This window comes from Camelina sativa, chromosome 8, assembly GCF_030686135.1.
Source record: "Camelina sativa cultivar CO46 ecotype springtype chromosome 8, ASM3068613v1".
Classification (NCBI taxonomy): domain Eukaryota; kingdom Viridiplantae; phylum Streptophyta; class Magnoliopsida; order Brassicales; family Brassicaceae; genus Camelina; species Camelina sativa.
This window is the reverse complement of record NC_141887.1, coordinates 8,365,098-8,505,263: the sequence shown is the minus strand read 5'-3', so window position 1 is coordinate 8,505,263 and position 140,166 is coordinate 8,365,098. Positions and strand designations below refer to the sequence as shown.

General features: G+C 36.4%; 14 protein-coding genes, 1 long non-coding RNA gene and 5 pseudogenes across 35 annotated transcripts; 13 read left to right on the top strand and 7 right to left on the bottom strand.

Annotated features, from left to right (window-relative positions):
• Positions 1-12,543: 12,543 nt before the first annotated feature.
• Positions 12,544-13,129, bottom strand: LOC147939804 (uncharacterized; annotated as a pseudogene).
• Positions 13,130-13,830: 701 nt separating this feature from the next.
• On the top strand, positions 13,831-16,340 carry LOC147939803 (myrosinase-binding protein 2-like). Of its 2 annotated transcripts, none has more exons than XM_087463199.1 (5): positions 13,831-13,950; positions 14,391-14,608; positions 14,720-15,151; positions 15,252-15,680; positions 15,777-16,340. In XM_087463199.1, exons 2-5 carry the CDS (start codon positions 14,420-14,422, stop codon positions 16,035-16,037), a joined length of 1,311 nt encoding a protein of 436 aa, XP_087319325.1. In that variant the 5' UTR covers positions 13,831-13,950; positions 14,391-14,419; the 3' UTR covers positions 16,038-16,340. The 2 variants fall into 2 exon arrangements, with proteins under 2 accessions (XP_087319325.1, XP_087319324.1); XM_087463198.1 differs by having other exon boundaries at positions 13,927-13,964.
• Positions 16,341-35,562: 19,222 nt separating this feature from the next.
• LOC104706783 (uncharacterized) lies at positions 35,563-44,709 on the top strand. Its single transcript, XM_019228396.2, has 22 exons — positions 35,563-35,749; positions 35,867-36,049; positions 36,143-36,227; positions 36,309-36,348; positions 36,437-36,685; positions 36,992-37,091; positions 37,180-37,254; positions 37,558-37,656; positions 38,103-38,219; positions 38,306-38,421; positions 38,508-38,607; positions 39,233-39,591; positions 39,718-40,045; positions 40,477-40,688; positions 40,977-41,195; positions 41,468-41,654; positions 41,766-42,001; positions 42,366-42,458; positions 42,540-42,641; positions 42,871-43,231; positions 43,452-43,589; positions 43,676-44,709. Exons 2-22 carry the CDS (start codon positions 35,918-35,920, stop codon positions 44,420-44,422), a joined length of 4,095 nt encoding a protein of 1,364 aa, XP_019083941.1. The 5' UTR covers positions 35,563-35,749; positions 35,867-35,917; the 3' UTR covers positions 44,423-44,709.
• LOC104706781 (uncharacterized) lies at positions 44,654-48,088 on the top strand. Its single transcript, XM_010423003.3, has 8 exons — positions 44,654-45,482; positions 45,873-46,037; positions 46,131-46,223; positions 46,310-46,425; positions 46,533-46,631; positions 46,717-47,022; positions 47,146-47,310; positions 47,478-48,088. The coding sequence occupies exons 1-8, from the start codon at positions 45,141-45,143 to the stop codon at positions 47,752-47,754; spliced, it is 1,563 nt and encodes a 520-aa protein (XP_010421305.1). The 5' UTR covers positions 44,654-45,140; the 3' UTR covers positions 47,755-48,088.
• A 140-nt stretch (positions 48,089-48,228) lies between these two features.
• On the bottom strand, positions 48,229-50,263 carry LOC104706782 (uncharacterized). 2 transcript variants are annotated; one of them, XM_010423005.3, is made up of 6 exons: positions 50,071-50,263; positions 49,840-49,960; positions 49,026-49,756; positions 48,799-48,913; positions 48,585-48,680; positions 48,229-48,470 (listed from the first exon to the last, which is right to left on the bottom strand). In XM_010423005.3, the coding sequence occupies exons 1-6, from the start codon at positions 50,124-50,126 to the stop codon at positions 48,387-48,389; spliced, it is 1,203 nt and encodes a 400-aa protein (XP_010421307.1). In that variant the 5' UTR covers positions 50,127-50,263; the 3' UTR covers positions 48,229-48,386. The 2 variants fall into 2 exon arrangements, with proteins under 2 accessions (XP_010421307.1, XP_087319598.1); XM_087463472.1 differs by having other exon boundaries at positions 49,840-49,972; positions 50,071-50,185.
• A 468-nt stretch (positions 50,264-50,731) lies between these two features.
• Positions 50,732-52,199, top strand: LOC104709350 (putative FBD-associated F-box protein At1g05080; annotated as a pseudogene).
• A 4,848-nt stretch (positions 52,200-57,047) lies between these two features.
• On the top strand, positions 57,048-58,664 carry LOC109125852 (protein RESPONSE TO LOW SULFUR 2). Of its 3 annotated transcripts, none has more exons than XR_015564738.1 (3): positions 57,048-57,447; positions 57,882-58,059; positions 58,479-58,664. XR_015564738.1 is itself a non-coding variant. In XM_019228392.2 (2 exons), the coding sequence occupies exon 1, from the start codon at positions 57,141-57,143 to the stop codon at positions 57,423-57,425; it is 285 nt and encodes a 94-aa protein (XP_019083937.1). In that variant the 5' UTR covers positions 57,048-57,140; the 3' UTR covers positions 57,426-57,447; positions 57,872-58,177. The 3 variants fall into 3 exon arrangements, 1 of the variants encoding a protein (XP_019083937.1); XR_015564737.1 differs by having other exon boundaries at positions 57,049-57,447; positions 57,878-58,059; XM_019228392.2 differs by lacking the exon at positions 58,479-58,664 and having other exon boundaries at positions 57,872-58,177.
• Positions 58,665-60,052: 1,388 nt separating this feature from the next.
• On the top strand, positions 60,053-60,740 carry LOC109125854 (protein RESPONSE TO LOW SULFUR 2 pseudogene; annotated as a pseudogene). The gene has a single exon (XR_015564736.1). The product of XR_015564736.1 is annotated as a protein RESPONSE TO LOW SULFUR 2 pseudogene (transcript).
• A 2,907-nt stretch (positions 60,741-63,647) lies between these two features.
• On the bottom strand, positions 63,648-65,590 carry LOC147939802 (chloroplastic import inner membrane translocase subunit HP30-2). The gene is made up of 6 exons (XM_087463471.1): positions 65,261-65,590; positions 65,033-65,148; positions 64,395-64,518; positions 64,134-64,282; positions 63,957-64,019; positions 63,648-63,865 (listed from the first exon to the last, which is right to left on the bottom strand). The coding sequence occupies exons 1-6, from the start codon at positions 65,546-65,548 to the stop codon at positions 63,829-63,831; spliced, it is 777 nt and encodes a 258-aa protein (XP_087319597.1). The 5' UTR covers positions 65,549-65,590; the 3' UTR covers positions 63,648-63,828.
• Positions 65,591-66,133: 543 nt separating this feature from the next.
• LOC104706776 (DNA-binding protein BIN4-like) lies at positions 66,134-69,504 on the top strand. Of its 4 annotated transcripts, none has more exons than XM_010422988.3 (13): positions 66,134-66,295; positions 66,389-66,482; positions 66,578-66,836; positions 66,986-67,047; positions 67,401-67,644; positions 67,717-67,784; positions 67,865-67,918; positions 68,080-68,188; positions 68,440-68,486; positions 68,573-68,599; positions 68,782-68,857; positions 68,998-69,143; positions 69,237-69,504. In XM_010422988.3, exons 2-13 carry the CDS (start codon positions 66,432-66,434, stop codon positions 69,333-69,335), a joined length of 1,242 nt encoding a protein of 413 aa, XP_010421290.1. In that variant the 5' UTR covers positions 66,134-66,295; positions 66,389-66,431; the 3' UTR covers positions 69,336-69,504. The 4 variants fall into 4 exon arrangements, 2 of the variants coding, with proteins under 2 accessions (XP_010421290.1, XP_010421291.1); XR_015563700.1 differs by having other exon boundaries at positions 66,136-66,295; positions 67,404-67,644; positions 68,573-68,603; positions 68,711-68,857; XM_010422989.3 differs by having other exon boundaries at positions 66,136-66,295; positions 67,404-67,644.
• LOC104706777 (pathogenesis-related thaumatin-like protein 3.5) lies at positions 69,383-73,883 on the bottom strand. 5 transcript variants are annotated; one of them, XM_087461367.1, is made up of 6 exons: positions 73,765-73,883; positions 72,065-72,170; positions 71,785-71,892; positions 71,408-71,496; positions 70,114-70,741; positions 69,383-70,010 (listed from the first exon to the last, which is right to left on the bottom strand). In XM_087461367.1, exons 5-6 carry the CDS (start codon positions 70,608-70,610, stop codon positions 69,548-69,550), a joined length of 960 nt encoding a protein of 319 aa, XP_087317493.1. In that variant the 5' UTR covers positions 70,611-70,741; positions 71,408-71,496; positions 71,785-71,892; positions 72,065-72,170; positions 73,765-73,883; the 3' UTR covers positions 69,383-69,547. The 5 variants fall into 5 exon arrangements, with proteins under 5 accessions (XP_087317493.1, XP_010421298.1, XP_087317494.1 ...); XM_010422996.2 differs by lacking the exon at positions 73,765-73,883 and having other exon boundaries at positions 71,408-71,521; positions 72,065-72,562; XM_087461368.1 differs by lacking the exon at positions 73,765-73,883 and having other exon boundaries at positions 71,785-71,961; positions 72,065-72,200.
• LOC104706779 (uncharacterized) lies at positions 72,718-73,420 on the bottom strand. The gene has a single exon (XM_087461369.1). It carries the CDS (start codon positions 73,418-73,420, stop codon positions 72,971-72,973), a length of 450 nt encoding a protein of 149 aa, XP_087317495.1. The 3' UTR covers positions 72,718-72,970.
• Positions 73,884-78,464: 4,581 nt separating the features above from the next.
• On the top strand, positions 78,465-80,507 carry LOC104706775 (uncharacterized). 4 transcript variants are annotated; one of them, XM_010422986.3, is made up of 3 exons: positions 78,615-78,943; positions 79,759-79,901; positions 80,013-80,507. In XM_010422986.3, exons 1-3 carry the CDS (start codon positions 78,782-78,784, stop codon positions 80,341-80,343), a joined length of 636 nt encoding a protein of 211 aa, XP_010421288.1. In that variant the 5' UTR covers positions 78,615-78,781; the 3' UTR covers positions 80,344-80,507. The 4 variants fall into 4 exon arrangements, with proteins under 4 accessions (XP_010421287.2, XP_010421288.1, XP_087316827.1 ...); XM_087460701.1 differs by having other exon boundaries at positions 78,617-78,943; positions 80,050-80,507; XM_087460700.1 differs by adding an exon at positions 79,263-79,339 and having other exon boundaries at positions 78,621-78,943; positions 79,759-80,507.
• A 2,342-nt stretch (positions 80,508-82,849) lies between these two features.
• LOC147939801 (uncharacterized) lies at positions 82,850-83,302 on the top strand. The gene has a single exon (XM_087461035.1). The coding sequence runs from the start codon at positions 82,850-82,852 to the stop codon at positions 83,300-83,302; it is 453 nt and encodes a 150-aa protein (XP_087317161.1).
• Positions 83,303-88,811: 5,509 nt separating this feature from the next.
• LOC104706773 (NAC domain-containing protein 91) lies at positions 88,812-91,642 on the top strand. 2 transcript variants are annotated; one of them, XM_010422984.3, is made up of 5 exons: positions 88,812-89,653; positions 89,819-90,099; positions 90,186-90,455; positions 90,544-91,047; positions 91,145-91,642. In XM_010422984.3, exons 1-5 carry the CDS (start codon positions 89,488-89,490, stop codon positions 91,325-91,327), a joined length of 1,404 nt encoding a protein of 467 aa, XP_010421286.2. In that variant the 5' UTR covers positions 88,812-89,487; the 3' UTR covers positions 91,328-91,642. The 2 variants fall into 2 exon arrangements, with proteins under 2 accessions (XP_010421286.2, XP_087318528.1); XM_087462402.1 differs by having other exon boundaries at positions 89,802-90,099.
• Positions 91,643-97,820: 6,178 nt separating this feature from the next.
• LOC104706772 (heavy metal-associated isoprenylated plant protein 9-like) lies at positions 97,821-100,160 on the top strand. Of its 2 annotated transcripts, XM_087462467.1 has the most exons (5): positions 97,821-97,920; positions 98,174-98,205; positions 98,295-98,529; positions 98,725-98,991; positions 99,566-100,160. In XM_087462467.1, the coding sequence occupies exons 2-5, from the start codon at positions 98,185-98,187 to the stop codon at positions 100,006-100,008; spliced, it is 966 nt and encodes a 321-aa protein (XP_087318593.1). In that variant the 5' UTR covers positions 97,821-97,920; positions 98,174-98,184; the 3' UTR covers positions 100,009-100,160. The 2 variants fall into 2 exon arrangements, with proteins under 2 accessions (XP_087318593.1, XP_010421283.2); XM_010422981.2 differs by lacking the exon at positions 97,821-97,920 and having other exon boundaries at positions 97,945-98,205.
• A 4,695-nt stretch (positions 100,161-104,855) lies between these two features.
• Positions 104,856-105,319, top strand: LOC109126025 (uncharacterized; annotated as a pseudogene).
• A 1,601-nt stretch (positions 105,320-106,920) lies between these two features.
• LOC104706771 (uncharacterized) lies at positions 106,921-108,038 on the top strand (annotated as a pseudogene).
• A 14-nt stretch (positions 108,039-108,052) lies between these two features.
• LOC109126082 (putative F-box protein PP2-B12) lies at positions 108,053-109,292 on the bottom strand. Its single transcript, XM_087460460.1, has 3 exons — positions 109,005-109,292; positions 108,708-108,826; positions 108,053-108,626 (listed from the first exon to the last, which is right to left on the bottom strand). The coding sequence occupies exons 1-3, from the start codon at positions 109,257-109,259 to the stop codon at positions 108,239-108,241; spliced, it is 762 nt and encodes a 253-aa protein (XP_087316586.1). The 5' UTR covers positions 109,260-109,292; the 3' UTR covers positions 108,053-108,238.
• Positions 109,293-111,540: 2,248 nt separating this feature from the next.
• Positions 111,541-112,900, bottom strand: LOC104706770 (uncharacterized). 4 transcript variants are annotated; one of them, XR_754475.3, is made up of 4 exons: positions 112,718-112,900; positions 112,288-112,633; positions 112,084-112,176; positions 111,541-111,776 (listed from the first exon to the last, which is right to left on the bottom strand). It is a non-coding gene; the product is annotated as an uncharacterized LOC104706770 (long non-coding RNA). The 4 variants fall into 4 exon arrangements; XR_015564580.1 differs by having other exon boundaries at positions 112,329-112,633; positions 112,718-112,897; XR_015564581.1 differs by having other exon boundaries at positions 112,080-112,176; positions 112,718-112,890.
• Between the last annotated feature and the right edge of the window lie 27,266 nt (positions 112,901-140,166).

Below are 140,166 nucleotides of genomic sequence, written 5' to 3'. Positions count from 1 at the left end.
TTATGAAGACATAGAAAGCTGAATCCCTCGACCGGTGGCTCGAACGGCGACTCGAACGGTGCGACTCGAACGGATCTAGTGGTGGCTCGAGTGGGTGACTCGAACGGTGCGACTCGAACGGCAACTCGGACAATGTGCTTTTGACTACTCATAAAACTAAGATTAAAAGTTACTCCATTTTATGACTTCTTTAAGAAAACAGTTTAGTAACACATATTTTCATCGGTAACACCATCACTTGACAAAAGAAGATACTAATCGTTAACACATATTTTACGTTTACACGCATATGAGTTATGAGAAAATGGTTGAGTTACGATGGCCCATTTGTCAAAAAATTGGCTGAGTTAATACTTCGATACGACTGAATTAATTTTCTCCCGCTGACTGAGTTATTAACGACGGCTTACTTATTTGATGTCGTTACGGCTGATTTACGTTTAGGTGTCATAAATCAGCCATAAAAGACTGGATTAATGAAAAACTCGGCCATTTTATGGATGAGTTAATAACAAAATATTAATTACCAGAATAACATGCAATTACTGCCGATTTATGAAACGATACGGCAGAGTTAAAGATTTTCAGTTGAGTTATTAATCCGCTGAATTTGGCAGCCGTTTTTTCTTTTTTTTAATTATTGTAATAGTATTCATGTTGCGACTGACTTATAGTTTTGTTTGATGACTGGTTTAATTAGGCTGATTTCCATGTTAGTTTGGTGGCTTACTTGTCACTTCATCAATTTAAAAATGACGTCGGATGAATCATTTCATGTCATCATCAACAAAAGAAATACAAAAAGTCTTTTTGTTTACTTGCCTTGTTCTTCACCTTGTTCAAAAAATATTTACATTTCTTCATCTTGTTCTTCACCTTGCTCTTAACATCAACAAAGATATCCATAACTTAATTTTTGATCATCCAATTCATCATAATCTTCCTCATTATTCTTCATTTACGTTCATATCAGAGTGGTGGATCCGGTTCCGGTAATTATTATATCTGACAATTGGGTAAAAAACATAGATGCGAAAACTTGTCCGATGTAAAATTGTTGTAATACATTTGTGTACTTTAGTTTTCTTTCTTGTAATAACTCAACCAAGAAGCCATATAAATCATCTGTTTACGTTCAGATTCTTTCTTGTAAGTCAGCCGCAAGCAATATAAATCAATTGTCATATGAATTTACGAAAAATTTCGTCTTCCATGCAGTATTATAACTCAGTCGTGAAGCAACATAAATTATCCGTCATATGAATCTTTGCAACCTTTCGTTTTCTAGGAAGTATTATTGTAACGCCCAGACCGCCACCTTTTAGTGGGCCCCATATCCAATCCCAGTCTATGGTCCCACCATCTTTAATGGGCCTAACGTCCTCTCACTAGGCCCGTGAGCCCATCCATATCCGACGGCCGGTTTGCTATGTCTGGGAGGCTTTAAAGACTTGTTACCGTCCCTACAAATCACCACATGATCTTTTCCTGTGTTTTGTTCTCACTCGCATAGTTCCGACAGTCACTTCCCAGAAGGTCACCCATCCTAAGACTACTCCAGCATAAGCACGCTAAATTGTGGAGTTCTCTCAGGCCCATTGACCGAAAAGATAAGTGCACTTTGATGACATAGGTAGCCAAATCAATTCTTTTAAACCACTCTGCAAGTCTCTTAAACCGGGGTCTCACAATTCACCCCCACTAACAGATAGCAACGTCCTCGTTGCGCACCAAGACCGTCACCCCCTGACGGTGTGAGCCCACTCGACTCCACACTCGTCTGGTTTGGCTCTGATACCACTTGTAATGCCCCGACCGCCACCTCTTAGTGGACTCCATTTCCAATCCCAGTCCATGGTCCCACCATCCTTAATGGGCCTCACGTCCTCTCACTAGGCCCGTCAGCCCATCCATATCCGATGGCCGGTTTAATTTGCTACGTCTGGGAGGCTTTAAAGACTTGATACCGTCCCTACAAATCACCACATGATCTTTCCCTGTGTTTTGTCCTCACTCGCACAGTTCCGACAGTCACTTCCCGGAAGGTCACCCATCATGAGACAACACCAGCATAAGCACGCTTAACTGTGGAGTTCTCTTAGGCCCCTTGACCAAAAATATAAGTGCACTTTGGTGACATAGGTAGCCAAATCAATTCTTTTAAACCACTCTGCAAGTCTCTGAAATCACTATTATAACTCATTCGTGAAACAATATAAATCAGACGTCATATGAATCTACGCAATATAAATCATTCGTCGTGTGAATCTACGCATCCTTTCATCTTTTGTGAAGTAATATAACTCAGATGCAAAGCAATATAAATCAATAGATGAATCTACGCAACTTTTCATCTTCCGTGAAATATTATAACTCAGCCGCAAAGCAACATAAATCAGCTGTCATATGAATCTACACAACCTTTCGTCTTCCATGAAGCATTGAAACTCAGCCGCGAAGCAATATAAATTAGTCTTCATATGAATCTAAGCAACCTTTCGTCTTCCATGAAGTATTATAACTCAGCCGCAAGACAATATAAATCAGCTGTCATATGAATCTACACAACCTTTCGTCTTCCGTGAAGTATTGTAACTCAGCTGCGAAGCAATATAAATCAGTTGTCATATGAGTCTACACAACCTTTTATCTTCCATGGAGTACTATAACTCAGCCATTGAATTAAATAGATCTAACAAATCAGTCACACAATATGTACAAATTCATCAAGAAATGGTAACACTTCTCTTTCCATCCACTTCACCTCAAAGTTCTATTATTTCCATGATTTAATGTGTTTCACTATCATTGTAGGAGGAAGAGCTGGGGCGTCCTGTATCACTAGTCGAAGTATTTCTTAAAACACACACTCGGCCCGATGGATCATTTGTGGATCAAAAAGTCAAACAAGTTGCTGACACTTATGAGAAGACCATCAAAGAGAGACAATCTGAAACGGACGATGATGGTCCAGATGGTTCAGAGAGTTCAACACATCACACTCTTTCCCTTGATGAAAGAAAAGAAATCTTCCTTCAGGTAATTCGTTTATGCCTTTTGTGTGTGATTTTTCTTTGTCAATTTTAGTTTCTTAATCTCCTGGTTTCTTAAAATTGTTTAATGAGCTATGCTTAGGAACCTAGAATATTTGATGTTGATTCTGCATTTTGTTTTCTGGTTTGTGCTGATTAGCGAATGTTTATCTTTTGATTTAGTGTACTCAAACAGATACCAAAGGTGACCCATTTGGCCTTGGATCACTTCTTGAGAAACTAAGGAAAGGAAAAAGGAAAGAGAGTTATGCGAGCTCTTCTGCAGCAATTCTTGCGGAGCTTCAAGATCAACTTCGGCGCAAGATATCTGAACATGAGTCTGAGAATGCACAACGTGATCAGGAACACTGAGAGTCTCAAGCTGATATCAAGAAGCTTGTCCTCTTCATCAAAGAAAAAATTCCTGAATACTCAGCTTTTATGGTTTCTCCTCCTGCAGCCACCCAACCAGCTACCGCGCCTGTAACCACTGAACAACCCATCGATGGAGGCACCACACCAGTCTCCAGTCCAGCTGCACAACCCACCGATGGAGGCACCACACCAGATGCCAATTCCCCTTCCTATAATACAACTTCCAACTGAACTTCTAATTCCCCTTTCCTTTAATTATGAACTTGCTTTTAAATACTGTTTCTTGGATGTTTCTTGGATGTTTAGGATGATCTTTTTGTTTAAGATGATAAGATTGCTTGTGTGGTACTTTAAATCATCTTTCCTTTTGATTACTAGCATTTGAAATTCCCAAATTAATCAGATTAAGGATTGCTAAAACGTTACTGATTTGTGACTAAACCAGTTAAAAAAATGTGACTATTTTGTGACTAAATCAATTCAAAAAATGTAACCACTTCGCGCTAATCCAAATTACAAAAGCTTCAATCCTAGTGGCACAATAGTTACTAAAAACGAACTCCTTAACGACTACAAAACCAGAGTTTTAACTTAGTCGCAATAATAAAGGACTAATTTGCGACTCAACTGCTACTACACTAAAACAGACTTCACAACCCTTTTGGGACTAACAGGTCGTCCTTAATCCGTCGCTAAACCCAGACTCTACAGTTAATCCCAAAACGGTCGTAAACATAGGACTGTTATATATAGTCACAAAATTGTCCCTAAGTAGACTTCGTTGCGGTTTAGTCAGAAATGTACAACTACCAGTTCTAGTCACAGATTCGTCGCTAATATACGACTATACAACGCAGTCCGTAATCTATCGCAAATAAGCGACCTTGTTGCGACCAACATATTTTGCGACCGTTTTCTTGCGACCATCAAAAGGAGTCGCGAAGTAGTCGCAAAATCCTTATTTGCAACTAATGAGCGAATATAGTAGGAGTGGCAAATGACCTGTTTTCTTGTAGTGACAATATGTAAATCAATGACAGCGACAACCAGTCGTACAACATCGATAAAAACCCTCAATCAGCCGGAAAAACAGTTTAATGTAGTTACACTCAAAAATAAAGATTTGACACATACAAGAACACGAAAATACGAAAATGAGTGTAGACAAAATGAGAGAGAGATAGAGAGAGAGAGAGAGAGGGAGAGAGAGAGAGAGAGACGAGAGACGAGAGATGAGATGAGAGAGAGAAAGTGACGAGAGATGAGATGAGAGAGAGAGAGTGACGAGATATGAGATGAGATACGAGAGACGAGGATTAGGGTTCCTCGTCGGAATCGTCGAGAGAGATAGTTTTTCCCATTCGTGAACAATAATACAACGATTGAGTTTCTCTCTTTTGAAACAGAGGAAACTGACGATAATAACGTGGAAGTGTTTGATGACATGAATTTTTTTTAATATTTTCGGAATTAAAAATAAAAAATTATTCTAAAGTGTTAACTGTAATTACATCAAGAACTAAATATATGAATAATTTTTAGAAAATATATAATATATTAGCAAAATTCCGAAAACATCTGAGTAATTTTTTTATATATTTAACATACAATACATGGTTAATTAGCTGCACGAGCGGATGCAATAAGAGAGGAGGGGGGTCAGCTGACTCCATTGATTTTTTTTCTTGGTTAGCTGTCTTAGGTCATCTCCAATGGGAGTATGTAAGCAAATATCGTAGGCAAAAGTGGAAAAAAAATGAAAGAAAAAAGGGTTTGTTGGGGTTTTAGTACGTTTTTAGAACTTAATTAGTAGTTTGATACACTCACTATTTACAAAAGAAAAAATAGGGTGGTGTGAGATAGAGGAGAGTAGAGATAAAAAAAATAGGGTGGTGTGAGATAGAGGAGAGTAGAGATAGAAATAATGGTGGGACAGAGGAGATGGGGAGACATTACATAATAATCCTGCGCTATGGGTTTGGGGAAGTTAGAGGAGAGAGAGGGTGGAAGCGGAGGAGAAGGAGAGAGAAGCATGTTGGGAATTTTATTATTTAAAATTTTTTCTTCTTTATTATTTGCTCCCAACAATCTAAAACAAAAATGCTGGCTAATTAAAATTTGTTTTTTAAAATTTTAAAGATAGATAAAAATCTATGTTTTTTATTTACAATTTGATATGCATTTTGTTTAATGATTTTATTTGATAATGTTAAATAATTTTTACAAATTTTGTATTCCATACACCTTATTAAGTGTACAGATGTCTGTACACATTATTAAGTGTACAGATGTTTGTATTATTAAGTGTACAGATGTTTGTACACATTATTAAAAGTAAATGTCTGTACACATTATTAAAAATAAAGATGTTTGTACACATTATTAGAGTACAAATGTAATTTTTACAAAACCATTGCAATACAAACATCTGTATATATATCTAGAACCCAAAGAATTAAAAAAATTACATATGTACACTTAATAATGTGTAGAGACATTTGTACACTTAATAAAGTTTATAGGCATCTGTACAATTAAAAATGTGTACGGATACAAAAAATATATATAATTTATTTAAAAATTATTAAACAAAATTTATATCAAATTGTAAAGAAAAAATATAGATTTTTTGTATTTAAAAAGTTTTTTAAAAAAATTACATTAACAATTATTTGAAAAATCAAGAAATAAAGAGAAAAGGGGAGGTACAATAGCATAAATGTAATTAAAAAGATTGTTGAATGGCAAAAAAATATGAGAAAATAGACAAACAGTGATAAATGTGGGTTTTTCCAATTGTAAATAGTGAATGTATGTTCTTCCTAATTATATTTGAAAAATGTATCATTTTGCCAAATATCTCAAGAAAAAATGGTTAACATGCTAAGAATTTTGGGTTGTATCTTACAAACACTTATTTATTTTTTTTCTTCTCTCTCTCTCTCTCTCTCTCGATGTTTCGGTATCGCTGTTCTGATTCTTAGCCGTGACGAGAGACCTAACGTTCCATTGAGAGTTTGGTTGTTGGTTATGGGTTTGAGTGTGGTTAACATATGGCTTGTGTTTGTGTTGAGTATAGGTGGAGGAGACGGCGGCGTGGGAGAGGTTTGCGTCACCGCTCTTCTTCTTCGGATGAGGATGGTGGTCATGGGTTTACGAACAAGTTATTTATCAGAATAAAGTTTATCAGAATGTTATTTATCAGAACAAGTTTCTCATCAAGGACAAAATTGTTATTGATGTTGGAGCTGGAACAGGAATCTTGTCTCTATTCTCTGCCAAGGTAGGAGCTGCTCATGTCTAAGTTGTATGTCTTCATAATCTATCAGACTTTGTTTTTTCTTTTTTTCTTCAATAAGTAGAAATCTCGAGGCTATCTGAGTGATTTAATTGAGGATGTTCCTTAACAGGTTGAATGTTCTCAAATGGCTGACATGGCAAAGGAGATTGTCAAAGTAAATGGATTTTTTTATGGTAATTTTCTTGTATGCTCTGTTGTTTTTTAAATGAATAACCTATGTTTTGTATCCGTTTTACAACTTTTTGTTTGTATCATCCTTGCAGTTATTATGATTTTGAAAAGGAAGATTGAAGAGATAGAGCTTCCTACTCCTAAAGTGGGGATGCCATTATATATGAATGGATGGGTTACTTTTTGTTGTTTGAAAACATGATGGACAGTGTCTTATACGCTCGTAGTAAATGGCTTGTAAGTTTTACAGTTCCACTTTGTTAATTGTTACCAATGGTTTTTTTTGATTAGGCAAATTCGGAGCTGTGTTTGCATTGTTACCAATTCCGATATACGCAACATTGGACTCTGTCCTCTTCGACCTTGTTGGTAAGACTATCACAAAACTGAATCGAAACCAAACTTTTTCTTTCAACTTCATGTTTTGATTATACATTTCATGGTTTGCTTTTATTTAAAGCAAGTTTTTGAAAAAAAATTTAGAACTTTGAGTTAAGAAATTTACCATTGAAAATATACATCTTACTTGTATCTTATGAAAGTTTACCTTCGAATTTGTATTTTTTCTACTTAAAATAATGTGAATTTGGAGATGCCTTTATAAACTTGATCAACTAAATAAGGACGGTAAGAATTAATAGCGTCTGGAAGGTATGTTTTACACAATTTCACATGTGGAATTATTTAATCTATACTATAAAAGTTGGCTAACTCTCTCCATTTGAATGACATGTCAGCAGTGGAGAGACTGCCACCTGTCTATCATCATTAAAAGCAAACAACCCTAAACTAAAAGGAATATGAAACATCTTATGCCATTATATATATATATATATATATATATCCCAAAAACAGTTTCAATATTCACAGAAGAGATTTAGAGAGGCTTAGAACATGTCCCAAGAAAGTAGATGCATCACCAAAAGATAAAAGGGCATGAGGAGTGAATCAAAGAGCCACTTCTTCCTCTTGACGTAAACCATGAATGTATCGTTTTAGGCATTACAATTTTTTCAATAGTTTGAGTAGTTGCAGTAATAATCGAGATATTTCTTAATATTGTAGAAAAATTCATGAAAGTTTGTCCCAAAAGAAATAAAATTTTATATATGATGAAGATTGGGGTTTTCTTCACTATCAAATGGAAGATAATTGAATTAAACTGTAGAATGTTAGTTAGAAAAATACAGAGATAACGAGGAAGGGGGTTTTCATATTCTAATATTTAGAAGTTGTCAAAAAGAAAATTAAATGAAATTATTATTAAAAAAAATTAGAGTTATATTCAAGAAATAGAAGAGCTAACATAAAAGGAAACTGTCTATCTTAATTATATCTATTAAAGAGTTAGCCAAGCTGCAATTCTTGATAAAAGAAAATATTAGTGTTTCATAGTATATAATTGAGAAGCTTAAGTATAAAGTTATCTAAATACTTACGCTTCTTTTGAATGAATGTAAAATTTATTCAACCAAAAACCTCTTTGTTACAAAATATCCATACTTAGATCAAGCTTTCGTTTGAAATATTTCTTTTGGAAGTATTTCTTTAAAACATCAACTTATTATTTGATTTATTTAAATACAATTTTTATTTAATAAAGCAATATATTGATTGTAAACAACAAAAACACACAATATTTATTTCTAATATATAGAAGATAGAAGATCCAAAAAATTGATTTTGCAAAACAATATATTTGACTGTTAAAAAGTTGACTATTAGTTTAGCTTCAAAATAAAAATTACTAATTATAAGAATGTATACATTAAAGATGTAAACAAAATATTTAGTTATATAATATAGAATATGTCTTAATTTTTTAAAAAACTATAAACTATTTCATATAGCAATTTAAATTTTTTGGTTTTTAATATAGTATACATAAAAAAAAATTAGAATATTTTTTTGGTCAATTTTGGTCAACGCCGGAGTCAGTCAACCGGTGTATCGGAATTGTATGCTTATGGTGTTAAACAAATGACGTCATATACTTGTGATTATGCATGTGGTCATAGCAATCTTTTTTCCTAATAAATACGTAGTCAAGGGTTTGATGATGAATCATTTCCATTTTGAGCATGTTTTCTTTGAACATATCCACTATGTTCTATATTCCTGAAGCAATTCTATTCTCCCATGCAAAGATGGCAACCTGAAAACACATAACTTCAATATTATAGACTTGTTCAGTCGTTACTGTTCTTATATTGGTATTCTAGCCATTCGACACTTGTTACACGAAAAAAGTATATATATAGGACAGATAAATGACATTAAATAAATATTAAGCTATAGATCACCTTCCAAAAGCCATATAATCAGGTGGCTAATTAGTCGCACCCGTAAACCAAGGCATTAAGAGTTCGACTCCTCTTCCTGCGTGGGAATCAACCAAGCTACATAATGTTTTAATTTTTCCAAACTACAGCAAATTTTACATTATCGTTTACAAAGAACATACACTTCCAAATTCGAAATTAATTAGGTAAGAATACAGCGATAGAATCGAGCTAGTTTAAGTAAAGAAAGCAAAAAATATCAAAAATAACAAAACAAAAGGTACGTAGAAGATTTGAAGTCCTACCATTAATTCATCGTACAAATATGGTCCAACCTTCGGTTTTGGTTTTCTGCCTTTCTCCATACCGTAAAACCATTGAAACTTTATAATAGTTATGTATTACGTTTTACACATTCATCTCTGTCTATTAGTAGTACTTGTTAATTTTAAAACATAGATAAATTTTTAAAAAAATATATATAGAACACAACACAACCACTATCTTTATTTTATTAATTTTGTCATCTGATCGTACAAAAACGCTTACCATATATAGTTTGCTAATTGATTTCTAATTTTTGTTTACCCCTTAAAACCATATCTAGAAATTGCAAACTTATTGAGATTTTCAAAACTCTTCTTGGAATCGCATGAGGTTAACTTTCTTCTTAAAGTGAATTTTGCTAAATGGAAATGGCAATGCATGAACGATGCATGGCAAGGCAACCCATTTACATGTCTGAGTTTTTTTATTTATTTTTGTTCTTTTAAAAAAAAAATCTTTTGTTTGTTTGTTAAAGAGTCTTCACTAATGAGAAAAGGAAGCAGATTGGGCATGGACTTGGCAGCAGGATATATAGGGGAAAAGCGTTGGTTTGGCCGCCAATATATAGTTGGCGGCTGCGAGAGAGATTTGTGCGTGATCACCACCAAAGTTCAAAACCGACTAGTCAGCACAGCCATCTCCGGTAAGTAAGCTGAAGGTTGGCAGCAAGCCCGACCATGCAGCAATATCTCTACCAAAGAAAAAGGCAAGTAAAATCTCAGCTCAACCCGTGAACACACTCGCACAAATCAACATTCTGAACAAGACAAATAAGGACGGTGAGAATATAGTGTCTCGTAGGATTTTTTTTTTTTTTTTTTTTTTTTTTTTTTGTGTGTGTGTGTCTCGTAGGATGTTATAATGATTTTCAGTTTTTCACGTGTGGAATATTTAAACCAATAAAGACAGCAAACTTACATTGTACAACTATTAAAAACATCGTACATAGTATATGGTCCTAACTAATTTAGTTTAGTTTTTGGTTTTCTTTGTTTCTCCATCCCGTTAAAGTTATAAAAACTTTATAATAATTATTTATTATATATTCATCGGTATATCCAAAGGCGGATCTACATAGAAGGGTGTGGGGTCAATTGACTCTTCATTATTATTATTTTTTAAATAGTAATACATATATTAGTTTAGTAAAAATTTAGTAATACATATATTTAATAAAAAAAAATGTCGTATCTTTGATGCTTGGACTGTTGAAGTTGGTTTTGATTTTGCCTATTCCTACTGCAATTGTTGAGAGATATTTTTCAGTGATGAAAATTGTGAAAACTCATCGACGAAATCGGAATGGAGATCAATTTCTGAATAATTGTTTAGTTTGTTTCATTGAAAAGATGTATTTTTATCTATTACAAATGAAACTGTGATGATATGAAAATTCTTAGAATAGTTTTGTAAGATGTTTTTATATTTATAGTTTATATTAAAAAAAAGTTTTAGTTATGTTTTGACCCCGATAAAAATAATTCATAGATCCGCCACTGGGTATATCAGTAAATCTCTAGGTTTTCGAGAGGTTGGTAATTTTAATCAAGCCCTTCTATTTCTATATCTAGCTAGAATGAATTGAGAACTGGAAGAAAAATCATGAAGATATTATTCTAGGTACAGATATACTTAAAGCTAAGGTTTGAGGCATGAAAGCTATTCCAAAGATTACGGCAAAGTTTATCCGGTGCTTTAGCAATCTCGGAATATTTACAAGCTAATGATTTAAATCCAGTTCAAAGATGCTCCATGTATCAGAATGTTATGGATTCGATCAGCCATATGTATATGCTTTCTTAAGTTAAATTAGAACAAATTTACTATAGAAATTCAGTTGGAGACTTTAGTAAATAAAAATTTATAAGAAAATCTTAAAAGTCTTCTATGTGTTTTTTTTTCCCTGATATATTCAAGGCGTGAAACTCATTATAACAATTAACAACTTTCTTCTACTTCACATCTCCTCTCACTTACAACGTCTTTTAGTTTTTTTTTTTTCTGATAATATATATTCCACGTACACGTGAAAGTCATTATAACAACTTTCTTCGTGCATATGGTCCAACCAATTTAATTACTGATTTATCTATTTATTACATTCATCAGTACATCTCTAGGTTTTCGAGAGGTTAGTGATTTTAATTTTTAATCAAGCCCTTCTAGCTAGCTAGTATGAATTGAGAGCTGGAGTTTTGATGAAGCTACTTGACGATCTGTATACAAACAAATACAGATATACTTAAACTTAAACGGTTTCAAATTTTTGTTACCTCTCAAGCCTCTTGAAACCAGAGTTCAATTTTATTATTTGTTTTAACCGGATAGATATATCTAGACGGGTGCAACACGGTGAAAAGTGGAAGCTGGTTATTATCTTGCTTAAAGCTAAAGAGTGCAATTTTAACATCACAAGAACAAGACTCTCAGTCGCTTAAAGTTAAAGTTTGGGACATGAAAACTATTCCAAAGATCAAAAAGACATTACTATAGAAAAATTTATCCCGTACTCTAGCAATCTCGGAATGTTTACAAGCTAATGATTTAAATCCAATTCAAAGATGCTCCCAATATCAGAATGTTAGGGATTCGATTAGCCATATATCCTTTCTTAATTTAAATTAGAACAAAATTACCAGAGAAATTCAGTTGGAGAAATTCAGTTGGAGACTTTAAATTTGTAAATAAAAATTATAAGAAAAACTTAAAATTCTTCTAGGTTTTAATTTGTCTGATACATTCCACGTGTGAAATTCATTATAACAACTTTCTTCGACGTCTTCACATCCCCACATACAAATCTTCTAGGTTTTGGTCGATAGACGTTAGTGAGTACATTAGCAAGAAGGTTAAAAATGTGAAAAATGTAATTAGTAAAAAATAAAAAAGAGTATCAATAAATAGTTCGTAGCATTACTCCACATCCCATAGCTCTTCACCGATCTAAACCGGAAATTAAACTGACTTCACCCCAATTTTCGATATAAACTTCAATATTTCATATTTTTCGGAACACGGGCGTTACAAATATAATTCATGTGCTTTTGCTAGGACATCATTCTCGGACCATCCTCTTAGCGCTATCGTGAGCACCTATCCATTTACCCAAATTTTGGTTCACATATTTGAAATGATTTCTACACGAAACTCCATCACGTGGAGGATCAAATGAGCAATTCTCATTACAATACTACCTCAATATGATTCACTCTTTTGGTTTCTGCCAACAATATTGTCTGTTCCTTATTTAATCCATCCACTCAATAGCACCAAATTTTGCTCAGTCGTCCATTTGGGGTTTTTCCAGCGAGTAGAGGTTGAATCTTTTGTTTTTGGAGTGGCTTCAGCACTGTTCATCCCTCCAAAAGTTACTTGCATAGAAAATCTGGGAAATTCAATTGAACACTTTCATTACTCGTTGGAGTAAAAGAATAAGGAGATGGTTGAGATGAATATGGCATCATTGATCCATAATATGGATTATAGTTTGGAACAGATGACGGGATTGAAAAATTTGGTGGAAAGCCATAATTTGGGATATTTTGGGATTGGTTGAAATAAGGATTTTGATAATTGTTGGGATTTGGAAATGGAAAAGGGTAATTAGTAGAATTTTGGGTAGAATTGTTGTTGGGATCCATTCCAATAATAATAATAAACTGATATAAAGAATAGTTATTTAGAAGAATTAAAATATAGTAGAAATGATGGTATTTTTTTATCAAAATAATGAACCAAGTCTCTATTTATAGAGTTAACAAAATAATGAATTTTGATATAAAAATTATTTTATAAAAAAAATATTTACTACATAATAATTGATCTTAAAATGATAAAATAATATCCTTTCACATGTGGAAAGGATCGATATTACAATCAATTTGACAGCAAAGCATTTTCAGAAAAAAAGGTACGTACAAGATTTGAAGTCTTGCCATTAAACCATTGTACATATGGTCCAACCATCTTAACTTCGGTTCATTGCAGGTTATAAACGACTGACGAGCAGTACTAAGCCATAGTATTCCAAAATTAAGGTTTGTGAGCTAAGTCAACAAAAAAGTGATAATCGTTAAACCTATAAAAAAACTAAAACTTTTTAAGTAATGTAAATAAAAAAGAAATACGGTAGTTGCCAAGAAAATACGTAAAATAAGATGTCGATCAAGCTAAAATTTAGTCAACAACTTTTTCCGACTTCACATCTTCTCATTTACAAGTCTTCTAGATTTTTATTTTCTTTTTCTGATAATATTCCACACGTGGAATTCATGATAACAACTTTCTATCACGTCTTCACATCCCCACATACAAATCTTCTATGTTTTGGTCGATAGACTTTAGTGAGTAACTTAGCTAGAAGGTTAAAAATGTGAAAGTGTAAATAGTAAAAGTAAAAAGGAGTGTCAATAAATAGAGAGTAGCATTACTCCACATCTCATAGCTCTTCTCCAATCTAAGGGTAATAGCACAAGAGTGAGGACTCTCTCTCTCTCTTCACCTTTTTTGTCGACATTTTCTATTCACACGTTATGATAGTCCGATATGACTTCATCCTTGCTTTCGAATTTCACTTAGTTTTGCCATGCATCCATTGTTGTTTCAACTTATTGTAGTTATACGTTATCACCAATAGCAGTATGTTCATATAATTTTCAATTATGCTGAGGTAATTAGGAAGTACGTTAAAAAAAGAATTTCATGCACTCCTTGGAAGATATAGAATACAATAATATTCTCATAGTAAAAGTGGGTCGGAGATGTCAATTTATTGTCTCATTAATGATGCGTAAAAAATAGATTTTGTGTTACTACTTCTTCCAATGTTTTCTTTACCAAGTGTCCATTACGTTGTTCCTTCTTTCTTTGTGTGTCTCTGAGATAGGAATTTGAATCTTTCAGGTTTTCACTGAAGTTAAGATATCGAAGCAATGTCTGAGAAGATGGGACCCGTTGGTGGTAGCATGGGAGGTGTATTCGACGATGATGTTTACGATGGTGTGAAGAAAATAACTGTTGGAAAAGACATTGACTGTGTGTCTTATATCAAAATCGAATACGAAAAGGATGGAAAATTTGTAACTCATGAGCACGGGACGATTCGTGGGGAACTGAAAGAGGTAGTATATATAAACATCCTCACATTGTTTTCATTCGGTCGGGTCGGTTCTTATATATCTACCTTTTAAAATTTTATTAATTGTTTGTTTCTAATGGAAAATCAAATCTAGTTTGATGTGGATTACCCGAAAGAATGTATCACATCCGTTGGTGGAAGCTACGATCATGTTACCCGCTATAACGCGGTGTTGATCAAATCGCTAATCTTCAAAACTTCTTATGGAAGAACTTCCCCAACATTCGGTGATTCATCTGGGAAAGAATTCATGCTCGAGGGTAAAAATGGGGGAAAGCTTATTGGATTCCACGGACGCTCTGGTCAGGCTATTGATGCCATTGGTGCATACTTTTCTCTAGTTGAAAAGACAGCTGCTATGGGTGGTAACATGGGAGGTGCATTTGACGATGGTGTTTTCGATGGTGTGAAGAAAATAACTGTTGGAAAAGATACTGACTGTGTGTCTTATATCAAAATCGAATACGAAAAGGATGGAGAATTTGAAACCCTTGAGAATGGGACGATTCGCGGGGAACTGAAAGAGGTAATAAAAATATAGTGACTTTGTTTTTTTAGTCGATCGGTTCTTATCCACTGTTTAAATGTTTATAAAATTTTTGTTTCTAATGTCAAATGAAATTCAGTTTGATGTGGATTATCCGAATGAATGTATCACATCTGTTGGTGGAAGCTATGATCATGTTATCCGCTATAAGACGGTGTTGATCAAATCCCTAATCTTCAAAACTTCTTATGGAAGAACTTCCCCAACATTCGGTGATTCATCTGGGAAAGAATTCATGCTTGAGGGTAAAAATGGGGGAAAGCTTATTGGATTCCACGGACGCTCTGGTCAGGCCATTGATTCCATTGGTGCATACTTTTCGCTAGTTGAAAAGACAGCTGCTATGGGTGGTAACATGGGAGGTGCATTTGACGATGGTGTTTTTGATGGTGTCAAGAAAATAACCGTGGGAAAAGATATTGATTGTATATCTTATATCAAGATCGAATACGAAAATAATGGAACATTTGAACGTGGACATGGGACGATTCGAGGAGAACTAAAAGAGGTAATATAAATAACTTGAATTTGTTATTCTTGAGTATGTTTTTACCAACTCTTTTAAAAGTTTTAATTTTTTTTTTTGATGGAAAATGAAATCCAGTTTGATGTGTCTTATCCAAATGAATGCATCATATCTGTTGGTGGAAGCTACGATCATGTTAATCGCTATAATGCAGTTCTGATCAAATCTTTGTTCTTCAAAACTTCTTTTGGAAGAACTTCTCCAATATTTGGGGTAAGTCCAAGTGGGACAGAATTCAGGCTTGAGGGGAAAAATGGAGGAAAGCTTCTTGGATTCCATGGACTCTCTGGTCAGGCTATTGATGCCATTGGAGTTTACTTTGGAACCGGAGGAATTTAAAGAGGAGGGTTACAAGACGGTTTATTGGGTTCATCAGATCTAAGTCCATGCCGTGTCTATCTATTATCACCAATAAAAGACTTACTCTAGTTTCGTAAAATAAGGTACATCCTTTTGGGTCATTTGCAGCTCGAGTAAGCATTTCAGCTTTTGTTGTGTTTATGTGTAAAATAAGGTCCATGCTTTGGGATCATGTGATGTTATCTTTCCAATATCGTCTTTTATCTTGGTTCATTTTTGTGTGTGTGGGTGTTTTTTGTGATGAAGTTAAATCAAAACGATCTAATATATCACTCTTGTTCACTCTGGCGTTCATGTTTCTTGATACACCAATAAATGTTCCGTTCTTCGCATATTTCATAATAAAAGTTTCTAAGAATTAATGATTTAAAAACCCAACAGCATAAATCATTACAAGCTAGTTACACAACAAAATAGTACTGCCAAACTAAAATGGTACAACCTCAAGTCCGTTGTTTGCCAATCCTGTTGGTCGAAACCTGTATAAACCCAAGCAAGTAAACGGTAATTGGGATTAGACTGAGGGAAGAGAGATGATGTCTGCGGCCAACTTAATTAATTATGGCATGTTTTGTCACTATATATTAAAATTGGGAAAATCACATTTTAAACCTTCATATTGTCATTGAGTATCACTTTAAACTTTGAGATATTTTTACTAACACTATAAAGCTTTAAAATAATTTCACTATTACTTTAAACCTTAAAACTAACTTTCATGTTTGTACCGTCACGAAAGATGACAAAACAGTAATATCTGTCAACGTGAAATAGTTAAACTATGCTGGTTTGATTGAAATACTTATTTAATTAATTTAATTTAATTATTTATGACGATTGATTTTAAAATAATAATAATAATAAATAAAATAAAATACTGAAGTGACTTAAGTGCAGTGACCAATGGTAAGTCCTTAATGCACAAGGCACCATCACACTATGGATCGAGTCCCACTCCCTACGAATATAGGGATTTGGCTAATGGGCAGACCTGTTGTGGCCTAATGGTTGACAAAAAAATAATAATATTTAAAATACATAAAAACAAAAAAAAATGAAGAATCATAGGTAAGGTTAAAACATTTTACAAATGTAAAATTGAAGACGACAACAAATTTAGAAGATTCATTGGTTTCCAATGAGCAGTCAATCGATTCGAATCAGAATCCAGTGGAGATGCGTTTATTAAAAGGATTAATAATGTGAATTGTAACGTCGTAAAAGTTTTGTCTACAATGAAGATGAACATAAATTTATTTTTTATCTTTTTATTTATTTATAAAACCTAAAACCAATTAAAATTTAAATTAAACCAACATAGTTTAACTATTTCGCGTTGACGGATATTATTATTCCATTATTTTTTATGGTGGTACAAAAAATGAAAGTTAGTTTTAAGGTTTAAAGTGTTAGCAAAATTATTTTAAAGGTTCAAAGTGTTGGTAAAATCATTTTAAAATTTTATAGTGTTAGTGAAATTCTCTCGAGGTTTAAAGTGCTACCTAGTGACACTTTGGAGGTTTAAAACGTGACTTTCCCTATTAAAATTATCTTTTAGAAGTATTCTTTTTATAAGTACTTCTTATATATTACTAGATAATTGTTGAAGAGAAAAAATCTTAAACCCTAAACAATTTTTAAATAATATATAAAAAAAAATATTTGTTGAAATAAATATATAAATAATTTTAGTTAGAGAAAAAAACATATTTGTATTCATACACTTATTTATATTTTTATATTTTTAATACATTATAACAATTATTACAATAATTTAAAACTAAAATATACCCCACTAAACTTTTGTCAAATATTCATCATTACAAATACTATTATTGTCAAATTTTAAAAACGTTTCACAACTTATTACAAAACATTGTACATGTAAAGAATTCATCAAAGCAACATATAATTTAGTAACCACGTATAATTTTACTGTATATTACACCATTAAAAATATGCTCTTAAACCCTAAATTATTTTATTGTTAAAGTATGCTCTTTATCACCACCTATAAAATGTCTTTTAAACAAATTATATGTTGCTTGGCATAATTATAGTTCTTATAATTACTAAAATTGTTTTGTGACATAATTTTTTTAACCATGATTTTTTTTTACTCCAAAGATTTTTTGGATGAACAACTGGTGAAAATTATCTACTCTATTACAGTCATTTTATGACCAACCTAATCAAAGTTGAAAAATTGAAAGAAAATTAATATAACATATTAAAAATAAAAATTTGAATATTCTAATCATGATGGTATATATAAAGCCTTAGATAATTTAGATATACAAAATAGAAACTTTATAAACAATCAAAAAAATGATATATGTCATAATCATGTTAAGGATCAATGTCTTATTTACTCCTTAGAAGTATCGCATTGTACCAAAACTACTTAGAACTATGACCTCATCTCAAATATTCTCGAATCGTAAGTTCTCAACTTATTTCTACCCCAATCAAAAGTTCTCATATATTTCTCTATATACCTGGATTTAAACGGTTTACAAAGCAAATTCGATAGAAAACCACATAAATCAGGTTTGAAACCAATTTTAAAATGGTTTACCGTTCCAACTTCCCAAATTTCAAAATCGCTTCTCAATTACTCGACCAAGAAGCTCTTGTTTCATTACCGGATTCTGATACTAGGATTTTTGTGTGTCCCAACAGGTTCAATTAACCTTATGTGTTTTAGTACTTAAGGTGTCAATCCAAATGGGATGGTTCTAGCAATCAATATGCAATCAAGAAGTCACAAGTTAAGCCAATCCAAAAAGAGTGTTTTTCTAACAATCCTAGAATGGGCAAAATACAAAATGGAAATGAGTCACAAAACTAGAAACGAAAATGTATGACAAGAAGCGAAAATGAATAAAAACAGAATCGAGTCTAAGCATGAACTAAAAAGCAAGAAACGAAACAGTCTCAGGAATGTAATAAAAATCAGAAAGAAAGAGGTCCTAAGGATGGGAGTAATTGATGTCGGTGGAGTATCCTAGTCTATAGAGTGTTTAACATGTCACAAGCAAACAATCCCTAAACAATGAACATCTCTTCTTAGCTAATCCAATCTCTTGACAGAAGCTACTCAAACTCAACCACTTCCACACCTAGCTCTCGCTAGAGAAACATGATCAAGCATGGCATGACAAACAAGTTCATTCACGTCAACAAACATCCTAGACAACTAATCTCTTAGGCTAGAAACGTAAGTCTCTGGCACTAATTGGTCAGACGTTTCATCGAACACCTTTTGGGTGCGGAAATGTCTAAAACCTAGTTTCAATTGATCAGAGAAAAAATAGTAATTCTAACACTAGCCCAGAAGGGAATCATAAAAATCAAAGCTTAAACACCCTACATCCTAAGATCCTCCACCTAATCTATCCCATCCTCAAGAACTACTACACTACTCAGATCCGAAAATCATCATCAACAATACAAATCCAGAAAACATTGAACAAAGCATAGTAGATAGATAGAAATGAGAAGAACAAGTTTGTAGAAGAAATCAAATGCAAATACTCAATGTATTAAAAGAAATCTGGATACAAAGTCTGAGAACGTTTTTGGAGGCTAGGTAAAACCTTAAGAACAAAATGAGATAAAAGATCAGATGTCTTTGCCAAGAATTAACAAAACGTATTTATAGTCGAGACATGTAAATCCCTAAAACTTAAAACGACAAGGTAAGGTGTCGGTTTGGGAATCTCCTAAAGCGTGTGAAACCAAACATATGCGATCGAGTCACGTGTCGTCTCTCCCTGGGGTGCGATCGAGTGGAACGGATCGAGTCGAGGTCATACGACTCGAGCTGAGTCGAGTGGAGGTGATGCAACTCGAGCTGGGTCGAGTGGAGGTGATGCGACTCGAGCTGGGTCGAGTGGAGGTGATGCGACTCGAGCTTGGTGTATATGTATCCACTAAAACGATGATAACGCTTGAACCACGCCTCCGATTGACTTGAAATAAACGGCGTTGGAAAGATGACTCGATTGTCTACAACTTTGATGAAGACGTAGAAATCTGAATCCCTCGACCGGTGGCTCGAACGGCGACTCGAACGGTGCGACTCGAACGGATCCAGTGGTGGCTCGAGTGGGTGACTCGAACGGTGCGACTCTCGACGATGTTGGCTCGAACGACGTCGACTCGAACGGTGCGACTCGAACGGCAACTCGGACAATGTGTTCCTGACGTCTCCTAGATACCTGAAATACTCCGAAATGCACAATGTAATCAAGGATGATGCAAGAACTACCTAACTATGCAAAATATACAAAAGAGGCTAGAAATTGATGCAAAACGACTAGTTATCCTAGCTAAATGCAAGACAAATACATGCTAAGCAGAGACAAAATATAGACATATCAGATTCATTGACATTATCCAGAAGAGAAAACTTTAGATTTTGACCAAATACATCAACCACCGACTAATCTTCAAAGCTTATAACACTACTAACTGTAGAATCACTTTTGGAATCTCCACCAGTGTCTCCATCCTTGATTAATTTAGCGAGCTTTATATATTTTGATTCCATTTCATTGCATCTGATGGTTTCCATTGAAAACCCGCACAAATAAAAGACCCACAATAGATCGGCAAAATTATATCAGGAAAAAAAATCAAATATCAAAATCGCTTCTCAATTACTCGATCAAGCAGCTCTTGTATCAGTACCGGATTCATTGACATTATCCAGAAGAGAAAACTTTAGATTTTGACCAAATACTTCAACCACTCACTAATCTTCAAAACTTATAACGCTACTAACTGTAGAATCACTTTTGGATCCTCCATCAGTGTCTCCATCCTTGATTAATTTAGCAGGCTTTATATACTTTGATTCTATTTCATTGCATATGATAGCTTTCATTGAAGAACCCACACGAATATAAGACCCACAATAGATCAGCAAAATTATATCAGAAAAACAAAATCAAAGATTAAAGCTTTTGATATAAACATGTAAATTTTATATAGATATAATTTTATTTTCTTAATTAGTTGTTCCTATTACGCTTCAAAAATAATAATTCTTTTGACATAACTTATGTTATTTTTTTAGATTTGTTATTCACTATTTCTTGATTAATAATAATATACATGCTTAATGAATTATTATTTTTGTTTATACATGTCAAAATCTAATAGAAAACACATAATATTTAGGAAAAATATATTAGTTTTGTCAATTTTCCTTTTTGAATTAGGAATTTTTTTATAGATATAAAGATGTAAATTTTATGTAGATTTAATATTATTATCTTAATTAGCTGTTTTGAAAAATAATAATTTTTTTACACATGTTAGCATCTTATCATTATACTTGACACGTGTCATAATCCTATTAATAATTAATTTTGAAAACCCAACTTTATATAATAAAATATACATCTCTCAACTATTTTTTTTAGTAAAGAAGATTCGTCGGAATCAAAACCTTTCAATTGTTTTCAAAGCAAAAAATTACTTTGGAAGCTCGTTAGAAGTTTTGAAATTGATATCACAACAAACCAACAACTAATTTTCTGACTAACAGTTTTGCAAACTAATCTTCGTATTTTATTTCGTGAATAGTTATAAACTTGATCAACTAATAACGACGGTGTTAATTAATAGTGTCTCGAAGGGATGTTACAATGAATTTCACATGTAGAATATTTAATTTAAGTAAAGACAGCAAAAAAAAAAAAAAACACCTAAAAAAACAAAAGGTACGTAGAAGATTTGAAGTCCTACCATTAGATAATCGTACATATGGTCCAACCTTCGGTTTTGGTTTTCTGCGTTTCCTCATCCCGTTAAAACATAGATTAGAAAGAAAAAAAATGAGAACATGCACAACCACTATCTCTTTTTTTTTTGTCAACAAAAAAATCAGCTCAAATGAGCCAATTTGAAGGAAAGTTGTTTACAAACAAAACAGGATGTGGAGATAAGCATGCTTGTCGTGCCAAAGAATCCGCTTTAGTATTTGCATTACAAGAAATATGAAATAAAGAGAAAGAAGAAAACTCCTCTCGATCCGTCTTGATTCCATCCAAATAAGTTGCAAAGGCCGGCCAGTCATGAGGGGAAGACACCATCTTCACCAGATCCAAGCTGTCCGTAAAGAAAGCCACATCGCGGAAATCATGGCCAATCATGAACCGCATCGCCCAACTGAAAGCTTCTACTTCGGCATGTAACGGAGATAGACTGCGCCGGTAATTGGTAGCTCCTAGAAAAGGTGACGATCCTTGCGAAGGAGTACAAAACCATCCTGCACCTGCAAAAACATCGGTCTCTTTCCAAGAGCCATCAACAAAGCATCGATAACCGGAGTAAACCAGTGGAAGGGGGGAGAGACGCCCTTGTAACCGAGAAGTAAGAACCACATGGGAGGAGATAACCTCCTCACCCTCGTCTTCCACCTGTGCTTTTAGCCAAGAGGACGCTTCCCCTTGCGCTACGCGCACAATGTCATCCGGTCGTTCCGTCTGATTCTCAAACACACAAGCATTCCTTGCTTTCCATATATACCACATTAGCGAAGGGAAAATCTCTATCTGAGAATCCAGATTCGTAGAACCCAGAAAGTGATCTACATTATCATAAATAGAGTACGTCCGAAAGTGTTGAGGCCCCACAGGTACATGGGACAAAGCCCATACCTGGCGGGCTAGCGTACAAACGCAAATAGCATGATTAATAGTCTCCACATCCGCCCCACACCTCATACATCCAACATCACAGTCTATGCCCCGCCGTCACAAATTAGCAGACACCGAAATACTGCCCGTTAAAACTTGCCACATGAAATGTTTAATTTTTGGTGGACAAGTAACCTGCCAAACCTTAGCAAGAAGAGGGGTAATCTCTGGGCCACACCCATGAGCCTGGAAAGTGTTAGGAACACCCAGACGTGCCAATGCATACCCTAACTTAACCGAATATTTACCAGATTTTGTAAAATGCCACCCTAAAGAGTCGCTATCAAGGCGACATCCACGGGAGACTTGAAGGGAATAGCCGCTATCAAGGCGACATCCACAGGATCGAAATGCTCAACGAGCCGATCTCTAAGCCAAGTATTCGTGTGAGTATCCATGAACTGAGTCAAACGGAGAGTTGGGTCCTTAAATGGACCGTTACATTAAGCTGGTCTTGGGAATTGAGCTGGAACCCAGGGATCAGTCCATACATAAATGGTGTCGCCTGAGCCAACCCGTTTAATGAGCCCTTTGTTTACCAAAGATCGAGCAGATATGATACTAATCCACCCATAGGAAGGAGAATAGGACCGTATTGGGTCCATAGGATTGGAATTCCGGTAATACCGACTTTTGAAAACCCTGGCAAACAGTGAGTCCAAAACCTCAATCAGTCGCCATAATTGTTTAGCCAACAAATTCGTGTTAAAATCATCAACATCCCTGAAGCCCAGACCACCCATCTGCTTGCTACAGCAAAGCTTCTCCCAGGCAATCCAATGCATACCCCCAGACTGACCATTAGAACTCCACCAAAACTTCGCCACTGCACTAGTAAGCTTGGATGTTATTGTTTTTGGCAAACGATAACAAGACATCACAAATGTAGGGACAGCCGTCGCAACAGACTTGATCATCACCTCCTTACCCCCTTTGGACAATAATTTGGCCGACCAGCCTGTTGTCCGGCTCTGCAGCCGGTCTCTAACATAAGAAAAAACCTTCGTTTTGGACCCTCCTAAACTCTCAGGAATCCCTAAGTATGACCCCATACCACCCAAGTTTGTTATCCCAAGGACCCCCTGCATCTCCGACCGGACCCGGTCGTCAACAGTATGACCAAATTGGATCGAAGATTTCGTAAAATTTATCTGTTGCCCCGAAACTCCCTCATATTGCTTGAGGATATCAAAAACCACACCACATTGTTCCTTATCCGCCTTGCAAAAGAAGAGACTATCATCCGCAAACAACAAATGCGTTATTGGCGGACACTTATTGGCCACCTTAATGCCTGTAATCCGCTTATCGGCCTTCGCCTTCTGAATATTAGCAATCAGAACCTCCGTACATAAAATAAACAAGTAAGGAGATAGTGGATCACCCTGCCGTAAACCCCTCTCCGGGATAATCTAACCATTAGGTTGGCCGTTAATAAGGACCTTGTACTCCACCGATGTGACACAAAACATGATCCATGAAATCCATATCTCCGCAAACCCCATCTTCCGCAGTAACGCCGCCACGAAATCCCACTCAACCCTATCATATGCCTTACTCATATTCGTCTTAATAGCCATAAACTTCCCTTTACATGAATTATTGGTTCGCAAACCATGAAACATCTCTTGAGCTATGAGGATGTTGTCCGAGATCAAACGTCCAGGTACGAACGCTGATTGAGTTTCCGAGATTAGACCAGGTAAAATCACCTTAAGCCGGTTACAAAAAACTTTTGACAAGACCTTGTATCCCACATTACACAAACTAATAGGACGCAACTCCGCCATCCGGGTTGGTTTTGCCACCTTCGGGATGAGGCAAATATGCGTTTGATTTAACCGTCTGTCGAAAACACCCTCCTCAAAAAACTGATTAACCAAAGACACCAGATCGTCCTTAACAACTCTCCATGCCTTTTGAAAGAACAAGGTTGTCATTCCATCGGGCCTTGGAGCTTTGTCTGGATGCATCATAAATAAATCCCGTCGTACCTCGGCCTCCATGGCAGGGGCCGTCAAACGGGCATTATCCGCCTCTGTAATAACCATGTTGACTTCCCGTAGAGCGTCCTCTTCCCGATAAGCCTCCCTCAGGCGGCCATTGAGATCCGAGATAACCTCCGGAGTGGACAAATCATCGGTATGTGCCATCTCCAATTGCCTTTTAAGATCCTCAATCAACTCCCGACCGTACGGGACCTACGTTTTACGCCATCGAGAAATCTTCCGTCTACAACTAATAATTTTCCCGGCAAAATCCTGGTCTGGGTCACCAGACCAGCCCGATGATATCGCATCCATTAAACCCTCCTTACCTACCCAGCAACGATCAAACATAAAACACCTACGCCCCCGCGGCCTCTTTGCCCCAATGCTGACCACAAGAGGTTTATGATCTGAAGCAATCATAGGTAAGTATTCTGTAACCGTGTCCGGAAATAAATCATGCCAATCCTCATTCCCTAAAGCCCTATCTAGTCAGCACCGTATAGGTTTCTTATCTCGCCAACCCCGCCAGGACAGGCAATCCCTCGAAAAGGGAAATTCCAAAAAACCGCAATCTCGAATCATCCCATTGAAAGAGAGGAAAGAAGATGCAGGACGTAGCTTCCCTCCTTGTTTCTCATGGTTTCTGGTTAATTCATTGAGATCACCAATAATAAACCAAGGAATTGACCGAACTAAACTAATCCGTACCAACCGTTCCCAAACCAAATCTCTGTTTTTAGGAACAGGATCACCATAGACAAAAGTTAGATGTATGACACGTCCCTTATAAACCGCTTCAACATCAATCATTCTGTTAGACTCCAATAAAATTGAAACATTAAAAATCTCTTTATTATAAAACAGAATCAAATCCCCGTTTACAACCCACAGGATCTACTGTTATTAAATTATTATAGCCAAAATCACCTATAAATTTTTTCAAATGAGAAAAAGATTGTTTTGTTTCCATAAGAAATAAAAAAATCTGGCATATGTTTATTCCATAAATCTCTAAGATTCTCAATAGTGACCTTATTTCCGAGACCTGACAATTCCAACTTAATATATTCATCAAACAATATTTGGCTTTGGTGGCTTGGCCCCACCGTGACCACCCTTTACCCCTTCCTGGGCTTTCCGGATAGTACCGGTCACCTCAAGATCCTGGCCTTGAGGAGGAGGTCGTGACATCGCTACCCAAGAACACTCCCTCAAACATTCAATAATCTGAGAAAAAAGAACCGATAGAAAAATGAAAGAAAGAGAACCGAGAAAGTGATGCCTCAACTCAATGATTCCCATAAAGTCTTTATAAAGACACAACCACCAGCAAATCAATCGGATCAGATAAACCAAATATGGAAGATATATCTGTAGGATTCCCAAATAATGAATATCTTCCCCGAGGATGTATGCGATTCCCAAATCCTGAGATGCGACCCTTAACATATACGATAGGCAAAATCCCGTGCCGATACCCATCAACAACCTCTTGAATCTCTGGTTACCCATTTCAAATCTCAAAATCAAACGCAGTCGCAGCCAAAGATACCCAAAACTCTGAATAGCCTCTAGAACAAAACCAAAGAAAGAAAGCAAGAATCGGAAGAACCCAACTATTAATATCCAATCAATCAGAGATACGATCACCTCCCACTGATTCCCGGATCCCAAAGAAGCTAAACCATAATCCTCAATCAACAAAGAAAGTGACTCCCCGCAAATCCACTGCCGCACAAGATTAGTGAGAAAACTCCAAAATCCTAAAGCATCCCTGCAGATCACAGCCGATCTAAGATCAGACCCAATATAATCACAATCCTCCAGATCAATCCTCAAAACCCCAATCAATCCATCCTTGGGGATTCTCCATATCAAACCCCCATAACTCCAAAACGAATATTGCCAAGTAAAACCTCCAAAAAAATTATTTCCATCAACTCCAAATCCAGAAAGGATCTCCAGAAAAACCCAGGAATTACCAGAAACCACCAAAACATTAACCCAAGTCTCCACAAAAAACATCTCCAGGGAACCAAAGCCCTAGAGCGCCGTCGCTTTCATCGTCGCACGAGAGAGAAAAAATGAAATTTAAAGTTCAAAATAATAATATAAGTGATTTCATATCCCACAACCACTATCTCATTTTTATTTTATTTCTAAGTTTGTCATGTAATGGTATCTAATGTTCAAAAAAGTGCTAGGCATTCATTAGACGGTGATCCAATGCTTACCGTCTAGAACGCTTAGTCAGAATTTAGGCGGTTTAGGCGTTTATACTATAAAATAATATATATATGATATTATATATATAATTATACAAAATATGTATATGAATAATAAAAATATTAAATTAAAAACAAAACAATAGATAAAAACATTATTTCAATTCATTTTAAATAGCATATTAAACATTTATAATTATATTTATAGAAATAAACCTTATAAATTTTAAATTTGTGCAATTAAAAATTTAAAAATACACTAAAATGATGATACTACAATTTTAGGCGGTCAAAGCGGTCATTTAGGCGGTGCTATAGCGCCTAGACGGAACGGAGGTGGACGCCTAGAACGCTTTTTTGAACATTGATCGTACCAAAAACATTTACCTTACATAGATTTGCTAATTGATTTCGAATTTTTGTTTAGCCGTTAAAACATACTACGGTTTATTCTGTGGTATACCACGGGACAATTTTTAAATTTTATTTTTGCATATAAATTTTATGATTTTGTATTATAACTTATAAGTAATATGTATTTCTTTGAATTAATTTAATTATGTATGTATACAAAAATATATATATTTCTCGTTTTTAGTTAATTATAATATGAGTTAGTGAATGTCGAACATGATATTTGTTTCTTGAGTTTTTTTTCTTAATTCCCCTTCAACATGATTTGATGGTCACCTCTTGTAACAACATACATTTAGAGATTTATTTTTTATGATGAATTGTGAAAGCCACGAAACAGTATTTTTGTAGGATTATGCTTTCGATTTCATAAAATATATATGCTTATAATATTTATACTATTAATTGGGGAGCACACTTAGACATAAAAAAAAAATAAACAAAATAGAATTCCATATAACGCCCCTATTATAAAGGGTATATCCAAACAGATGTAAAGACATAGTAACCCGTTTACAAAACAAAATATGCAGATCTTATGCTAGGTCAGATTTGATCCATTCGGATCCTGATTAAGACATGCGGATCAGGAATAATGGCATGTGTTGCTTTTCCATTTGCTATCACATATCGAAACTAAAAAACAATAATAAACTCTATATATTCGATTAGAATTATAAGATACCATAAAAATCGTGTTGAATATTAACGACAATATATTCGATTACCATTTTTTACATTTAAACAGGAAGATAAACATTAACATATGTAACATCCGTGAACCAAATATTGGGATTTGGGGATTTGGTGTCGATCGACACCAGCTTTTCTGGTTTGACCAGATTGTTTTAATTCGCGGTTTTGGGTTGGTTTGGGTTAATTGGTTTGTCTAAACCGAGTATATAAGGGGAGAAACGACCCAGGTCGAGGGTTTTAGATGTTTTGTCGCCGTTTGCAAGAGAAAAGAGAGAAAAGTGAGAGTTTGTGTTCTTGAGAGATTTTGGCTTGTTCTTTGTGGTTTTGGGTGAGATCTGTTACCGTGGGAAGGAGTGTGGCTGTTGGGAACGAAGGAGAAGCTTCTTAAGGTGTTGTTCCACCGTTTCTCAATCAAATCTTTCTGCAAAAGAGGTGAGTGCATGGCCATGGCTTATGCTTGATTTGTTGTGTTTTGTGGTGTTGTTCTTGTTTGTGGTGGTTGTGTTATGGTTCTTATAGGTTCCTAAAGCTTTTGGGTGAGTTTGGGGGGGGGGGGGGGGATTGGAGATGATTGGAAACGAAGATTTGATGATCGGCTTCAAGCAGAACGAGTCTGCGGGGTCGGTGTCGGTCGACACCAATTTGTTTGTTGTGTAGTTTCCTGGTCTGTTGTGTTTGTTTGTTGTTTGTTAAACATTGGAATCTCAGTTGCTTGTGTGTATAGCCCAGTAGATGGGAGGATTGCCTTACTAAGTATTTATGATAATACTTATGCATCTCAATTGTTGTTTGTGGTGTGCAGGTATGTGACGTGGAATCATGGCGATGAGGTGGAGGATGATCTAGGGTCTCGTTTGTGTGATGTTGGTTATGTTATTGGAACCTTGTTTAGAGATATGCTAGGTTGATGGATAGAATGGTTAGGGAGGTTATTGTGTTGATGATGTATCGGTTTTTGTATTATTGGTATGTTTCCGTTGTGCTTATGGTATTTGCTGGTTTAACGAGGTATTGTGCTTTGGTTGGTTTAATTAAGTAGTATGGAATGCTTAATTATATATTATTATTATTATAAAAAAAAACGGGTTAGGTTGTTTCAACATATATTTAGTAAGGTACCATAATAGTGAAATCCCGAATCTTGTTGAATATTAACTAATATGATATTAGCATTTAAATTGACAGTAAATGAAATATCTCTCTCTAATAAGTAGTACTTGACATAGCTACTACAATTTCAACTTATAATTCGGACTTGAATTTTTTCTCCAAGTCGTGAATAACGCGATTCAAATTTGATTTTTTTTTCTTCAACTATACTAAATGCAAACCTTTCTAACAAACAAAATCTATATATGAACCTTAAAATCTATAAAAACATAAAATCTAATCTATTGCCTAATTCGGCGTTAACAACATTTATTGCTAAATTTTGTGTTTGCCCACTGATCCTCCTTATAAATAAGTACTACTCTTATTATTCTTGATTCACAAACTTAACCACCTATTACTTCAATAAAAAAAAAATCCTTAAGTATCTTATCCCAAAATTTTATTTTGATCATACTCTATTTAATTTCTGTTTTTTTTTTGTAATATGAAATATCACGTTTTATGTTGTGAGTGTACTAAACATTTGATGTGTTGTGCAGATAATCTTTAAAAAGACAAGTAAACCAATTGTAAGTCTATTTAGAGCTATTCTTATATTTTTGTTTTTTAAATCCATATTTTTGAAGTTCTACAAGTTTTCTAATTTATACTTCAATTATTTATGTCTTAGGTTACCAAAAGACGGTCTTGCTCTAACATATTCTTGAAAGAAGAATTGGTTCTCCTTAATTATACAAGACTACTTTCTTCTACTTCCACAAAACCATCATCGAGCTATTGCAATCTAATGAGGTTTCTTACGACTCTAAAGTTCTAAGACTAAATAGTGTAAAGTGATAAAACCTTTTTCTATTCTTAAATATTATTTTAAAACTCTATTTAGCAGTCTCTAAAGTCACAGGTACTAATGATCATCTTTCATATATAAGAAAAAAAAGTTGGATATCTTTTTCCAAGAGGTGTTTCAAAGTGATAAAAGTTGGGAATATGGTAAGTCACTCTTTACTTTGGATATGATTGTTTATTGGCCCATTCATAGTCACTTTGCTCTATGGTTGTCCTAATTTCAGGTTAGTAGTGAGAATGTGAGATAGTTCGGAATACAAGACTATAAATGTTTTTTTCCAGCAGTTGTTTAAATTCAGTCATCTATGACTTGCAAGAGTATGTCATATATGGCGCACATGCGTGGGAATTTTCTCTGTCTTGCAATATATATATATATATATATATATATATATATATATTTATGTAAAATATTATCATATTCTATGTTTTTGTTACTTTTGATTTTCTAGGTTGTGTTCGATACGGTAGAATATTCTTCAATTAAATGTTCTAATATAAAACTCAAACATATAATTAGCAGTCTCAAATATTTTCTCTTAAGCGTTTGTTTCTTTCATTAATGTTTCAAAAGCTTTGACCACAAAACTAACACGGATTATTGTTTGTGTGCTTCTGTCTCTTACGTATGAGACGGTAGTCTTTCCTTCTCTAACCTATGAGACGGTAGGTATAAAAGTGAGATGCGTAGAAGATGGTAGACATATAATTGAGGTGTTTTGACAAAAAAAAAAAAAAAAAAAAAAAAAACAATTGAGGACCTCAATTTGAGGTGTATAAAAGTGAAGATCTTGCATACATGCTATGCACACATACATTGTCAAATCCAGAGAGACTAATGAAAGTCTTAGCAAATTAGACTATATGTTTTTCAAATTTTCTATGTAATTTTAGGAAAACAACAATCACTAAACTTCTCTTTTTATTTGTCTTTGTAGGAGACAAAGATCCATGCTTATGTGAAAAAGAACAAACATCTGTTTCAAGAGGCAAATAACAGAAGTGAATCCATAGAAAACTTTTGTCTAATGCACTTATCCTTATAATGTAATGTTCATAAAATTTTCATGAGCTAAAGAACTCTCATATGTTATCTTACTATAATTACCTTTTGTATTTCTAAACATACTTGATTTTTTAAACATGTTTTTGTAGATATAACAGCAGACCTTGATATAACTGTTGCTTCCATCCATTTCACTGAAATCGTTTTGCAATATTTCATTTCTTGCTTATCCACCGTTGAAAACTTTCAGAAATGCTTATCAATTTATTTATATAATCATCAAATCTCAAAAAATGCATATGAAATTTACACTGATAAAAATTTTAAGCAAACTCACCAACAATATTATGAAAATTGCATAACTACCGTCTCATAGGTCAGAGAAAAAAAGTCTAACGTCTCATACATAAGAGAAGGAAGCACACAAACAATAATACACACTTAACTTGGCCATACTGAAAGTTGGTTGGTGGTAAAAAAATCTGAATCAATGTCGACAAAGATCTAAAGAAAGAAACAAGATTGAGGGTTGCCAGGGTAAAAAACAAATCAATGTTGAGGAAGACCGGAAGAATGAGTACATTGGATTAACCCTAAACCAGACGAGACTAAACCAGTAGGATACCAATGAAGTAAGTGGCTAAACTTTTGCATTTACAGTTCTATGTTCTTTTTTTGATAAAACCATTTAAAATTAATAACAAAAAATCATCATCTTTATTTATAGAAAACATGTTTTAAAAAAAAAAATTGTCTATCATAAAAAATGTTTTTCAAAAAGTTACATAAAAGTAAATAGTTAAAAAATAAAGAAAGAAATGTAATACAATATAGATGAACCAAATACAAAATAACAAAAATAAAGAAGTGAACTAATGTTGTAATATTTTATTATATCATATGACACACTATGAATTATATTGTGTTTCCTATATATGGGACTTCGGGAATTTTTGGTTCCATCCTTTCCTGTTTTCAATCGGAAATACAAAATTTATCTCATACTTGGAACGTCCTATATTGAGAATGTATTCTGTTATGGGACGAGAATTTGGGAATATGTGTAGTACAAAATGGGATAGAACGGGAAGGGATTATGACCGTCCTAGGTATTTGTATTTGTCTTAAATGGGTTTTAATCAGTTGTATCGGTTTTATACTCAATCAACTGTATCGGTTTCATGAGTTCAATAATAATCTAACCAACTATTAATCCGGTTCAGATATTGATTCGATCGCTGGATCATTCGATTGTAATGTACAAGTTAAAGCTATATTATTTTTAATATTCAAACGTTAATAAACTAGATTGAAACCAAACCAAAAATCAAACTAAATATTCAATTGGTATGAGTTTGAGTTATAAATACTATATCAAAAAAGTTTAGTTACAAATATAATTCCGCACGAACGTGCGGGTCCGCATCTAGTATATTTTTAAGGTCTAAAATTTGTTTGACTATTATATATATTGTTAATAGTTTTTCGCAAAATAACCATTTATTATGTGAAGTTTGATTATTAAAAATTAGTAGTTGTGATTTGCGAAAGTAAAATAGTGTTATATATGTATATTAGATTTCTTAATTTTTATTTTTAAATTAAGTTTCACATTTGGATAACATAGAAATTTGAAATTATAAAAAGTAAAGATAACGATACTTTGTATGTTTCATAAATAATTTATCCTATAAAATGTGTTTTCAATATTACAAATACTATAACCCAGCAAACTTAAAATAACCCGTTACTATAATTTGAGTGCTTCAAATTTAGAAATAAATATAATTTGGGTACTATTAAAAATAAAAGTAGGTTATTGATTAGTCATTATTTCGAAATGTTAGCCATTTTGTTAGTGATAGCATCTTCGGATTTTTACATATGGACATAAGTCATAGTCTTTGTGTAGTAGTTTTTTTCACAAATAAAAGGCTGTGTAGAAACATGCAATACATATTTGTAAAAAATATCTAAACGAAACATAATCATCAGAGGCTCCACATAGCTAGATATGTTTTTTACACATAGAAGGAAAAATCAAAAAAAAAAAAAAAAAGACTATATAGGAAGAAGCCATCGAAGTAGTAGTTGTGTCTTCGGTAAAAGTTTAGAGAGGTGTGGTCGAGTTTGATGCATTTCGGTGATATGAAGAGTATATATAGTACTTTGAGTAAAATGGTAGGGATTCTCTTAAATATTCTATAAATTCTTGATGATCAAGTTTAAAAGATATAGGAAGATATTCAAGTAGAAGATTTTGGAAATAATAGATTAGGCATATGCTTCTTATATACAAAATTATAAACAAAAGATATGTAAAAAAGAATTAAAATCTTTACAATTAATATTCGTATACATATATGGAAAGATGAAATTCACGTACTTAGTAGTTATGGCAGTAAATTTATATATCCTTTGTATAAACATATATTTCACATTTATTACCCTGAATAATTTAGCTAAACAATTGAAGCAAGATCCGATTTATGCAATCGGTTTCTAACTTTGCAATTAAAACCGACCCGACAAAAGTATAGGATAACACAAATTTATACTTCAAAAATGTTAAAGATAGATATAAAAAGTACAAAAGTTATTGAGATTTTCAAAACTCTTCTTGGAATCGCATGAGGTTAACTTTCTTGTTAAAGGGAATTTTGCTAGATGGAAATGGCAATGCATGAACGATGCATGGCAAGGTAACCAATTTACATGTCTGATTTTTTTTTTTTTGTTAATTTTGTTCTTTTTTTTTTTGTTTCTTAAAGAGTCTTCACTCTTCACTAATTAGAAAAGGAAGCAGCTTAGGCACGGACTTGGCAGCAGGATAAGGGAAGCGTTAATTTCGTCGCAAATATATAGTTGGCGGCTGCGAGAGATTTGTGCAGTGATCACCACCAAAGATCAAACTGACTAGCCAAAACAGCCATTTTCGGTAGGCAATCGGAAGATTGGTAGCAGGTCCGACCATTGTTAGTGCGGGATTTAGCACCCCCACCATATCAATCTAAAGCAAAAGAAAACCGGATAACTTAACCTGAAATACTTTAGGCCATCCAGATGGGCCTATAAATGGAGGCCCCATAGGGACGACCAGCTGAATTCATTGTGAGAAATCTTGTTTCCGCAATTAGTGCTGCGTGTGGGGACGCTAAGTTCTAAAAAAGCTTTCTCTTCTAGAAACACATCGAAGTTTCCTTCAATTGCAACCATGTCTCAACCTTCGAGCAACAAAACCACTAGCTCGGTTCTCAACCAGCAGGACGATTCCTCCATAGGGAATCTCGAGAACCCTAACTCTCGGGCTAGCGTCTTCGATCCAAGTGTCATCACGCTTGTTCGGCCGTTAGCTGTCTACCATTGCCACGACAAAAGCGGACCGGTGAACCCAACTCACGATTCACAAGCCCCGCATGCCGAGGCGGGCTTGACATGGACAATCAACCTGAATACGGAACAGTTAGGCGAACAACGGCCAAACGACAAATTTCTGAAATCACCTTCGGAAGTGTCTTCCTAAGTGTGTTACACAACACCTTGGATATGATCTTGTAACTTACATTACAGAGACTGATGGGGCGAAATTCAGACATCTCTCTTGGTCTTTCATTTTTTGGGATCAGAAAAATATTGGTCTGGTTCAATCTAGGACCGAAGCTTCCGGTCTCGAAAAAATCGTTGACCATTTTAATTACAACGTTCCCTAGATATCTCCAATAACGTTGAAAGCATAGACTTGTCATACCTTCTGGCCCTTGTGCTTTATCGGTGTTTATGCCAAAGACCACCTTTTTTATTTCTCCATTCGACGGAGGATGTGTAAGAGCCATGTTCATCTCGGGTGAGACTTTAACCGATAAATAGCGTAGAGCTTCTTCCATCCCGGATTGGCTTGATGCAGAAAAGAGATTTTGGAAGTATTGAGTTGCAACCTTCTCTATTCCTTCCTCTGTTTCAATTGTCATGTCGTCCTTATCTTTAAGGCTAGTGATGTGATTCCTAGCGCATCTTTGCTTTGTTATGGCACGAAAAATTTTAGTATTACGGTCTCCTTCTCGTATCCAAGTAGCCCGATTTTCTGTCTCCAATATGTCTCTTCATCAGGAAGCGTCTCACATAACTGCCATCTAAGCAAGAATTCCTTTTCTGTGGATACCAAATCCTGGTCTTGAGCCAAATCCAATTTATTTTTTAGTTCTTCGATCTTTTTCTCGGCATTTGCCGGATTATGCTTTTTCCAAACAAATATACCATTTTGGAGAACAAATCTTTGAATGAATATCCACCGGCCCATCAGGTGTAACCGGTCCCCATCCTTAAACAGAATTCTAAATCAAAATCTGATTCTGTAAAATCTAGTCATTTTTCACTTTTACCACCCCCAATCCCTAACCCTAACCCGCACAATTAATTTCTGTAAATGGAATGTATCTGCGACGTCAAAAGAAAATAATATATATATATATATATATATATATATATATATATTGCGACAATGGAAAGGGCTAAAATGTTATTGGGCCTTTTTTTTTTTTTTTTTGTTAATCAGAGTGGCCTTTGCAGTTCGCGCTTTTACGCGATTCGCGTCTGACGACTCTACCGGAGTTTTTGTTCGGCGATTGTAGTGGTGGTGGATCCGGGCATTTTCCTTGATAACCGGCGGTGGATCTTAATTGATCTGGATCTGGTAATACCTCTGCTTGGTTTTTCTTCTCTGAAATTTTGAGTCTGTTCAGGAGTTCTCGTGAATTGTTCTGTGCGGATGCAACCGTGCTCAGATTTTGAGTTGTTTCACTGATCTTAGAGAGGACTGTGTGTTTGAGAGAGAGAGAGAGAGAGAGAGAGAGAGATCGAAATGTTGCGCGCGAGAGCATTTCGGCAGACAAATGATAAGATTGTGAAGATTCAGGTACATCCCACGCATCCATGGCTTGTTACTGCTGATGATTCGGATCACGTCTCCGTTTGGAATTGGGAGCATCGTCAGGTCTGCTTTGGAGATTCTGGATTTGATTTTTTTTGGTTTCGCTTCTGATTCCGAATCGTGGATCCTTCAACGTTTATGACTGTTTTTTTCTAGGTAATTTACGAATTGAAAGCCGGTGGAGTTGACGAGCGTCGTTTAGTTGGTGCTAAGTTAGAGAAGCTTGCCGAAGGAGAATCCGGTGAGTCATTTATCAACTTGTATTCTATTCCGGTGGAGATGAGTTGCTCTGTGTCCTGACTGAGATTCATGTTTTGCTCAGATTATAAAGCCAAACCTACTGAAGCTATTCGAGGAGGAAGGTAATAGATCTTTCCTTCTGCTATTCGATTGCCCCTTGTGATATGTGGAAAAAAATGACTTATCCGATTCAATGTTTGCAACTACAAGTGTCAAGCAGGTGAAGTTTTATGATGATGATGTGCGTTATTGGCAACTGTGGCGCAATCGCACCGCAGCTGCTGAATCTCCATCAGCTGTCAATCATCTCACATCTGGTTTCACTTCTCCTGCTCCATCGACTAAAGGCCGGCATTTTCTGGTTATCTGTTGTGAGAACAAAGCCATTTTCTTGGATTTGGTGACAATGCGTGGTCGTGATGTGCCGAAGCAAGAGCTTGACAACAAGTCACTTCTCTGGTAAGTTCTTTCCGTTTTCTCTAATTTTGCTTGATTCTTGGAACCCCCGGAAAGATGTATGTTCTATTACTCTAGGCTTCCAATCTTCTGAGTCGCTTGAATCCTGAAAAGACGTCCATTAGTAACTACGTCGAAGTTTTTAGTTAAATGTAGACGGTGCATTAGTTGATGTGTGTGTGCTTGTAAGTATAATGGAAACCAGAGCACCTTTTTATCTATTGTTCCAGTCAATTTTCTAACAGTCTTTCTACTTTTCCGTTTTTTTCTGCTCTGTAAAGTTGTTAAAATTCTTTCTTTTCTTTGCAGCATGGAGTTTCTTTCCAGATCATCTGGTGGTGATGGCCCTTTAGTTGCATTTGGTTCAACTGATGGTGTCATTAGGGTTTTATCAATGATAACATGGAAGGTTTGTTTATCCCAAAACTTGAATGTTTGTTTTGTTATCCTGCTTTTATCCATCTGGTTAGTTTCCCTGAATGTTTACTTCCTTGCAGCTTGCACGTAGATATACAGGGGGCCATAAAGGATCAATTCATTGCTTGATGAATTTCATGGCATCATCTGGCGAAGTAACTACAAATTCTCTCAAATCCCCCTTCTTTATCGCTCTGAATTATTATTTTCAAGTTGTTTACTTAGTACCATCTGACAGATGGAAGTGTCATGCAATGTCATATAATTTAGAAAAACATACGCAGGGTGACCTGCTAAGGTTGACTAATATGTTAAGTGGAGTAGCCAATTTACTACTAATTTCTAGCCTTCTTTTCCTATAATTTGACGTTTTTAATGAACGCTTATCAAGTTTTTTCTCTCCGTTATACATGTGCAATACATGATACCAGCCATTCTCTGTTTAATTGCAATTGCAGGCACTCCTTGTTTCAGGTGGCAGTGATGGCTTACTAGTACTGTGGAGTGCCGATCATGGCGCTGACTCAAGGGAACTTGTACCCAAGCTTAGCTTGAAGGTATACTTTTCATGCCTACTCTTTAATGTAAAGTTCAAGAGAGGATATTACTGTGGCTGTTCAAGTCACAAGCCTGGCAAGATTGGCCAGCTTTGGTTACACCTGAGTAAAAGGCACCATTGTTCTTAGTTTCATTCTTAGTTTCAATGAACCTTCGAAATTGATTTCTGTGCCTGTTTCTGAATGTTGCAGAACTAGCATTTAGATTTTTTCGTACATCCTTTTGTGATTAATAGGCAACGTAATCTTTAGGGGAGTATGACATACTCGTTTTGTCTTTTGGTTTAATAGAAACGCTCTTGTTTGTTAGTTGAGTCTATAAGTTCCACTTCTCTGTTACCCTTTTTTCATAATATAAAAATTTAGAATCCGGACTATTTTTGTCCTTCCAGATATGGCCTTGTAAAAGATTTTGCTCACCCTTGATGTTTTTGTTCTGATTTTAGGCACATGATGGTGGAGTGGTAGCTGTCGAGCTGTCAAGGGTAAGTGGCAGTGCTCCGCAATTGATTACAATTGGTGCTGACAAGACATTGGCCATATGGGACACAATGACATTTAAGGTAATGTTGTATCTCATCTCATGTATGGATTTTGAATATTTTACCGATCTCTCTTTTTAACATGCATGACTACTTTTTCTCTACAGGAGCTGCGTAGAATTAAACCTGTTCCAAAACTAGCTTGCCACAGTGTTGCATCGTGGTGCCACCCTAGAGCACCAAACCTCGATATCTTGACTTGCGTTAAAGATTCACACATATGGTACTTTTGGTTAAACATTTGGTACTGTCTGTGGTAAATATCTTTATGTATATTAGATGAGTGTCTAACTGTTTGACTTTTCACAGGTCTATTGAGCATCCAACTTATTCAGCCCTGACAAGGCCATTATGTGAACTTTCTTCCTTGGTTCCGCCTCAAGTACTTGCAACCCACAGAAAACTTAGGGTAATTAGCTCAATCTACCATGTATCATGTCGTTTCTTTCTGCCTGCTAGTTGTATTCTACTTTAGTAGTTATTTTTTTTTTTCTATTACTGTGAGTAATTCGTGAACACGTATGGGCATGATAATTGCTTTCCTAAGCTTTTAAGAGCTGCATATCCATTCTTTGTGCCCCACAAAACATTAGCTTAGTTAAAGTACTAAATTTGGTGATCTGTATAGAACTGCACTTGGTAATGCAAAGATATTCCCACTCAACTAGACTAGGAATAAGAATATAGGTAGAGTGTAGTCCATGTATACTTATCCCTAACCATTTACAAAAGCCTGTAGATTGATAGCTGTTTTGAACAATGAATGTATCAAAAGAAAAATTGCAATGGAGAACATAAGTAATCTTTAATGTAAGATGATGATAAAAGAGCATTTGCAGCACGCGAATTTTGGAAGTTGCTATTTTTCAGAATCTGCATTTATTTTCTACTTGAAATTGCCGGTAGATTTTCAAAGGTTGCAGGTTAAGAATTGCTTTATGATAATAGCATTGCTTCTGTGCTTCTTTTGCTTAAGTGGCTTGCATACATTGGCAGTACCCGACTATAGTTACTTATTAGTTTTATCTTTTCAGGTCTATTGTATGGTTGCACATCCTCTACAGCCGCATCTCGTCGCAACTGGTACCAATGTCGGTATTATAGTTAGTGAATTTGATCCTCGTGCCATCCCGTCTGCAGCTCCTTTACCAGCATTGCCTGGAAGTCGGGAGAATTCAGCTATATATATCCTTGGACGAGAACTAAAGCTCTTGAACTTTCAATTATCCAACTCAGCCAACCCAACACTTGGCAATAATAGTGCCTTGTCCGAATCAGGGGTATCTAAGGGAGATCCCGGTGAACAGTTGACTGTAAAGCAGACCAAAAAGCAGATTGTGGCACCTGTTCCACATGATTCATACTCGGTTCTTTCTGTAAGCAGTTCAGGGAAGTAAGTTTCTCAGCTAGTTATATTTTTTATAAATAATAATTTTCTTAGCAACTCAGCTAGTTATATATCATGTACATGTTGAATGTTGTCGGGTTTTAGCCAACTAACTTTATTCTCTGGTTGTAGGTATGTGGCAGTTGTATGGCCTGATATACTGTACTTCTCTATCTACAAGGTTAGTGACTGGTCTATTGTTGACTCTGGAAGTGCAAGATTGTTGGCCTGGGACACATGTCGGGATAGGTTCGCGATACTAGAATCTGTGTTACCTCAAAGGATGCCTCTAATCCCAAAGAGTGGTTCATCGAGAAAGGCTAAAGAAGCCGCTGCAGCCGCAGCTCAAGCGGCTGCTGCTGCTAGTGCAGCTTCATCAGCTAGTGTCCAAGTTCGTATTCTCTTGGATGATGGTACCTCAAACATACTAATGAGATCTGTAGGAGGTCGCTCGGAACCCGTATGTGTCTTTTACTTCAATTGTTGCATTTGGTATCCTTTTTTATTGTTTCCTGAACAATAGCCATCTTCGATTCAGTTTATCATTTTTTTTCATCAATATCAGATTCTCTTGACGTATTCTAAAGCAGATCCATTGAATAACTAATCTGAATTAGGCTTCTAAGAATTTATGTGCTTTAGTTTGCATTGGAGATACTGAAAAATAAACAAATTCAAACTTGAAATCCAGTAGTTTATTAATATGCGATTGACCAAACTTGGAATCCAGTAGTTGCTGAACATTAGAATCTTACGCATCGAGAAATCAACCTGACTTCAAGTGATGGTATATTTTTTCTTAGTTTTGCAAAATTACCAAAGGCAGAAGAATGTCACTGCTTGACTTCTAGGTTAAGCAACAAACTTACACTTCAAAAATTGTCCTTGCAGGTCATTGGTCTACATGGTGGTGCTCTACTTGGTATAGGCTATCGCACATCCCGAAGGATTAGTCCTGTTGCTGCAACAGCTATTTCGACCATACAGTCAATGCCGCTCTCAGGATTCGGAAACAGCAATGTTTCTTCGTTTTCGAGCTATGATGATGGGTTTTCGTCGCAGAAGTCTGCTGAGTCTGCACCCCTGAACTACCAGCTCTACAGGTGATTAGGGTCTCCATCTTTTTGTAATGCTAGGCTCATTTCTGTTAGCACTCGTTGTTATAATATTGTGTGCAAGCAGCTCACTGTTGGACATAATCAGAATCTTTTTTCCACCTCTGAGATGTCTGGTAAAATAGTTACTCTTGTTTGCTTGAACAGTAAGCAGTGTTCATATGTAATCTATACTGATGCCATAGTTACATTTTTGTTAGCTGTACTTGGTGTTTTTTTTGTCGTGTTAAAGCATTTCAGTTACATATTAAGCTAAATGGAAGTTTCAATTTGTAGTTGGGAAAATTTTGAGCCAGTAGGTGGTATGCTACCTCAGCCAGAATGGGCGGCATGGGACCAAACAGTTGAGTACTGTGCATTTGCTTATCAACAATACATGGTCATATCGTCCTTGCGCCCTCAGTATAGATATCTTGGTGATGTTGCCATTGCACATGCTACTGGAGCTGTTTGGCATCGCAGGCAGCTGTTTGTGGCTACGCCTACCACTATTGAGTAAGATTATTGCTCTATATATGATGCAGGATTTTTCGTCTGTTTTTTTGTCAATTACCTTGAATCCTGCTTCCACTTGGATAAGACAAATTAAAAATCTAATTTAAGAAGTGTCTTACGGGTAATGTGTATCAACATTTATTGATTATCTAGATGGTGCATAACCCAAAAGCGCAAAGACTATTTACCTTTTGAAAAATAATGCATTGATACGGCTACCTGAATCTGTTACTTTCTGAATATTAATACTTCTTCCATGCCTGGATTTCCAGATGTGTCTTTGTGGATGCGGGAGTTTCTGAAATTGATATAGAGACTAGGAAGATGAAGGAAGAAATGAAACTTAAGGAAGCCCAGGCTAGAGCAGTTGCAGAGCATGGAGAGTTGGCCTTAATCACTGTAGAAGGTTCCCAGTCTGCGAAGCAAGAAAGGATATCTTTAAGGCCTCCCATGCTACAGGTGAAATTTCTTTTACATGGGATATATGTAACTATTAGAAGCTACATATATGTAACTTTTTCTTTTTTTTTGTACTGCATTCTTCCTCATGTGTATACTTTTTAATTGTAGGTGGTGCGTTTGGCTTCTTTCCAAAATGCCCCATCTGTTCCGCCATTCTTATCATTGCCAAGACAATCAAGGGGTGATGGCGATGACGTTATGGATGAAAGAAGGACCAGTGAGGTAGCTGTAGGTGGTGGGGGAGTATCAGTGGCTGTTACTCGTTTCCCAGTGGAGCAAAAACGACCAGTGGGGCCTCTTGTTGTTGCTGGTGTACGGGATGGAGTTCTTTGGCTCATTGACAGGTACCAAGAGTCTCCTGGTTTTACCTTCAGACAGACTGTCTCTTGTTAAAATATTCCTTGTTATATGCAGACTGAGAACTGGTGAATTGTTTAACTTCGTTGGAGACTTGTATATTCAATTAGATTTTGAATTTTCCTTTTCATTCTTAGTACGCACTAGGTAGGCTCGTTGACATCTAACTGTTTGCAATTCAAGGCTTCCACGAGTACCAAAAATATGTTTTCGCAGATTTTACCATGTTTCCACGTTTTTTATTTTGAATACTATATGTTGCCATAATCGTCATTTTAGTCACTTGAATGATTATATAAATGATAAACCTAAGATCGAAATTCTTGTCTGACACCTCCATTTTCATGGTAGGTACATGTGTGCTCATGCCATATCACTGAATCATCCTGGTATCCGCTGTCGCTGCCTTGCTGCTTACGGGGATGCTGTTAGTGCTGTTAAATGGTATGTATTTGATTCTCAAAACCCTGTGTTTACGTGAGTAGGAAAGTAGCTGGAATGCTAATACAACATTTTGTTGCACAGGGCAAGTAGGCTTGGGAGAGAACACCATGACGATCTGGCACAATTTATGCTGGGGATGGGATATGCGACAGAAGCTCTTCATTTGCCTGGAATATCTAAGAGGTAATTAAGCATGTAATTTTTTGGTACCGCTATTCCTTCAATTTGGTTCTGACGATGCACAGTTTTCTTTAGTCTCTGAATTGTTTATGCTGAACAGTAAACAGAATTCAGTGTTTCACTCATGTAATAAATCCTCCATCCTAGCTGTCATCTCACACGAAAATGCCATTAGTGATGATTTTCACATTGCCTTAGGTTCGGGGTTTGACTTAGCTTTATGTTTTCTCAGGCTGGAGTTTGATCTCGCAATGCAGAGCAATGATCTTAAGAGGGCTCTTCATTGTCTTCTCACAATGAGTAATAGCAAGGACATTGGACAGGATGGTGCAGGCCTTGATTTGAGTGACATTCTCTCTTTGACAGCTACTAAAAAGGAAGATGTTGTTGAAGCTGTGGAGGGAATAGTGAAATTTGCAAAGGAGTTTCTTGACCTTATAGATGCTGCAGATGCCACTGGTCACGCCGACATCGCTCGCGAAGCTCTAAAAAGACTGGCAACTGCAGGTTCGGTCAAAGGCGCTTTACAGGGTCATGAATTGCGAGGTCTTGCATTACGCCTAGCAAACCATGGAGAATTGACACGCCTAAGTGTATGTCTGCAATTTCTCTTTCTTTCGGCTTCGAAATTTCCTTTTCGTAATTTAGGATACCTGCAGAAATGTAGAGACCGTTGTGTTGTTCACTAGACAGGATCTACATAACTAACTGTAGACGAATATGTTGTTTTGAAAATTTTATGGGTTATGCTCTTGATTTTATACTTTGTATCTACAAACCCCTAATTGAAAGGCTATTTTGACATTGTTGCAGGGTCTGATAAACAATCTGATCTCCATAGGCCTCGGGAGAGAATCAGCATTCTCTGCTGCAGTTTTGGGAGACAACGCGCTCATGGAAAAGGCATGGCAAGACACGGGAATGCTCGCAGAAGCCGTGCTTCATGCCCATGTAAGATTTCATATTATTTACTTTTTGCAGTTTATAAATAGACCTTGTATTGTTTCTGACTTCACTGCTGTAATTTATTCACACAGGCACATGGTCGTCCTACACTAAAGAACTTGGTCCAGGCTTGGAATAAAACGCTACAGAAGGAAGTTGAGCAAGCTCCATCTTCTAAAACCGATGCTGCAAGTGCGTTTCTGGCTTCACTCGAGGATCCAAAGCTCACGAGTTTATCTGATGGATCCAAAAAACCTCCAATCGAGATTCTACCTCCCGGAATGTCTTCAATCTTTGCTTCCATTTCTGCTCCCAAAAAACCTTTACTCACGCAGAAGACTTCACAGCCAGAACCAACTAAGACATTGGCGCTCGAAGAACCGGCTAAACCATTGGCTATTGAAGCTCCTCCATCTTCTGAGCCAACACAGACCGAATCAGTGCCTGAAACTGCAGCCGTTGCTGAGTCACCCGCACCTGAAACTGCAGCCACTGCTGATTCTGCGGCACCTGAAACTGCAGCCATTGCTGAGTCACAAGCACCTGTGGATGGACAAGTGACAGAGACAGTGTCTGAACCTCCTCCTGTAGAAAATGAGGAAACTTCTTTAGAAGACAAAAGCGATCCGTCTTCAACTCCAACCACAGAAACAGCTGCAGCCACAGAAGATACTAGCCAAACAACACCGCCGCCTGAATCTGTTACAACAACGCCGCCTGAAACTGCTAGTGCTACAACAACAGCGAAACCAATAGAGAATGCAGCAACTGAGAAGCGAGAAGTAACCACTTATCCTCCAATAAGAAGTCAGCCAATTGACTTTGATTTCTTGAATTAGCACCAAAGTTTGCACAGAAGATCCCAAAATGACGGCAGCAGAGTGTATGTCTATTAGATATATTATTCATAAATCAAAGCTTTGTGGCCAAATTGAGTAGAGGAAGAAAGAAAAAAAGACGATAATGCTCACGATATTCAATTGTGTTTGATGTGTTTTTAGTTTTTTGTATTGTCATTTTTGCATTTATTTGTCATTATTAAATGGTTTGGGGTATTATCTGTGAAGCGTGTAAAACAATTGCAGGAGAATTTATTAGTATCAAAATGTTTTTTTTTTTCACCTAATCGAGAGGAATGGATTTAATTTCCATTTGACACATGAACCATGGAACTTCGAATTGGACGTATTCGTAGATGCTACAACAAATGTATAGATAGATTTGTCCCTTTACGACCGACTTGTGTGAGAGAGAGACCCTGCTGTCAAATGTATAATACAACCGACTTGAAACACTCTGTTTCAGCCTGAAGTATTAACCTTTGAGTAGCAAAAAAGAGAAAAGTGAGATTGGGTTGTTGTTTCTGTAATCGTCTGATTGGCGATAAAACCTCTCTTCCTTTCTCATCTCTCTCTTTCTCTCTCTCTCTCTCTCTCTCTCAGCCCTAAGAGAGAAGCAAAAGGCTCTGCGCCTTTTTCTTCAAGAAAATCACCAGAAAAAGCTTAAATCTTTATCGGAATTAAAGGTTGGGTTTTTTTTTGAATCCTGGTAAAAGCTATGTCGCATATGGTGTTTCAGAGCGTCGTTGCTCCCAAACCCTTATCTCCACTCAAACCCTGTTTACCTATCCCTCGTTCACTACCCAATCTGCCTTGTAAGCTCCGTCGCGGCTTCGTTAGGGCTACCTCCTCTTTTCTTGTCGATGATTCAGTTTCGGGTCTCGAGCGCTGCTTACAATTGCCTACGGGGGTTGAGTTAGGCCCTTCTTCCTCTGGTTCCTTCTCTGCTAGTACTCAGATGTGTCCTGTGATGAAAGGCAAGTTTGGTTCCGTAGGAGCTGTTACTTTGGAAAAGGGGAAGCTTGATATGACCCAGAAGATATCTGAGACCAGCCCTGAGGTCTCACTCTCTCTCTCTTTTTTGCAAGAATTTTCATTATAGCAATCCTAATCCAAGAATTAAGAACTAGTTTGGTGAAATTCTCTCTTAAGGATGTGTCTTTTTATCTATGGTTTGGCTACATCACCATGTCGTTGCTTGTTTTATCATCTCTTTTCGATGGTTCATCAAGTTGGTGTAGTGAGAGTGGCGAATTATGAGTAGCACTCGACTCAGTCTCTAGCAGTGATTGTGAACCACTAGAATTTAGTCCGGCTTCTTTGTTCGATGTGAAAGTAACTTTATTCTGGATCAGACATTGATTGATTTTAATCCGGTTAAGTTGATCGTTTATTTCCACCGATCAGAAAAGAGTGTTTTGTGAGTTTTCTATATCATGTTTCATTACAGATTGCAACTGGAGGAGGTGGTGGAAACATTGGAAAGAGTATCAATAACGGTGGTGGTGATGGAGGTGACGATAATGGTGATGATGATGATTACTTTGATGAATTTGATGATGGCGATGAGGGAGATGATGATGGGCTTTTTAGGCGTAGGATGTTCCTCGCAGAGGTATGAGAACTTTACGCTTGTGTTTTGTTGAGTTTTGTCATGTATTTTATTGCCATGGTGTCACGGAGTAACGACATTTATGTTATTGTCCAGCTTTTTGATAGGAAATTTGTTGATGCTGTGTTGAATGAATGGCAAAAAACAATGATGGACTTGCCTGCCGGTCTCCGTCAAGCATATGAAATGGTGAGATATCCGTTAAGCTTTCCGTTATCATGAAATGGTGATTTTGGGATGCTGACATACTTGAACTTACGGAAACTTGTATGCAGGGTTTGGTCAGCTCAGCACAAATGGTGAAATTCCTTGCCATAAATGCCCGTCCTACAACAACTAGAATGATCTCCCGTGCTCTTCCTCAGGGATTGTCGAGGGCCTTTGTTGGCAGGTAATTCTGTGATCCAATCTGTAGCTGTGGACTTCATTGTCGCTTAGTTATAAGTTTCTATACTGTCATACTATATGCAGTGTTAACTAAGTGAATGCCTTGTGTAGGATGTTGGCGGACCCTGCATTTCTCTACAAACTTCTTTTGGAGCAAGCTGCCACTGTTGGATGCTCGGTTTGGTGGGAGGTGAAGAATCGTAAGAATAGGTATGTTCCTTTCCATGTACCTAAACTTTGTAGGTTTTGTAGCTTCTGGTTTCTTGCCCTAACTTGTAGTCTCTATGACTTGCAGAATAAAAGAGGAATGGGATCTTGCACTTATAAATGTTCTTACTGTATCAGCATGCAATGCAGCTGCTGTTTGGTTGCTAGCTCCATGTCGTTCCTATGGAAACACATTCCGGTTTGACCTGCAAAATACACTACAAAAGCTACCAAATAATTTATTTGAAATGAGCTATCCTCTTAGAGAGTTCGACTTGCAAAAGAGATTTCATTCTCTTTTCTACAAGGCCGCAGAGTTGTCCATTCTTGGACTCGCAGCAGGAACTCTCCAGGGTTCGTTGTCAAACCTTCTGGCAGGAAAGAAGAAGAAGAGGTCAAAAAAATATTTTCTGTTTCTATCCTGGAATTACAGATATCTTGTTTCACTCGGGCAGCTTCTCTGTTTCTTTACCAGCTCATGCTTGACTTATAACTTATTGTACCTTTGTTCTGACAGAGTATCTGTGACGGTCCCATCTATCAGCACTAATGCTCTTGGTTATGGTGCATTTCTTGGAATATATGCGAACTTGAGATATCAGCTGTTATGTGGATTTGAGAGATCAGTGAGCAGCCACTTTGATGTCATAGGAGTAGCACTCTTCTTCGGCACTGCCTTGAGGTATTCCTCTATTTCCCCCACTTTCCTCTCCCACATATGTATATAACATACATAATCAGGACATGTTGGAAGTTTGGATTTTGTATTGCAAAACTCTGTCTTAGGGCTTAGGAAACCATTAATCTGTGGATCAAGAACGTTGATAAATATGGATGGATCTGGTACAGGATTATGAACGTTCAATTAGGGGAAAAGTCAAGACAGGTATGGCTAGGTGTGGAGGCAGACCCACTGGCGCAGTCAGATGATCTGCTGGCAAAAGCATACAACCGACCCTCAGAGGAAGCAGTAGCAAAGCCATCTTCAAGATGGTTTATCTCAAAAAATGCAATTGTCTCAGGGCTACTTGGGAAGAAGCAAGAGGACTCAGTTTCAGATCCTGCACCTCCAAAGGCTAGACGAAAAAGGATTGTGAGGAAGAAGGTGGCTGCATCTGCCTCTTAAATAACCAACAAAACCTCTAAAATGTCACAATTTTCAGAGTCCATGAAAGAGCAACAGTGAGGTTATGTTGTTCATTTGAGGCACACATGAAAAGTTTTGTTGCCAGAGGAAGAAGGGATCACCAAACTGGGGGAATTGAAAAGCTCTATAGCCTTTTTTTTTCTTTACGACTCAAATCTCACAAGTTGTTAAGTGCTTTTGGAAAAAGACATTTCTATTTTTTTAGCTGTGGTGATATGCTATCTCTGGTTAAATCTCAAATTGCCATTCTGTATTTTCACCTTTTTTTCTTACCTTTCTCAGTGTTTCTAATAAAATAGCCACATCTTTTTTATGTTTTAGGTGTTTTAAGTGGTATATAGTATGGTGTTCAAGTAACCTTTGTATGTTGAGGAAACTTTAGACTGTGTAGTCATAATAACACAGTCTTAAGACTCTTAACTCTTAACTATGAATGATCAACAGATTCAATACTAGTGCAAAATATATATATATATATATATATATATAATGCCAATCTTATATGAGCTTTTTCTTAGCACATTACAAAATGTTGTATATGATACATAAGTTTACAATGGCAACTGATCTAAGAAATTTGATAACCATTCTTCAATTTATTAAGGCGGGCATTAGAATTCAACAAAGTGGCTATCAATGGTCTTGAGCTTATCCAACTCCGCTCCTTCAGCAATTCCAGAATCAACGTACAACATCTGTATGCATATTATATATCATCATAATATTACCCAATCACACTCATACAAAAATCACTCAACTTTATGCCAAATAACAAAAAAAAAGATGGATCTCAGAGTTGCGAGCTGAACCTGATACTCAGGACAAGTCAATGTGTGAGCTCCTCTTTTAAGATGTCTCTCCCATCCTCTCTTCTCTATAAGCGCTTTCTCTATAGCTTTAGTAAACTACATTCACATTCAAGTATCACAATCATTAATCACATTCAGCTTTAGTAAATGTTCATAACTTCATATGCTTGAATGCCAACATAGTTTCTTAATTATGGAAAAACAGTATACTCACATCAGCCGGGTCCAAAATCAGGAGATTGTACTGGGGAGTAGATGTAGTTCCTAGCAAACGTCTCTGAATCCCAACAATTGTCCTCGAGTGCCCTTCATGTTGGAAATACAAGGGCCTGCAGTACACACAATAACATCAACATCAACATCAACATCAACATCAACTCACCAGCCAGCCTTATATGTAATGTGTTTTGACGTTATAAGAACTGAAACAGAACAACCTACCCTTTGTTTGTCATATGAACACCCGAGGAAACATTTAACCTGTTATCTGAGAAGTAATTCCAAACCCAATTCATCAAAACGGCTCCTTTGCTGATCCTAGAAGAACTAGAACCATGAGAATCAACTGTTTTCCCCTTCCCACTACCGCCCTTTTTAACTACATATCTGTCCATGGGACCATATGACTTTACCTTGGGAGCAACAGCAGAACCAGGAACTGAAAGATACATTGATTTAGACTTCTCAGGAGCAAAATCAACAACCCTGGCTCTTAACCCGAAGGAGCGTAACAACGCAGCACACTCAGTGGTTCCAATCCATCTCTTCGAACCATAGATTCTAGTATTAAAATGGAGAGCTCCAGAGACATCAAAACCATTGTTCCAAGCTAACTCGAGCCAACGCTGGAGCGAAGGAACATCAGGAACGAAGTTAGAGCCACCAAAGAGAACTCTTTTAGCTTCTTCTCTATGAGAAATCAAATGAGAGCATTGCATTTGAATGTTCTTCCATCCACATCCCCAACCTTTATCTTCCTTTGAGGATTGAAAATGATCAACAAAGCCTAATAGTAAACTAGTACTACTCTCTAAAGGTTTCGACTTCGATTTCAGTTCGGATTCCAGACAGTTCCTCAGCAAACAAATCAAACCACCATGACCTATACTGTAGAATTGACTCTTGGTCTGTGAATGAACCAAGGAGGCAACATTGTTGCAATTGTCCAAGTTCTGCAGAAATGAAACAACTTTCTCAATTGGGTACTCGACTTAACGCAGAAAGAAGATTTTGAAGGGTTGTAAGAAAGCATTACAGATGATGATGACGCAGAAGAAGACGAAGGATGATCTGAAGAAGAAGAAGAAGAGGCGAGTTGCAGAGCCAAGTGGTGATCGTTTTCGATTTCGTCGTCTTCGAAGTGGGAATTCACATGACTGAGTCAAATCCTCCGCCGTAAACCAACCAGACAGACACATCAAGACCTCGATAGATGATACAACTAAAGGAAGCATATAGAAAGAGATTAAGAAATTATTTGTGTTACCTTTGGATTAAGGAGAGGGGAAGCGTAAGATTGCAGACAGGACACAAAGCTGACATTTTTTTTTATGTTCACGTAAGATTACACTTCTTTTTTTTTTTTTGGCCTCCTCTGTTTTGTTTCCTCGCCGGAGGAAGTAACACAAATTTGAGATCCTCCTTCGTTGATCAAAACGGCAGCGTTTTATTTGGAGTGCGTGCGGGTTGCATTGACTATCACTAATTATATTCTCTTTTCAAATTCAATTCTTAGTTATTTATTTTTATTTTTATTTTTTTATTAAAAAGGAGAAAATAGAAAATCTTACAAAAATATTTTTTTTTTATCACCAAATCTTACCAAAATATAGAAATACGTTATTCTTAATTTTTAGTTATGTTAAAAATAAATTGAAACGAGAGAGAAAAAGTAGAAATAATAAATCTTACAAAAATATAGAAAGCGTTATTCTAAATTTTTTTATTTTTTAACACACCATTATTCTTAAATTTTATTTATCTTATGTTAAATATAAATTGAAGCCAGTAGAAAATAAATAAATCTTATAGTCATACAAAAGTTAAAATAATATCACCCTACGGCTGAACCCTTGTGCGTGTATAACACAAAGGAGAGAAAGAAGAAATAAGAAGCATTCGTGTAGGTATAGTTTTCAGGTATAAAAATGTTTGGACGGGGGCTTTTGTTAGTTATCAGCTCAATGCAAGTTGTGTATGCGATATCGATACTAATACACAATACATCGAAACTATTTGTGAAGGAAAGAGCCAAACGTCATCGTCATTAGAGACTTGGAGGTGAAGACAAAATCAGTGCGTTGCCCAACGATTTGCTCGTGCATATAATGTTGTTTCTCCCCACGAAATATGTAGTGGCCACTATGATTTTGTCAAAACGATGGCAGTCTGTTTGGACGATGGTGCCAGTACTTGTGTACCTAAATATCAAAGATGATACTCACAAAGCGTGTACTGGCGGTTTATTTGGTCGTTTACTTGGCCGTTTATTTGACAAAAGTGATCACCAACAACGGTGTTTATGGCAGTTTGTTGACAAGTCGTTACAACTCCACAAGGCACCTGTGTTAGAAATATTAGCGATAGAACTGATCGGTCCTTTTAGATGTCATGTTGATGTGGGAAAGTGGATTGCAAATGCTGTTGATCGTAGGGTGCGCGAGCTGGCATTGGTGACCGCGTGGACAGCGGTGGAACCTGCCCATTTGCCTAAGAGCTTTTACACATGTGATACGATTTTTAATCTATATCTTGTCGGCAATATTCTTGTGGATGTTCCTTCTCGGGTTTTCCTCCCATCCGTCGAAAGCTTTGGTCTTTACTATGTGCTGTATAAAGATGAAGATTCCCTTTTTCGGCTTCTGTCGAATTGTCATATTCTCAAAAATTTGCTCGTGAAACGACATCACCATGACAACGTGAGAAATTTTAATATAAAAGTCCCATCTTTGGAAAGCTTGTATTATGAAAATGTTCTTTCTGGAGTGCACAATGAAGGATCTTTGGTTGTAGATTCTCCGACTTTAAAGAAATTCATCTACAGCGATGTTTCGGGAGATTATTGCTCCATTGAGAACAAACCTTGTTTTGATAAAGCAAGTATCGACTTTATTAGTCACCCTGATGACAAGTTTATGAGATCTATTTCCCCAAATCTTCAATTATTTTTGGATGTTGCATCGGTACGTGTAGTGTTATTTCGACCTCAGTCTTTTCTCTTATTGTTAATTATGGTTATATAACTAGCGCTTATCTATGTTTTCTTGCCTTCATTGTAGGCTGCATGGTGTAACTCTATTAACTTCTCCAAGCTTATGGAGTGTAATGTAACACTTTCAGCTGAGTTAGACTGGTTGGAATCACTGATGGGATTGCTACAAAATTATCCTAATCTTAAATATCTTTACATCGACCAGGTTTGAAGTTTATTTCATGTCAGTTATGATGGACTATATAATAAAAAGCAAGTGTTAGTTATTTTGTATCCTTTTGTTGTTGCTTCACAGACATTGATTCAAATTGAAGAGGATTTCTCACTGTCATGGAACTAACCGAGTTCCGTTCCTGGATGTTTCTCAGCCCATCTCGAGATCTTTGAGTGGAAAGGATATATAGGACGAAGCAAGGAGAAAGAAGCCATAAAATATATCTTTGCCAACTCTAAGTGTTTAAAGAGGGCTGGATTTTCTATGAAATCAACTTTCAAGGTTAAATATAGAGAGAAGATGATGAAAGAGTTAGAATCTATGTCTAGGGTTTCCACATCATGCCAACTACTCTTCTCCACTCAATTGGAATTTCCGAGCTTTATGAATGAAATGTATTGAAATGGCCCATGCATGGATATAATGTGCCACTCAATTATAACTATTTTAGTTATTCCAATTATTTGAAACCAATATCATGAAATACTTGTTTCAGATTAAAAATTTGCTTAATATTGAACATATATTGTTGTTCAAATATATAGTAGATCTTAGAGATTTTAACTATAGTTACTCTACTTTAAACATAGAATGCATCATGTTAGAAATGAATTATGTAAAACATATATATTAAGAAATGATCTCATCTGCAAGTTTCATAAGCGAATGTTTCTAAATTTACACCATAGACACGGCTGGTCATACTAGGAACGAGATGCTAATAAGGTGAAAAATATGGGATCTACGTACGATGCTATCATCTTTGCTAAGCCGGAGATAATCTTTGCTATCACTCTCCCATTGAGGAGCCTTCTCTTTCTTCTTGTCCTTGGTCTCTCCTTCTCTAATTTCTTCATCGTTTCCTCTCTTCCTTCTCTTCATTGTTATATATTTTCTTTGCTCTTCTTTTACTTCTCCGATGAAACTCACATGGGCTACTAAAAAATTTCGCCTCCTCTTTACCAAAAACCCATCTTTGCACCACTTTGAAGTAGTATCGCTCTCAAGGAACCCCATGCACACCATCGAACAACAGTTTACTTTATCTCCCGTTAAAGGCTTTTCTTGGGTGCTCTTGCTTCACTACAAGTAATTATCCTAACATTGTGATTCCTAAGGTGATAAGGTTTGGATATTTTGTAGTTTATTCATCATTCCCAAGTTCTTTGATAACGTTTTGCTCTTTTGATATATAGTATCTTATTGCTGAAGAGAACGTCCTTGTTTCATTGCAATTCCTAAGTATGAGTTTTTGAATCTGAACACAATGAGGTTTGTACATTTTGTAGCCGATGAGGATTTAATAACGAGTAAGAGATCCTTTGGGAGTGTTAGGTGTTAGCTTTAAAAAATGACTTGAATAGATGAGACAATGAAAATGAATAAAAAAAATACTATTGCCTTGCTCGTTCAATGTCAATGTTGATGAGGTTAACTCTTTTTGGATCCTCTTGCTCAAAGTCAACTTATGGGACCGATCTTATGAATCCGAAGACAATGAGGTTTAACTTATATATTCTGTAACATGTAGCTAAACTTAGTTTCTTTCATGTAACGTTTTGTATCTTCTAGGTTCTTCTCTAAAATTGTTCCTATGGAATACACTATCTTCTTAGAGAGCTCGACTTGCAATAGAGATTTCATTGCCTTTTCTACTAGGCTGCATCACTGGCAACAGGAATCTCTAGGGTTCGTTGTCAATCTTTCTAGCACGAAGGTATTTGTAGAAAATATAAGATCAAGATATTTGTAATCCAATATGTTTGAGCGAAATTAATCGATTCATTAGAGTCTACAGAAAACAATAAACAGATGTTGAATAGTCGTTTGCACAATTATAGATCGAGCTCTTGTCCCATTAGCCTGATCAGAAGATTTTTCCTTCTTATTAAATATACTCAAACTTGTGTTGACTTTATTCCTAATATATGCTTTGACTCGATAAATTCTGTTTTATTAATTGAGATGATAAAATTATACCCAACACACTCAATTTTATTTTTTTGACTGTTGGAAGTTTGGATTAATTTAACTCAAGTCATAGGACATAAGACACCTTTGACAATGAACAATTTCAAACCATATATAAGGCCTTGGCCCATTCCTTTAAACTCCCATCTCCTAAGGTCTGGACTGATCTGGTGAGAGAAAGATCTTGGAAGTTGGAAGTTGGAAGTTGGAGCACTAGACAAGGATCGACCACTATGCTATCAAACATCGTATTTTTCAATTCACCATTTTTTTATGTAGATCTTGCAATATTAGAAAATTGGAATTTATTTTCTTTATGTATGTAGATATAGCGGTGGTTCTCAGTAGCATACATGCTGACCTGGTTGAGTGTTTTAAAATCTAATTGGGATAATTTTTATGAATAATGATAAATTTATTAATTAATTAGATATTAAGGAGATAGTGATCACTGATCACCATCCATAAAGCATAATCAGCATATTCCAACTAAAGATTTCAACAATTGGCAACCGGCCACCTGTATTTAATTTTAAAAATCGATTTCGAAACTTGACCCATAATTATATTTTTTTTCTCATGGTTTTGTAATTACTATTTCCCTCACTCACTATGAGTAACCCTAACTCACTAAAACGATAAAATCGTCTTGGATTCACCAAAGGGATCCATCCGGATTTGAGCTCCCATTGTAAAATTCTCAACAATTTTATAAAAGAATTTCTTCAATTTTAAAATAAATTCAACTCAATTCAAATTCAAACCATAAATAAATTTAACGCGTATGATTTTCTCAGATTCTTCTTTTAAAGTTTTAAGAAATTTGGAATCTTACTCGAATCACCCTACCTTTTGAGGTTGGTGTGTTGTCCAAAAACATGATTCACAAGAAAACATGGCCAAAAATATGCAGCTTATTAATTTTATTGTCACTATGACACCAACACAAGTAATTTAAGAATGAAACATCGGAGCCGTAACTTTAACTATACAAGAATAGTTGTATAATCGTGACTGCCCTTGACTTTAGGAGATATTAGTCCAATTCAGAGAATGAAGTGGGAATGTGAGTTACGTCGACCAGGCTTTGTGCTCGAAGCTAATGGCTATAATTGGCGGAATATATTAGTGGAAAGGATAAAGGTGAGAAATTGATTTCCACATTCCTTTTACCAATTAAGAGAAATAGTGGAAAAAATGTTTTAACAACCAAATACAATAGCAAAACGGAAGAAATGTTTACATTAGTTTTATGGAAATGGAATTGAGACGAATAGAACGTATAAATGAAGTTACAAAGTACATATTTTATTAGTTATATTAATTTATACTTTATGAGAAAATGATAAATTTATTAATTTGCAGATATTAAATTATTTCTAAAATGAAAAATTAAATAACGGAAGTGGAAGTTTGTAACAATATTAAGAAATCAAAGAAGATCCATGACCACGAGGCTTAAACCAACTTTAGAGAAGAACAAGTTTAGAGGAGCCATGGTAACAGAAAGCTAAGGAACTCACCTTATTTCAGACTACCTTTTAAATGGTACGTATCAGATGACTAGTAAGCAAGAAAATTTATTGAAGGCGCCTCGTGTTATACACTCTTTTGAAAAATGAAACTTTTTTACTTGAAAAAACTAATATGAGAATAATCAATGTACTAGTGTCAAGCGCGTAAATGGTTAAGCGACTGAGAGTGATAAACCAGTCAGGAATCAGGTTCAGCTAAAGGTCCATATAAGTCGCCACTAACCTCCAATCAAACCATGTACAAGGTTATAGGCATGCAAGAAAAATAAGGTCTTGTGATTCATCAGATTTTCTGCATAATATATGTCAATCAATGTGTCCCCAAAGAACGAGTTCCGAATTGCTAACCATGTGACAATATAAAATCAACCATTAAATACCATTTGAAAACCAAATAATTTTGCTCAACTTTTTCTTTTCTCTCTTCATACGAATTTACATATCTTACTTTTTGTAAACTAGTGTTTATTTGGTGGTTGGAAATTGCTATGTTTTCTTCATTTCTCTGTATCTTTATCCAATTTTTAATGCAACGAGTATTTTGCCTTTGAAACAAGTGGTTCAAATTTTCAATAATATTTTTAGTGTCCAGTCAACGTCTTCGCCAAGAAAATGTATTCAAAATTGATCATGCGCATCTCACCATTTGTTTGAAAAATACGATTAGTCATGAGTATTTTGAATTAAGATTTTATAAGAATAAAATAAAATCTTGAAATTTCGATGTTTCAGTAGCAATTTTCAGAAAATTTGTTCTTCATGGTAATTAAAATTTCAGTTAAAGTCATTTTTCAAGTGTAAATGTGTAAGGATGGCTATGTTAGTCATAACTCATAACACATATGATTGATCAATTAACATTGACAATTTGACATATAACAGTTAATTAGATTATAAAATAAAATAAAAAGGTAAATTGTCCAACATAATTTTAGTCCAGCTTATTTATTTGCCTAAAAAACTACTGTCATTAATAATATTCATTTTAAAATTGCAAATACTCTATATTTTTTAAAAATAAAAAACAAATGTCTTAAGATTATATTTCCTTTTATAAATAATTTTCCATATATGTATTATTAAGGTAACTAGAATTCTATACTCTTTTTTTTTTTTTTTGACAATGACTAGAATTCTATACTCAACCAATAAATTTTAATGTATTTGATTTTTTTTTGACAACAAAAACATAATTAGCTCAAACGAGCCAATAGGAAGAGACGTTGTTTTAATGTATTTGGTTTGTATCCCTTCTTTTTTTGTCTTCTCTAAATACATATTTTGTCTCTAACCAATAAATAAACCAATTGCATGGTACCACTAAAATATCAGAAGTAGTAAAATGGATGATCCAATTTGGATCCAACGTCGTTATCAGAATAAAATTATAAACCTAAAATAGTGATCTAGAGGAAAGAAAAAAATCTCACCAGAAAAAAAAGAAAAAGAACAAGAGAATATAGATAGATCCATTGAACCTAGACATATATACCAACCAAAGCTCAGTCTCAAAGACGTCTATTAATAAGGAACGGTTCAAGAACCAAAAAAAACAAACCACAAAGCATACAATAAACAAAGAAACTCAAAGACACACAAGCAAAAAAGTCTTTAAAAACCTTAAAATGGGGAAAGGAGGAAACTATGTGACGGTGGCGGCTTCAGAGGTGGAGGAGCTACGGAGGAAGAACGGAGAGATGGAAAAGGCTGTGGAGGAGATGAGGAAAGAGATGTTGCAGCTGTGGCGGAGGACGCAGGTGGCGGAAGAGGCGGAGGAGCGTCTCTGCTCTCAGCTAGCCGAGCTTGAAGCTGAATCTTTAGACCAGGCTCGTGATTACCACTCTCGCATCATCTTTCTCATGAACGAGCTTTCTCGTCTCTCTTCCGACTCAGCCTCCGCCTCACCGTAGAACAGCACATGTAGATATAAAGGTTCTTCTTTAGTCTTTTCTTGTTTAGATTGTTGGATGTATCCTCCAATATGTAGAGTTTTGTTTTGTTATATCGAAAGTGGATCTCTCCGAGATTTCTATATAAATAAATAAAAAAATATAAAAAAAAAAAAAAAGTTGAGACGTATTTAATTTTAGGTTTGAATAAATCGAATCTAGTTTTTTTTTTGCTAAGAATGTAAATATTTCCTATAAAATGAAAACGATTTAGGTTTACAACTGATGGATTATAAACGTATAGAAATGGTCCCATTGCAAATCTAAAAAAAATAATAATAATCATGAAATGTAATTCATAATTACAAATTCCGTCCATCCACTCAATCGAAGTGATGAAACTATTTAAATGAGTTAGATGAAACGATGATGAATTTTTATTGTTCTTTCTGGATTTGATGTTGGAGATGAAGGTAGAACGCAAGCCAAATTGCAAAAGACTATTTATCACTAGAAGCATTTCACTAGACCTCCAAGACTGAACCGTCAACTGTAGATAACTCAAAGTCATCGATATATCACATCATCTTCCGCGTCTTGTGAGAGCAACCCGAAAATCACAACTACGGCAGATAAATCGAATGTTGTTTAGAAGGTATTTAAGACTCCTTTAGAAAAAGAAACCAGTTGTATGATAATCTTGTTCGAGTGGTTAAATTGACAAGTTTGATAAAAGTTGTTTAAGACTACAAGTTTTTGTAGACTATATTTAATCCATGTGTCTCTGAAGGAGTTTATAGTTCCATTGAGTCGTTGACCTGAGTGGAATAGCAACAGATAGTAGAAACACAGAACAACGCTTAGTTTCTGACGTACCAGAGACAAGGTGACCTGACCTGAGAATGAGCGAACAAGTCTGGTCCAGATCCTCTTTATCCAAGACAACCCTTTAATTCTACAAATATAGAATTATTGCAAATTAAAAAAAAAAACGCAATTTATTTATTTTGAAACACTTTTATGTAAAGGAGCTTGGCACGATAAGCTTTTTTTTTGTTTCTCTTCTTATCTCAGACAAAAATGCGTCTTTATTCAAAAGATTCGGCGACCTACGGGATGGCCGAGCCAGCTAATGTGATACTTACCTGAATAGTTGGAAATCTAAACCCTAAAGAGAAGTATGTGTTATTTGGTAGGCGAATAAAGAGATCCAAAAGTAAGATATATGGCCTCACATCACATGCCATCGAGTTCTTTCCATAGATATGTGTTAATGTCGATTGGTTTAGATGTCGATGTGATATATACCTAACATAACAAAATAGAATACAAACAATCCAGTTTTTAAACTACACAAGTAAAGTTTTGAATGGTGAAACGCAATAAGTCTCTTTAGGAATTTAGGATGGTTATATATATATATATATATATCTTTTTTTTTGTCAACCAAACATTAATCTAGAAAATAATTCTATTAGTTGTCTAAATCCGGAAGATAAGTGTTTACAAAAAAAATTTCAGAGGATAAAGATCTCGAAAAACGAGCAAGACAATCTAACCAGAACATGGTTATTGTTTAAATAACTAAGATATATATATGGCAAACTGTGTTTTTGATTGATGATGTTTTACCGTCGGTCGTTGGTGGCATAACGTGTACAACTTCTTGTGTAACCAAATATGTATGTATGTTTAATCTTCTCCCTTTCACTCTCTAAAAACTGTATGAATTCGAGTCACAGCTGTAATATATACGTTTTTAATTGTACTCTTTAACAAAAGGAAAAAAAAAGGTAGAGAACGTCATGAATACACATGGAGAAGCATAACCTATTTAATTCATTGTTAAATCCAAAACGTACTACAAATTTTTGTTTTTTTCTCCTGAAAACACAATGACCACTCACGACCCACCGTACGTCAATGACATTTTTTTATATGATTTATTACGTTATCTTCGGAGTATTATTCTAGTGTACGAAGATATTTTCATTAACATAGTCAGTAAGCACAAGAAAATATGAAAATAAAAAATACAAGGAGATTCATTACTCTAAACTATTCTCTCCATTTTTTATTAGTTGTTCTAGAGTTAAAATTTTGTGTCATAATACTTATCGTTATAAATTTTTAATGCAAATGTTTGGTAAATATTTCAATTTTATCCAATTGTTTTAATGTTTTGACCAATAAAAATATTAGACTATATATTAAAAATAAAAGATAAAACAATAAAATTAATAATTTTTTTAATCTATATGAAACAACCTTAAACGACAATTAATAAAAAATGGAAGGAATATTAAGTATAACAAAACACTAGGTATATAATATGAGCAAATACTACAATATTATGTGCTTCAAGTTTAATATTCTTTACACTTACAAAATGCTTCCAAAAATCTTTAGAGAACAATTTGCATCTTTCTTCAACACATAATGATAAAAAATAATACATTTTATGGGCCTCCCTATCAATAGATTCAATAGTAATATAGCCACCGTAAAAAGATTGGTCAAACGTTTTCAAATTTCCTACGTAAATCTACAAACGTTAAAAAAAAAAAAAACAAATCACAATCTATTTCTGGATCCAACGTGTATATCGGGAAAATTTATTTTTTAAATGTGTTCTAGTGGACGGAAATAACTAACAATAAATATATAAGAACCAAAAACAAGAGATACCAATGAACCTAGACATGTACCCACCCAAAGCCCGGTCGCAGAGATGCCTATATAAGGAACATATCAATTACCAAAAGAAGAAGAACAACAAGCAAAAAAAACTAAGAAAAACTCAAAGATACAAAAAAAAAAAAAAAAATGGGGAAAGGAGGAAACTACGTGAAGATGGCGGCTTCGGAGGTGGAGGAGCTACGACGAAAGAACGGGGAGATGGAAAAGGAAGTGGAGGAGATGAAGAAAGAGATGTTACAGCTTTGGAGGCGGACGCAGGTGGCAGAGGAGGCGGAGGAGCATCTTTGCTCTCAGCTGGCTGAGCTTGAAGCAGAATCTTTAGACCAGGCTCGTGATTACCACTCTCGCATCATTTTGCTCATGAACGAGCTCTCTCGTCTTTCTTCCGACTCGGACTCCGGCTCACCGTAGACAGAGGTAGATATTTGTGTAAAGGATAGGTTCTTAGATTGTTGGATGCATGATGTATCCTCCAACTGGTTTATATCAATGCCATCATGTATAGTTTTTTGTTTTGTTAAAAATTCGAAATTCCTTCGTAAATTCTTATTGCTTGTTCTCATTCCATTAGTTGGATGTCTAGCGATACCGAATATTCAATGCTAAATCTAATACACATTTATGTTGTCTGAAAAATGTGATGGATGAAGACGTTTTTGAAAGTAAAGCAAAAGATTTTAGAATATTACTTCATGTTTGAAAATATTCAAAAATAAAAATTAAATTAAAGACCACTAAATTTCTTTTAAGATTTTGAAAGCAATTAAGAAATCATTTGCTATTCTTTCTCATTTTTTCTCATACTGAATTCAATTCTAAGAAAATATAGCACAGATAAAATAACTACTTTGCTAAAAAAAAAAAAGGATTTCGGTGTTTTAAATTTCTTTGGGACTACTCCTACATCTATGAAGGATTTGGGACCCGTTGTTAATTTTCTATGGCATTGCAATAGTGGTTTTGGACCGTCAGATTTTTGTAAGACATTATGAAGTTTAGTGCTAGAAAAGCATATATGGTATAGTAGTAATACATGGTTTGTTTTCTAGGAAATGAATGAAAACCAATTTACGGATCCAATGTTAGTGGAAACATATTAATAATGGGTTTGATTAACAAATCTTGTTTCTAAAAAATTTCAATTGCGCACTTGAGTCTAGTTGAAAACACAATTATAAAAAGGGTCTGTTTCGGAACAAAACTAGTTTCTAACATACCATATTACCAGACCTGATCTGAGTTAACCAAGTTTGTTCCAAATCCTTTATTACTAGTATTTTTTTTTTTTAATCAACTAGGACCTTTTAATTCTAAATATTAAATTGCACTATTGCATTTAAAGAAAACAAAAAGAAAAATATGCATTATTATTTTTTTTTTGGTAAAAAGGGAGCTTGACAGTGAGCTTTAATTGAAGCTTTTTTCTTATGTTGAAAAACAATTCCCTATACATTAATAGAGAAGCATTCTTAAAAAAATGATGATGTGTCGTCGCCAGAAAGCTCGAAACACATTTTAACAAATAACCTTCATTAATTATACTAATTACATCTATGCCACTATAGATTTAAATCAAAATTTATTACATAAATCCTTTATATATTGATAGATAAGCATTCTTAAAAAAATGCTAATGTGTCGTCGCCAGAAAGCTCAAAACACATTTTAGCAAATAACCCTTATTAATTATACTAATTACATCTATGACACTATAGATTTAAATCAAAATTCGTTACATAAATTAAAAATATTTATAGCCATTTAATTGGAAACTATATTACTATTCTTTAAAAAACAACAAATTATTTTTTAAAATTGATAATTATTCATATTTTATTAAAATAAAGTCCATACAAATTTCTCCACCACGTTAAAATTCTTTTCTACATTCAAATATTTCATGGGTGAAATATATTTTTACACAAAATAATCACAAATTTGAATAATAATAAAAAAATAGTTACATATTTTGTTTTATACAAACGAATCCTAGATCTCAAATAATAATTTTACTCATAATAATTTTATTTGAATTGATTTATCCGCACTATGTACGGGTTGTTTACCTAGTGTCTCTTTATTCAAAAGATTCGGCGACCTATAGGTGAAACTAATGTGATCTTTACCAGAAAAATTTGGAAAGCTGAAGTGCTGAACCCAAAAGAGAGGATAAATATGTCCTAATTCGTGGGGAAAATGAAAAAGTCTCATATGTATGACATATGACCTCGCATCTACATGCCTTCAATGGGAGTCATTTTCATAAATATCTGTTTATATCAATTGTTCTTAGATGTCGATGTGATACCTAACACAAATAAAATAGCAAATAAACAATCCTATTTTCTAACTACATCCAAAAGTTTTGAATGGTGAAACGCAATCGGTTAGTTTTATAGGAAATTTAGGATGGTCATTGTCTCAACAACTCAAATATGTGAAACTACTTGCGGTTTGTTTATCTGGTTTATGTTTGCCTTGAAATGTATACGTTAACCTGTTTGAACCAACGTTATAAAGAAAACCTCATGAATTGAATTAATATAAGAGAAAGCATATGCAATTAAGAATATATGATTCATTTTTTAAGCCAAGTACACTACAATTTTTTTCTTTCTTTTCTCTTAAAACACAATGACCACTCACGAGCCACCGACGAAAATGACATTTCATATGGTTTATTAGGTGATTTTTGCGTACTATTCTAGTGAAGGTATTTTAATTAACATATTAGTCATTAAGCACGAGGAGATGTGATTATGTGGATAAAAGAAGTACAAAGGAGGTTCATTACACTAAAACTAGCTATAATATAAGTAACACGAGATTCAACATGAGCAAAATAATAAGTTTCTTAACAAATGCTTCCACGTTCCAACATCAATTTTTTCTTTCTTAAGTTCCAAAATCATATTTTACCAAAAAATACCAAAGTACCAAAATCATTTATTGCATCTTTCGTAATCCATAATGAAGGTAAGAAAGATGATATTCATTGTTCTTGTTACAAACCTTAAATTGGACAAATTCTTTTCCCCTTTCAGTTGTTTACTTCAAGTAAGAAAGATGATGCAAAGTTCAAAGTTGTATAGGAATTCTGTTAACCACACAAATGTTGGGTTTCCAAAACCCATCAACAAATCTGTTAAAAAACTCAAAATCCATGTGTTTAGGTTTCTGTTAAATTAAAATAACCACTAACATGACTGTTTAGAGTTAGAGTTTGGCTTTCAATAATCACATTTCTGCTTGATTAACAGTTTTTATTGGATTGTTCCTTTCAACCATTTCTAGGTTCATCGACAAATCAGATGTGGATTTCATTTTTCTTTGCTATTGAGACTATATACTTGGTAAAAATATTTGAAAAGCGTTAATTACAAAAACACATGGGAAGATACAGATTCGTACTACACTTCAAATTCAGCACAAATTAAGATCATGAATCATTTGAAGATATGTTGCGACTTTATATAGTTTCGTTTCAAAGAAATCTAACATGAATTATTAGTAACCGAATCAAACATAAAGCTCGTAAGACGATAGAAGAAATCAAAGTTTATTGCTAGCAACATCAGCCAATAATAATAATAATAATAATAATAATAATAATAATAATAATAATAATAATAATAATTAAGAATAATAATAGTGCTTGAGATCCTTATAATATCATCTTACAAAGACAAAGACACAGCCGAAGACACACAGAGGCTCTCAAGTCTCAACCACGACCCCGTTTGCCCTTCAGCTCAGGGTCCCTGCATAATCACCATTCACCAATATCAGTTCACTTATTTGTTATTTCACATATTCACGTCACTGAAATAGATAGAGAAGTTATATTCAAACCTTTGGATGTGATCAAGTATCAGTAGCCTTGGTCCAGGCGGGATGCTTGCGTCTTTTAGCGCACTAGACACACGAAACAAAGTTTAGATGGCATAAGGTTTCAGTATAAAGACAGTTTTGTTTTTTTTTAAGTTGATACAGAAACGAAATCTCAGAAGCTCAAAACAGTTACAGTACCTATCAGTGAGCAATGGCAAAGTTGGGTCTGCTAATAAACCCTTCTTGAAGTTCTTCTCATACTTCTCTAGACCCAGTTTCAACAACATAGATCTGCCCTGATTGTAATATGGATCTTCAACACTTGGTTTACTGAACCTTTCACCCAACTGAACAAAACAGAAAAATAAGAGAATAGAAACTGATGATTAATAACATGCCTACCTAGTTTTAAGAAGAGTATTATCTTCTACTATCCTATATATATGATCGATCACTCACCTTGAAAAATACTCCTTGAAAAAGAGCGAAACCAGCGGCAGTGGTGATAGCATTCATAGGCTGTCCTTGTAATCCTGAGCTCACCAGAGAATATGCAACTCCAGATCCAAATGCTGCGGCCACACTGCACAATTTAAAATCATGACTCTTTCCGCACTCATCGAGTTTCAAAAAAAAAAAACAAATAAGCCACTTTAAATCACCACACATCAAAGATTTGGGTTTATGTTGTTTCATTTATAAACACAGAGGTCAAAGCCCTGCAAAGGAACAGTGAATCTTTTTTTAAGCATCAGAATGATCAATAACAAGCTGATGCCGGATAAGATTGTACTTCTGTCATCATAAACGATGAAATTTTCATTAAAGCAAAGTCATATTTTTTCCCCTGTCATGTAATCTATCCTATCCTATGACAGAGAAGCTGAACAATTGACCTGTAACTTGTGCCAGCATTATTAAAAAAACCTAACTGATAATCAGAAAACAATTGCAGAACAAAATTGAGTCCTATGGAAATGTAAGAACCAAGAAACAACAATTCACACACACACACAATACAATCCCTAGTGATAGCTACAGATCCATATAGGTTAAGACACAGCTACAATTCTCAAACATCAAAATGAAAAACTTACGCAGATTCCAAATCCTCCTTGCCCCGAATCCGTTTCATAACACAAGCTATACCAGCATTAACACCAGTTATAGCAGCAAAGTTCCGAGCTTGAACCAAAGGTCCACCAACAAGAGCCTACAAAAAATTCCACAAACATCAAATTCAAAACCTTAAAAAAAAAAAAAAAAAAAAAGCAATAAAGTGACATAAAAACCAAATTAGGGTTTAATAGAAAGGTTTTAAAAACCTGGGTTTGCTTTAACGAAGCCATAGCTTGAGGGTCAACACCACCAGCCTGAGGCATTTCAGGAGATAGAGTACCCATAAGACCACCGATAAAAGCTCCCTGGACACCACCCATGGCGGTGACTACGGCAGCTTCCACAGGTAACTTCTGTTTTGACAACCATGACTTGACACCAGTCTCAATCTCCTTGAATTTGACTTGGAACTGTTGAATTGGATTCTGTTGATCCTTCATTAAGCTCATCACCGCCATTGTTTCTCGTTTCTTGTCTCCTCCGTCTTTCCCCATTTTTTTTGTTTTTTTGGTCACACTTTTCGTCCTTCTCCCTTCTCCTTATCTCCCTCCTTTTGCCGTTTCCGTCTACAATACCTTATTGGGCCTTGATAAGCCCATTTGATTAGCTTATTGGCCCAATAAGTTAATAGCGGTAAATTTCTAAACGATTAGAAAGAAAAAAATAAATAAATCGTTAAAATTGTGTTGAAAAAACTGTAACAAAGTCTTTAAAATTTATAATAATACATTAACATTCTATATATATACATTATAAATTCACATTTTCGCAAGAAAAAATCTATAGTAACACAATGGTTGAACAAAAATTATCCTCCTGCTGTTTAAAATTTTTGTTCTCTTTTGTCTTAAAACAGAAATTGAAAACGCTGACTGTCGCGTCACATCAAACATCACTAAACAAAAATAGAGCGACATCTCTATTTATGACGACGATTAGGAATATGATTTTAATGAATCAGTTAGTAACCGTCATTGTTGGCGACTACAGTGCAAGCAAGGCCCATCATACCAATCTTTAGACCCATTGGGCTTTTTGTTTCAACCCGTAAAACGCTAACAAGCAGTTTGTGCCTAATCTTCTTCTTCCCGCGTCTTTCACACACACAGCTTCAATCTCGCCGCCGGCGAAACCTTTGCTTCTTCTCTCAGTCATTTCAGATTCCTTTTAATAGATCTCGTCGCCGGATTTCAACCTAGTTATTAGATTCGCTGATCACTCAATTTCGTTTTCTTCTTCAGGTAAGCTTCGATTTCATGAACACTTCACTCGAATCTATGGCTTTTAAGGTCTCTTTTAGGGTTTTTGATTTGCATTGTATTACCTGTATCTAGGAGCTAACTGAGTTGAGATTGAAGTTGGGAAGAAGTGAAAATTATGAGCAGCAGCTCCAGAGAGGGATCTCCCGATTGGCTTCGCTCATACGAGGTTTTCAGATTCAATCTGATTTTCTAATTTGAATGATTGGTTTTGGGTATTTTACAGTATCAAAATTGAAAAATTGGAATGATTTTGTTACGCAGGCACCTAAAATTACATCATTGTCATTATCATCATCATTGTCTAAATCATCTCCAGATGATAGTCCTTATAGGGAATCTGAAGTCGTTTCGTCTCTTCTTGTGCCTAATGACTGTGATGACACCGTGATTCTTGAGAAAGAATCCGTGGAGTCTTCTTCGTCTAGGAAGAAATCCAAAACGAAAGTTGTGACGAAGCAAGTGAGTATCGAGCAAGTGTTTTCTAGGAAAAAGAAAGCAGATGATAGTCTCAACGTTGAAGGTAACGGATGGTGATGCACAAAAACTGTGTTATCTTTTTTTGCTCTTGAGATTTTAGAAACAAAACATTACGGGTATGGAGTATATATGGAGTATTGTTTATCTGTTGAGCTCTTAAAAGGATGCTTTTGATCGGAGATCCATTTGCAGGGAAGCAGAATGGAAACAAAGTTGAAGGTGAAAATTTCTCTAGCAAGCATAAGGATGCTCAAGTAAGTTACTTTTGGATACTGTCTCCATGCCTCTACTTGCTGTACTGGGTAGTTGTTGTGATTCGAGAATTTTCTTGTTAGGATGTGTCTGTTTGGTAAATGAATTGTATTATCATGATTGTGTAATATACTAGTTATAAACTTCCTCTAGAGTAGCTTTCGGTTATATGAACGATGATGAAATTAGTTGGCGATCTCTTATCCGCACTCCATCTGTCTTAGTAAAGGGTTTGTAGTTTGCGTGGATCTTTTTAATTAGCGAATTATGATATTCAAGGGGTGTAAAAGTGCTAAATTCTTAAGTTGGTATGGTGTTGAGAACTCATGATTACACTGTTTATTATTCTCTTTAGCAGGGAGAAAATGATTCTGTGTGGCTTCTCTCATCTGATTCTGAACCATCCTCCAGTAGTCCTATAAAGCAGGAAGTGGCGGTGCCAACTGACAAGGACGAGGATTTTGTTCATGAAGCTAAAGAGGGAGAACCTGTACCTAAGAAAGCTCCAAAGGAAAAATCTCCAAAAACAAAGCCAAAAAGTAGTCGCAAGACACCCAAGATTGAAAATAGTGCACAAGAAGAAATTCTGAAAAGTGAAGGTAAGAATTGTATCAAAGTTTTGTGAAACTAGGATTCTTCTAAAGCAATGTAATGGTCCCTTTCTCATGCAGATAAAGATACCGATATAGATGCCATAATACCCGAGGAAGTAACAACGGATAAGAATATCAAGCCTTCTGTAAGGACCTTGTGCTAGGACCATTATTGTTGTTTCTTCTCTGGTTGGTTCTTCCTTATGATCAGATTTACAAATTCCAGGGTTCAAGTTCAAGATTACCTTTGGTACTCTCTGAGAAGGTGAATCGTACAAAGGTAATATAAATATATTTCCTTGCAGATGGTTTTACACTCTACGTTTTTATATCATTGTTATGGAAGCTGGTGACACTTATGTTTTGGAAAGGCCAGAACTGCATCAGTTTTTAGAGTCTTATTTTTTTAAAGCTGATAAAAACAATGAACTATATTCACAGGTACTCGTTGAATGTGAAGGTGACTCGATAGATTTGAGTGGAGACATGGGGGCTGTTGGACGCGTGGTTGTTTCAGACACAACCGGGGACATGTACATGGACTTAAAAGGCATGTTCCCTCAAATTTACATAAAACTGGCTTCACTCTCTCTCTCTCTCTCTCTCTCTCTCTCTCTCTCTCTCTCTCTGCTTTTTGTTTTTGATTTCTCCCATAAAAACTCCAAAAATGGTTCTCTTTTTATAAGCATAACATGTAGCAGAACAGCTATGTCTATTGAATGTAAAAAAGCTGATGCGGTTAGAAGTAACAGGTAACAGACTGGAGTCCCTTTAGTAACACTTTGTCGTTTCATGTTTCAGGAACCATATATAAATCAACAATCATTCCATCCAGAACATTTTGTGTAGTACGTTTTTTTATTTCTTTCTACCTTTTTAAATTGCAAGGGCACTTTGTGGTATACAATTATTGACCAGTGATCTTGTATTTCAGGTTAACGTAGGTCAGACAGAGGCAAAGGTTGGTAATTTCTATCGTGTTACTTTAGTTACAACCATCCTAAGTTTTTTATATTCTTGCTCATAGATTTCGACTCTGTGTACTCTAAACTTTTGCTAAGCTAAAACTTAGAAGCTGGTTGAGAAACTAAAACATAAATTGGAACGATAGCCTAAGTTTTGGATTATATGTTTCCTTGTCAGATTGAAGCTATTATGAATGACTTCATACAGCTGACACCACAATCTAATGTGTATGAGGCAGAAACAATGGTGGAAGGTCAGCTCTATTTCTCTGTCTCTGTTTAGAGCGTAAAGACAGTAATGCTACCTTGTCTTCTTGTAGCAATATTCTCCATTTAGTAAACTGATTTTACGAAAATGATTGCTTCTCTGGCTAATTTTACAAACCCATTTTAGGCACACTGGAGGGATTTTCATTCGAATCAGATGATGAGAATAACAAAAACACCCAGAATGCTTCAAAGCCCGCTGATCAAAGTGGAGGAGCAGAGGAAGAAACCAACACAAAAGCTAAAACCAAAGCCAAAGCAAAAGGCGAAACTGTACGATGACAAAACTCAGAATATCCTCCTTTGAAATCGATATAAAATCCCTTAACAGTAAAAGAGTATATGTTTCATGTGGAATCTTTGCAGGTTTTAGGAAAAAAGAGAGGAAGACCATCTAAAGAGAAGCAGACACCAGCAAAAAAGGCTAAAACTTCTGCTCCTATGAAGACTAAAACTAAGAAATGAGTTGTGATTTTGATTTCTCCCACTTTTTTTTTTAAAGTGACAATTCATTTGTTTAGTTGATATAACATTATATACATCAAATAGAGTAGTTTTACATGTATGAGGTGAAGCCAATTTAGACAATTTAAGGCAATCTATTTGAATAATAAAGCTCAGAATCTATGAGTTATGTATCAGTTTCTCATTAAAAAAAAAAGAAGAATGATGACGATTCATGTCATGCCTGATTGCCTCAAAGCAGTTAGACTGAAACCAAGAAGCAACAAGACTGGGAAAGGTCGAAGTATATCGGATGAGGATTGAGTCTCTCTTTGACTCTGATCCTCAATTGGGGGATTCATATACTGGTCGTTTGGAACTTGGTTCACTGTGGGAGGAGGCATGAGCTGCCCATTCCCATTTTGATTCTGAGGTGGGGGAGCCATTATTTCCTCGTTTGGTCCAGGTGGGTTCTGAGTGAGAGGCGCGACAGGTGGACTGTACTGATTTTGAGTCGGTGGAGCCACCACAGGTTGATTGTATTGATTCTGAGTGGGAGGAGCCATTGGTTGACCATATGTTGGTGGAGCCATAGGTTGACCGTACGAATTCTGAGGTGGAGGAGCCATAGGTTGCCCAAACTGATTCTGGGGCGGGCTGGGAGGATCCGAGCTCTGGCTGTCTGGTCTTTTAACCCTGAATGGGGATAATAATCAATCAGAAACTGCAAATACTTTTTTGAAAAGTTGCAGAGAGCATTGTAACAAACTGAAAAGTGGAAAAGCATATGAGTTCATACCTGCCAGGGCAGAAGATAATGGCATATTCAGAAGCCTTGCAAGTGAAAGTACTGGTTCCATCATCAAAGGCATAGCTATAAGCTCTGGGACAGGCTCTCTTGAAGATGGAAGAGTACATAGATGGTCGGCATGCGGTCGGGTTAGCAAACTGACCGCTGCAACAGTACTGGTCCAACCCAAAGGCCTCACAAGCGCTCTTGCATGCAACAACTCCTCCTCTCTGTTCTTCTTCCTCTCCCATCACTTGAAGTTCCTTTGGACAGCTATTGTTGACATCCGCAACACATCCTGTAGCATTACAAGCTCCAACCAGCCCACCACCTGTTGGGAGAGCAACTATGGGTAGATTATACCCATCAACAAGACTGATATCGTAGAAATCTTTGTCATCAGAACCGTGACCAAGTGTGATCTCAAATAGTGATGTCGGCGGAGCAGCACCATTACCGGCGCACTCCAGCTTCCCGCCGCAGTCTCCAGTCATACATTTTCCCATGCCATTAGCATCAAAGTTGCAACCGGTCCTAGCCCATATCCGACCTGACCAGCCTAGAGTCGAGGGAATCCTAACAGACTGTCCCACATCAAGCCTGAACCCCGTCGTGGGTAGTGCCTGGGTGCCAGAGCCTGCAAGAGTTCCGGGCCATATAGTAAAGGGACAGTTATTTGTGATAACAAACGTGGAGGCATAAGAAACAGAGAACAGTACAGAAACATAAAAAAGAACAGCCATGGGAACCATTGGTGATTTTCCCATTACATTTAAGTTTTTAGAAATACGGATTTGGCTGGGAGGTCCGTGGACCAGGGTTTATAACAAATAAAATGTAAAGGGAGAGAAGGATTCAATGTTGAAGCGGTGAAGTTGCTTTCAAGAGCTTCAAGCCGTAAGACAATGAAGTAGGGTTTAGCATTACTCTTAGGAAACTGGCCTCTCCGACAAGGCAATTCTTTGCCTAACATCCCCAACCTCTTTTCATCCGTTTATTAGATTATTATAGAAAACTAATGACACGATAGAGAATCTACACTAATTCCTTTTCAAACAAAATTAATGTAAAAAGCTTAATTCAGATCCAGGTTCCTTGACATGAGTATAGTTATGAAATAAGTAACCAAATATCATCTTTGGTAAAAGTACTAAATGATTTAAAAATTCATATTCCTTACAATAAAATTTTATTTTTATACGAAATTCAATAATGAATAGTGGAAAAGAATGAACAAAAAGAAAAGTAAAATAAATTAGTGGTTGTTATTATCATTAGTTATTAGGGAGAAATATTCCCATACCGTTATCTTATCGTAGCAGCTGAGTCAAACTCTGATACTTTGCTTCTTCAGAGGAGAATCTTCCACGATCCCAGGAAACAATCCAATACCTTAGACACCTTTCTGTCAGCTAAACTATTGCATTAAATCCACGTAGAAAACACAATTTGAAGCAACCTTTCCCATTCTTAATTGAAGATTTTTTACAAAGCCCTCAAGTTGCTGCAAACCTAGAAATAGTATTCTAAATAAAGACTACATGGTGTTTTTTTTATCTGAGTCAATTCAGATCATCATTGTATATGTACTTCAGAATAGATGATTTTGTAGGTTGTAGTAGCCTAAGACTACAACAAACAGCTAGGATACGAGGAGGTTGTATGTACACAATGACTTACCAAGACTCCGATTTAGGTGGGAGCAAAATAAGAGATTAGATTCCATCGGAGCCAGATATAAGAACAAGTTGTCTTCATCAGAAACTTTACATTCTAAAGAGATTGTACCTGGTCATAGATATTGGACAAATATCAGAACCTCAGATACAGCCACATCAGAGAGAAGCAAACAAAAGTCTGTAGTCATCATGACAGAAGATAATAAACATGAAGATAAGAGCTCACAAGTAAAGAGAAAACGCAGGGTAACAATTCTGTAAACTTTATGTCACATAATTACCATGTTTAGCTGATATCTTTTGAACACAGTTGGCTGCCACATCCTCGTTGGGTAGTTCATACCTATTCCATGCGCTCCTTCCTGCTGAGCACAAACGCAAGAGGACCTGCAAAGTAAGAGTTTAAACATCCATCCGTTAGACTTTTCCTTTGGTTAAAAGAAAAAAACAAAATATATCAAACAGTCAGATCAGTGTAAACAAAAGAAACACAATTAAACACTCCTGATTTTGCAACATTTGAAACCTGCACAAACAGAAAACATCTTCAGAACCCCCAAATACATCAATCAAGGGAAGTTAAATAGAACACATAATCTGTTAGAATTAGGTTTCGATCAGAACGAAATCAAAGACATTTCGCAGGATAACAAACCATAAAAAAATATCCTGTAGATTCAGGAATTGGTTAGCAATGTGTAAAACCCTGTAGCACCACACTTACAGAAATCACCCATGGTGTGTCAGGCTCTGCGCAATGATAGGACGCTAAAAGTCCATGGTAACCAAAACAATATACATAGCTGAATAAAAGCCTGTCTAAATGTCGTATCCAATCACAAGCAAAAACTAAAGATGCACAAGAATGTATATCAAACATCACAAAGAAGAAGAAGCAAGGTTGCTATTCTATTACACCTAAATACGACAGCAATAAGATCCAGAAATAAAGCATTAGAATTATAAAGTCTCTCCTACATAAGTACTACATAGAGTTCAACATTCAACAAGACTAAGATAAAGCTCTCTTTTTAAGGCAGGGAGGATGCCTAGAACCCCCCTGCTGGAGCAATAGCACAAAGTCTCTCTTATCCATAGTTGTTCAAAAGAAAGAGAAAGGGAAGTTATTCTACTTAAGATAAAGAGCCTCTCAGACTCAGGAAATTTTGAGGAAGACCAACATGGATCTAACTCAACTCCATCCCGTCTCCAGCTGGGCTGCAGATGGGGCTCACAGCAGAGAAAGACCTCTCGAAAGGAGAAGCATGGAACTGAGCATCACGACGACGACGCTTAAACGAACAGCTCTCAGAAGGATGACTCTCAGCATCGAGCTTCCTACGGACACCTCTCACAGCCTGCTCCTCAACCGACGAGAGAGGGAAAACCCAGCCGCTGGCACGGCACAAGGAGCTATGGTTATCATAGAGAATCCTCTGGTTACAGTTCTTGTCGCAGACATGAGTCAGGCCAGTTAGTTTGCAGCGGTACATATTCCCACAAACAATCTCATTCTCACATTTCCAGTCACATTTGTGACCCTGGTTGGGTCCATCGCAATCGCGACCCAGAATTGCAGACAAGTAAATAACATTGGGTGCAGATGTAACCATGGGAGATTTTCCAAATACCTCCATCTTTTTTTGTGTCTCTGTGACCTGAAAAGCTCCACACACACACAACCTTTAACACTCTGCAGAACCCAATAGAGCCGAAGAAACCATCAATATCATCATAGCCAAAAGTTGTACAATCTGAGAGAGACGTAGATCACTCCACAATTAAGCTAATCAATTCCTTTACTTTACAACATCCAAAATTTGAAATGATTCAAAAACATAGACAGATCCTAATTGTAAGCTGCGAGATGAAGCTACCAGATCTGACTGTAGAATAATGAAGATTCTCCGAGGATATTACAAAATTCCAGAAGCAAATACACAAAGGAAGAGAAGGAGAGAGAGAGAGAGAGAGAGATTACCTGGAGAAAGAGAGAGAGAAGATACTGCAGCAAACCAAACCCTAATTTTGACTCTTCGAGAGAGAGAGAGAGAGAGAAATGAAAGCAAAGACGAAGGAAGAACAAAGTGAGGGAGGAAGAAGATGGAAGATATTTATAGATTATAGAAAACTAACACTGTCTTTTAACGGATAATATTACCTAAACTCCGTTAATTGACGGTGAATGTGTACTTTAAACTAATTCGTCAATTTAAATTTCGAAATTTGTTTTGTCGTATCTGATAAATAAAATCACGTGTCATTAATTCAATGGTATCTTATATCCTTTCTCTAAACCCACGCGGCAAAAAAGTACAAAACTCCTCCCACCCAAATTTCACCTATTTTTTTTTTATCTTCTTATAGTTTACCTATTCGACTCTATATGATATTTGAATATTTAGCATTTTTTTTAACTTGGTAAAGATGGTTAGTGTTGAGTTGTGTTAATGAGATTAGCCATATTAGATTTTACAAAAAAAAAAAAAAAATCATTATTTATTAGTTTAATTAATTTCGTAGAAAAAGAGGAAAACGGAAGAAAAGGAGAAACGGTAAGGGAGAGAGTAGCGATGACTTTGGCCAACCTAACTTCATCCGTCTTCTCTGCTCCTTCACATCCTTTTTTTTTTTCTTTTAACTTCTAAAAAGAAATATACTCACAAAATTTTGACTTTTTTTGTCAGTTGACTGGAGACTTGGGCCTAGTTAAAAATAAAAGGCCATTGGCAAATTTAAAAGATTTACTATTTATTACCTAAAATTGTGTTTTTTCACTGAAGGTACACCGACCATATTTTTGTCAACTGATGAAAAATAAAAATCAACAAACAAAATTTTAGAAATCAAACCCTGTTGTGAGTTGTGACCTGAAAGTTTAAAATTTCAAATGAGAAATATAATAAGAAAAAAATAAATAACTTAAAAATTGTGAATCAATTTAAAACAAACTAATTTGAGAATTCTAAGCTCGCTTTGATGACAACAAACTGATTGAAATTTCTTACTAAAATAAGTAACTAAATATATTTGTCACTAAAATATATATATATATATATGTTTGTAATAAGTGATAACTTTTTTTCTCTTCAAATAAGTGATAATTTAGTGGATGATATTAGAAAAATTCTTGGGTTCACCCCCTATTAATTAACCAATCAAAATACAAAAAAACGCCGTATCATATTATATTTATAAAATAAATCAAAATTAAAATAAAAAGACAAAACAAATTAAGAAAACAAATTATGTAGATTTTTTAATAAGGAAATTATGTCGGTTTGATTTATAAAGGAATGATTAGAGTGTAGTTTTTACAATTAAACAAAATTATATGTCGGTTTGGATTTAGATTTTACAATTAAATGAAATTATATGTCGGTTTGGGTTTACAAAATAGTGATTAGAGTTTAGATTTTATAATTAAATGTAATTATATGTCGGTTTGGGTTTACAAAAGAGTGTTTAAGGTTTAGGGTTTAGATTTTATAATGAAACAAAATTATATGTCGGTTTGGGTTTACAAAAGAGTGGTTAGGGTTTAGGATTTAGATTTTATAATGAAACAAAATTATATGTCGGTTTGGGTTTACAAAAGAGTGGTTAGGGTTTAGGATTTAGATTTTATAATTAAACGAAATTATATGTCGGTTTGGATTTACAAAAGAGTGGTTAGGGTTTAGGGTTTAGTTTTACAATCGAAGAAATTTATATGTCGGTTTGGGTTTATAAAATAGTGGTTAGAGTTTAGATTTTACAGTTAAAAAAAATTATATGTTGGTTTGGGTTTATAAAAGAGTGGTTAGGGTTTAGATTTTACAATTACACAAAATTGTATTTCAATTTAGGTTTATAAAAGAGTAGTTAAGGTTTAAATTACATAATTAAACAAAATTATATGTTGAGTTTATAAAGTTTATAAAAATATAATTTGGATTTAAATGTTATAATCAAAAACTATAATATAACATTTATAATTAAAATTGAATTATATACATATTTTGTTTCTTTAATTAATAATTTGTTTATTGGGTGAATTAAGAGAGAGGTTCACTTATGTTCAGATCAGTGAGCTAGCTACACAGACGCACTTATGTTCGTTCATGGAAATATAACCACGTGTTAACCTACTCGGCGATAAACCCACGTGAATGAGGTACTACGGATGCTTACTTCAAGACAGATCCAATAATAATAGTAGTTTAAAATAAGCCTGATATAAATTTCTTTCAGAACAAAGTCAACGAAAGTCTTTATTAATATGGTAACGGTAACATGTCACGCACTTCCAATTCAATGCTTATCTTATTAATCCATTTTCTTAGCTTCCCTAAAAGCCTCCTACCATTGTTCGTACTAGTAGTTGTGGAAACTGAATGAACTACATGCAAGTGACACATAAACTGCTCTATCTTTTCAGCTACTAATTAAGTCGTTAACACTTCCAAGTTCTCCAATGGATGTGAGGAAACCAAGTTATTTGCAAGTACTTTGTGATACGCAATTTCTAACTAGGACCATGATGCTTGTGGATTTTTCAGAATCTTAAATTTTCTTAATGCCGTGGAAAACTTTTGACAGCCCATAATATTTTTGTCTTTTTGGAACTTTTGTAATTGAGTTGTTGTTGTACCAATAATAATAAGAGAGATGGCAACATTGTGTTGGTGGGGAACCCTCTAGAAATATACCGTTGCCGAATCAGCTGTGAAATAAATAAAGATTGACGTCTGATAGTTGGTGGGCCTGTAGTGGGCCTCTGGTATTCTGAAAAGGTTCCACTTTCCTCAAAATTTCCCCTTTATTGGTTTTTTAATTCTTTTCAATAAAAAACTACATTTATTTTATTTAATTTATCGGTCCAAAATGAGCTATTTAAAATTCCACTTTTTAATATATTCTAATTTTTATTAATAAGTTTACACCAAAATTGAATTTTGAGTCTCAGTAAATGCAATTTCTTATAGATTAATATGCAAAGTTTATTGAGAGATCTAGAATTACATCATTACATATTATTGATGATATAGCTTCGATATATGTCACGAACATAATTTGTAGTAAATATTTGTGACAATTAGTTACTAATTAGTGACAAAATTAAAATTAAAAATTTTGTAACAAAAATGTAGCTATTTGTGAAAAATAGTGACAAATTTAGATACCAATAAAGTTTTTGATAAATTACTACTAATAAGTAATCATTATTTTGTGACAAATATACTCACTATTTTAGATCGTAACTAAATTTGTAATAATTAGTTACTAACTATTCTTGTGATAATTAGTTACGAATAAGTAACAACATTTTTATAACAATTATACCCACTATTATCAATCATAACTAAATTTGTAGTAATTAATTAATAATTATTTTTGTGGTATTTAGCCACGAATCGAAATCAAAATCTGTACAAACCAAAATCTGTAATGCATGCATAGTTGTTCGTCGTAGTTTCGTGTATTGATAGGAGAACTTGTCCAATCATATCGATCATACTAATATATTAGATCATATATTTCCAACAATGTTGTAATATATTAACAATTTTTTTCTTTTTTTGTTACTATTATCAAACTTGAAAATTTACTGTGACATATTCATTGTTTATATATAGCTGAAATAAATTTTCCTTATTCTCGTTTTTATAAGATAAGCTATGTTATTATATTAGAATATACCTTTTGCAATGGAGTTTGTAACTTACAAAATTTAATGTATACTCCCTTTGGGCTTTGAAAATTGATGTTTTGTAGTTTTTCATGTGCCACAAAGATTGATGTTCTACCACTTTTAGTTAATTAATATTATTTTTTTGTAAATTTCAAAAAATAATTATTAAGAAAATTTGAAAATCTGAATAGTTATTGGTCTATAACTATATAATACTTTTTTTAATAAAAAACAATATTGTATTTAAATTTAGTAATTATTGTTTCTTAATTTGTGTAAAAACTATCAAACATCAATCTTTAAAGGATATAGGGGAGTAGTTTTTAGTTAATTCATAATAAAGATACAATATTTATTGGTCTATTTGTTGTACTACATTAATATTATTAGTTTTAGAAACCTTTTGCATGCTTTTGAGTTGGGAGTTGTTGAAAGAAAAATCTTTGGAGTGTGAGTTGTTTGCCAAACAAAATTAGATAACATCTTATGCATGCCTTTTTTCAATTTTTATGTGGTGAATTCACTAATGGAACTTTTGACTACAAATGGTCTACATGAATTAATAATAAAGTGGTGGATACAAAACTAATTAATAATTCATTTAATATTGTTTACTTTTTATATTTTAAATAAGTTTCTAAAGATTTCTTAAAATATTTTTTTGATAGGTACAAGGGTTGTGTCCTTTTTAATTTGTAAATAAGATATTTATGATATATTGATATGTCCTTTTTAATACTATCGCAACTGTTTAAAACTTAAAATTTTGTAGTCTTTATAACTGCTTCGGAATTCCCGTGAATTGGAACTGAATTTTTCGTTTAGTGGTTCTAGCAATTATTTGTAAATCTTATCTTTGCATCGAATAATAAAATGGTAATTAAAACTTTAAAACTTTAAATGACGAAATATATTGGGATTCGTTTCAAACTTTCAAGTTTCAACTAGATGTCAAATATATTAATTTCACTTAGTAAATAAAACGTGTATTTATAGCAAATAGCAACGGCCAGTCCAAACTTAACAGCTAGGGCTTGTCTTTTACAAGTGGAGATTTATAGGCCTTATATACATACTAGTATTAACTAATAACATTAACACGTTTTATATATATAGACTCAAATCTATAAATAGAGAGGTTGGGAGAGTGAGAGGAAACGGCTGAGAATCAGGGAGAAGCTCAAAACAAACTGGAGAGCATTAGATACGAGAGGGTCCACGTAAGACCCGTACTCCACTTTGATTCTCTCAATCTCCTTCAATCTCTTTTATTTTATTTTTTTTGGTTACAATTTCTTGTGATCGATCTCTCCATCTTAAGACGATGAAGCGTGAGTATTTGGATTACACACTGGTTCCTTTAGGACTGGCTTTGATGGTGTTCTATCATCTATGGCTTCTCTACCGTATCATCAACCGTCCATCTTCGACCGTTGTTGGCCTTAACGCTTTCAATCGCCGCCTTTGGGTCCAAGCCATGATGGAGGTTCGAAATTTTTCCTTAATTTTATTGTACATCTTTGCCAACTTTAAATGCTTTTTCAGTTTTTTCACATATATATATATATATATATCTAGATCTCTTCATATGGTTTATGCATGAGGTTTTCTGGAAAATGCAGAAAAAATAATAATTTGATTCCTGCTTATTGGTTAATATTTTGAGGGTTGTTGGAGATAACCAAGGAGATTCCTGTGCATATCACGTGGATGTATATTGCATATAGAATTAATTTACACATAACGATAAAGATAAATTGATTGAAAAATATATTTGATAGATGATAAGTATCTTGCATGTACAGAGATTTTCCTGGGAAAGAAAATCTTATCGACGGTTTCAGTTCCTTCTGAGTTGGAGGATGTGAGGTTGAGAATATAGGTATATTTCTTTTCATTAATATGAATATAAGTATATTCATCATGCATGCATGATGCATCGCTCATGACAAATTGACAAGTGAAATTGTTACATTGAAGTAGTATCAAAAATTCAAAATATCTTTTCTTTTTCATTTTGTTTCTCAGATCTTTTCTTTTCTCGTATGTAATGTGAACATAATTATATTAAAGTTCTTTACGTAATTGTCGGATTCTGGAAGTTTCCTTAATAAATGAGTCTTCATGTGTGAAAGCTAATCACACTAAAAAGATGCTTTGCAACTTCTGGGAATTAAAAAAAAAAAGTTCTAAAAACTTTAATAAGTACATTATTTTCTCCACCATTTTCTTTTCTTTTTGGTTGGATTTTTGAGATTTTTTGTACTAATAGATTACATGCATACAACTACTGAAACACAGGATTCATCCAAAAACGGCGTTTTAGCGGTACAAACGCTAAGGAATAACATAATGGCGTCAACTCTATTGGCATCAACGGCAATAATGTTGTGTTCACTAATCGCGGTGCTAATGACCAGCGGTACAGGAGAGCGTTCCGTTTGGTATGTGTTTGGTGACAAAAGCGACCGAGCCTTCTCGCTCAATTTCTTTGCAATCCTAGTGTGTTTCCTAGTCGCGTTTCTTCTAAATGTCCAATCAATTCGTTATTACAGCCATGCAAGCATCCTCATCAATGTCCCATTTAAACAGCTCATGGCTGTTTCCTCAGGTGGTCGTGGTAATGGTGGTCTCATGATAAACCAAGACTATGTGGCTGCAACGGTTAACCGTGGGAGCTACTTCTGGTCGCTAGGGCTAAGAGCGTTCTACTTCTCATCGCCTTTGTTCCTATGGATTTTTGGTCCCATCCCAATGTTCATAACTTGTTGCGTTCTTGTTTGTTCGTTGTACTTCCTTGATTTAACGTTTGATTCGATGAAATGTACCGTTGGAGTTGCAGACGGGGAGGAGCCAGAGATTAGAAGCTTAGCTCAGAATGTTTAGTAGTTTTTTTAAGTAACGATGGTTAGGGAGTCAGAGAGTTTTGTTTAATTAATGGAACATACAAATCTTAAAGTTGTATTGATTCAGGTTCAATGGTCGTTGAACCTGTGTCAAAGAGTCACTCTGTTGCTAAATGAATAAAAATTGTCAATTTAACATTAAAATTATCAGTTTGGTATATTCGAGCTACATGAAACTGGACCGTACCATGTTTATTTTCAACCTTTTTCCTTGAAAAAATATAAAGAATATGCTGTCAAAAAAAAAGTATAAAGAATTTAGAATCAGTTACAACTTAAATTATATATATCTATATTTTAATTCAGTTGGGCTTGATCAAAACTATTTATAAATTATGGTTACAAATAAGTTTTCTTCTCCGTTTTAAATCCCCTGAAATCGGTAAAGTGCAGTAATAGTATAAGATTGGTGTACTAGGACGTCACATTTTAATTGTTACTAGATTAATACCGTGCTACAGCACGAGTTGAAATTTATTTTATTTATATTATAATTTTTATATAAAATATAATTTATGTGATTGTTTTTAAAAAAATTTTGGATAATATATTATGCAATAAAATCATATGCTAAATATGATGGCTTGAAAAAAGACACATATTTTGTAAGTTTTATATTGTTAATGATTCTAGATAAGTATCCGTGCTAGAACATTGGTTGAATTTTATTTTATACAAAATTTTGTATATTTTCTATTTTAAAATAAAATTTTAATATGTTGTATTAAATTATATATGTGAAGTTATTTCAACAATGTATATTCTACATCATGACTTGAATGTCATTATAAGACATAATTTTGTAAATTTAAATATTCAAATTTTGATCCGTTACCCAGTAAATTTTTTAATTCAATAGGTATTATTTCTAAAGAATAATATTACTAAAGCTTGAATATTTTATAGATTGAACAATTTATATTTGTTTTTAAAAATTCAACTTATGGTATATCCGGAAATAAATCTATTTTTTAATTATAATAAATAATATGATAATTTATTTGTTTCACAAAATATATTGATATATAAAAATAAAAGATGAAGTATAATGATAACTAACAAATTAATATGTTAAGTTAAATATCAAAAGATTTTATTTGATGAATAATTTAATAAAGAAAATTAATATCGTAAGTTAGATGATATGATTCTTTAAAATATTCTCTTTAAGATTTTCGGTATAACCTATTTGTAACTAATTAATTTATCATTATTATATAACATATTTGTACCCAACTTATTAAAATTACGATATTGTGTACTTCCGTTTTATTATATAGGAGATTCTGGTCAACCACATTAACTGTTTGAGATCTCGTAAAAGCCGTTTATAAATTGGTAAGGATCCACAAAAGTCAAACATATTTAATACGAATTCTGTTGAAAACAAAATCTGATATATATATTTTTAATCTCTGTAACTGTTCAAAATTGAAAATGATAGACTAATATATACAGAGACTAATTCCTAGTTTCCTACCAAAAAACAAAAATATACACAGAGAGACTATAAACTGAATTTTTCTTTATACTTGAAGTTTCTGATAATTTATTTAAAATATACACAAGTCAAAATGTAATATGGTGTTTGTAAAGCATTTGGAAGAGGAACCAATAAAAAAACTCTCAATTGTAAGAAGTCACACAACAAAGTTCAAGAAGACGTCAAATTTGACACAAAATTAAAAACCATTGTTACAAAGAAAAAACTATAGTTGGACTCATGTCATGATTCTCCAAATAAGTGTTGAAATGGAGCGGACAAATCCATTCATGAAAAGACAAATATTCTTCTAAATCATAAACTCAAAAAGAAAATTAAGAAATTCCCACATGGTTTTCAAGTACATGAGCTGCATAGAGGCATACAATTTATTTGGCATTCAGCCGAAGTTTTCTTCTGTAGCTCGAAGTTTTTCTAGTTTCTCAATTTGTTCTCATGCACAACATCAACAAACTGGTTTTGCTATAAAGAGAGTCTACTTGGTTCATGTCTTTTTCTTTGGGACTACTCATCTATCCTCCAACTATTTTCCATTTTGGATGTCCAGTTTAAGTGGTCTCTGTATTGACTTTTTCATAATTAGCTTTACTTTTTCCCTATTGGTTAGGTTACAACTTACTACAGTCTTACAAGTATATTTTTTTGTGTGTGTATAATAATACCTCTCTTGTTGGACTTAAACAACAAGCTCTATTAGTTAAATGGGCAGGTCACTTGTGTAATTTTCAAAGTTAATATAGTAAACCAATTATTAAAATATTTATATATATTCTTTTACTAAACCACTGACACTTAAAAAGCAGTTCAGGTTAACCCAAAAAAATAAGAAAAAAACAGCTCAGTATTATGAAATATAATTGTGATTAATCCATCACAAAACACATGTCATGACACTTGTTCATATAGTATTATACTAACTCAGAAACGGGGTTAGAAGAGAAAAAAGCAAGAACCATGATATTCTTGCGTCACCATCTCCACGATGGTTAAAAAAAATGAATACATCACGAGAGAAAATCCCGCAGATCTCTGGATCGCTCTCAAGGATAGGTTTGATCACCAAAAGTATGTGATCTTACCAAAAGCCAAACATGAATGGCTAAACCTGCGGTTTCAGGATTACAAAAGTGTAAGTGAGTACAATTCCGCTTTGTTCGGAATCACTTCAAGGATGGCTCTCTGCGGAGAAGAAGTTTCCGATTATGATATGATCGAGAAAACATTCAAAACTTTCTATCCTTCAAATGTTCTCCTGCAGCAACAATATCGAGAAAGAGGGTATACTCGATATTCTGAATTGATGCAAGTTCTGCATGTTGCTGAACAAAATAATGAGCTCGTGATGATAAATCATCAAACCCGTCCAACTGGATCAGCTCCACTTTCAGAAGTGAATGTTGCTACATCCAGCTATAATAATTGGCAAGAGCGATGACGTGGACGCGGACACGGTCGAGGCCGTGGTCATGGTCGTGGAGGAGGTCGTGGAGAAGGTCGTAGAAGAGGAAAAGGAAGGGGTCTCTCTCATAATGACTTCAACGCAAGAAAAACCAACAAAAATCTTCAAATCAATAATGTTGGTCGCGTTTTAAAGAAACAAGGTGAAAGTACTTGTTATAGATGCGGCATGAATCGACATTGGTATCAAACCTGTCGTATTCCAAAACATTTGGCCGATCTATACCAAGCATCCCAAAAGGCAAAAGAAAGGGATGTTGAGACCAACCTCATCTATGATAAAGCTGGACCGTCTTTTCATGGCCTAAACGATGAACCCCATCTTGATATATTAGATTTTCTCGTTGATAATGAAAACGGAAAATCATGCGAATAAGGCTGATATGCCATAATATGCTTTGTCATAGTTTGATATGTAATTTATGTTTTAATATATGTATTTTTGAATAATAGTTTTATTGTACTATATAATAAACCTTTTTGTAAGACTTTCTGTTATTTTATTAATGTTTATTTTATAAATATTTTCTCTCAGAAAAATGTCAAATTTTGAGATTGAGGATGGAGATATGTGTCTAGCAGAAAGTGCTACAACGCACTCAATACTTAAAGAGAAAAAATATTTCTCCTCTCTCAAAATAAAAGACTTTGCTAGAAGCGTGAGTACTATATGTGGTAATGCAAAGATTATTATAGGCTCTGGAAAAGCCAATTTTTCAATGCCAAGGGGAACAAAATTTGAAATTGATGCATTATATTGCCCTAAGTCTCATAGAAACTTGATTAGTTTCAGATATATCCGAAGAAATGGATATCATATAGAGACTCTAAATAAGAACGGCATTGAATATCTTTGCATAACATCTGAGGAGAAACATATATTGGAAGAATTGCCAAAGTTATCCTCTGGATTGTATTGCATAAAAATAAATAATTTTGCATCTTATGTTACAATAAACTAGTACATTTAAGATATGGCATGAAAGACTTGGACATCCTGGTTCAGTCATGATGCGAAAAATTGTGCAAAATTCTAATGGCCATCCATTAAAGAACCAAAAGATTTTTAAATATGATGAGTTTTCATGTGATGCATGTTCTCAAGGAAAACTCATAATTCGGCAATCACCAGCCAAAATTGGGAATGAATCACCATTGTTCTTAGAGAGAATACATGATGATATATGTGGACCTATCCACCCTTCATGCGAGCCGTTTCGTTATTTTATGGTAATGATTGACGCATCTAGTAGATGGTCAAATGTGTGTCTATTGACAACACGAAACATGGCCTTCGCAAAATTCATTGCCCAAATAATCAGGTTGAAAGATCAATTCCCAGATTATGCCATAAAGAAAGTCAGACTTGATAACGATGGTGAATTCACTTCACAAGGTTTCAATGATTATTGTATGTCAATAGGAATCGATGTTGAGCATCCGGTTCCTCATGTCCATACACAAAATGGCATGGCTGAATCTTTGATTAAACGACTACAACTCATTGCTAGACCGTTAATATTGAGAACAAAGCTCCCAATTTCTATATGGGATCATGCTATATTGCATGCTGCGGCATTGTTCCAATTACGACCAAGCGCATATAATAACTATTCCCCTTTACAATTAGCATCTGGCCAAGAGCCAAACATATCCTATCTCCGTATTTTTGGATGTGCGGTTTATGTTCCTATAGCCCCACCGCAAAGAACAAAAATGGGACCACAAAGGAGATTGGGTATATATGTCGGTTATGCATCACCGAGTATAATTTGATATCTTGAACCGCAAACTGGTGATATGTTTACGGCACGTTTTTCCGATTGCCATTTTAATGAAGATGAATTCCCAGTGTTAGGGGGAGGAATTAAACAAGTACTAAAAGATATTACATGGTATACACCATCTTTGATATATCTTGATCCCCCTACACATCAACGTGAACTGGAGGTTCAGAAAATTGTCCATTTACAAAATTTGGCAAATCAATTACCAGATGCGTTTATAGATACAAAAAGGGTGATAAAGTCATATATCCCCGCTGCAAATGCACCATCAAGAGTTGAAATTCCTAGAGAGGAACTTGACAGAAGCAAAGCTAATGAACCTAAGGTTCAACTGAAATGGGGGAGGCCAATGGGCTCTAAAGATAAAAATTCCCGAAAGAAAAAGAAAATTGGAGATGAAAAGGTTCAAGAAGAACCAAATAAAGAGAAAAGTCCTCAGGATGATACAAAAAAATATGAGGTTTCTATTAACTATGCCCAAAATGGAATGTTATGGTATAGAGATGAAATCGATGATGATAATGGAATATTCTCTTTTTCTGTATCTAAAGAGATCGATCATGAAAAAGACGATCGAGATCCAAGGTCCATATCAGAATGCCAACATAGGCCTGATTGGGAGAAATGGAAAAAGTCTATGCAACTTGAGTTGCTCTCCCTCAATAAAAGAAATGTCTTTAGACCTCTTGTCACTGCATTTAATGATGTAAAACCCGTTGGTTGCAAGTGGATATTTGTGCAAAAAAGAAATGAGAAAGATGAAATCACACGATATAAAGCCCGACTTGTTGCACAAGGTTTTTCTCAAAGACCTGGAGTTGATTATGAAGAAACATATTCTCCAGTCATGGATGCAATTACATTCAGGTATTTAATGAGTCTAACGGCTTCTAAGAATTTAGAAATGTACCTTATGGATGTAGTGACAGCATATTTATATGGATCATTGGATAATGATATATACATGAAAATTCCAGAAGGATTTAAGATTCCTGAGGCATTAGACTCTAAATCTAATGAAATTTGTGCGATCACTTTACGGATTAAAACAATCTGGGCGCATGTGGTATAATCGCTTAAGCGAATACCTATTGAAGAAAGGATATGTTAATAATGAAATATGTCCATGCGTCTTTATAAAGAAATCTCCATCGGGATTTGTGATCATTGTTGTATATGTTGATGATTTAAATATAATTGGAACTCAAAAGGAGATTGATGATGCAAGAACTCATATGAAGGAAGAGTTTGAAATGAAAGATCTTGGAAAGACTAAATTCTGTCTCGGGCTTCAAATAGAGCATTTCCAAGATGGAATATTTGTGCATCAATCAAATTATACGAAAAAGATTTTAAAACGCTTTAATATGGACAAAGCGACTCCTTTGAGTACTTCAATGGTTAATAGATCTCTGAATGTCGATAGTGATCCATTCAAACCTTGTGAAAACAACGAGAAAATACTTGGTCCCGAAGTACCTTATATGAGTGCTATCGGTGAAATCATGTATCTTGCAAATTGCACTAGACCAGATATTGCATTTGCTACTAATCTACTTGCAAGATATAACTCATCCCCTACCTGCAGGCATTGGAATGAGATAAAACATATTCTCCGTTATCTTGAAGGTACGATTGACTTGGGATTATTCTATCCTAGAAACTCTTTGGTTGGTCTTGTTGGTTTTGCAGATGCAGGATATTTATCAGATCCACATAAATCCTGATCCCAAACTGGATATGTTTTCACAATTGGAGGAACTGCAATCTCATGGCGCTCACAAAAACAGATTTTGGTCGCCACTTCCTCAAATCATGTAGAAATAATTGCTCTTCATGAAGAATCGAGGGAATGTATATGGCTCAGATCAATGACTAACCATATACAAGAATCGAGTGGAATAGTCATCAGCAAAGAGCCAATAATATTATTTGAAGACAGTGCTGCTTGTGTCGCCCAAATCAAAGAAGGTTACATCAAAAGCGACAGAATAAAGCATATACCTCCAAGATTTTTCTCCTACACTCAAGAACTCGAGCAAAAGAAGGAAGTTGATATTCAACATATCCGCTCAAGTGACAATGCAGCAGATCTATTCACAAAGGCGCTTCCGACTACCACATTCAGAAAGCATATTCACAGTATTGGAATGCGTCATCTACGAGATTTATGAAGAAAGATTATACATATCTTTTCGAGGGGGAGATTACTTATATATCATGGTTTTTAGGTATTTTCAGCCATGATATAAGTCTTATTTATAGAGTCTTTTTGGTATTTTTAGAGTCTTTTGAGTCTTTATAGGATTTAGTATGGATGGGAGCATAATGGAGCTAAATAGGAAGATTTGGAGCATATTCAAGCATTGAGGCTGAAGCTGCAAAGTTGGGAGACAAATTCAGAGAAGGCATCGACCGATGCAAGTGATGGTGTCGATCGATGCAATATCCACAAGACAAATCGGAAGTTTTCCCACAAGTTTTGAAGATTTACAAATCTGCCCCAAAGTTTCCATATTTGCATCATTAGTCCCCATTCGTGTTTTAGGAATATATATAGGATTTTTATGGTCATTGTTTAGACCTAAGGTTTATTTTTCCCTGCAACTTTTGAGAGAAGACCCTGAGAGATTTTAGAGAGTTTTTGGAGAGAAGAATCAAGACTCCTTCCAGAGAAGATTCAGAACTCCTTTTCAACTTCTTTTAATCTTTTAATGCAATTTATTCAGAATATGATTTGTGTTTCATTGATCATGTCTGAGTAGATCTCTTGTTAGGTTTAGGGTTTTCAAAGGAATTCATGAATTGTTAGGTTATCAGATTGTTAGGTTAATATCTATAGAATTCTTCATCTAGATTGGTTTATTGTATATTCTAGAGTAGCGAGAGCAACCTAGATTCTGATCTTAGGTTAATTGATAGACATGAGAGTGTTATTAATTTCCTGAAATAATATTAGATGAGCAAAATACCTATTTACAAAGAGATTTGATTTAGGGATTTTGTGAACTTATCAAACCTGAATTTAATGCTAGTTTAATCATTAGGATTTGCAAAGAGATTTGGAATTCTAGTTTTTAGACTTAGATAATTTTTGCAGTGAGAGCTGGTTATTTTTACCTTTGTGATTTGAGTTCTAGAATTGTTTATAATAAATCCTAACAATTATTTTAACTGATTTTTATGAATTTCCTGAGAATTTTCCTGAACCTATCTTCTCTTTTATTGAATTAACTCTTCTTTTTATTGTTTTTCTTGCTCTTTCGATTTTAATACAATTTATTTCTGTTTAGCTTAATTGAAAGATTAACAAATCTATTGTGTGATCTAGAGTCCTTGTGGATATGATCCCTAAATACTACAGTGATCTCTTAATTTGAGAGAGTAGCTCTAGGGTAAATTTGCGCATATCAATTACGTTACTATACTCTTTTTCTCTTGTCATGGTTTTTATCCTAATGGGTTTTTCTGTGACAAGGTTTTTAATGATATAGTACGTAACTCGTCAATAGTGATGGATAATCAAGGGGAGTATTATGAAATATAATTGTGATTAATCCATCACAAGACACATGTCATGACACTTGTTCATGTAGTATTACACTAACTCAACACTTGTCATTACCAAGTGTATAAGTGTGTGACTCATGTCTTTTGTTTCTCACTATAAATAAGGAGTTGTTGTAAGAAGAATAAGATATAGAAGTTGTCTTTAATCAAAGAAAGTGTTCCCAATCTCTCTTTGATGACTATTTATCTCTCTCATTTTTTATTCTTTTTACAAAATATTACAAAACACATATAAGTGTATTCCAACTATAATTCATACCACTCAGGAAATAGTGAAATTTCCGTACAAGCTCCTTTTGCCTCTTCCACGTGTCAGTATAGAATTCATTAGCTGACATATCTCTCTTTCATGTAATCTCACTTTACTAGTATAACCCTTACTTTCCATAGGCTACATAACTATTTTACATCCACAGTATCAGGGTTAAAACAGGTATTTCCTTATTATCTCTTTACGCGTAAGAAACGTGGTTTTGAAGTTTCTGGGAAGCAGTAGTGGCGCGTGTAGACACAACATACTGTTTTTTTTTTTTTTTTCTCTTCATGTCTTTTTGATAACTCTCTTGTCTGACCAAACCGTGTCACATCTCCTTCCCTTCTTCTTCACTTTACCAAATTTTAGGTTTTTTTTTTCCCATATTTGATCAAAATTCTGGAATCTGGGTTTTTTTCCCTTAAGTTTTCTTCTGGATACCTTTTGAATCGCATCTCTGATCCAATTTTTTTTTGGGATTTTTAACCTGAACTCGAATCTGTGTTTTTTTCAATCTTCTCTCTTCTCGAAGTTTCAAAGTCGCACGCACCTATGGATGTATTATCGCTGGCTTCACTACCTGTGGGGTTCAGATTTAGTCCAACGGATGAAGAGTTAGTAAAGTACTATCTCCGGCTCAAGATCAATGGTCACGATGACGACGTCAGAGTCATCCGTGAGATCGATATCTGCAAATGGGAACCATGGGATTTGCCTGGTAAATATTGTTCTTCCCTAAATATTATTAGCAATTCGATCTTGATTTACTTTGGTTTAGTTTTGATCAATATTTGCTTAGCTTGGGGGTAGTGGAATCAGTGTATTTGAGTTAAGTATTAGAGAAACAGAGTAAAGATTTATGTTAGATTTTGTGATGTTGCAGATTTTCCTGTGGTGAAGACGACAGATTCAGAGTGGCTCTTCTTCTGTCCATTGGACAGGAAGTATCCGAGTGGAAGTAGGATGAATCGAGCTACTGTGGCTGGTTACTGGAAGGCTACGGGAAAAGACCGTAAGATTAAATCAGGGAAGACCAAGATTATAGGTGTTAAGAGGACTCTAGTGTTTTATACAGGTCGTGCTCCTAAGGGAACACGGACTTGTTGGATTATGCATGAGTACCGCGCTACAGAGAAGGATCTTGATGGAACTAAGTCTGGACAGGTATAAAACCAACTTGAGTTCAATGACATTATATACTTGTGTGTGTTTGGTCTTTTAGAGTTTCTGATTAGTGTTTTGGTTAGCAGAACCCATTTGTTATTTGCAAGTTGTTTAAGAAGCAAGATATTGTGAACGGAGCTGCACCAGAAGATTCAAAGTCATGTGAAGTTGAACCAGCGGTCTCGTCTCCAACTGTTGTGGACGAGATGAGATCTGAGGTTGACATGTCTGAGGTATCTCCTGTTTTCCCTAAAACCGAAGACACGAAGCCTTGTTGTGATGTCGCGGAATCTTCGCTTCTAGTCTCCAGCGAATGTCGTAGTGAAAACTCTGCCGCTGAGGCTACAACCACCGGAGTAAGGATGAATAAATTACATGTCTTTTCATTACAGGAGGCTGTATATAACTGGTTTTGTAAACTCACAAACTTTACTTTAATCGCAGCTTGATGATATTGATTGGCTCTCATATCTGGAGTTTGATTCCTTGAATCAGAAACTGTTCTCTCCGTTGCACTCTCAGTTGCAATCTGAGATTGGATCCTCTGTCAATGGTTATCAATCTGGTTCAAACGAACTGTTCAGAAACCACAATGGGGATCACATTCAGACTCAGTACGGTACAAACGATGCGGATGAATATATGACCAAGTTCTTGGAGTCTTTTAATGAGATTCCTTATGAGCTTCCAGAGAGGAAAGAGTTAGTGGAACAGAAGCCAGAACAGATACCACATCATGAGCCACATAATATTCTCAGGACATGCAACCAGATCAGTGATGTATCTCAAACAGGGATTAAGATTAGGACACGACGGGCACAAGCCCCTGGTTGTGCTGAGAAGTTTGTAATGCAAGGTGATGCCCCAAGAAGGTTACGTCTTCAGGTTCACCTTGACAGTCACAAGTCAGAAACTGACAGCACACAACTCCTATGTATCAAGAAAGAGGTGAGAAGAAGTTAAAAAAAAGATTTATTGAAATAGGAACCTTTCACACGCGTTACATTTTTCTGACCTTATTTCTTACGCTTTAAAATGGATTCAGGTTAAGGACACTACAAAGGAAACTATAACGAAAGGATGTGGTAGTTTCACCAGATCAAAGAGCAAGACCAGTTTCATATTCAAGAAGATTGCAGTTATGAGATGTTCATACAAAGGGCTGCTAAGAGCGGGTGTGGTAGCGCTTGTGTTTGTGATGTCGGTTTGCAGTCTAATAATCGCATAAACCCGCTGGATCGGATGTTTGTTCGATCATTCGTATGATGAGAATAAAGAAAAGTTTTTTACAAGTTGAGAACGTGGGTTTGTGTATAATAGTGTCTTTGGCTAGGTTTCTGCATCTGTTGTTGTTGTTCAAGATGAACCATGGTCAGTTTAGGAGGGTAGTTGTTAACATGTACGGCAGTTTTATAGTTGGTATGTTTAGATGTAATAGGGAATCTAAAGCTTTTGGAAGTTTATTCCTGACCACATGCGTCTTCAGATTGTGTTGTGGCCATTTCCCAAATACGATTTAAATACATCGATTCTATTCAGGACACTCGAGGATAATGATTACTAGGCTGCGTTTCTATTTTAGTTGCGTTTTGGCATAAAAATTGTGTATAATCATCATTCGTGATTTGGTGCTTAGGGGCAAATAGTATATATTCCACAATTTCAACCAGGCCTGTTAAAGCTAATAGATTTATTAGAGAACTAACCTGATTTTAGTAAATAAGTTGGATAATGCTTAAACTCATATGGATCGCCATCAACATTTGAGTACAAAATACAATTCTTTCCACTACATTAAACATCGTTAATACGTAAAATATATATTCTCTATTTATTTTCGATAACTACAATCTTAATAATAATACTATTAAAAGAGAAGTACAAATAAAAAAATGTCCAAAATTTCTAAACTAATTACTCAAATTACCATTCAATTAGCTGTATTGGAGACACTTAATTGAAATTAGATAGGGTATAATTGTATTTCCAAAAAGTCATTAAAAAAACTCAACAAGATACTAAGATCGCATGTTTATTTAAGTGGATCGGATCTTTAACCAAATTTTGTTTTATGGGTAATGGGTCAAAAGGTCATCGGATTATCATAATCCATTTGTCTCATTAATTGATTTGTGAGTCATAAATCCTAAATTAAACTCTATTAATTCAAACAAATACCTAAACACGCTCAACTAACAATTAACCATATCTTCAAGACTTCGATATATTTCTTCATAATAGTAATATTGCCTATAACATAAGTATATAATACTAGCGGTATTCTTTTTTTTTGAACAAACACCCGTGGGTTAAGCTGTATTAATTGGTACATTAAAAATGCCAACTTTTTTCTTTTAATTTAGATTATTAACAACACAAAAATTAATATATAAAATATATATTATATGTTCGTAAATTGAATATATTTTTGATAAAAAAAAACAAATTTGACCCGGACTATAATACTACATCTCCTATTATTAATTTGGAACAATTTTTTCAGTAAGATTTACATAATTAAACAATTTTCCATTTAAATAAATATCAAAACTTGAAGTTATTATTTGTAATATAATCATATTTAAATTAGTATCCAAAAAACATACTTTCATTCTTAAAAAAATTAGTATCTACAATTTAAATATTTCTAGATACTTTTAACTTGCTAAATTTTTTAAAATTCATGCGTATTATGTTATGGAGCGGGTTAGAGTTTACATAAATATCATTACATAAGTTTTTACGGGTTGGTCAACTAAAAATACACAAAATAATTTAGTCTGATATCAAACGAGTTAATTAAAGAGAAATTTGTTAAAAATACCCTTTTTGGGATACCCTTTTTGGGATACCCTTTTTGGGATACCCTTTTTGGGATACCCTTTTTCAAAAATACCCTCTTTTTTGAACATTTTCATTTTTACCCTCTTTTACATAATTTCAATATGTTAAATTAATTTTTAGATTTTTTTTTTTAGGTTTGGGTTCTCATTTTACATTTAGAATATAGTTTTGAGGGGTTAGGGTTTAGTATTTGGAGTTTAGGGTTTAGAATTTAATGATTTTATTTATAGAAAAAGGGTATTTTTGAAAATGACCATCATGAAAGGGTATTTTTAAAAAGTGACATAGGAAAAGGAGTATTTTTGAAAATCCCCTTTAATTAAATATATTATGCTAATCCTAACCGGTACTTAACACAAAAAATACAATCCATCTAAAATTATAGAATCCAAATATTAATCAAAACATATTAAAACAAACATAAAAATATAACATATATTTTTCATAACATCATTAAAAAAATTGTCCCGCAGTATACCGCGGGTTAAAATCTAGTACTATGTAAATAACTGCAATAGAAAAAAAAATCAGTTTAGTAGTTTGTATTGTTGTTGTATCATATTTTGTATTTAAACCAATAATATATGCTTGAGTTAGGGCTGGGCAAAATAACCGCTAACCAAATAACCGACCAAACCGAACCGAAAAAATCAAACCAAAACCGAACCGAAGTTCTTCAAATAACTGAATGTTAGTAAAATCCTATAACCAAACTAACCGAAACCAAACTGAACCGAACCGACACTTAAATGGTTAACTGAAATATCCAGAAACCTAGAATATATCCAAAAATTATATTTAATATTATACAAAATTATAAAATAAACTTAAAATGTTTATTATTTATACATTCAAAACAATTGAATACTTTAAATAATTAATATATTTAAATGTTATTATTTTGAATTTACAAAGTTACATACTATTTTTTAAAACCAGATCAACATTTTTCCCCTTTTTTATATTTTTGTAATGTATTTTTGGTTAATTTTGGTTATCTTCGGTTACTTTTGGTTATATTAAATTTATTTGGTTAATTTCAATATAATTTAAGTTAATTATAGTTATCTCTTCAACTAACCGAACCGAAATCGAACCGAACCGAACCGAAATTTCTATAATTTGAGTACAATAATTTGAGTACAAAAAATACAATTCTTTCCACTACATTATTAAACGACATTGTAAATGCGTAAAATATGTACATTCGAATCTTAACGCCATTGCAGTTGGACTCATGTCTCCTTCCACATGCGATGCACCGAACACCAACTAACTTTATATCTCAACTATTTTTAGAATTCACGTATCATATTTATTTAATCAAATTATTTTAATGAACAGAAAAGGCAACGCACACTTTTAAAGCGTAATATACAATAGTGGATAGAAATGACTCGATGCAAGAAATAATTAACATGGCACTGCATAAAACAAAAGTCTATGTATTCAAAGCATAGAGTTTTTTGCTTAGTCAATTTGGCTTTCTTTTTTTTTTCTTTTTTGACTTTTCGGATATACTTTTGAATCAGATTAAAGTCTCATGTTGCCGGTTGGTATAAAAGGAACTTCATGTTATTTCCAGAACGATATGCAAAATATTTCATAAATTATTTTCTTATTTATTTTATCATATAATATATCAACAAATAGAAGAAAAAACATTCGTCAAAATAAACCAATAAAAAAAAAAGCCGAGATTCTTTTCTTAATTTTTGATTCGTCATAACTTTTATTTTTTGGGATTGTGATAAAATCTAATGAATTTGGAGATTAAAAAAAACCACTCAACAATGAAATTTTTGCTTCGTCCATTCAATATGGCATGTCAAAAGTAAATATAGTTCAGACTTAACCTATGAAAACGATCGGATCCGAACTATGTAGGTATACCAAAACGTAGTATCCACAGTTTAAACCAAAATTACCAGTGACCCTATCTCACCAAATTTACCAAAAGTTGGATACAAAATATAGTTTGCAGCATAATATAATATAGTAGAAACTAGTACAGTATAAGGATGGAGACAAGGTAAATACTATCATACTAGCAATTTTGACGATGTAGTTATTTAACAGCTTTATACAAACAATTAAATTATATATATATTGCTTTTTTTTTAAAAAAAAAATTGAAAATTAGATATTGATTTGAGTCATTCGAAATCGGTTTGCTTCTATAATTTTTGTTGTAGAGACATCAAAGTATTCGTCGACGTAGACATCTTTCTACTTCACACCCAATGGATTTATTTTTAATCAGATCAGCGTGTGATTTATTATTATTGGGAGTATATATTAAAATAATAGGAGTACGTGGAAGACCATGTCAATATCTTTGTAAATGATTATTACGGTAAAAGATAGTGTAATATATTTTCAAAGTTTATAAGCGAATAGTATATAGAACAAATACTAGAAAAAAAAAAAGAAAACTTTTTAGAGATTCCTAGAAATTCTTGCCAAACCCACCAAGAAATATGGAAATAAACGTACTTTGTTAAGTCGAATTTGTATAAAAGATGCATACATTAGACACGCACATACATGTATGCATGGATCATGTTGTATAAGCTGAGTCAGCTCCAGGTGTTTGGGCACATGTAATCATGGACCCGAAGTCCCGAACTGTTTACCTTTTTTTTGTCTTCAAATAATAAAATAGAGGATGACTTCATAAAGATTTCTTAAGATGTTCAATTCTTGCAATATTCTAATTCCAGAAAACATAAAATACTATTAATATTACGTATTAAAAATACATTAAACATCAAATATATATTTAGTAAAATAATTGAACAATATTTTCAATAGTTTGAGATTCATTTATAAATAAATTTAAAATACTGGGGAAATAAAGATATGAATTGACAAAGCTGAAGTTAGGTCTTTATATGTCACAGATATGGTAATCAAGAAGAAACATGTTTTTTTGAGGCGAATACCTTATATCTTCTGTTATTTTCTTATTATATAGTTTTAAGTAATGAATTACAAACATTAAGACACTTATATATATATATATATATATATATATATATATATATTGTTTCAAACCCGATAGCATTATAATTGTTTCAAACACGATAGCATTATCATAATCGCACAAGAGCATTTCTATGCTCATTCGAATGTAGTCTCTAGATTTTTACATCAATTTGAAAAACAAAAAGATATCTAAAAACTTACATGTTGTACCAAACATTGATTAAACACCGCTCAACTAAACTAGATACATTAAGAGTCTGAGTGAATTCTCTCCGCACTTTCATCTATCATTTTCTTATAGCTAAGTTTGTTTTAGTGGTTAGCCGCAGGGCCGCAAATGCCTATAAAAGGATCACTTTAGTTTTTTCCAACTGTATAGCTATTTTAATATTATATAACTCTAATCACTCTGTGTATGATATATATATGTGTATGTATATATATGTACACTATGCCTGAGTTGCTACATATCAAATAGGGTACATTGATAGTGATATCAACCTAAAAGGTGATATGGTCTACGTGTTGTCGATAACGTACGCGCGCCTAATTTACTCTTTAACTTCAACATAATTACGTAAATTAACACCAGTAGCACAATTGAGCAACAAACAGCTATTGGTCTACAAGAGTCGTCTAAACTGTCAAACAAGAATAAATAATTTTCTCTCATTTGTCCAAATTTAATCTAAAGCATCCCACGTGGTCTCTACTTTCCACCATGCCAAAGGTTCTCACACAAATTTTAATCCACAATTTTTTTGTATATAGTTTTCATTTTCTTGGGCACCCCACGTTGCGTTGCATCCATCCCCAAAAATTGCTTTTTAAGAAATGGGGATGCTATTTTTCTATTTTTATGAAAAATAGAACACATTGTTTTGTGTCTCTTCGACTGATTAGATAGTTCTTAGTATCGAACTATCGATAATACAATTAACCGAAACTTGTGGTTAAAAGAATATTGATGCTTCTTTTAAAAGAAGATAAATCAAATCAACCAAATCCGCTTTAACGAATGAAGAAAAACTACGTATAATAGTTTCCATACAATGTATACAACCATATGAAAATTACATGGACGAACGAGAAGTCAATAATACAATTTCTGAACTATTCTTTATGCGATATGTACTCAAATAACCTAGGAATTGCGATCAATACAATTCCAATATAAAATGTTAATCGAATACATAGTAGTATATTAGAAAATAAAAAGTGAAAATTTTATAATTGTAATCAATAAAGTCGGTGAGTATGATGCAAAGTATTGTCCTTTTCGATGCCAAAAATTATTATCTCATGGTCCCATTCCTTTGATTTATATATAGTTTTCCTCGTTATCAAGAATATACGTTTCTCACATGAAAATTAAAAATAAAATAGAAGTGAAAAAACAACTGGAAGGAATTTACCAAAAATCCATTGTTGTGAATTAGAATATAATATATATGTGGTTCGTTAGTTAAGCATATATTAATTTCTGATGCAAAACATGTAGATTTTGGATGCACTTAAAATATCAAATAACAATTTAAATGACATGCTACATTTTTAGATAAAAATCACAATTTTACGCTGAAGTAGCAGAAGCTTCATTTTTTTTTTGTATAGAAGTACATATTATTACTTCGGTCGTTTTTAAATTTGATTTCAGATGGGTAACTTAAAAAACTGACTCGGCAAAACGAACAACAACATCCGGAAACTAAATTCTAATGTTGAATTCATCAACGCTCACCATCCATACTATACGTAAGAAACAAACGGACCATAATTCAATTATCATCAATACGAAGACATTACAAAATCATTCAAGGTACATGATCTTGAACATCCACATTCTATGCCTATAAAACCTACCGACCTCGGACCATCTTGTCCCCGGCTCTCTTCAAAATATGGTAAATTCCAAAGAGAAAAAAAAATCGAAAAAGTTGTTAATAACTACAAAACATAATTAGTGGTGAGAATAAATCTATATATAAGGTACAAGGGTGAAGGGGTGTGTCTATATATGTTGGATGATTAGTTTCTGCCATGTGCTATGGAATCAACCTCTTATGCTTTATGTTCTGTTTAGTTCCTACCTTATACTAAAACTTCAATTATTCATCAATAATTCCATTCCCCCTTCGTATTTTTATATTATAGTGTTTCATATAAATACTCGTTCTCCCTACTCATTCCTCCATAACATATTCTCTTCCTCGTTCCATTTATAATCGTCGTATAACCACAGATTCTAAAAGAATGGGCGAAGAAGTAAAACCAGTAAGATTCAAGCTCTTCAATATTCTTAATTTGCAACAAAATTTTATAATTGTCTATCGTTAACTTATAGTTGATTTTTTCATTATTAGGAGGCAAAGGAGGCAGCATCAGTTCCAGAGGCCGTTCCAGGGCCGGCCAAAGCGGAGGAAGAGGAGAAGAAGAAAGTTGTGGCCGAGGAGAAGAAAGATGCAGCTGAGGAGGAGAAACCATCAGAGGAGCAAGAGCCGCAACCACCACCACCGCCTCCACCATTCATACTCTACGTCGACTTGCATTGTGTAGGATGCGCCAAGAAGATTGAAAGATCTATTCTAAAAATTAGAGGTAAACAAATATATAAATAGATGGAGAATTAGTTTCGGCTAAGAATTATTGGTCATCACTATTTATTAAAACAAAATTTTTTAATAATAAAAACCAATAGCTTCATTCTCTAAATCCCAACTAGCTAAATATTATTTTATAAAGATCCATAAGTAAAATAAATAGTTATTAAACTTTAACTGTAAAAATGTGTAGGTGTGGAAGAAGTGGTGATGGACATGAATGAGAACGAAGTGACGATAAAGGGAGTGTTGGATCCGCAAGCAGTTTGCAACAAAATCAAGAAGAAGACTAAAAGAATGGCCAAAGTCCTCTCTCCACTTCCGGCGGCCGAGGGAGAGCCTCTGCCACCGATCATAACGTCTCAGGTCTCCGGAGGCCTCACCACCGTTGAGCTTAACGTCAACATGCACTGCCAAGCTTGTGCTGACCAGCTCAGGAAGAAGATTCTCAAAATGAGAGGTACATATACATACTTTTTTTCGGATCTACTCAAAACCGAAATATCCCTTTTAATGTAAAACTTATAATATTTTTAAGAATGGGCAAATCCAAAAAATATTTCGGTTACATTGATATATGTTATTTTATGATATGTTTTTCCGAATATATCTAAAACAGACGCACCCGTGTAAAAATGACATAGATGTCACTCTAAGTAAATTCATTATATCACGTCAAAAAGAAGAGTCACTATATATATGTCTATGTATCCCATTCTGCATCACGTGCATGTTTAAACTAAAGTTTGTTGATGACATGAGGTTTTAGTTTCAAAGAATTTAAATCGCTTTGTTGATAAGAATGTTAAAATTAGAAACTTTCCGTAAAAGTGAATTAAGTTGTTTAAATTTTGCTCGTATATATATATATATATATATACGAATATTAATATAGTCTGTTACTCAATTTGAACGAAAAATCAGTGTGTTAGTATTGTCGTTAAATCACTATATTAATAAAATAATGATTAAATGCAAATCGTTGTTGTCACATTGTTCTATATTTGGACTGACTAATATATATTGTTGTTTAGGGGTACAAACAACTGTGACGGAACATACCACGGGAAAAGTAATAGTGACTGGAACAATGGACGCCGAGAAGCTTGTAGATTACGTCTACCGTCGAACAAAAAAACAAGCCCGAATAGTACCCCAACCTGACCCGGAACCGGAAAACCCGGCTGCGGAGGAAGTGAAGAAGGAGGAGGGCGGCGAAGGCGAGGAGAAACCGCCAGAAACGGGAGAGAAGAAGCAAGAAGAGAAGGAGGGAGAGGAGATGGAGGAGGAAGGTGGCGGAGAAGATGCGGGTGCGGCCGCTATGGAGGAGGGAAGACACTACGAGATGGCCGCGATGGCGGAAGAGGAAGGTATGAAGAGGATGATGTATTATTATCAGCCCTCATACATCATCGAAAGGGTTCCTCCGCCGCAGCTTTTTAGCGACGAGAACCCTAATGCTTGTTGCATTACTTAATTAATTTGGTTTTCGTATGGTCTGTGGAAAAGTATATAATTTAGGGTCATAATTACGTAAGAAACTGAAAAACACAAAAAGTAAGAAAATAGGTAAAAAAGACGTGTAAACTACTATATATATATATTGTTTTATAATGTGTGTTTGGTATATACGTGATCGCAACTGTCACAACGATCGATACGGAATCTATTCAAATTCATGTAAGAAGCATGTGATTGATGGGTGCGCTACGAATTTGTTTTGTATATATTCTTCAAGGAATTTTTTTTATTTATTTTAGTAATGAAAATAGGAATTAAAGAGACAGGAGATTCTAGTGGGCAATAGGAGATCTACGTGGGTGTGCACATGGTGTGCTTCTTTATTCTTTTGCTACGTCAATCTCCATTTTTCGGACGTCGCAGCTTTTCCAGCCTACCTTGTCTAATTCTTCTCAACCTCTCAAGTTTTTTTTTTTCGTTACAAAAATATTTAAATAAAAAATGGAAAGGTTGAAGACTCGTTTAATGCGCTGATGTTTTGTGTCCAAATAAATAATATATATATTCAAAATATTAATATTGTAGACTTCTTTGGTATGGATAATAATGCGAAAATATTTATATGTTTGGTTGCAAAGATAATAAATTTGATTATTTAGACTATATTATCTTTAATGATTTTTTATGCCAATAATATATTATGTAATACTTAGAAGATTTGATGTTAGCTTTTAAAATATGCTTCCCTTTCAATATAAATATATATAACATTTTAAATTTACTTTATTCTCGTTGTTTCGTTTTTTCTACTTTTAAAAAACCTAAAAATTATCTTCATCGAGATAATAAATATTTTACTATATTTGAAGAATTGGCTGATGCACTGATGCTCACAACAAAGAGTTGGTCTTCATCCAACATCTACCTAGAACAAATTCCCGTGTATAGTTGTACAAAAACCAGATGCTCGTATAACCGTTCTTGTGCATAATGTAAGCAAAGTTTACTACCAAGACATTAGAGTTGCCAAAACAAGTATTCCTAGAGAAGTAAATCTTGATATTTGGACATGTTTACTCTTTTTGTTACTTATTGTTGAGATTCATATCAATTACATTTAACCGGTCTTTTTTTTATAAACTTGTCATAAAATTCTTTGTGAATTCAACTAAAATTCTTTGTTGTAAATTATTTTAACTTCATAATAAATATATTTTGAAGATGTGCATACACCAAAAAAGAAAAAAATACAAAATTTTGAAATTGGTTTTTTGCTCTTCTAAAAGTTTACGTACACTTAACTTGGCTTTATAATGAACCATGTTCTAAAAAGTTTGTACCTTATCCCATTAAAATGAGGTTTGAGGTCCACTTTTAAAGCTTTAAATTCACTCCAATTTCCACGAATGCTAGACTTACCATTGATAACAGCCTTTTTCTTCATCTTCTTAAATAGGAATAAACGAACCTTGAAAGCATTATCTCGAATATCTCGTTAATCTTCACTGTTCTACACAACATAACCAATTGGTCAAAATCCAATGGATCCTCCATTACCAAGTTATGAAACTTGGTGTCTTGTACTATATTGATTAGACTCGCTTTAATTATCAAGTTAATGTTTTCTATGGAGGAACCCGAAAACCAGTTCCATTTCCATAGATGTTTGACTCATCAAATGTTCCAATAATTCCAATTTTTTTTTTTTTTTTTTTTTTTTTTTTTTTTTTTTTTGGTGAATTGTTTGGCATTTGTTCTACTCTAATCAACATATGACCAAAATAGTATTTATATAAAAAAGCATTTTATATTATTTTATACACAATCAATGCTGTTATATTAGATAAATGATTGCATTTTGTTAATACTTAATTTAAATAGATATAAAAAGATATAGTAGATGTGTTTAAGAACATGACTTGAATCAATACTAGCAATAGACGCATGGACACATCTTTCCAGAACAATTTTGTCTTGTAATCCATACCAACTTTAGTAGCTCCACAGAGTCATCCATACCAACTTTAGTAACATTTTGGCTGTTTGTTATAAAAATCAGCTGCAACATCTTTATGGCTACACTATAAGCTAAAATCTATTACATGACTTGATTCAATATTAGCAATAGACGCATGGTCTCGTCTTTCTAAAACAATTTCGTCGTGTCATCCGTACCAATTTTAGTAGCTTCGCAGAGTCATCCATACCAAATTTAGTAACCTTTTGGCTGCTTGTTACGAAAACCAGCTGCAACATCTTTATGGCTACACTCTCGTATAACCTAAAATCAGTAACTAGATTTTGTTACGGAGGCTTTAGTCATTAATAGAGAAACACAATGTTGCCTTCATAAACAAGAATACAAGATCATTGTATGATTAATGTTTATCAACTGAGACAAAGGAAAAGTTCGAAGATACAAAATGAAGAAAGATTGCTTGCCACCCAAAACTTTATATGGAGAAATTGTGTTATGAATTGCAAACATGCTATTCACCCTGACTTCTTTATGTATTTAATGGGTATTCTTCTTTCAGTTGGGGATGAAAACACAGAATTGGGAGATGTATTATGATTCAGGAACATATTTCATGTCTTACAGCTGTGTGTGTGTGATAATTCCCAAAACTTCAATGTATTCTTGTTAATACCTTAAAGTTCGAAGTCTTGATATAAAAGTATTAAATTAATTTTCATACTTTTTTATTTATTAAACTACTTAAATTCTTGACAAAAATTTAGCGAAGTTTCATTCCATAGCCAAATGCTACTATTTATTGGTAAAAGATATGGATACAAGTATTGTAAAGAACTTGTTTTTTTTCGTCACTTAAAGAACATGGATTTCACATGAGCTTTTACCATCATGTTAATTATTTTTCGATAAAACACACTATTTTTACATGGTAATTATTACTATACATCACTATTTATTATCAGTTTTGCCACCACATGTTTTTGGCCAAACTTTGCCAAAATTTTGTATGGCTATAATTTGAAACTGACGGGTTGCGGAAGAGGTTTTTTTTTTATAAAGCCATGGCCCTTATCTATCCACCAACACGATTGAAGATTATCGATTGTGTTACAAAAACATCAAATTCTTGCATAATATGTCCCAACTATTCGGTGTTGGAAACTCATCATTCAAACTAAAAAAAAAGTCATTATCAAATGAATAAGAAATATAGATTCAACATGAATGCTAACTACACGTTTTACTTTTACTAAAAGAAGTAAAAAACATTATAACAAAGAACATTTGTTATTTGCCTTTAAAATAAAATTAATAACATCATGAGCATTCATTTATGTAACACATCACGCAGGATGTCTTTATTTCCCCTAGGGTAATCATACAAGTCGTTGGACTAATTATTGGCAAATATTTAGTTGAATAGACTATTCCAATTGATTGTTTACTGGTAACGATTAATGTTGAAACTGGTTCTGAGTTTAACCTCAGGTGCCTAAGTCGACCAAACTTTTACTTATATTTTCATTCAATATAAATTATAACGTAACAAATTGTAGTTACCAAATCGGATGCACCAGTTTGGCATCTGCTGCTCTAGGATCGGACTACATAAGTTACACTAGTCAGTCCAAGCGTCTTCTATAACGCATTTCAATCGATAACATTGATTTTATCCTCATTCAAACGTCTCTACAAACAACAAGATTACCAAATGTTTGTTTTTATATTTCGGATTTGCTTATTTGAATCATCTCTCTTTTTTTTTTTGGTCAAACATTTGAATCATCTCTCTAATGATTTAAAATCATATCATAACGTCACATGGAGATAGTTATATCCCGATGTGCAACTTCATCATGTAGCACCGTATCAACATTAATTGCATTGCCCAAATCATAGCGTCACATTCAGACTCTTCTGGTGTTAGTCTTCACCATCTTGCCCATCCCACCAATTCTATCATCTACTTAATGAACATCGTCATAGTTTCAAATTTCAATAAAATCAGTTTAATTAGCAGTTCTTATGATCTGTATTTAGTTTTGCAATACAATATATTGTATTAAAACCATCATAAAAAGTTTAATTAATAAAGAAATGGGAGATTCTCAAAAATAGCACCAAAATAAGTTTTTTTCCAAACTTAGCACAACATCTTTAAAATTCCAAAAATAGCACCACTTAATTATTCAAAATTAAATTCTAAATTTAAAATACTAAACTCTATCCCTCAAAACTATATCCTAAATGTGAAATTGAGAACCCAAACCTAAAAAAAAAATTCTAAAAATTGATTTTAAATATTTTAATGTGTTAAAAAGTGCTATTTTTGGAAATTTATGGAATGTGTGCTATAATTGTCCATAAAACTTGTTTTAGTGCTATTTTAGGGTATTTGTCTAAAGAAAATGAACAGTTCTTAATTCAAATGTATGTTACTTTTAATGCCACTGTTTGTTTTATCAGTATTAGAAAAACCCATAAACGCTTAGCGAAGTTCTTGTAATAATTGGTTAATCAAGATCAACTACGTTCTAACGGATATGCTTTTTTCTTTAATTGTCAACTCCTACGGTCCAAATTTTTTTTTATAATGTATATGTATAAACTTTACACATGTATTACTAGGTCATTAGTTAGATTTTGGCTTATTTATGATGAATTATAGAAAACCTCTTACCGGAAACTTGTTTATTTGGCAAATTTTCGAAACCCGATGCTAAAATCTAAAATGAACTACTAAAAACGAATCCTAACTCCCAAGAATAAGAAAAAAACAAAATAGTGAAATTAATAATTCAATTCAATGAAGTCGGTAGATCTGACGGCTAGTATAATTTATGACACGAACCTACCAAAATTTATGGCCACTATAGCTTCAGAGCCAAGACTCTCTTAAAAGGTAACCACATTTTCCTGTCTTACAAGCAAATAACACAAGATCATAAAAAAGAAAGGTTTAGAGAGTTCTTGAAATAGACGTCAAAGCAAATCATCATCATCAGAGCATCTTTTGAAATCGTCATGATAACAGTAGCTATAGCCGCTGAGTTGCTTGAAGAATAGACGGCGGCGCTCACTCGCATCACAGCCACACTCCTCCCTCTACGACCCACAAGTCGCCGCCGGAGCGTCAGAGCTCCAACCACCAGCCGAGCTGACTCTTCCTTGCCTCGTAACGATAACTCATCCTCACTAGCTCCAAATTACTCCGCTTTTCTCTTGAATTTCTGATTATTTATTTTATTTTTATTACGAGAGTTTTCGAATTTTCTTCGTCTTGACTGTAATTTCGAATGATGTTTATGTTATTAAATTGGGAATTTAAATTTATATTCATTCGACTTTATTTTATTGATTTTTTTTGTTCTACAGTAAGTAATTATTAGAAAATTGAAACGCAAAGCTTATATAAGAGAGTTCAAAGATTCATATATGGTAGATAATTAACGAAAGAATATTGTGGATAAGTATGAAGATATATTTAAAGGGCGCATATAATTTATACAGTAAATGTAATAAAGTTAAAAACAATAAAACTGGATATTCATTTTTTTTTTGTCTGGTGGTTTTGTATATTTTCAGTCATCAGCATTTTATATGAAATAGGTAAATAAAAATAAAAAGTGTATACGATGTATATGTTCAAGAAAGTCGTCAAGCAAACTCTAATGATATTTTGATATTGAGAGATTAACTACTACAATTGTGTGTCTTTGGCTCTTGTTGATTATAAATGTGTCCTTCAAGTCGAAAGATGCCCTCATTTCGTTTTTTAATGAAAGGGATTTTTTGGCGATTTTATTTATTCTATCGCTGAAAAAATATATAAATTTGGGGGTTTGTATTTTGTGAAAAAGTATACTGACATGATGGGAAGTGGACCGAATCACATGTTCATTTAAGAACAAATGTCAAATGATTCAGACTTAGAAACAAGGGAAAGCTTGGTGCTACGATTTACGAACTGAAAAATTACGAACCAAAGAAAAATGTTTATTTTGCTTTTTTTTTTTTTTTTTTTTTTTTTTTCTGATTGTGTAGAAGAGTGGTTTAACATTTTTTTGTTTTCAGTTTAAATCGAGAATAGATCGAAAAGTTTGAGTATTCGGCCAGCGACGAGTTTGGTCCATTGATTCAGGTATGTCAGCATAGTACTGATATAAAAGAAAAGAAAAATTCGACTATTAGACCGAATCTACACGATGAATTAATATGTAACAAATTGATTTAAAAAAAAACATTTTCGTAATATAAAGTCATAAAACTTTATAACTAGGATTCATTCTTTATAAATAGAGAACTGAACAATCAAGCAAATGATCCACAATTTTATCCTTAAAAAAATAAATCTGATTATTGCTAAAAAGATTCTAACTTTTTCTTAAAATCAATTAGAACGCCTTTTATAATAATCGAGTTTTATTTAGAGATTAATATAAAATATTGATATTTTATTTTATTTTCCAGTTTAGACGGGTGTGAGTTTAAACTGGAGCTTAGGAGGATGTGTAGCATTATTCTTTGGAAATGAGCTCCTTCGGTTTCTGTTGAAGCGTAGGATTAGTTTTTACATTGCAAGACTGTGGTGGGTTGGATCTTAACTTCTGTTCTTGAGTGGTGTGAGTGAGAAGAAGGTACAATTATTTAATGGGATTAGAATCGCCATTGAACCGTCACACTATGGTTTGATTTCCACAATTAATGATAGAAATTTGTTTTTGACTTTGCATATCCGACTTCAGTGTTGGCTTCTTTTCTTTTGTTTTTTTTTGGTATATTTTGATTACTAAATTTTATTATTAAACCGGAATAACTTTTATAGTTATTATTATTAACCAATTAAATTTACAGAAAATTCATGACAAAGAAACAAAGAAATATGATAAAAAAAAAGTTTTCTCTCTCACCATAGGCGATTTCTCCAAAGCCACCGTTTCATAGCAAAACTTTCATTTTCCACTGTTTCCGGCCGGCGTCAGCTTCTCCGACGTCGGCCATCATCGTTTGCTTTATTCAATTGCTTATTCTTCCCCTAATTATTGTACAGTTTTGTTAGATTTTCAGTAATTAATAATGGCAGATCGAGATTATCAAACTCACGTAACTTGTCCCATTGCGACGATGGTTTTTCAGGGACTGTGTCCATCAATTCCAAATCAGACTTCGATCACGCCAATGGAGCCATTCCTAATTTGGATTATTTATCAATTCATTGGGATTTCAATGATCACCTTGACAAATTCACCATATAACTATTGTCGCTCCTACCTTATTATGTTGATTAGATGGAATCATGATGTCTTTCTTTATAGAAAGTTTGTTTCCGGTGGAATTTCCGGGTATCAACCGGTGAATGTCCTCTTACCCAATGGAATGGAGGTTCTTCATGGGTTTTTGATCCCAGAATCAATCTACTTGATGAAATCAAAATCAGAGATCAGATTGGATTTCTTTGGATGTTTACTATGTCTGATGATGGTGATGCTTTCTCAATACCCTGGTTGGAGTATTTGATCTCGTCAATTGATTATATGGGTTGTGGAGTATATGGTTCTAAATTTATGATGACAACTTTGTTTGAGGATGATGATGACACGAGCGTGATGGGAAGACAAAAGGTGGCCAGTGACTGTGATAGAGATGTTATCTCTTTCCCTTGGTCGAAAAATTTTACTTCTATGAAAAGGGAAATCATAATCACTAAGTGGCAACAATGCGCAAGGCGATTCCAGCACATCATATTGAGTTTCAAAAGACAAGAGTCTGAATCATTTCAAGCAACATTTCTGTTTTTCTTTTTAACTGGAATAATGCGAAAAGCATTTTGGAGTTTCATCTATAAGGTGATAGCCAATTACAAGTATGTGAAAGGGAGATGTAACAGATTATTTTGTCTGTTAGCCTGTAAGACTTCGGGCAAGCATGGTCAATCCACTGTTTTACCGAAATTAATTTTAATTTCCTTTATTTGTATCAATGGTTGTATATGAATTGTTATTGTATCATGTAAAACTCTTTATGATATAATATATTTGATTTGCCGAAAAAAAAAAGAAACAAAGAAATACAAATGTCTTGATAACATGATCAACAGTCTAAGTAGCATGTATAAATATATATATATATATATATTCCAATTATCAAGCATCATCTATGACAATGCATGACTATTACAGTGATATGAGAAGACAAATGTAGATGTATACATATGCTATCTTTATATTACACAACAAACTACAATTCACTTGCAAAGGGAGTTACTGAATCACAACACTTCTTTTGGCCTAATCTCGATCCCTTGAATGATGATTCCACCTTTCCAACCGCCTTCTCTTGTCTCTGAGACACTCATTTCGAGATCCTCCTCATCGAAACCAACATAATATTCACCAAGTTCAATCTCCAACCACCCATCCTCTCTAGACTCTTGCATTCCTGACTCAAGAAGCTCTCTTCTATCGTTATAAGCGTCGGTTCTTGTGGATCGAAAGCTTACATCCAAAGGAAGAGACTCAAATCCAAAGGCTCTCATTTCTTGTTCTTTGAAAACAAGGTAAGCACCATAAATGGTAGCTTTGGAAAGAAGGGATGTGCTTATCTTGCCACGGATTTCAAACCAACACACCGCTAGAAGCCCCGCAACTTCCTTAAACCTGTTATAAACTAATAAAAAATCAACACCAAGAGAGATTTAGATTAAAAGAAGCAAAAAATGCAGATGAAACTAATGAAACCTTGAGTCCGGAGTCGACATCCATATCCAGAATTCAGGACTATCAACCCAAGTAATCTCTAGTTTCCTTGCAGACAACATCCAACATTTCTTCCCGCTTCTCATTTCCATCCAAAAGCTCTACATATATAGATTTCAAAGAAAACTTAAGAAATTTTGTTCAACTAATTGAGTGCATCATTCATCCACATCACATTCTTCTTAAACAATCAGTCTCTAGAATCAATATATAAAAGAAATAAAAACACATAAGGCATATTGTTGACAAACAAAGAGAACAGATTATTATGTGAATTACCATTCTTCCATCGCCGATGAGAAGAGGAGATTCACATAAGCAAAGGAAGAGCTTCTTGTTCGAAAACCTAGATAAAGTATTATCGATATACATACGAGAATATGAGGGAAGAAACCTCTCCCAAGCGGCGTCCGAGTCGGCTATCGAGCGAAGTAATTTAGAGACAGCAGAGAGACGGCAAATGTCATAGGGGCTGGTGAAAGATATCACAACGGCGATGCATTCTTCCGGTAAATCAAGAAAATTCATCCCCATTGTTTTAGACAGAAACTTAATGGTGATGTTGGAATAATCGTTTTAGACAGAAACTTAATGGCTATTTATTTATGCCTCTCGATCACCTCAGAAAAAGGTAAACGTATCGTTTTTCATTTCTATTTTTCAAATACTGTATTTGGGTTTACTTGCAATATATTTTAAATCTATTAGCAATATATTTGGTAAGCCTATCATGATATATATATATATATATATATATATTGGGACGCTTGCAAAATTGGACCCCTAACTTGAGTCAATTGCAATGTTAGATCCCTTTTTTTCTCTCTCCAACATTTGCCACTTTCTCCCTATTAAATCTTCGGCTATTCATTGTACTCACAAAAATGTCATTATTTCTGATTTATTTGAATTTCTTCATCTTCTTCTTTTATTTACGGTTGTGCCACCGCCATCAATTTTCCAACAACCATGAACAACCAAATTTGAAGCTCTTAAAGATTCAACAACCTGAATTTGTAAGCTTAAATAACACCTAATGCTATGAGAACTTCATTTTCTTCCATCTCCTCTCCATTTTAATCCAAGAAAATTTGCAAGTGCATTCATCTTGTTATATGTCATGATTTTTGGATAGTGATTAAATTGGTGCTGGGTTTCTTCCGTGGTGATTAAAGACGACGTCCTCGGTGCTTGACATTGCGAAACAACCACCGATAAGGTTATTTTCCGGTAGATATCGTGATTTTCCTTGATTTTTTTGCGAAATTAGACTTCATTTGTTAGTCTAACCGTCATAATATCATGTAAAGTCTACTATGTGGTCAATTTTGCAAAAATTCGAGCCCGTAGACTGAAAATTCAGTCTTCTTAATTTCATTTGAAAACAAAAAATATGGTTCAAACTGCAGTATAATCTTTCCGTCGGATACTTCGTTTGCAGTCTACTAAGGTGTATTTTTACAATTGACCAAATTCTTGACTTTTTAGTTATGATTGCCGGACGAAGTCTTCTTAGGATAATAAAATAGTAGACTTCTATAGTGGCTATTTTTGGGGTTGACCAAAATATAAAAGCATTGACCGTAATATTATTGATATAAAATTAATTAGTTGACTGCAAAAGAAGTCTACTTGTTAAAAAATTAAAATGTTTGTCAACCCCAAAAATGACCACGACAGACTGCAAACGAAGTCAATATTCCTGGAGACTTCGTACGTAGTCTAATTGGCGAAAGTCAAACTTGGTCAATTGCAAAACTAAACACAATGAAGTTTACTTTTTCTAGTTGACGGATAGATGAAGTCTACTTGTTAGCTAGAAATCTACTACAAAGTCAATGGTTTGGTCAATTGCAAAAAATAACCTGAGTAGACTGTAATCGAAGTTAACTTGTTGAAACTTTCTAAGAAGTCTACTCTGTTATATGTTTTTAATTGCAAAACTGACCAAAAAATTAACAAAGGAAGACAAAAAAGAAGTCAACTATCCTAGTAGACTTCATACGATGTCTGCTTTATTAAAATGGAATTGCAAAAATAGACCACACAAAATAGACTTTAAGGGAAGTCTCTTCATAGAGGCAGTTTATGTCTAAAATGTTGATATCAACATGAAGTCGTCATAATTTGAAAACCAATTTATTGCAAATTGGTGAATAATTTTTAAAATTTTCTTGTTGTGTTCTTTGATATATGTTATGTACTTGCTTCTATATGTTTTAGACATGATTATATATTATACATATGGAGAAATCAAGTTTTTGGTTTTCTTAGACAGTTAGGTCATTAACTTAGACTTATTTTGGAAGTCAACGTGTTGGAATTCTGTGTGAAGTCTGTATAATTGAAAAGTTGACGAATCTGTCTATTTTTTTTCTTTTGTTTCTGCGTTCTTATCTCGTTTTCAACTCTACAAGAAGCGATTATTGATTGGTTTGTTTGGTTTTGTTTGTATTTGGAAAAGTAAAAAAAGAAAGAAACTTCTTAAATGTTTGTGGGAAGAAGGTGAAGATAGGGTAAAGCATTGTTGACCTGAACAATAATAGTCAATATTGGTTATTATCTATTGATTCGTAGTTACCCATATGCGCGCAACGAAAACTGCAGCATTGACCTCAAGGCTTAGAGAGAAAAAGACAGAAAGATGGAAAAAGATAGCTAATTTGACATACATTCTCTACACCCAAATCATCTCAACAGATGCTCTGCATTATTTAAAAGATAGATATTACACACGAAAGTAAAACAGAGAGCATCAGACCCAAACGACAAAGAAACAAGATCTACTCTGGTACAAATTTTATAATAGTCATAATTTTGTAAAATTTGAAATCTGATAAACACAAATTTTATAATAGAAACAAATATAGGATCCATGTTATTATAAAAAAACCATCACTTTGATAATTATCACACACTGACACAACACATAAAAGAATAAATAAGTTCCAAAACCACTATGTTTTCATCCCCAATGTTTCCTTCTCCACTTCCTGCATGTCCTTGTCTCCTTGAAACATCATCCTCATCGATAAAAGTATCAACCATAACCTGAAATAACATAGCAACAAGTAAATCATATGAACAAATTCATTGTGAAAAAAAGCAACCTGAGTATGTAAACACACAAGCAAGACAATAATTCGTATAAGTTAAAGTGCATAGACTTATGCTATGAGACGTGACACTTGTCAAAGTGGAAAGAGCCAGATTCTATATCTTTATCCCAAGTGCTAAAGACACTACCGCAGCAGCCATCAAAAGGGAGATCAAGGCAATCATCAAAAAAATTAAGGAATCAAATTTTTTTTATTACTTTTGAAGTTATGAAATTAAGGAAATGAAGAACTATACATACGATTGCTGATCAGGTCTGACTCCACAAATAACTCCATTCCCAACGGCTTGGTCACTAACAGGCTGAGCAAACCTTCTCACCCCTCACACTTGGCTAGACGAACAAAACAAAAACAAATCAGAGACTCGTGAAGAAGAATAACAGAGGGAGAGGTACAAAACAAAAACAAATGAACAAAAGAAGACAAGAAGAAGAAGAACCAACCTCATAACTTAGAAACACAGGTCCTAGCATCAGAGACCTACCTGAGACTAAGCTTATCAGAGTCAGTGTGCACCACCGCCGCAGCTGCTCTGAACAGCTACTGAGACTCCTCGCCATGAAACCCCGCACAAGAAATTAGCCACCACGAAGAGCCGCAGGAGAGAGATAAAATCGATCTAGACCAAAATCGCGCCGGGTAAACCCAAGTCGAAGGCTAAAAAAGAAGATCTGGTGCCGTCTTCAAGCTCCGTCGTGTCCTCTTTTTCTGCCGACGACAACACAAAAACAGATCTGAGATCTTTCCGCCTCGAACTCATCACTTTGCCCGTGAGATCTGAGGAAGTGACTAAGAATTAGAAACAAACGAAGAGGTTAGCCACATAGACGAAGACGACGAGACGAAGGAGATCCCTAGCGAAATATCTCTTACCACATCTTCTTCGATTAGTTCGGCGGTAGAGACAAGAAATTATGGAGAAGAAGAAGAGGAGAAACTATGGAGAAAACGAAGGTGTGAGACAGAGATTTTTTTGGGTTTTAGAATCGCTTATTGCCAGAGAGAGAGAGGCAGTACGTTGTAGAGGAAGAAATGAAAGTGATTAGGGTTAGGGTTAGTGAAAATTAGGTATCTATAACTTGGTTAATTAAAATTGATCGGTTATGTTCTGCCGAACCGAACCGAACCGGTAATCGAATTACCAAATTAATTTCGCCGATCGATTTGTTGATCCTTTCACAGATGCTGCTGAAAGCGAACATCTCGGTATAATCGGTTCGGTTCTCTCGGTTCTGACCGAACGCCCGGGAATTAATAGTTGATGGCATAACAAAGTCAACCACCAATAGTTTACAGAGAAGTCTACTTAAGCAAATCCTAAATCAAATAATTTTAACCTAATCAGCTTTTTCTCTCTTAATTTGATTCGTTTATACGTAAATTTGTTTTATTCCAATGCAAGAAGTCTATGTGGTTATTATTTGGTCGTTAGGTTTATCAAATTATTTTTTATAATTTTTAATTAAAATTTAAACTATAATTAAAGAGTAGACATATTTTATGTTTTCTAGTTGACGTCAATTTGTAATTTACCTTAAAGAAATCTATAGCAGACATTCTCCGGGTTACATCTGTCATTTCGGTTTCTGTTTTTTGTTTGATCTTAATAGAATCAACTGTAATTTCAGTATCCTTAGTGTTCATGTTTCTCAAATATCGAATATAAGATTTAATACTGCATTCAAGACCAAATAAATATACAAAATGCAATTGTCCCATATATTTTTCATTCTTTCGCAAGGTCCTTTCAGAAAAAATCCGAGACGGTTCCATTTCATAAAACTTGAGGTAGTATATCTACTTCACACTTTTGGGCTAATCGTGACAACATATTAATCCTATATTGTTTTTGATTCACTTATGTCTATGGAAAATGTTGGGACGTATTGACCCAAAAGAGTTGATTTGTAGATATTAACTATACGAATATTAACTTTTCTCATGTTTATATGTTTTTTTCTAAAATTTGAATAGTCTTTTTTTTGTGTGGTGAATTTGTGTCGTAACCAAAACAAAAATAAAGGAACGAAGGATATAACCATCTAATAGAGTAAATTAAGTGAGTAACCATTGACCAATGTAAAATAACCAAAGAGGAAAGCAGTGAAGGACACACAGAGGGGAGCAGAAAGAAAAGTGTGCTGATGTCATAACAAAATGTTTTTATCTCTCATGATTTTAAATCCTAATTTAATCTTATAAAAATAACTGAATAAATCTTTCAATAGTTTCAATGGTTTTTTTCTTTAAGGAAGGGGTATTGAACTTGATATTTTAAAGGAATTGGTAGGATTTTAATTTTTTAGAATTTTGAAAGATTTGATTGAGTTTTTAGAAGATTTGATTATTTTTCTGAGTTTTTTTATATATTTTCTTAAAAATGAAATGTGATTCTATGAAATTTTATTGTTAAACTTTGGGTGATTTTAGAATATTTTACAACACAAAAAAAATTTGACTCCTCTAAACTCATCCCCGATCCCTTCATTTTGTGTGAAAAATCATGAAAGTAAGGAATTAAAAATGCTTTCTCTGTCATCTGATAGCATTCATTACAGTGCAAAAGATGTTTAGACGTTACAAGCATGTATATGAGAACTAAACCAGTACACTCACTGTTACAACAACCCCAACTACATTATCAGTGCACCAACTATGGGGTTGAGCAACAAATCGAACATCAAGGTGAATATCAGCCTACGTAGGTAGTTGTGTTGGTATCAGACCATGGTGAGTCCAGAGTCGATGACATGCAGTGTGATGAGCAGCCGAACAAGGCGAGGGACACGCAAGCGGTTGAGCAGCAAGTAGACCAACCAGCTGAGGTCACTCTTCCGGATCCCGAACAAGGCGAGGGACAAAGTCAGATTCACGCATCGACTCCTTGGGCGAGCTCCGACTCCTTCTTCTACTACTGAGGTACTCCTACCTTTCCTTTGTATATATCATTTCATTCATGCATTGTTTGTGTTGTGATTCTTAAATCCTCCTGCAAATTTTTCTTACACACGAAACTGTGTAATTTAAGTTTGGGGGTGGGTTTGAGATGATGTATATGATGTTGTTTTTTGTGATTCTTCTTTCAATTTTTTTCATCATATCATGTTTGAGTCTGCATCCATCTATTTGCATAGAAAGACCATAGAAATTTGAAAAAAAATCGAAAATTTCCACAAAAATAGTGTGTTCATGTAGTTTGCACTTGCATATTAGGACTGAGTCTAGTGTTATTCATATAGGATTGTTGCATTTAGCATAGGGGTTGATGATGATTGTAACCTTGGTAGCATGCTGAATTCAATAGGATAAGATCAAGGCCCTTGTTATTAGTTCTTTGATGCATGTTGATTGAACTTGAAATGTAAGACTGAACCAGGTTTTGAATTCTCGAAATAGCACTCTAGTCTTTGATTGAAGCATGTTTTGAATTGACATCATTCCCTATCTATCTGAACCTAATCCTAATTTGCAATTATCTTGTTATGCATTGAAGTCGAACTCATGGATACCATATACATACTTGGATTGTCTTTCACCTTTTTACCACCCTTGTCAATCCAAGTAGCTGATTCCCATCTTTAACCAACCGTTCTTTCAAGCCAATTATATTCTTGAGTGTCAGGTCTTTTCCGAGTTGAGCTTGCTAGAAAGTGTTAGGTTTTAATCGACAAGAGTAGGATCCTGTGTAGTTCTAGTTCGCGTTATCCGGACTAGTAGGATTAGGTGAGAACTCGATTTTGGGTATTGGGTATGGATTCATGCAGAAAAGTGAAGAATAAAAAAAGGAAGTAAAAGGTAGAAAGTCTTTAAGAGGGGGATGTGTTTTCAAAGTTTACAAGTCTAGTAAAGGATTTGGGTTGAGCAAAGTAAAAAGAGTTATTGGTTCTGGGCATAAAATAAAAAGATTAGAGAAAGAAAAGAAAGTAAAAATGCTTAAGATGTCTAGAGTCCTTAGAAGAAAAGAAAAGGAACCATAGTGATAATAAAGATTTCCCAATCCGCTGGAATGAAAAGAAGTGAAATCCTCGTAAGACTAAGGGTAAAAAGTAAGAGATGATGTTTCTAATGAAGGGTAGAGATAGGACCAACTTCTGGGTTAGAATGTTAGGGCTGAGTTTCCTTGGAGACATTTGGGTAGACAGGGGGCTGCTCTTGTATGTATCAGTTGGTTTCAACCTTTAGTCTTCTCTTAAGCTTAACTCCTTTTTCATGAGAGAACCTTATTCTGTATTGATAAAACCACTTGAGAAGGAGACCATCTTCGTCTCTGACCTTTCACCCTAGCCAAATGAGTTCAATGACATTGCATAACTTGATTCACGGTTTTCTGTTAATGAATGTTAAAAGGAATGATTGATAGGATTGCATGTGTAGATTAAAGATTGAAATTAAAACGACCGACCCGTTTTTTTTCTTAATAATAATAATAATAATAATAATAATAATAATAATAATTACAACTAGTGGTCCCATACCCACTAGCCACCTAACCACAATCACAACCGACAGCGGAAAATAAGCAATACCAATAACCAATAAATATCCAATAATAAACCAATATTATAACATAAACAATATCCAAATACCAAACAATAGGAAACATAGAACCAACAACCTAGCAATGTTTCTAATGATCCAACTCTAGCAACCAAGCAGTGCCAGACAACAACCAATCGAGTCCCTAAAACATCCTTCTCTTCATTGCCATGATTCCACGATCACACTTTGCCTTTACCTGAACCACAAACACAAATTGAGATGCATGAGTATTTTATAAACACTCAGTGAGGCAATCTTCCCATATACTGAGCTATACACACAAGCAACTGTAATTCCAATGTTCCAAACAATCAACAAACAAAGCATACAAACCAGGAAAACAAACATCATCTCGCTGGAAGGGAGGTGTCGATTGACACCAGCCAAGTGTTGACCGACACTGGCTCTTGGTGTCGACCGACACTACCCCACAGTGTCGATCGATGCCGCTTCAGTGGTGTCGACCGACACTACCTCTGCAACCGCGATCCGCACGAAGCCGAGAGTCGAATCTCGCTCCCAAACTCCACCAAATCACCCAATACTCAAAACCAAAACCATATACGTCTGTAGGAACCTGTAGCAATCAATCCCATCAAGAAAAACACACAAAACAGCAACAAACAAGCAAGAACAAGGAATCACAGGTTTAGATCAGCCATGGTCATGCACTCACCTCTTTGTAGGAAGATTTAGACCAACAACAACGAATCCAACCTTCCTAGCTTCAAATCTCCCAAGAATAGCCAAGAAATCTCCCAGTCTCACCCAAAATCTCAAGAACACTTGTTTTCTCTCTTTTTTTTCTCTCAAAAACGTTAAACGACAACAAAGACAATCCCCAAAACCCTTCCTTTCATCAACAAACACTTAAAATCTTGGTTTAATGGTTTTCCCTAAACCAAACCAACCAAAAATCGACAATTAAGTCAATCTGGTCGAACCAGAAATAAGTGGTGTCGGTCGACACTTGTGTGATAGCTGTTTTTATTTCAGATTCTCCTACAAAAGAGGTGAGTGCATGACCATGGCTTATCTAAGCTTGAGAATTCTATGTTTCTTTGTGATTTTTGAGTAGTTTGGTAGATTCCTTGCTTGCTTGTGGTTGTTTTGGCGTTTCTACATCCTTATGTGGCTTATGGATGAGTTTGGGATGATTGGGAAGCGTTGGGAAGCGGAGATCTGCAAGAGAGCGTCGAGGAAGACGATGCTCGGCATCAGTGTCGATCGACACCATTGGTGTGTCGGTCGACACTTGTGCGAGGACGGCTCGGAAATCTGGGGAGTTTCAATCGACACCATGTGGAGGTGTCGGTCGACACAACTAGGGTTTTTTGGGAGGTGTCGGTTGACACCAAAGAGGTGTCGGTCGACACCAGGTTTACAGTGTCGATCGACACTAGTATGGTGTCGGTCGACACCAAATTTTGTTGGTCGACGATTGCTTGTTTCCAGGTTTTATTGTTATTGTTGATGATTGCTTGACATTGGATTCTCAAATGCTTGTGTGTATAGTCCAGTAGATGGGAGGATTGCCTCACTAAGTATTTATGATAATACTTACGCATCTCAATTGTTGTTTGTGGTGTGCAGGTAAAGGCAAAGTGTGATCGTGTAATCAAGGCGATGAGGAGGAGGATGTTCTAGAGGCTTGATTGATTGTGGTCTAGCTATTGTTAGGTTTCTAGTATTGAGTTGATAAAAAATTGTAGGATGTTGGAGCTTGGTTTTTTCATTGTTGGTTATTGGATTGTTATTGTTGGAATTCTTATTGGTTTAATGGAATTGTTTTGTTATCCGCTATTGTTGATTGTGCTAGGGTGTTAGTTGGTATGGGACGACTAGTGATTTAATATTAAAAAAAAAAAACGGGAAGGGTTGTTTCATTTTGGTATCAGAGCCTTTACGGTTCTAGGTGTAGGGTTCACTGTGTTTTTGCTGTTGATGTTTAGGATTTCATGCTAGAGTTGATTATGTGAGTTAGTCAATTATGTGTGGCATGAGGTCCTAGAACATCCTCTTCGAGCCTGCATTGCGATTCCACGGTGAGTTGTGTTCTTGTGTTATTAGAATTATTTGTTGCTTAGCCTTCTGTTTTTGGTGATACAAATGGTTAGAGGTGGGGGTGTTGTTGGTCGCGGGCGTGGTTGTGGACATGGTCGTGGTTGTGGTCGGGGATGGGGTCAGGTTTCCGAGCCCAATGAGAGTGTGACCCAGAGCATGGCCAGTGAGGAGGTAGCAAAGTCACATGTTCATCCTAGTGTGTCTGGAGACCAGGCTGGGCGGATGGGCCCGGTGTCGGTCACGGTGTTGCCCCAGGTGTGAGCGTTGCAGCGGAGGGTGCTCCAGGCAGGGAGGATGTCTTGATGGGCTTACTAGCTCAGGTTTTGGCGCGGCTTCCAGCAGGCAGGTGTGCAGCCGGGGGCCGAGGTAGTGGATGCTCAGAATGTGCATATGATGGTGCAGCTGCAGCGAGTGGGAGCGGGGTCTTTCTCGGGAGGTACGGATCCGAGTGTAGCGGATAAGTGGAGAGAGCGGATGGAGGATCTTTTCCAGTCGCTTCGGTGTCCCGACCAGTTTAGAGTGGATTTGGCAGTGCACTACTTGTCATGTGATGCACGTGTGTGGTGGAGGTCGGTGACCGCACGGAGGGTGCAGCAGGATATTGACTTGGGTGGATTTTGTGAGGGAGTTTAACTCCAAGTATTTTCCACAGGAGGCTCTTGATCGCATGGAGGCACGGTTGTTGGGGTTGACTCAGGGGGACCGTACAGTGCGGGAGCTAGTTGCAGAGTTCAGTCGGCTTGTGGGGTATGCAGGCCGGGCTTTGGAGCCAGAGTCGGCTCAGGTGCGGAGGTTCTTGTTGGCTTTGCAGGATGATATGAGGACTCGGTGCAGAGTGAGGAGCTATGCTACAAGGGCGGAGCTGGTTGAGGTTGCAGCTGGGATAGAGGACGACTTGAGGTCACAAGTGGTTGTGGTCAGTCCTTCGGTGCAGCCACAGCGGTCCTAGCCGCATTCTATTTCTAGCAAGGCCGGCAAGCCTGCGCATGGGCAGAAGAGGAAGTTTGATGATATGCAGAGATCAAGGTACAGTGGTGCGAGATGCTTTGGGTGTGGTAGCAGGGACCACAAGGTGACCAACTATCCACAAAGAGGTGAGGAGCGGGCAGTGACGGAGCAGCGGGCGGTAACGGAGCCGCGGACAGATACCCGAGTGTGTTACTACTGCAGGGAGACGGGGCATATCAAGCCTCGTTGTCCCAAGTTGCAGCAGATGGCAGTAGCAGCAGTGCAGGCTGGAGTCAGCCAGGTGTGCAGAAGGGTGTGCAGCCGGTGGGTTGGATCGAGCCGACGTCACGGGTATACTTGACTGTGGAGACCGGTGGCACCAGTGCATGAGCGATCACAGGTATAACTTCTGAGATTCGAACTTGGTCAATTCAATAGTTCAGATTATGTTCGTATTTTGCTTGTGATTGAATATTAGGTTCTCAACACATGAGGTTTGTGTAGGGACCTTGTCGGTGGGCGGGTTCATGTCCCACGTTCTGTTTGACTCTGGAGCAACTCATTGCTTCATTACTCCGGAGTGCGCGGAGAGCGCTAGTATCAGCGGATATCCCGGTGAGAGCACGGGTGTTGTCAGGGTTGTAGGAGGGAATTTCCTAAGAGTCTTTGGTCGAGTGAGTGATGTGGAGATTCAGATTGCGGGGGAGTCAAGACCGGCAGATTTGATCATCAGTCCAGTGGAGTTGTATGTGTGATTCTGGGTATGGATTGGTTGCATCGTCATAGGGTGCATTTGGATTGTTACAGGGGCAGAGTTGTCTTTGAGCGTGCAGAAGGGAAGTTGGTTTTTGAGGGAGTTAGACCGACTTCGGGGAGTCTCGTGATCTCGGCTGTGCAGGCTGGGAAGATGATCGAAAAGGGGCGTGAGGCCTATTTAGTTACAATTTCGATGCCAGAGTCAGTGGGGTAGTCTTCTGTTGGAGGTATTCGGGTTGTGGAGGAGTTTGAGGATGTGTTCTAGTCGTTGTAAGGGTTACCACCATCTCGGTCTGATCCCTTCACGATAGAGTTGGAACCGGGGACAATGCCATTGTCTAAGGCGCCCTACAGGATGGCTCCAACAGAGATGGCAGAGCTGAAGAAGCAGCTGGAGGATTTGTTGAGTAAGGGTTTTATCCGTCCTAGTTATTCACCGTGGGGAGCTCCGGTGCTGTTTGTTAAGAAGAACGACGGGAGTTTCCGGTTTTGTATCGACTACCGGGGTTTAAACCGGGTCACTATGAAGAACAAGTACCCTCTCCCGAGAATTGATGAGTTGTTGGATCAGTTGAGGGGTGCTACTTGGTTCTCCAAGATTGACTTAGCATCGGGTTATCATCAGATTCCAATACATGAGGCAAATGTGAGGAAGACTGCCTTCAGGACGAGATACATGCATTATGAGTTTGTGGTGATGCCGTTCGGTTTGACAATCGCGCCAGCTGCGTTAATAAGATTGATGAACAGCGTGTTCCAGGAGTTTCTGGACATGTCAGTCATCATTTTCATCGATGACATCCTGGTATTTTCCAAGAGTCCTGAGGAGCATGCAATACATCTGAGAGCAGTTCTGGAGAAGCTGCGGGAGCAGAAGTTGTTTGCTAAGCTGAATAAGTGCTGTTTCTGGTAGCGTGAGATGGGATTCTTAGGCCACATTGTTTCTGCAGAGGGAGTGTCAGTGGATCCCGAGAAGATTCAGGCCATCAGGGAGTGGCCGAGGCCGCAGAGTGCCACTGAGATCCGGAGTTTTCTGGGGTTAGCGGGTTACTACAGGAGGTTTGTTCCGGGTTTTGCGAGTATGGCGCAGCCGATGACTAAGCTTACAGGGAAGGAGGTTCCATTTGTGTGGTTACCGGAGTGTGAGGCGAGTTTTGAAAGTCTCAAGCAGATGTTGACTACCACACCGATGTTAGCACTGCCTGAGCAGAACGAACCCTACGTTGTGTATACAGATTCTTCTGGAGTGGAGTTGGGTTGTGTGCTTATGCAGCAGGAGAAGGTTATAGCCTACGCTTCACGGTAGTTGCGGAAGCACGAGGCTAATTATCCTACTCATGATTTGGAGATGGTAGCAGTAGTTTTTGCTCTGAAGAGTTGGAGGTCTTATCTGTGTGGCGGGAAGGTACAAGTATTCACAGATCATAAGAGTTTGAAGTACATTTTTACTCAGCCTGAGCTGAATTTGAGGCAGAGGCGTTGGATGGAGTTAACAGCGGATTATGATCTCTACATAGCTTACCATCCTGGTAAAGCTAATCTGGTTGCAGATGCGTTGAGTCGGAAGCGGGCGGCTTCGGCTCAAGAGAAGGATATGGAGGCGTTGGTAGGTGAGATTAGTGCATTGAGGTTGTGTGCTATCTCACAGGAACCTTTGGGTTTGGAGGCAGCTGATCGAGCAGATTTGTTGAGCAGAGTACGGTTAGCTCAGGAGAGTGATGAGGGGCTGGTGAATGCCTCTAAGGCTGCAGGCTCGGAGTATCAGGTCTCTGCTAATGGGACTATCCTTGTGCATGGTCGGGTCTGTGTGCCCAAGGGTGAGGATTTGAGGAAGGAGATACTGAGAGAGGCTCATTCGAACAAATTCTCTATTCATCCAGGAGCGACCAAGATGTAACATGACCTCAAGCGGTATTATCACTGGGTCGGGATGAAGAAGGACGTAGCCGACTGGGTTGCGAAGTGTGATACTTGCCAGCTAGTGAAGGCTGAGCATCAGGTTCCTGTTGGATTATTGCGGAGTCTGCCCATACCAGAGTGGAAGTGAGATATGATCACAATGGACTTCGTGGTGGGATTGACTGTGTCGAGGACGTTTGATGCGATTTGGGGCATTGTGAACCGTTTGACTAAGTTTATGCACTTCCTGGCCATCAAGAAAACTGATGGAGCAGCGGTTTTGGCCATGAAGTACGTGAGAGAGATAGTCAGATTGCATGGTGTGCCTGCTAGTATTGTGTCTGATAGAGATTCCAAGTTCACCTCAGTGTTCTGGAGGGCATTTCAGGCAGAGATGGGCAAGAAGGTGCATATGAGTACAACCTATCATCCTCAGACGGACGGCCAGTCGGAGAGGACAATCCAGATTTTGGAGGATTTACTGAGGATGTGCGTATTGGATTATGGTGGCCATTGGGCAGATCATTTGAGCTTGGTGGAGTTTGATTACAACAACAACTACCAGGCGAGTATTGGGATGCCCCCTTATGAGGCATTGTTCAGGAGACCTCAAAGAAGATTCGGGTTCTGAGGCTGAACATGAAGGATACTCAGGATCGGCAGAAGAGCTATGCTGATAAGAGGATGAAAGATCTGGAGTTTCTGGTTGGTGATAGAGTGTACCTCAAGATGGCCATGTTTCGGGGTCCGAACATGTCATTGACAGAGACTAAGCTGAGTCCTAGGTACATGGGTCCGTTCAGAGTAGTTGAGCGGGTGGGACCAGTGGCATACCGGCTGGAGTTGCCTGAGGTTATGCGTGCGTTCCACAAGGTATTTCATGTGTGGATACTGAGGAAGTGTCTTCACGAGGGTGATCGGTTGTTGGCTAAGATTCCTGAGGATCTTCAGCCTAACATGACCTTGGAGGCGAGACCGTTGAGGGTGCTCGAGAGGAGAGTCAAAGAACTTCGGAAGAAGAAGTAGTTCGGAAGAGGAGTAGACTTGGGAGCCAGAGGCGAGGTTGAAGGCAAGGTTTAAGAAGTAGTTCGAGAAGCAGACCGCAAGTTGAGCTTGTCTAGCTGCGTCCAAGTTGTAGTCTGTGGTTGGAGCGGGTACGGAGTATTCCAGCCCATCTTTCTTGATACTTGGTCGCTTAGGGGTGGTTGGTTGTGCGACTAAGTACCAAGAGGAGGTGGTGCTCGGGATGCGGGTTGATGGCTTGGGTTGTGTATCTTATTTTTCCTATGTATTTTCGTTGAGGTTGTAACGATTATGACATTTTTGAGATTAATAAGATGAGTATTTTTCTTTATGTTTGACTGTTGTTGTCATAGGAAAAAGAGAAATAGCTCGGGTTTCTATATTTGGATAGTTTCCATAAATAGAAAGTTTCCACAAAAAGGAAGTTTCGAGAGTTAGAAAGTTTCTAAAAAGGTGTGGAAAGTGTTGAGGTAGATCTAGTCGGGAGATACTCGATGACATCAGATTTGTTTGCTCAAGGCCGTGGGGGCCCAACTCATGTGATACCGATAGCTCGATGGATTTGTGGCCAGAGTGTGTCACAATTCTCCCCCACCAACATAGATTCGTCTTCAAATCTCGAACAACCATCAGCCAAGGTGATGTGACCCCGGACTACGGACGTGGTTCACGGACGTACGGACGGAGGATACAGCGGAGCGGATCGGAGAAGCGGTTCGGTTAGGGACGAGAATGGACGCGAATGGACGTGGAACAGCGGACGTACGGACGGATGGTCGGACGCGGCGGATAAACGGACGTACGGACGCGTCGGATGGACGAGTGAGCGGATGGAACGCGGATGGACTAGAGCGTCACAAGGAGATACTCGACTCGTTCGACTCTAGTTAGGAAACAGATGGAAACGGACGCTGCGTACGGACGTACGGACGGATGGTCGGACGCGGCGGATAAACGGACGTACGGACGCGTCGGATGGACGAGTGAGCAGATGGAACACGGATGGGAACAGACGCTGCGTACGGATGGACGCCGCGGATGGAGCGAAGTACGGAAGGAAACGGGACCAAGGAACGACAAGAACGGACAGAGAGAGATTCGCGAGGAGATGCTCGACTCGTTTGTCTCTCGGATAGATGGGAATGAATGGACGGTGGATTGAGTCGACGACACACGGGAGATGGCTCGGCCCGTGATACGGTCGGACTAGAAGGTCATGAACCCGGTTCTTGAACCTTCTAGGGTTTCTCTAGAGCCAAGTCCCGGACTTGAGCGGGAGAGAGGAATGAACAAAGATCCAATCTTTGGGCTAATAATTTCTATATTCCAGTCTTGGTTTTTACAATGAGGGTTTAGGCCTTTATATAGGCAAGCTTACATAAGGGGGACACTAAAACCCTAGACACGCGGCCATGATCTGAACCATACACTTGGCCATAAAGTAAAAGCAAAAGCAAAAAGGGAACAAAGACCATCCAACGGTCATAAGAGAGTTCAAAGAAAATAAAGGAAAGGAAGGAAGGAGATAGGGTTGCCACGTCATTGGTGGGACGTGGCTGATAGGATCTTCACTTCCTTGGCCCATAATCTTGTTAATGAAAGTTTCGAAGTCATGAGCCAAGCGGGAACGAGGTGGAGATGCACTAGAGCTCGCTGCCTCGTTAAAACCCCTTCGGTAAACCCATTGGGACAAACCCGAAGTAGGAAAAAGAGTACAGCTCCTTCTAATGACTTAGGGGTGTCTTCACGCTAGCGTGATGGTGAAGACACACAAATCAAGCTTCCCAAAGCTGGTCGCACCCAAGGCTCTTCATTGGTGATGCTAGCCATGAGCCATTAGTGTAAGGTTGGAGCTTGGCCTTGTATTGCTCATTAGATGACGTTGTCTTGCTCCTCCTAGATGATCCTTGGGGACTGGTTGATGCCGCGTTGATGTTCTGGACCGACTTTTATGCTCCTACGCGAGCTGCTAGACGATGGTACCAATGTACCGGTTCTCACCGCGGTACGGTCATGACCCGGGTTCCATCACAAGGACTCCCATGCAACCATCTCCACGGTCCGCACTCCTCCGACTAATCTATGAAAGGTCACCTCTAGGCGATAGACTCATGTTCCATGCATTATTTGCTCTCGACTTTTGGACTTTCCTTTACTCATAAGTCTTAACCTTGAGTTTTTATTGGCTCCTCATCGGGTCTAAGCCCGCATGCTATAATATATAAGGAAGTCCAATATTCGTGTAACATCCGCAGACCAGTATTTGTATTTTTGGTCTGAGTGTCGTTCGACACCATGGGTGTGTCGATTGACACCAACAATTCTGGATTCGACTGGTTTGTTTTGATTGCTGTTTGGTTCGGTTTGGTTCAATTATAAATCCCTAAACCGACAGATTTAAGGGGTAGGTCGACGCAAAGGGTTGAGGGAGGTTTTCTTTTTGTCGCCGCTTAAGTGTTTCAGAGAGAAAAAGGAGACTTGTGAGCGTTCTTGAGTTTTGGAGAGATTGTGGTGGGTTATGGGAAGATCTGTTGTTGGGATTGCATAAGAAGCTTGCTAGGAGTGTGTGATAGCTGTTTTTGATTCAGATTCTCCTGCAAAAGAGGTGAGTGCATGACCATGGCTTATCTAAACTTGAGAATTCTATATTTCTTTGTGATTTTTGAGTTGTTTGATTGATTCCTTGCTTGCTTGTGGTTGTTTTGGTGTTTCTACGTCCTTATGTGGCTTATGGATGAGTTTGGGATGATTCGGAAGCGGAGATCTGCAAGAGAGCATCGAGGAAGACGATGCTTGGCATAAGGGTCGATCGACACCATTGGTGTGTCGGTCGACACTTGTGCGAGGACGGCTCGGAAATCTTGAGAGTGTTGATCGACACCATGTGGAGGTGTTGGTCGACAAAACTAGGGTTTTTCGGGAGGTGTCGAGCAGGTGTCGGTCGACACCAGGTTGACAATGTCGATCGACACTGGTATGGTGTCGGTCGACACCAAATTTTGTTGGTTGACGATTGCTTGTTTCCGGGTTTGATTGTTATTGTTGATGATTGCTTGACATTGGATTCTCAAATGCTTGTGTGTATAGTCCAGTAGATGGGAGGATTGCCTCACTAAGTATTTATGATAATACTTACGCTTCTCAATTGTTGTTTGTGGTGTGTAGGTAAAGGCAAAGTGTGATCGTGGAATCAAGGCGATGAGGAGGAGGATGTTGTAGAGGCTTGATTGATTGTTGTCTAGCTATTGTTAGGTTGCTAATCTTGAGTTGATAGAACATTGTAGGATGTTGGAGCTTGGTTATTTCATTGTTGGTTATTAGATTGTTATTGTTGGAATTCTTATTGGTTTAATGGAATTGTTTTGTTATCCGTTGTTGTTGATTGTGATAGGGTGTTAGTGGGTATGAGACCACTAGTAATTTAATATTAAAAAAAACGGGAAGGGTTGTTTCAATTTGTCTCTCGGGTTGCCACCCTACAGCGCGCCCCCGGATTGTCATCTGAAGTCGATATACCAACCATAATCTAAAGCCACAAAGTCTTAGAACATGACAGTACTAGGAGAACCGCAGTCCACCAAGAGTCGTGAGCAAACAATTCTGAACAAGTCTGATTCCTATCCCTAACCAGGTTTACTTCCCGTGGCTAGCGTAGAACAACACAATGCCCTACCAACCACATATCCCCTCACTGGGATACCTCATGACCACACAAGGATCATCCCAATGCCACGAGGGCCGCCCCAAAGGCCAACATATGTCCTAAACAGGACCGCCACAAAGGCCAAACAAATGTCCTAAAGGCCAAACAAATGTCCTCAATAAGACCGCCACCAAGGTCACACAAATGTCCTAAACAGGACCGCCACCAAGACCACTCGTCCCGAAGTACCATCATAAAGACCACTTGTCCCTAAGGACCGTCACAAAGACCACTCGTCCCGAAGGACCGTCACGAAGACCATACATCCCGAAGGACCGCCTAAACAAGCAACATTGGCTAAACAATCCGACATAGAGGCCACACAATTGGCTAAACTGCCCGCCACAAAGGCCACACAATTGGCTAAACAGCCCGCCACAAAAGCCACACAAGCCCCTCTAAGGCTCACAACCACTAAAAATGGACAAATTCTAACTCACATAAAACTTTCCATTTTTAGAACTAACCACTTCTGGAAACTTTCCACTTTAAGAAACTTCCATTTCAGGAAACTTTCCCTCAAAACCCCGCCTCACGGAAACTTTGTACCCCGAGCACCACCTCATCTTGTTACTTAGTCGCACAACCAACCACCCCTAAGCGACCAATTAAACAAGAGAGATGGGCTGGAATACTCCATTCCCGCTCCAGCCACGGATTACAGATGGGACCAGGTTAGACAACCTCAAGTCGCGGCTTGCTTCTCATACCACTTCTTAAACCTTGCCTGCATCCTCGCCTCAGGCTTCCAAGTCTGCTCCTCAACACCATCACAATCCCAAAGGAGTCTCATCAAAGGAACCTTCTTCTTCCGAAGATCTTTGATCCTCCTCTCGAGAACCCTCACTGGTCTCGCCTCCAAAGTTATGTTAGGCTGAAGATCTTCAGGAATCCTAGCCAACAGTTGATTATCCTCACAGAGAAACTTCCGCAACATAGAAATGTGGAAAACCTTGTGGAACGCACGCATAACCTCAGGCAACTCCAGCCTATATGCTACCGGTCCCACCCGCTCAATCACTCTGAACGGACCCATAAACCTTGGACTCAACTTAGTCTTTGTCAATGACCTGTTTGGACCCCGCAACATGGCCATCTTGAGGTACACTCTGTCTTCTACCTGAAACTCAAGATCTCTCCTCCTCTTATCAGCATAACTCCTCTGCCTATCCTGAGCTTTCTTCATGTTCAGCTTGAGCACCCGAATCTTCTCTGAGGTCTCCTGAACAAAATCCGCCCCGATCATGCTCCTCTCCCCCACCTGAGTCCAGCATAACAGTGTACGACATGGTCCCCCATACAAAGCCTCATAAGGAGCCATCTTAATGCTCGCCTGATAACTGTTGTTGTAATCAAACTCTACCAGGTTCAGGTGATCTGTCCAATGGCCACCCCAATCCAACACACACATCCTTAGCAAATCCTCCAGCGTCTGGATCGTCCTCTCTGACTGTCCATCTGTCAGGGGATGATAAGCGGTACTCATATGCACCTTGGTGCCCATCTCTGCTTGAAATGCCTTCCAGAACACTAAAGTGAACTTAGAATCCCTGTCAGACACAATGCTCGCTTGCACCCCATGCAATCTGACTATCTCCCTCACATACTTCTTAGCCAAGACCGCTGCTCCATGGATCTTCTTAATGGCTAGAAAATATGCTGACTTAGTCAACCGGTCAACAATGACCTAGATAGCATCAACAATCCGAGACACTGGCAATCCTACCACAAAATCCATCGTGATCATGATCCACTGCCACTCAGGAATGGGTAGACTCTTCAGTAACCCGCCAGGAACCTGATGCTCAGCCTTCACTAGCTGACACACATCGCACCTCGCGACCCAACTAGCTACATCCTTCTTCAACTCCACCCAGTATAGTACCTTTTGAGATCACAGTACATCTTAGTCGCTCCAAGATGAATAGAAAACTTGCTCGCATGAGTCTCTCTCAGGATCTCCTGCCTCAACTCCTCATCCTTGGGCACACAAATTCGACCGTGCACCAAGATAATACCATTATCTGAGACCTGATACTCTGAATCAACATCCTTAGAGGCATTCACCAGCCCCAAATCCTTTTCTTGAGCCAACCACACCTTGCTCAGAAGATCTGCTTTATAGACCGCCTCCAAACCCAACGGTTCCTGAGACACAGCACACAACCTCAACACACTGATCTCTCCTACCAGAGACTCCATCTGCTGCTCCTGAGCTGAAGCTACCCTCTTCCAGCTCAGAGTATCTGCAAGCAAGTTAGCCTTACCAAGGTGATAAGCTATCTCCAAATCATAATCTACCATAAACTCCGTCCACCGCCTCTGTCTCAAATTCAGCTCAGGCTGAGTGAATATATACTTCAGGCTCTTATGATCTTTAAACACATGCACCTCTACACCATAAAGATAAGATCTCCAAATCTTCAGGGCAAAAACTACAGCAGCCATCTCCAAATCATGAGTAGGATAGTTGCCCTCATGCTTCTGCAACTACCGCGAAGCGTAGGCAATCACCTTCCCATGTTGCATCAACACACACCCCAAACCAACTGTAGATGCATTTGTATAAACCACATAGGGTTCTCCCTGCTCTGGTAATGCCAACACTGGCGCAGTAGTCAACATCTCCTTAAGGCTTGCAAAGCCCTCCTCACACTTCTGTGTCCAATCAAAAGGAACATCCTTCCCTGTCAACCTAGTCATAGGGCGTGCCTCACTTGCAAACCCCTGCACAAACCTCCTGTTGTAACCTGCAAACAAAGGAAACTCCTGATCTCTGTGGCATTATGCGGTCTAGGCCAATCTCTGATAGCCTGAATCTTCTCCGGATCTATAGAAACTCACTCTACAGAAACAATGTAACCCAGAAAACCCATCTCACGCTGCCAAAAACTGCACTTGCTCAACTTAGCAAACAACTTCTGCTCACGCAGCTTCTCCAGAACTGCTCTCAAATGCACTGCATGCTCCTCAGGACTCTTAGAGTAAACCAGAATATCGTCGATGAAAATGATGACAGACACATCTAGAAACTCCTGAAACACGCTGTTGATCAATCTCATAAACGCTGCTGGTGCGTTAGTCAACCCAAACAGCATCACCACAAACTCATAATGCCCATACCTCGTCCTGAATGCAGTCTTCCTCACATCTGCCTCATCTATATGAATCTGATGATAACCCGACGCCAGATCTATTTTGGAGAACCAAGTAGCACCTCTCAACTGATCCAACAACTCATCGATCCTGGGAAGAGGGTACTTGTTCTTCACAATGACCCGGTTGAGACCCTTATAGTCAATACACAAGTGGAAACTTCCATTCTTCTTCTTAACGAATAACACCGGCGCTCACCACGGTGATACACTAGGACGGATGAATCCCTTGCTCAACAAATCCTCTAGCTGCTTCTTCAGCTCTGCCATCTCTGCTGGAGCCATTCTGTAAGGAGCCTTGGATAACGGCGTCATCCCTGGTTCCAGTTCAATCGTGAAGAGATCAGACCGAGATGGTTGTAATCATTGCAATGACTGACACACATCCTCAAATTCCTCAACAACCTGAATACCGCTAACCGTAGACTTCCCCACTAACTCTGTCATTGATATAGTAACCAAATAAGCCTCACAGCCCTTCTCGATCATCTTCCCAGCCTGAATGGCCAAGATCACGAGACTCCCCAAAGTCGGTCTAATACTCTGAAAAACCAACTTCCCTCCTGGACGCTCAATCTCCACTCTACCTCGATGTCAATCCAAATGTACCATATGCCGATGCAACCAATCCATCCCGAGAATAACATCATACAAGTCCACTGCACTGATAAGCAAATCCGCTGGCGATGACTCTCCTGCGATCTGAATATCTACTCCCCGAGCTCGTCCAATAAACCTCTGAAACTTGCCCTCCACAACACTGACAACTCCTGTATGCTCCCCGGGATCTCCTATGATATCCGCACTCTCTGCACACTCCGGAGTAATGAAGCTATGAGAAGCTCCAGAATCAAACATAACGTGGGACATAAACCCGCCCACCAACAAGGTCCCTACACAAACCTCATGTGTTGAGAACCTAACACTTTATCACATGCAACATAAAATCTGAACTTACTAAGAATTCACAAAGACAGAGTACCAGAAATTATACCTGTGATTGCTCCGGCACTGGTTCCACCAGTCTCTGCAGTCGTGTAAACCCGTGGTGCCTGCTCAATCCGTGCCACCTGCTGCCCTCCCGGCTGCCCTGCTGAAATGCTGCCAATGCCACCGGCTGCAACTTGGGGCACAAGGGCCTTATGTGCCCTGGCTCCTTGCAGTGATATCATACACGAGCTGGTGCCATCGAAACACTCCTCTTGGGACAGCTAGCAACCTTGTGATCCTTGCTCCCATAACCGAAGCAACTCACACCACTCGGCTTCTGCATAGCCTCCCACCTCCTCTTGGTTCCCTGCGCAGGCTTGCCGCCCTTTCTAGAACCTCCATAATGCTGAGCCTTACTAGGCTGAACTGCTGGACTAACCGCCACTGTCTGTGCCCGGATGTCCTCCTCGATCTCTGCTGCAGTATCAATCGGCTCTACACGCAAAGCATAACTCCGTCCCCTAACAACATGTATATTCTACACAAGATAGAGTGTGAAAAAAAAATTGTGCAATCACAGTTATGTCTAACCTTAAGGGTATAGGACTTTTATCTCACAACTTCATCTATATTAAGATTTTTATAATAATTTTATTGAGATCTTTGAATATTTAGCTATATATATTTTTAATGTAATTACTCTTCACATATAGTTATTTCTCCGTTTCTAAGCAAGACTGTCATATGCAGTTGGAGCAGATATTTCTTTGTGGGTAATCTAGTTGGATATTATACTCGTACCACGGGAAGTACCTTTGGTCGAAAGATGTTTATAGTCTATAAGGATTGTTGCTCCTGAGGGGATGGTGGTTTTCCCAGAATACCGATAGCTCGAGGGGCTGTGGGCTCCGAGAGTGGCAGAGGGGATGATGTTCTCCTGAGGGGTTGATTTGTTCCTCTTATACCGAGATCTTGAGGATTATGGTCCAAGAGTGAGACGGTATAACTCGAAGACGGTGGTCTGAGAGTGGGATCGGTATGGCTCAAAGGTTGCAACCTAAGGGTGGAAGAGTTGGGAGCAAGCAATGCCTAGGACGTGAGTATAATGACTGAATGCAGACCTCGAGAGAGTGCTGGTGGTGTAATCTCGGGTTTTGGATGTGTTGCCTAGTGGGTTAGGGTTTTATGACCTGAGCGGTCATGAATGTGTGGCTGTTGCGTCACGATTGTGCGGCCGGTGGTGCTGGAGTCCCGGGAAGGGGAGTTGCAGCAGGTATGAGTCGGGAAAGGCATGTTTCCAGGATAAACTAATCGTTGCGACGATATTAGATGATGTTCATTGAAGATTGACAGGGTTGCTAGATTCATGGTGTTGGTATGCTTGCTGGGGGAAATAAGTCAAGTGGGTTAAGTTGACGGCCTGCAAAGCATTTGATACGGTGAATCAGAATATGCGAACATATGGTACTTGTTTGTTTTATTACGCTCGTATTGATGATTTGCTGTGGAGAATTTCTAAGCAGAAAGCTAATTTTGGATTAAGCTATCTTGTGGAAGTTTCCCTAACAGGCAAGTTACTAGAGGTTTTTGGACGAACAAGAGGGTTGATATTCAGGTGGCGGCGAGTTGATGTCGGCATACTTGAGTACTTGTTTAGTAGAGCTGAGGAAGTAACTAGAGGATTTATGGAGCAAGGGATTCATCCGTCCTAGTGTAACGCTGTGGGGAGCACCGGTGTTATTTGTTAAGAAGAAGGATGGGAGTTTCCGCTTGTGTATTGATTATCGGGGTTTGAACCGGGTCACTGTGAATAACAAGTACCCTCTTCCAAGGATTGATGAGTTGTTGGATTAGTTGAGGGGTGCTACTTGGTTCTCCAAGGTAGATCTGGCGTCGGGGTATCATCAGATACCGATAGATGAGGCAGATGTGAGGAAGACTGCTTTCAGGACGAGGTATGGGCATTATGAGTTTGTGGGGATACTTTTTGGGTTGACTAACGCGCCAACAACGTTTATGAGATTGATGAACAACGTGTTTCAGGAGTTTCTGGACGTGTTTGTCATCATTTTCATCGACGATATCCTGGTATTTTTTTTCTAAGAGTCCTGAGGAGCATGTAGTGCATTTGAGGGAAATTCTGGAGAAGCTGTGGGAGCAGAAGTTGTTTGCTAAGTTGAGCAAGTGCAGTTTTTGGCAGCGTGATATGGGTTTTCTAGGTCACATTGTTTATGCAGAGGGGGTTTCTATAGATCCGGAGAAGATTCAGGCTATCATGGATTGGCCTAGACCGCAGAATGCCACAGAAATCAGTAGTTTCCTTGGTCTGGCAGGTTACTACAGGAGGTTTGTGCAGGGATTTGCAAGCAGAGCATGCCCGTTGACTAAGTTGACAGGGAAGGACGTTCCTTTTGTGTGGTCACAGGAGTGTGAGGATGGCTTTGCAAGGCTCAAGGAGATGTTGACTACTACGCCAGTGTTGGCTTTGCCTGAGCAGGGAGAACCCTATGTGGTTTATACTGATGCATCTAGAGTTGGTTTGGGGTGTGTGTTGATGCAGCATGGGAAGGTGATTGCCTACGCTTCACGGCAGTGGCGGAAGCATGAGGACAATTATCCTACTCATGACTTGGAAATGGCTATTGTAGTTTTTGCCATGAAGATTTGGAGATCTTATGTTTATGGTGCAAAGGTATAGGTGTTTACAAATCATAAGAGTCTGAAGTATATATTCACTCAGCCTGAGCTGAATTTGAGACAGAGGCGGTGGATGGAACTTGTTGCAGACTATGATTTGGAGATAGCCTATCATCCTGGTAAGGCTACCTTTGTTGCAGATGCTCTGAGTCGGAAGAGGGCAACTTCGGCTCAGGAGCAGGGGATGGAGTCTCTGGTAGGAGAGATCAGTGCGTTGAATTTGTATGCTGTGTCTCAGGAACTGTTGGGTTTGGAGGCAGTTGATAGAGCAGATTTTCTGAGCTGGGTGCGGTTGGCTCAAGAGAAGGATTTGGGGCTGGTGAATGCCTCAAAAGATGTGGATTCAGAGTATCATGTCTCAGATAATGGTACTATCTTGGTGCACGGTCAGATTAGTGTGCCAAAGGATGAGGTACTGAGACAGGAGATCCTGAGAGAGGCTCAAGCGAGTAAGTTTTCTATTCATCCAGGAGCGACTAAGATTTACCGTGATCTCAAGAGGTACTATCACTGGGTCGGGATAAAGAAAGATGTAGCTAGTTTGGTCGCGAGGTGCGATCTGTGTCAGCTAGTAAAGGCAGAGCATCAGGTTCCTGGCGGGTTAGTGAGCAGTTTACCCATTCCAGAGTGGAAGTGGGATATAATCACGATTGTTTTCGTTGTAGGATTACTAGTGTCACAAACTTTTGATGCTATTTGGGTCATTGTTGACCGGTTGACCAAGTCAGCACATTTTCTGGCCATCAAGAAGACTGATGGAGCAGCGGTCTTGGCTAAGAAGTATGTGAGAGAGATAGTCAGATTGCATGGGGTGCCAGCGAGTATTGTGTCTAATAGGGATTCTAAGTTCACTTCGGTGTTCTGGAGAGCATTTCAGGCAGAGATGGGTACTAAGGTGCATATGAGTACAACTTATCATCCCCAGACAGACGGACAGTCGGAGAAGACGATCCAGACGCTGGAGGATATGCTGAGGATATGTGTGTTGGATTGGGGTGGCCATTGAGCAGATCACCTAAACCTGGTAGAGTTTGCTTACAACAACAACTATCAGACGAGTATTATGATGGCTCCTTATGAGGCTTTGTATGGTAGGCCATGCCGTACACCATTATGCTGGACTCAGGTGGGGGAGAGGAGCAAGTTCGGGGCAGATTTTGTTCAGGAGTTATGCTGATAAGAGGAGAAGAGATCTTAAACTGAACATGAAGGAGGCTCAGGATTGGCACAGGAGTTATGCTGATAAGAGGAGAAGAGATCTTGAGTTTCAGGTAGGAAACAGAGTGTACCTCAAGATGGCCATGTTACGGGGTCCGTACAGGTCATTGACTGAGACTAAGTTGAGTCCAAGGTATATGGGTCCGTTCAAAGTGATTGAGCGGGTGGGACCAGTGGCATATAGACTGGAGTTACTTGAGGTTATGCGTGCTTTCCATAAGGTTTTCCATGTGTCTATGTTGCGCAAGTGTCTCCGTGAGGATTCTCGAGAGGAGGATCAAAGAACTTCGGAAGAAGAAGATTCCTTTGATGAGAGTCCTTTGGGATTGTGATGGTGTTGAGGAGCAAACTTGGGAGCCAGAGGCGAGGATGAAGGCAAGGTTTAAGAAGTGGTTCGAGAAGTAAGCCGCGACTTGAGCTTGTCTAGCCTGGTTCCATCTGTAATCCGTGGCTGGAGCGGGAATGGAGTATTCCAGCCCATCTCTCTTGTTTACTTGGTCACTTGGGATGGTTGGTTGTGCGACTAAGTAACAAGATGAGGTGGTGCTCGGGGTTAGCCAGATGTGTGTCCTTTATGGCAGGCTGTTTAGCCAGAGTGCCTGTTTAGGCGGTCCTTCGGGACAGATGGTCTTTGTGACGGTCCTTCGGGAAGGATGGTCCTTGTGATGGTCCTTCGGGACAGATGGGCTTTGTGACGGTCCTTCGGGACATATGGTCTTTGTGACGGTCCTTCGGGACAGATGGTCTTTGTGACGGTCCTGTTTAGGACATTTGTTTGGCCTTGGTGGCAGTCCTATTTAGGACATTTGTTTGGTCTTGGTGGCGGTCTTGTTTAGGACATTTGTTTGGCCTTTGTTTCGGCCCTAGTGGCAGTGAGATGATCCATGTGTGGTCATGAGGTATCCTAGTGAGGGGATATGTGGGTGGTAGGACATTGTGATGTCTTACGCGAGCCACGGGACGGAAGCCTGGATAGGGATAGGACTCGGACGTGTTCAGAATTGTTTGCTCGCGACTCTTAGGGGACTTAGGTTCTCCTAGTACTGCCATATTCTGAGACTTTGTGGCTTGGGAGTATGGTTGGTATATTGACTTCGGGTGACTATCCAGGGGCGCGCTGTAGGGTGGCAACCCGAGAGACGAGTTTTGGATTTTTCCTTATATATTATGGCATGCGGGCTTAGGCCCAATGATGAGCCAATATTATGGCATGCAGGTTTCGGCCTGATGAGAAGCCAATAAAAACTCAAGGTTTAGGCCTTTGAGTAAAGGAAAGTCCAAAAGTCGAGAGCAAATAATTCCTGGAGCGTGAGTCTATCGCCTAGAGGTGACCTTCCGTAGATCGGTCAGAGGAGTGCCGACCGTGGAGACGGTTGCACGAAAGTCCTTGGCTGATGGTTGTTCGAGATTCGAGGACGAATCTATGTTGGTGGGGGAGAATTGTAACACCCGCAAACCAAAACTGTGCGTTTTGGGGGTGGGTGTCGATCGACACCAAGGGGGTGTCGGTCGACACCAGTTATTTCTGGTTCGACCAAATTGACTTAATTGTCGATTTTTGGTTGGTTTGGTTTAGGGAAAACCATTAAACCGAGATATTTAAGTGTTTTGTCAACCAGAAGGGTTTTGGAGGAAGTTATCTTGTCGCCGTTTAACGCTTTTGAGAGAAAAAGAGGAAAAAGAGAGTTCTTGAGATTTTTGGTAAGATTCGGGGATTTGTTGGCTTTTCTTGAGAGATCCAAGGCTAGGAGGGAGTTAGAAGCTTGCTAGGAGGGTTGGATTCGTTGATGTTAGTCATAATCTTCCTGCAGAGAGGTGAGTGCATGACCATGGCTGATCTAAGCCTGTAATTCCTTGTTCTTGCTTGTTTGTTGCTCTTTTTGTGTGTTTTTCTTGTTGGGATTGATTGCTACAGGTTCCTACGGATGTTTACAGTTTGGGTTTTGAGTATTGGACTATTTGGTAGAGTTTTGGGAGCTAGATTCGACTCTCGGCTTTGTACGGATCGCGATTGCAGAGGTAGTGTCGATCGACACCACTTGGTGTCAGTCGACACCAGTTAAGTGTTATCGATCAACACTGTGGGGTAGTGTCGGTCGACACCAAGGCCAGTGTCGGTCGACACTTGGCTGGTGTCGGTCGACACCTCCCTTCCAGCGAGATGATGTTTGTTTTCCTGGTTTGTATGTTTGTTTTTGTTGATTGTTTGGACATTGGAATTACTGTTGCTTGTGTGTATATCCCAGTAGATGGGAGGATTGCCTCACTGAGTGTTTATCAAATACTCATGCATTTCAATATGTGTTTGTGGTGTAGGTAAAGGCAAAGTGTGATCGTGGAATCAAGGGAATGAAGAGGAGGATGTTCTAGGGACTCGATTGGATGTTGTCTGGCGTTGCTAGGTTGCTAGAGTTGGGTCATTAGAACATTGTTAGGTTGCTGGTCTCATGTTTCCTGATGATTGATTATTGGATTATTGTTAAGGTTTAATATTGGTTATTTACTATTGGATATTTATTGGTTATTGGTAATTGTTATTCCGCTGTTGGTTGTGATTGTGGTTAGGTGGCTAGTGGGTATGGGACCACTAGTTGTAGTTTATTTATTGTTTATTATTAAAAAAAATGGGTCGTTTCGTTTCAAGGACATTTGTTTGGCCTTGGTGGCGGTCCTGTTTAGAACATTTGTTTGGCCTTTGTGGCGGCCCTTGCGGCATGTATGTGATCCTTGTGTGGTCATGAGGTATTCCAGTGAGGGGATATGTGGTTTGTAGGACATGGTGATGTCTTACGCGAACCACAGGAAGGGAACCTGGATAGGGATAGGACTAAGACGTGTTCAGAATTGTTTGCTCGCGACTCTTGGGCGACTTTGGTCCTCCTAGTACCCCCATATTCTGAGACTTTGTGGCTTGGGAGTATGGTTGGTATATCGACTTCGGATGACGATCCGAGGGCGCGCGGTAGGGTGGAAACCCAAGAGACGAGTATTGGCTTTTTCTTATATATTATGGCATGCGGGTTTAGGCCCGATGAGGAGCCAACATTATGGCATGCAGACTTAGATCTGATGAGGAGCCAATAAAAACTCAAGGTTTAGGCCTATGGGTTAATGAAAGTCTAATAATCGAGAGCAAATAATGCCTGGAGCGTGAGTCTATCGCCTAAAGGTGACCTTTCATAGGTCAGTCGGAGGAGTGCAGGCCGTGGAGACAGTTGCACGGGAGTCCTTGGCTGATGGTTGTTCGAGATTCGAGGACGAATCTATATTGGTTGGGGAGAATTGTAACATCCGCCAACCGAAATCCCGGTTTAGGGATTGCATCGGTCAATGCATTATAGTGCATCAGTTGATGCAAGATTGATTCTTCTGCGGTTCGACTTAAGTTAAACGCTGCGTTTTGGGTTTAGGACTTTTATCTCACAACTTCATCTATATTAAGATTTTTATAATAATTTTATTGAGATCTTTAAATATTTAGCTATGTATATTTTTAATGTAATTTCTCTTCACATATAGTTATTTCTCCGTTTCTAAGCAAGACTGTCTATTTATATTTATCCATGACTAGTTATTATAGTGTTTTTTTTTATTGTAGGTAATTTTTTTTGACATGGCTAGTTACATATAAATTTTTTTCTCCTTATTTCTAACCGAGAAGAATAAAGTTCTTAGGATTTTGAGGGAGTTATATACTTTTCCATGTAATCATATATATATGAACCTGATATAATTTAAAGTTTTACCCATATATAGAGTTAACATAGCCTAAAAGCATTATAGAAAGGAAAAAGAAATAATTTTATTTAAATGAATGTCTTATCTTAAAACATTTAATCATACAACATTAAGCCATCTATAAGGTTTTGGTAATAGAAACACAATGAACCCACAAATCATCTCTTTTTTTCAAATATTGGGCTTCACGTGCAATCAAACTAGGTCTATTGGCAATATATTTGATAAGTGTATCATGACATTCTTTTCCTTCTGTCACAAGCTCCTTGCAGCAAGCATCCGAGACGACTCCATTCATGAAAACTTGAGCTATTGCATCCAATACACATTTTGGGCTAATCTTGACAACACATTGATTCCACAGTGTTTTTGGTTCGCTTACTTCTATAGCAAATGATGGGATGTGTTCACGCATCGTAACAAGGATCACCACAAGAAACACCAAAGACATGTTAAGTTTTCCCATTTTTATATGTTTTAAAACTTTTAAATTTACTTTTCTTTTTTGGTGAAGGAAAAAAGAACTTTTAGTTTATGTTTTATTCTCCAATTGAATATACTTACTCTATTTATAGATATGAATGATAGTCTTAAAACATGAAATTTATTTAGATACAATTATTTCTTTTATTACATTTATTAAGCTTTAATTTAGCTATTTGGTTATAAACTTATATATCAAACAATCAAAAGCGTTGATTTGTAAATATTTACTTTACCTTTAAAACATATTAAAAAGTATACTTTAAAATAATTTTCTACAGTATATTATATTTTAATTTATATAACCCATTATATGATCTTAAATGATACCCAAGTTCTTGAACATACTGTTTTGCAATTTAGTAGGCATAGGAGAGTTTTAGTTCTCTGAAAGAGAAAGTTTTCCCTACCATTATTGGCTTTGACTTTGTGTTTCTCTTATGGATTTTCTGGTTCATTTCGCTAGCCTTAAGAGTTTTTCATTTTGTTGTGTTTATGTAGACTAACAAAATGTATATTCTACACAATATAGAGTGTGAAAAAAAATTTGTGCAATCACAGTTATGTCTAAACTTAAGGGTCTAGGACTTTTATCTCACAACTTCATCTATATTAAGATTTTTATAATAATTTTATTGAGATCTTTGAATATTTAGCTATGTATATTTTTAATGTAATTTCTCTTCAGATATAGTTATTTCTCCATTTCTAAGCAAGACTGTCTATTTATATTTATCCATGACTAGTAATTATAGTGTTTTTTTTTTGTAGGTAACTTTTTTTTTGACATGGCTAGTTACATATAAATTTTTTTTCTCCTCATTTCTAACCCAGAAGAATAAAGTTCCTAGGAATTTGGGGGAGTTATATACTTTTCCATATAATCATATATATATATTGAAAAGACCCGACCCGTTTGTTTTTTTTTAAATAATAAATAATAAAAATATTTAATTAATAATAATAAATAAACTACAACTAGTGGTCCCATACCCACTAGCCACCTAACCACAATCACAACCAACAGCGGAAATAAACAATACCAATAAATATCCAATAATAACCAATATTATAACATAACTCATATCCAATGACCAATCATCAACAAACATGAAACCAGCAACCTAGAAATGTTTCTAATGACCCAACTCTAGCAACCTAGCAATGCC

Coding starts and splice junctions, on each gene's coding strand:
- LOC147939803 (XM_087463199.1), top strand. CDS start 14,420: ATGTCTGAGAAGATGGGACCCGTTGGTGGTAGCATGGGAGGTGTATTC. Junction 15,152..15,251: donor TTCGCGGGGAACTGAAAGAG/GTAATAAAAATA, acceptor AATGAAATTCAG/TTTGATGTGGATTATCCGAA. Junction 15,681..15,776: donor TTCGAGGAGAACTAAAAGAG/GTAATATAAATA, acceptor AATGAAATCCAG/TTTGATGTGTCTTATCCAAA.
- LOC104706783 (XM_019228396.2), top strand. CDS start 35,918: ATGTTGCGCGCGAGAGCATTTCGGCAGACAAATGATAAGATTGTGAAG. Junction 39,592..39,717: donor TCTGTAAGCAGTTCAGGGAA/GTAAGTTTCTCA, acceptor CTCTGGTTGTAG/GTATGTGGCAGTTGTATGGC. Junction 43,232..43,451: donor GAGAATTGACACGCCTAAGT/GTATGTCTGCAA, acceptor ACATTGTTGCAG/GGTCTGATAAACAATCTGAT.
- LOC104706781 (XM_010423003.3), top strand. CDS start 45,141: ATGTCGCATATGGTGTTTCAGAGCGTCGTTGCTCCCAAACCCTTATCT. Junction 46,038..46,130: donor GTAGGATGTTCCTCGCAGAG/GTATGAGAACTT, acceptor GTTATTGTCCAG/CTTTTTGATAGGAAATTTGT. Junction 46,632..46,716: donor GTGAAGAATCGTAAGAATAG/GTATGTTCCTTT, acceptor TATGACTTGCAG/AATAAAAGAGGAATGGGATC.
- LOC104706782 (XM_010423005.3), bottom strand. CDS start 50,126: ATGTCAGCTTTGTGTCCTGTCTGCAATCTTACGCTTCCCCTCTCCTTA. Junction 49,757..49,839: donor CTTCTGCGTCATCATCATCT/GTAATGCTTTCT, acceptor TCATTTCTGCAG/AACTTGGACAATTGCAACAA. Junction 48,914..49,025: donor GTTCATATGACAAACAAAGG/GTAGGTTGTTCT, acceptor TGTGTACTGCAG/GCCCTTGTATTTCCAACATG.
- LOC109125852 (XM_019228392.2), top strand. CDS start 57,141: ATGGGGAAAGGAGGAAACTATGTGACGGTGGCGGCTTCAGAGGTGGAG.
- LOC147939802 (XM_087463471.1), bottom strand. CDS start 65,548: ATGGGGAAAGACGGAGGAGACAAGAAACGAGAAACAATGGCGGTGATG. Junction 65,149..65,260: donor CTTCGTTAAAGCAAACCCAG/GTTTTTAAAACC, acceptor AATTTTTTGTAG/GCTCTTGTTGGTGGACCTTT. Junction 63,866..63,956: donor ATACTTGATCACATCCAAAG/GTTTGAATATAA, acceptor GTGATTATGCAG/GGACCCTGAGCTGAAGGGCA.
- LOC104706776 (XM_010422988.3), top strand. CDS start 66,432: ATGAGCAGCAGCTCCAGAGAGGGATCTCCCGATTGGCTTCGCTCATAC. Junction 66,837..66,985: donor TGATAGTCTCAACGTTGAAG/GTAACGGATGGT, acceptor ATCCATTTGCAG/GGAAGCAGAATGGAAACAAA. Junction 68,487..68,572: donor CATCCAGAACATTTTGTGTA/GTACGTTTTTTT, acceptor CTTGTATTTCAG/GTTAACGTAGGTCAGACAGA.
- LOC104706777 (XM_010422990.3), bottom strand. CDS start 70,871: ATGGGAAAATCACCAATGGTTCCCATGGCTGTTCTTTTTTATGTTTCT. Junction 70,011..70,113: donor ATTATCTTCTGCCCTGGCAG/GTATGAACTCAT, acceptor ATCCCCATTCAG/GGTTAAAAGACCAGACAGCC.
- LOC104706779 (XM_087461369.1), bottom strand. CDS start 73,420: ATGGAGGTATTTGGAAAATCTCCCATGGTTACATCTGCACCCAATGTT.
- LOC104706775 (XM_010422985.3), top strand. CDS start 78,782: ATGAAGCGTGAGTATTTGGATTACACACTGGTTCCTTTAGGACTGGCT. Junction 78,944..79,758: donor GGGTCCAAGCCATGATGGAG/GTTCGAAATTTT, acceptor ACTGAAACACAG/GATTCATCCAAAAACGGCGT.
- LOC147939801 (XM_087461035.1), top strand. CDS start 82,850: ATGGTTAAAAAAAATGAATACATCACGAGAGAAAATCCCGCAGATCTC.
- LOC104706773 (XM_010422984.3), top strand. CDS start 89,488: ATGGATGTATTATCGCTGGCTTCACTACCTGTGGGGTTCAGATTTAGT. Junction 90,456..90,543: donor CTGAGGCTACAACCACCGGA/GTAAGGATGAAT, acceptor CTTTAATCGCAG/CTTGATGATATTGATTGGCT. Junction 91,048..91,144: donor TCCTATGTATCAAGAAAGAG/GTGAGAAGAAGT, acceptor AAATGGATTCAG/GTTAAGGACACTACAAAGGA.
- LOC104706772 (XM_087462467.1), top strand. CDS start 98,185: ATGGGCGAAGAAGTAAAACCA. Junction 98,206..98,294: donor TGGGCGAAGAAGTAAAACCA/GTAAGATTCAAG, acceptor TTTCATTATTAG/GAGGCAAAGGAGGCAGCATC. Junction 98,992..99,565: donor GAAGATTCTCAAAATGAGAG/GTACATATACAT, acceptor ATTGTTGTTTAG/GGGTACAAACAACTGTGACG.
- LOC109126082 (XM_087460460.1), bottom strand. CDS start 109,259: ATGGGGATGAATTTTCTTGATTTACCGGAAGAATGCATCGCCGTTGTG. Junction 108,827..109,004: donor TCATCGGCGATGGAAGAATG/GTAATTCACATA, acceptor CTATATATGTAG/AGCTTTTGGATGGAAATGAG. Junction 108,627..108,707: donor ATGTCGACTCCGGACTCAAG/GTTTCATTAGTT, acceptor AGTTTATAACAG/GTTTAAGGAAGTTGCGGGGC.